The sequence below is a fragment of the Triticum dicoccoides genome, chromosome 7A (assembly GCF_002162155.2).
Source record: "Triticum dicoccoides isolate Atlit2015 ecotype Zavitan chromosome 7A, WEW_v2.0, whole genome shotgun sequence".
Lineage (NCBI taxonomy): Eukaryota > Viridiplantae > Streptophyta > Magnoliopsida > Poales > Poaceae > Triticum > Triticum dicoccoides.
The window spans coordinates 528,687,275-528,831,453 of NC_041392.1; the positions used below are offsets into that span (position 1 = coordinate 528,687,275).

The 144,179-nt window shown below is 43.2% G+C and overlaps 1 long non-coding RNA gene across 2 annotated transcripts; it reads right to left on the reverse strand.

The window, feature by feature from the left end:
• Positions 1 to 134,575: 134,575 nt before the first annotated feature.
• Positions 134,576 to 137,451, reverse strand: LOC119334200. Of its 2 annotated transcripts, none has more exons than XR_005161244.1 (4): positions 136,837 to 137,451; positions 136,636 to 136,709; positions 135,327 to 135,547; positions 134,576 to 134,813 (listed from the first exon to the last, which is right to left on the reverse strand). It is a non-coding gene; the product is annotated as an uncharacterized LOC119334200 (long non-coding RNA). The 2 variants fall into 2 exon arrangements; XR_005161243.1 differs by having other exon boundaries at positions 135,305 to 135,547.
• Between the last annotated feature and the right edge of the window lie 6,728 nt (positions 137,452 to 144,179).

Consider the following 144,179-nt stretch of genomic DNA (forward strand, 5'->3'; position numbering starts at 1 on the left):
ATCGTCACTGGCTTGACACATTGATTTCCATCGTAGCATCATTGTCGTCTCGCCAACTATTACTTCTACGACCATCGCTACCGCTTAGTGATAAAGTAAAGCAATTACATGGCGATTGCATTTCACACAATAAAGCGATAACCATATGGCTCCTGCCAATTGCCGATAACTACTACAAAACATGATCATCTCATATAACAATTTATATCATCACGTCTTGATCATATCACATCACAACATGCCCTGCAAAACCAAGTTAGACATCCTCTACTTTGTTGTTGCAAGTTTCACGTGGCTGCTACGGGCTTCTAGCAAGAACTGTTCTTACCTACGCATCAAAACCACAATGATTTTTTGTCAAGTGTATTGTTTTAATCTTCAACAAGGACCGGGCATAGTCAAACTCGATTCAACTAAACCTGGAGAAACAGACACCCGCTAGCTACCTGTGTGCGAAGCACGTCGGTAGAACCAGTCTCATGAATGCGTTCATGTAATGTCGGTCCGGGCCGCTTCATCCAACAATACCACCAAATCAAAGTAGACATTGCTAGTAAGCAGTACGAGTATCATCGCCCACAACTCATTGTGTTCTACTCGTGCATATAACATCTACGCATAGACCTAGCTCGGGTGCCACTTTTGGGGAACATAGTATTTCAAAAAATTTACCTACGATCATGCAAGATCTATCTAGGAGATGCATAGCAACGAGCGAGGAGAGTGTGTATACGTACCCTCATAGACCGAAAGAGGAAGCATATAGTAACGCAGTTGGTGTAGTTGAACGTCTTCGCGATCCAACCGATCCAAGTACCGAACGTACGGCACCCCCGCGATCAGCACACGTTCAGCTCGATGACCCGCCTCGAACTCTTGATCCAGTTGAGGCTGAGGGAGAGTTCGGTTAGCATGACGGCATGGCGATGATGATGATGAAGTTACGGGCATAGGGCTTCGCCTAAGCACCACGACGATATGACCGAGGTGTGTAACTGTGGAGGGGGGCACCACACACGGTTAAGAGAAACTTGTGTGTTCTAGGGTGCCTCCTTGCCCCCGTATACAAAGGTGGGGAGGGGAGGCCGGCCGGCCCTCCTAGGGCGCACCAGGAGAGGGGAATCCTACTAGGACTCCAATTCCTAGTAGGTTTCCATCTAAGGAAGAGGGGAGGAAGGAAGGAAGAGAGGTGATACGTCTCCAATGTATCTATAATTTTTGATTGTTCCATGCTATTATATGATCTGTTTTCGATGTCTAATGGGCTTTACTAAGCACTTTTATATAATTTTTGGGACTAACCTACTAACCCAAGGCCCAGTGCAAATTGCTGTTTTTTGCCTATTTCAGTGTTTCGCAGAAAAAGAATATCAAACGGAATGAAACCTTCGGGAGAGTTATTTTTGGAACAAACGTGATCCAGAGGACTTGGAGTGGACGTCAAGAAATCAACGAGGAGGCCACAAGGCAGGGAGGCGCGCCTGCCCCCCGGGTGTGCCCCCTCCCTCGTGGGCCCCTCCTGGCTCCACCGATCTACATCTTCCTCATATATATATATATATATATCCATATACCCCGAAAACATCCAGGAGCACCACGAAACCCTATTTCCACTGCCGCAACCTTCTGTACCCAAGAGATCCCATCTTGGGGCTTTTTCCGGAGCTCCGCCGGAGAGGGAATCAATCACGGAGGGTTTCTACATCAACACCATAGCCTCTCCAATGATGTGTGAGTAGTTTACCTTAGTTCTTCGGGTCCATAGTTATTAGCTAGATGGCTTCTTCTCTCTCTTTGGATCTCAATACAAAGTTCTCCTCGATCTTCTTGGAGATCTATTCGATGTAACTCTTTTTGTGGTGTGTTTGTCGAGATCCGATGAATTGTGGGTTTATGATCAAGATTATCTATGAACAATATTTGGTTCATCTCTGAATTCTTATATGTATGATTGATTATCTTTGCAAGTCTCTTCGAATTGTCAGTTTGGTTTGGCCTACTAGATTGATCTTTCTTGCAATGGGAGAAGTTCTTAGCTTTGGGTTCAATCTTACGGTGTCCTTTCCCAGTGACAGCAGGGGCAGCAAGGCACGTATTGTATTGTTGGCATCGAGGATAAAAAGATGGGGTTTATATCATATTGCTTGAGTTTATCCCTCTACATCATGTCATCTTGCTTAATGCGTTACTATGTTCTTATGAACTTGATACTCTAGATGCATGCTGGATAGAGGTTGATGTGTGGAGTAATAGTAGTAGATGCAGAATCATTTCAGTCTACTTGTCGCAGACGTGATGCCTATATACATGATCATTCCTACATATTCTCATAATTATGCACTTTTCTATCAATTGCTCGACAGTAATTTTTTCACCCACCGTAATACTTATGCTATCTTGAGAGAAGCCACTAGTGAAACCTATGGCCCCCGGGTCTATCTTTTATCATATAAGTTTCCAATCTACTTTATTTTGCAATCTTTACTTTCAATCTATATCATAAAAATACCAAAAATATTTATCTTATTATTATTATCTCTATCAGATCTCACTCTCGTAAGTGACCGTGAAGGGATTGACAACCCCTTTATCCCGTTGGTTGCGAGGTTCTTGTTTGTTCGTGCAGGTACTAGGTGACTTGTGTGTTACCTCCTACTGGATTTATACCTTGGTTCTCAAAAACTGAGAGAAATACTTACGCTACTTTACTGCATCACCCTTTCCTCTTCAAGGGAAAACCAATGCAGTGCTCAAGATGTAGCAAGAAGGATTTCTGGCGCCGTTGCCAGGGATGTTGCACCAAGTCAAGTCAAGATTTGATCTCCCGTCAACAAGCCATTTCTGGCGCCGTTGCCGGGGAGATCTACATCAAGTCAAGACATACTAAGTACCCATCATAAACTCTTATCCCTCGCATTACATTTTTTGCCATTTGCCTCTCGTTTTCCTCTCCCCCACTTCTCCCTTGCCGTTTTATTCGCCCTCTTTTTCCGTTCCCCTTCTCTTTTCTATTTAATCTCTTTTCGCTTGCTTCTTGTGTGCTTGTGTGTTGGATTGTTTGTCATGATGGCTCAAGATAATACTAAATTGTGTGACTTTTCTAATACCAACAATAATAATTTTATTAGCACTCCGATTGCTCCTCTTACCTATGCTGAATCTTGTGAAATTAATACTGCTTTGTTGAATCTTGTCATGAAAGATCCGTTTTCCGGCCTTCCTAGTGAAGACGCCGCTACCCATCTAAATAGCTTTGTTGATTTGTGTGATATGCAAAAGAAGAAAGATGTGGATAATGATATTGTTAAATTGAAGCTATTCCCATTTTTTGCTTAGAGATCGTGCTAAAACTTGCTTTTCGTCTTTGCCTAAAAATAGTATTGATTCATGGAATAAGTGCAAAGATGCTTTTATCTCTGAGTATTTTCCTCATGCTAAAATCATCTCTCTTAGAAACGATATTATGAATTTTAAGCAACTTGATCATGAACATGTTTCACAAGCTTGGGAGAGGATGAAATTAATGATACGTAATTGCCCTACACATGGTTTGAATCTTTGGATGATTATACAAAAAAATTATGCCGGATTGAATTTTGCTTCTAGAAATCTTTTAGATTCGGCCGCGCGAGGCACTTTTATGGAAATCACTTTAGGAGAAGCTACTAAACTCCTAGATAATATTATGGTTAATTATTCTCAATGGCACACTGAAAGATCTACTAGTAAAAAGGTGCATGCAATAGAAGAAATTAATGTTTTGAGTGGAAAGATGGATGAACTTATGAAATTGTTTGCTAATAAGAGTGTTTCTTCTGATCCTAATGATATGCCTTTGTCTACTTTGATTGAGAATAATAATGAATCTATGGATGTGAATTTTGTTGGTAGGAACAATTTTGGTAATAATGCGTATAGAGGTAATTTTAATCCTAGGCCGTTTCCTAGTAATTCCTCTAATAATTATGGTAATTCCTACAACAATTCTTATGGAAATCATAATAAGATGCCCTCTGATTTTTAATCTAATATTAAAGAATTTATTAGTTCGCAAAAGAGTTTCAATGCTTTGATTGAAGAAAAACTGTCTAAGGTTGATGAGTTGGCTAGGAACGTGGATAGAATTTCTCTTGATGTTGATTCTTTGAAACTTAGATCTATTCCACCTAAGCATGATATCAATGAGTCTCTCAAAGCTATGATAATTTCCATTGATGAGTGCAAAGAAAGAACCACTAGGATGCGTGCTAAAAAAGATTGCTTTGTGAAAGCGTGTTCTTCTAGTTTTCATGATAATAAGGATGAAGATCTAAAAGTGCTTGATGTGTTCCCTATTAAATCTTTGTTTTGCAATATGAATCTTGATAATGATGAGACTGGAGATGAGTCAACTTTAGTTAAAAGGCATCCCAATGATTCGGAGTTTTTAGATCTTAATGCTAAAATTGGTAAAAGTGGGATTGGAGAGGTCAAAACATTACATAGCAATGAACCCACTATTTTGGATTTCAATGAATTTAATTATGATAATTGTTCTTTAATAGATTGTATTTCCTTGTTGCAATCCGTGCTAAATTCTCCGCATGCTTATAATCAAAATAAAGCTTTTACTAAACATATCGTTGATGCTTTAATGCAATCTTATGAAGAAAAGCTTGAATTGGAAGTTCTATCCCTAGAAAACTTTATGATGAGTGGGAACCCACTATTAAAATTAAAATTAAAGATCATGAATGCTATGCTTTATGTGATTTGGGTGCTAGCGTTTCCACGATTCCAAAAACTTTGTGTGATGTGTTAGGTTTTCGTGAATTTGATGATTGTTCTTTAAATTTGCACCTCGCGGATTCCACTATTAAGAAACCTATGGGAAGAATTAATGATGTTCTTATTGTCGCAAATAGGAATTATGTGCCCATAGATTTCATTGTTATTGATATAGATTGCAATCCTACATGTCCCATTATTCTTGGTAGGCCTTTCCTTAGAACGATTGGTGCAATTATTGATATGAAAGAAGGGAATATTAGATTCCAATTTCCATTAAGTAAAGGCATGGAACACTTTCCTATAAAGAAAATTAAATTACCTTATGAATCTATTATGAGAGCCACTTATGGATTGCATACCAAAGATGATAATACATAGATCTATCCTTGCTTTTATGCCTAGCTAGGGGCGTTAAACGATAGCACTTGTTGGGAGGCAACCCAATTTTATTTTTGTTTGTTGATTTTTGGTTCTGTTTAGTAATAAATAATTCATCTAGCCTTTGTTTACATGTGGTTTTATGCTTTTAATTAGTGTTTGTGCCAAGTAGAACCTTTGGGAAGACTTGGGGAAAGTCTTTGCGATCTTGCTGTAAAAAAACAGAAACTTTAGCGCTCACGATATTTGCTGCCATTTTTTACTGGAGAGTGCGATTAGGTCGATTCTTTTTGAAGATGATTAATAGATAAATTACTCACGTCCAGAAATGTATTTCAGAATTTTTGGGGTTACATAAGTATTCGAAACCTATAGATTACTACAGACTGTTCTGTTTTTGACAGATTCTGTTTTTCATGTGTTGTTTGCTTATTTTGATGAAAGTATGGCTAGTATCGGAGGGTATGAACCATAGAGAAGTTGGAATACAGTAGATTTAACACCAATATAATAAAGAATGAGTTCATTACAGTAACTTAAGTGGTGGTTTGTTTTCTTATACTAATGGAGCTCATGAGATTTTCTGTTTAAGTTTTGTGTTGTGAAGTTTTCAAGTTTTGAATAAAGATTTGATGGATTATGGAATAAGGAGTGGCAAGAGGCTAAGCTTGGGGATGCCCAAGGCACCCCAAGGTAAAGTTCAAGGACAACCAAAAGCCTAAGCTTGGGGATGCCCCGGAAGGCATCCCCTCTTTTGTCTTCTTCTATCGGTAACTTTACTTGAGGCTATATTTTTATTCACCACGTGATATGTGTTTTGCTTGGAGCGTCTTGTATGATTTGAGTCTTTGATTTTTAGTTTACCAGAATCATCCTTGATGTACACACCTTTTGGGAGAGACACACATGAATTGGAATTTATTAGAATACTCTATGTGCTTCACTTATATCTTTTGAGCTAGATAATTTTGCTCTAGTGCTTCACTTATATATTTTAGAGCACGGTGATGGTTTTATTTTATAGAAATTATTGATCTCTCATGCTTCACTTATATTATTTTGGGAGTCCTTTAGAACAACATGGTAATTTCCTTTGGTTATAAAATTAGTCCTAATATGATAGGCATCCAAGATGGGTATAATAAAAACTATCATAAAAAGTGCATTGAATACTATGAGAAGTTTGATACTTGATGATTGTTTTGAGATATGAAGATGGTGATATTAGAGTCATGCTAGTTGAGTAGTTGTGAATTTGAGAAATACTTGTTCTAAAGTTTGTGATTCCCGTAGCATGCACGTAGGGTGAACCGTCATGTGATGAAGTCGGAGCATGATTTATTTATTGATTGTCTTCCTTATGAGTGGTGGTCGGGGATGAGCGATGGTCTTTTCCTACCAATCTATCCCCCTAGGAGCATGCGCGTAGTACTTTGTTTCAATAACTAATAAATTTTTGCAATAAGTATGTGAGTTCTTTATGACTAATGTTGAGTCCATGGATTATACACACTCTCACCCTTCCACCATTGCTAGCCTCTCTAGTACCGCGTAACTTTTGTCGGTACCTTAAACCCACCATATACCTTCCTCAAAACAGCCACCATACCTACCTATTATGGCATTTCCATAGCCATTCCGAGATATATTGCCATGGAACTTTCCACCGTTCCGTTATTATGACAGGCTTCATCATTGTCATATTGCTTTGCATGATCATGTAGTTGACATCGTATTTGTGGCAAAGCCACCGTTCATAATTCTTTCATACATGTCACTCTTGATTCATAATCCCGGTACACCGCCGTAGGCATTCACATAGAGTCATATTTTGTTCTAAGTATTGAGTTGTAATCTTTGAGTTGTAAGTAAATAAAAGTGTGATGATCATCATTATTAGAGCATTGTCCCAAGTGAGGAAAGGATGATGGAGACTATGATTCCCCCACAAGTCGGGATGAGACTCCGGAAGAAAAGAAAAAAGAAGAAGAAAAGAGGCCATAAACAAAAAGAAGAAGAAGACCCAAAAAAATGAGAGAAAAAGAGAGAAGGGACAATGTTACTATCCTTTTTCCACACTTGTGCTTCAAAGTAGCACCATGATCTTCATGATAGAGAGTCTCCTATGTTGTCACTTTCATATACTAGTGATAATTTTACATTAAAGAACTTGGCTTGTATATTCCAATGATGGGCTTCCTCAAATGCCCTAGGTCTTCGTGAGCAAGCAAGTTGGATGCACACCCACTTAGTTTCTTTTTGAGCTTTCATACACTTATAGCTCTAGTGCATCCGTTGCATGGAAATCCCTACTCACTCACATTGATATCTATTGATGGGCATCTCCATTGCCCACTGATACGTCTAGTTGATGTGAGACTATCTTATCCTTTTTTGTCTCCTCCACATCCACCATTCTATTCCACCTATAGTGCTATGTCCATGGCTCACGCTCATATATATTGCGTGAAGATTGAAAAAGTTTGAGAACACCAAAAGTATGAAACGATTTCTTGGCTTGTCATCGGGGTTGGGCATCACTACTAGGGAAAAGCCTATACATAGAATTTTACCAGTAGCGCTGTACAAAATCAAGCGCTGCTGCTACTTAGTAGCAGCGCGCGTAAATAAACCGCGCTACTGCTATGACTTTAGTAGTAGCTCGTACTAGCGAAAAGCGCTGCTGCTACGTTTGAACTGGGCGCACATGGCTAGCCCAACCTAGCAGTAGCGCGTATAATGGTCCAACGCTACTACTAATCGCTATAGCTGCAGCGTTTATTCCAGAACGCGCTGTAGCTAACGTAGCAGCAGCGCCCTTTCTGGAACGCGCTACTGGTACTTCTGACTTAACCACACGGTTCGTCCTTCCCCACGACCACTTCATCCCCCAAATCAACTCCACTCTCGCTGCCGCCCTCGCCCCTCGGCCGCCGCGCGCTCTCCCCATGCCGCCCCGACCCCAGATTCAACGTCGGCCCCGCCCCCGACCTCAACACTGCCCGGGACGCCGCCCCCGACCCCGACCTCAACGCCGCCTCGGACACCGCCCCAGCCCCTCGACCTCAACGCTGCCCCGGAGCCCCGACCACGACCTCGACGCCGCGTGCCCCTCCCTCATCGCAGGCACCCGAGGTGAGCACGCCTGCTCCTCCCTCTCCCCTACCTCTGCCTAGGGCTTCTACCTCCATCAAATTAGTTAGGGTGGAAACGAATCGGATGCGGATGCGGCTCAAATGAGTTAGGGTTCATGTAAGGGTGGAAACGAATCAAATTTGTAAGATGAATCATAAAATGAGTAAAATTTGACCACTTATTTCACTTTATAGTTGGATAATTGGAATATCCGCTACCACTTTCCACCCCTATAGGTTCATCAAATTAGATGGTAATTAGGGCAGTAGTTCTTAGGTACTAATTAGTTAGTAAGAACTAGGTACTAATTAGGTACTAGAATATTTTTATTTATAGTAAGTTTATTTTTAGTAAGAACTAGTTGAATTAATAGAACTAGTTAGTAAGAACTTGTTGCTATTTTTTTAGTTAAAGCAATTTTCCCGCATCAACGTGGACGATGCCTATCCCGCATCCTCGTCGTCAAGTCGGCGGAGGACGACACCTGCTTGACCAGATGGGCCATGTCCGGGACTGGGCTCCGCCGGGGTGGTACTGGGAGGCGCTACCTACCGTGGAGCGCAGGTTGGTGAGGAGCCAGCCTGTCGTTGACCCGAACCTTCTTTGGTGGCGGTCGCGTGGGCCAGTGACGGTCCAGAGGCTCGAGGACTCCGCGGAGGTGGTGCGTCACCGTGTTAGTGAGGAGGACGCGCACGTCCGTCGCTACTTGTTTGCATTGGAGCACAGGTTCTCCAATACCTGGCAGGTTCTCCAGGGATCTCACTAGCGCTATGATCCCGTGATGGTTCCTTCTCTGTGGGTGTCCACCGCCCGCGCCGATACCCATTGTGTGCTAGGGTTTTAGTTGTACTAGTGATGTTATATGTATGACACTATTCGGGATGTATTAGTGATAATATTCGATGATGTACGGACGCATGAGATGATTTACTTTTGCTTATTGAATGCATGCTAATTTGAGTCTTATAAGATATTTTGAAATGTATATCTTGTGTTGCTCAATATCCAAGTGGCCGGTCATGTTTGCAGGTTACACCTCCGAGTGGCCTATGTTTTGCCGGAGTGTTGATTCATTTCCGTTCCGGCAAATTTCAGGCGCTCGATATATCCTATTTTAGCAAAGGTCATGCCGGATTTTTCCGTGAATTTTGGCATGACTTTTGCCAGAATATGTAGGAAATATCGAGTGCCCCGGATTTGTGTGTTGAGTATCCTGGTAGTTGTCTTCTATCGATTTTCAATTAATGTTTTAACTATGAACATAGGAAATGTCTGACGACAAAAAGGATTTCGGTATTTGCAAATACTGTGAAGACGAGCGCGGCCTGTGCGACGGAATCTTCCTAGATGATGATAGGCGCTTCAGCATCAAGCTGGACGAGAACTTCGAAGTGGATACAGTAAGTCACAACGACAAGTCTTTTTTCGTAATTAAGCATGACATCTGCTTCATTTGCTTCAACTTATATTTTTTTTACTATTCTACTAGCGTATCCCCTGCCATGCAAGAGTTTTTGTATTGGATAAGATAGGTTTCAGTCATACTATGGAGGTAAAGAAAGTTTATTTGAAGACCGAGCATGGTTATATTTTCCACGCAAAATTATACAATTCAGACGACTACACCTATTTTGGATGCAAAACATGGCAAGCACTATGCAAGACTTATGCATTTCAGCCTGATATGGTTATCACCTTTGATATTCGTCCGGAAGATGATATTGAAGGTAATACCGACATCTGGGTCGATGTGCAGACGCCTCCAGTTACACCAAAATGTAAGTTTCTCAACCATATTTATGTCTTTGATATTGTTTATTCAAAAATAGTTGACAACTAATTTGTATTGTCAGCTTATTTCGGTGCAAGCAAACATGTCCAGCGCTTGGTAGACAGGACCTACTACTGTCTCGGGGCTGAACTAAACTGCGAGGAGCTAAGTCATTATGTTTCATGGCTTGAGGATCTTGATACCATCAAGACAAATTTTCTTCCTGGACTTAGAAATCTTAGTACTGAAAACGTGCGACCAATAGTGTTCGTCATGAACTACGGTCACATCTATTTAGGAAGGATGGTAAGATTTTTACTATTTGTCCTCAGTGCATCTTTTCCATACATTATTTGTGAAGCTAAACTTCATTGCTAAGTATGTGACCATACGATGTTCTTCAACAGGGACTCCCGATGAATGTTGTGCCTTATGGGATCGAGACTAAAGGTACCATGAGTATTATTAGCTTACGGCCAAGATATCCTACATGTTACTTTAGTGCATTCAAGATCAGCGATGAATGCTTAATAGTGCAAGACTGGACCAGATATGTGATGGGGGAGCGCAGACAAGTACTAGGGGGCAACAAACGGATGTGCTACCCAAAATTAGGAGACAGGTTCATCTGCATGCTCCAACTTGATCAAGGAGGAGAGCTACACATGTTTTATGTTGTTTTACCTAAGAGAGAGCAGCAGGAGTGATTAGCTAGAAATGAGTTTGAGGATGATGATGTGCTACACTATTACTATGATGATAAAATAGCTAGTGTTGGTGGTAATGACTGATGATTATTATTAGCTAGTGTTAGTGGTGATTAAATAAATATTGTTGGTGCTAATTATTATGATGATGATTAAATAGCTTGTGCTGGCGGATTAGATTCAAGTGGAGGCAACATGTGGTGCACATCAAAAGTACTACTAGTCCAAACTAGATCAAGTTTGGATTAGTAGTATACTTTTGACATGCACCACATACTGCCTCCACTTGAACCTAATCCACCTTCATTTGACACACTGTTATGGACATAATGATGTAAACCTCATACCTGGTATTGTACCAATATTTGTACGATGGCGCATAAATACACTAAAAATAAAAAAAATAAAAACAATACTAGTAGCGATAGAAAGAAAACACGCTGCCAGTAGTTACATTAGCAGCACCATGGGAGTGAACAAGCGCTGCAGCTATTTGTCCTAGCAGTAGCGCGTGCGGCACACGTTACTGCTAAGCAATAGCTGTAGCGCCTTATTAGTAGCGCGCCTACCCGCGCTACTAGTGAGCACAAAACCAGCGCTACTGCTAGGGTTTTCCCTAGTAGTGCATGATTAAATACTTTGTGTGATGAAGATAGAGCATAGCCAGACTATATGATTTTGTAGGGATAACTTTCTTTGGCCATGTTATTTTTAGAAGACATGATTGTTTTGTTAGTATGCTTGAAGTATTACTATTTTTATGTCAATATTAAACTTTTTTCTTGAATCTTTCGGATATGAACATTCATGCCACAATAAAGAAAATTACATTGAGAAATATGCTAGGTAGCATTCCACATCAAAAATTCTATTTTTATCATTTACCTACTCGAGGACGAGTAGGAATTAAGCTTGGGGATGCTTGATACGTCTCCAATGTATCTATAATTTTTGATTGTTCCATGCTATTATATTATCTGTTTTGGATGTTTAATGGGCTTTAATAAGCACTTTTATATTATTTTTGGGACTAACCTAGTAACCCAAGGCCCAGTGCAAATTGCTGTTTTTTTGCCTATTTCAGTGATTCGCAGAAAAGGAATATCAAACGGAATCCAAACGGAATGAAACCTTCAGGAGATTTATTTTTGGAACAAACGTGATCCAGAGGACTTGGAGTGGACATCAAGAAATCAACAAGGAGGCCACGAGGCAGGGAGGCGCGCTTGCCCCCTAGGCGCGCCCCCACCCTCGTGTGCCCCTAGTGGCTCCACCGACCTACTTCTTCCTCCTATATATATCCATATACCCCGAAAACATCCAGGAGCACCACGAAACCCTATTTCCACCGCCGCAACCTTCTGTACTCGAGAGATCCCATCTTGGGGCCTTTTCCGGAGCTCCGCCGGAGAGGGAATCAATCATGGAGGGCTTCTACATCAACACCATAGCCTCTTCGATGATGTGTGATTAGTTTACCTCAGACCTTCGGGTCCATAGTTATTAGCTAGATGGCTTCTTCTCTCTCTTTGGATCTCAATACAAAGTTCTCCTCTATCTTCTTGGAGATCTATTCGATGTAACTCTTTTTGCGGTGTGTTTGTCGAGATTCAATGAATTGTGGGTTTATGATCAAGATTATCTATGAACAATATTTGGTTCTTCTCTGAATTCTTATATGTATGATTGGTTGTCTTTGCAAGTCTCTTCGAATTATCAGTTTGGTTTGGCCTACTAGATTGATCTTTCTTGCAATGGGAGAACTGCTTAGCTTTGGGTTCAATCTTACGGTGTCCTTTCCCAGTGACAGCAGGGGCAACAAGGCACGTATTGTATTGTTGCCATCGAGGATAAAAAGATGGGGTTTATATCATATTGCTTGAGTTTATCCCTCTACATCATGTCATCTTGCTTAATGCGTTACTCTGTTCTTATGAACTTAACACTCTAGATGCATGCTGGATAGCGGTCGATGTGTGGAGTCATAGTAGTAGATGCAGAATTATTTTGGTCTACTTGTCGCGGACGTGATGCCTATATACATGATCATGCCTACATATTCTCATAATTATGCACTTTTCTATCAATTGCTCGACAGTAATTTTTTCACCCACCGTAATACTTATGCTATCTTAAGAGAAGCATGGCCCCTGGGTCTATCTTTTGTCATATAAGTTTCCAATCTACTTTATTTTGCAATCTTTACTTTCAATCTATATCATAAAAATACCAAAAATATTTATCTTATTATTATCTCTATCAGATCTCACTCTCGTAAGTGACCGTGAAGGGATTGACAACCCCTTTATCATGTTGGTTGCGAGGTTCTTATTTGTTTGTGCAGGTACTAGGTGACTTGTGTGTTACCTCCTACTGGATTGATACCATGGTTCTCAAAAACTGAGGGAAATACTTACGCTACTTTGCTGCATCACCCTTTCCTCTTCAAGGGAAAACCAACACAGTGCTCAAGAGGACATCAGTCGACTATAGGATAACAACAAGATCTTTGTTTGCACAAGATCTTTGTTTGCACAATGAAGAAGACATCAGTCGACTATAGGATGGTACCAACTCTTTTACCTTGTTTTTACCCCTTGCGCCATCTCAAAATTTACAACAGCGATTTATGCATAGCTTTGTTTTCAGTACTTTTCAAAGCAGTTCACCGATGATTACCTCTCAAACCACCTACATGGTAAAGAGGCGAGGAAGGTATTCATTCAACACCCAAGGTACAATATTGAAGTCTTGCTGAAGAGGACAAAGGTTGGGTGGGCAATTATCCATAGCCACTGGCCTAAAGTTGCAAGGACATTCAACATCACTGAAGGCTCAATATTTGCCTTCCGCTTCCGCAGTTTCCCAGATGAGATTCATCTGTCTATTTACCGTGTATGATGCTACTTTCCAAAGGTTTTTGATGCTGCATGTGAAATTTAGTGCTGTTGTGTAATGGCGTAACTGAGTGCCGAAGCTATCTGATGTAATTCGATTATGAAATCCTAGTTGCTTTTATACAGATATGAAATATCTGGCGTGTTTTATAAGAAATATCAGTTTGATTAGTACATGGATTATCAATAATAGGCTAATTACCCTGCTTATTGGGGTTTTCTATAGCAAAGGATTACTCAGACAACATCGTGGGCGATGAACTCAAACAACCTGCATGGTTTCTAGAAAGTAGGCGTGTTCGATCAACTAACAATCACACATGGGAAGGAAAGGGGGGCGCCGCCCCTTCCCCTAGTCCAATTCGGACCCAAGGCGAGGGGCATGGCCAGCCCCTCCTAGCCCTTCCTCTCTTCCCACTAAGGCCCATTAGTCCCCCCGGGCGTTCCGATAACCCTCCGGCACTCCGATAATTATCCTGTACCTCTCGGAACTCATCTGGTGTCCGAATAACATCGTCCAATATATCAATCTTTATGTCTCGACCATTTCGAGACTCCCCGTCATGTCCGTGATCTCATCTGGGACTCCGAACAATCTTCGGTGATCAAATCACATAACTGATAATACAAATCGTCATCGAACATCAAGCATGCGGATCCTACGGGTTCGAGAACTATGTACACATGACTGAGACACATCTCCGGTCAATAAACAATAGCGGAACCTAGATGCTCATATTGGCTCCTACAATTCTACAAAGATCTTTATCGGTCAAACCGCATAACAACATACATTGTTCCCTTTGTCATCGGTATGTTACTAGCCCAAGATTTGATTGTCGGTATCATCATACCTAGTTCAATCTCGTTACCGGCAAGTATCTTTACTCGTTTCGTAATGCATCATCCCATGGCTAACTCATTAGACACATTGCTTGCAAGCCTCATAGTGATTTGCATTACCGAGAGGGCCCAGAGATACCTCTCCGATACACAGAGTGACAAATCCTAATCTCGATCTATGCCAACTCAACAAACACCATCCGAGACACCTGTAGAGGATCTTTATAATCATCCATTTACGCTATGACATTTGATAACACACAAGGTGTTCCTCCGGTATTCAGGAGTTGTATAATCTCATAGTCCAAGGAACATATGTATAAGTCATGAAGAAAGCAATAACAGAAAAACTAAACGATCATAATGCTAAGATAATGGATGGGCCTTGTCCATCACATCATTCTCTAATGATGCGATCCCGTTCATCAAATGACAACACATGTCTATGGTCAGGAAACTTAACCATCTTTGATTAACGAGCTAGTCAAGTAGAGGCATACTAGGGACACTCTATTTGTCTATGTATTCACACATGTACTAAGTTTCCGGTTAATACAATTCTAGCATGAATAATAAACATTTATCATGATATAAGGAAATATAAATAACAACTTTATTATTGCCTCTAGGGCATATTTCCTTCATTTACATATCTCAATAATACCAAGTTTCCTCTCTTCATGTTGAAAGTTTTGAAGTTGCATTTGTTTTGCCTTCCTATGCTAGTTGATTCTTGTTCCCATAATTTGTTTGCTCACAAAATCCCTATGCATAGGAAGTGGGTTAGACTTAAATGTGCTTGCCATGTGATTCATGATGCTCTTGTTATGTTTCAATTCCTATCTTTTATGCGAGCATCATTGAAATCATTATGCCTAGCTAAAAGGCATTAAAGAAAAGCGCTTGTTGGGAGACAACCCAACACTTTTACCTACTGTTTTTGTGTGTTCACATGATTAGGCTACTGTAGCAATCATGTTTTATTGCTTTTGTTTCAATAAAATGTTAAGTAAGACCTTTGGGATGGCTTACAATAATAGTTGATTTGATCTTGCTGAAAAACAGAAACTTTTGTGCTCAGTAAAATAATTATCATTTTTAGAAGAAGCGCGATAAAATGCCAATTCTTTTTGAATAATATTAATAGACAAATTTCCAAGGAAGTCCTAATTTTTCAGAATTTTTGGAGTAATAGAAGTATGATTGGAGTACAGATTACTACAGACTGTTCTGTTTTTGACATATTCTATTTTCAATGCATAGTTTGCTTGTTTTCTAGTTTCCATGGCTTATATTGCTCAATATAAATTGTGGAAATGATATGCTACAGTAGGCATTGTGTGATAACAATTATGAATCTTGTCTTTGACATTACCAAAAGTGAAATGGTTGTTCTTTATCATACTAACCTATCTCACGAAGTTCCATTAAGTTTTGTGTGATTGAAGTTTTCAAGTTTTGGGTGAGATGTCGATATGGGGAGACTAGGGAGTGACAAGACCCTAAGATTGGGGATGCCCAAGGCACCCCAAAGTAATATTCAAGGAAGATCCAAGCAACTATTGGTAACCTCACTTGGAGCTATGTTTCCAGTCATCACATGATATGTGTTTTGCTTGGAGCGTCAATTTATTTTGTTAGGATTTGCTTGCTGTTATTTATAATAATGTTTTGCATCTTTTATTTCAATAAAAGTGGCATGTATAGCCTTTGCCATGCTTATTTTGCAAGTCTACTTGTTGCTATTTGAAAACAGAAAATTTACCGTTGTTGCAAAAATTCCCTACAAAAGTCAGAATATGATAAAATGTTGAAACTTCTTGCAAAATAGCCTCTGATAAATTTTCTAAAGTATGGTAAAGTTTCACAATCATTGAAGTTTAATAAGTATTGATACTCTTGCATTCTTTACAGACTATACTATTTTGGCAGATTGCTGTTATGTTTGCATTGTTTGCATATGTTTGCTTGTTTAATGATCCTATTTGAGGATAGGAGTATTAAATATGCAGAGGCATTTAGTATGCAATGTTGAATAAATAACTTAGTGATTTTCTACAGTAGAGAATGATAAGGTTTTTGCATTGGTTTATACTAACTTATCTCACGAGTTCTTGTTGAGTTTTATGTGGATGAAGCTTTTGAGATTTCGGAAAACCGTGATATGAGAAGAATTAAGAAGACGCAAAAGCTCAAGCTTGGGGATGCCCAAGGCATCCCAAGATAATATTTCAAGAAGTCTCAAGCATCTAAGCTTGGGGATGCCCCGGTAGGCATCCCACCTTTCTTCATCAACAATTATCAGTTAGTATCGGTTGAGCCTAAGTTTTTGCTTCTCCACATGAGTTGTGCTATTGTTGGTATGTCATTTTATTTTCTTTTGATTTCTGTTTTAATATTAGATCTGAATTTTTTTAAATAAAATAGAGTCCTCAAATAGTTGCCAGGGAGGCTAGGTAAGCAACATTCACATCCCGTCAACAGAGCTCTTTTCCATGGAATTGCTCTAGTGCTTCACTTATATCCTATGAGTAAGTTGTTGAATAAATTGAATGTCATGAAGTTGAAATCATATCATGCCTAGTGGTAGCTTCACATTGGGTTTAGAAAGTGAAATCTTTTGAGGCTTGACAATCACAATATCAGTCATACAAGCAATTCACAAATAATTAGTATAAGGAAGAGAACTTTCGCATGCAAATACACTATCATGGAAATCTTTTGTGATTGTGAGCCCCCATCAAAATATTATATGCCAAAATTGTTAACGTTGGACAAGGAAGACAGCGTAATGGTTTATGTTTGTTCATATTCACATAGAAGTTATATTGTCATAGATCCTTCAACATGTGGTGCTTGCCCCCCATCTTTGCTAGCCAAAAATTCCGCACCAAGTAGAGATACTACTTGTGCATCCAAAAACCCTTAAACCAAAATCTTATCTTCAAGAGTACACCATACCTACCTAAAGATTGAGTAAGATCCTTCAAGTAAGTTGTCATCGGTGTAATAAGGCAATAAAATTGCTTCTAAAATGTTAGATCATTTAGTGTAATAGAAAATTGAGTGTTGTACGAACTTGTGATGGCAAAGAATAAAAGCGACAGACTGCATAATAAAGGTTGCTATCATAAGGGGCAATATAACATGATGTTCTTTTGCACTAAGGGGTTGAGCATACAAACAAATAAGCACATGGCAACCTCTGCTTCCCTTTGCGAAGGGCCTATCTTTTACTTTTCAGTATTTACTTTTCAACAAAGAGTCAAAGTTTTCCTCTCTATTCCTTATTATTTTTCTCTTTGGCAAGCATCATGTGGTGAGGAAAGATCTAGGCACATATATCCAGTTGGATATGGGTGGCATGAGTTATTATTGTTGACATCACCCTTGAGGTGAATACGTTGGTAGGCGAAATTATAAGCCCCTATCTTTCTATGTGTCCGGTTGAAACGTTTTTCCCATGTGTATGTGGTGAGTGTTAGCAATCATAGAAGACTATATGATGGTTGAGTATGTGGAGCTCTTACTTAAACTCTGTTAAATAAGTTGTTACAATTGCTTGATGACTGAGAACATAGGTTGTTGAGTTTCAAGAGAATTCATTGTTTGAACCTTAACATGTGAATTGGTTGCTACTTTAACATGAGAAGTTTTATGAGAAATAATTGTTGTTATGATGCTAGGAAAAGTAATTGAAATTGTCATTGATCAAACTTGTGAACTTTGCTAGCATTCACACTTCATAAATTATTTCTTTTATCATTTACCTACTTGAGGACGAGTAGGAATTAAGCTTGGGGATGCTGATACGTCTCCAACATATCTATAATTTATGAAGTATTCATGTTGTTATATTACCATTCTTGGATGTTTTACAATCATTTTATAGCAACTTTATATCATTTTTTGGGACTAACCTATTGACCCAGTGCCCAGTGCCAGCTGCTATTTTTTGCTTGTTTTTTACATTCCAGGAAATCAATATCAAACGGAGTCCAAACACCGCGAAATTTTTTGTGGACTTTTTATGGACCAGAAGACTCCCAATGGGCCACAGCAGCACCTGGGGGGGTGCCACGAGGGGGGCACAACCCACCAGGGCGCGCATGGGGGCCCAGGTGTGCCGAGGTGGGTTGTGCCCACCTCGATGGCCTCCCACACCCCCTCTTTACCCTATAAATTACCAAAAAATCTAGAAACCCTCAGGGTTAACCTAGATCAGAAGTTCCGCCGCTGCAAGGCTTTGTAGCCACCGAAAACCAATCTAGACTCTTTCTGGCACCCTGCCGGAGGGGGGGAATCATCTCCTATGGACATCTTCATCATCTGGGCATCCACCACGATGAGGAGGGAGTAGTCCACCCTCGAGGCTGAGGATTTGTACCAGTAGCTATGTGTTTAGTCTCTCTCCCTCGTGTTCTTGAGATGTCATGATCTTGATGTATCGCGGGATTTGTTAATATAGTCAGATCATATGGTGTTTTCCCCTCTCTATCTTGTTGTGATGAATTGAGTTTTTCCCTTTGAGATTTCGTTGTTATTGGATTGAATACTTTTATAGATTTGATAACACTTGATATATGTCTTGCAATTGAATACTCGTGGTGACAATGGGGTATCGTATTGATTCACTTGATATATGTTTTGGCACTTAACTCGCGGATTCCCGAGGTAACATTGGGGTAATCTATGCATAGGGGTTGATGCACGTTCTTGTCTTTATTTCTCCGGTAGAAATCTTGGGGCACTCTTTGAAGTTCTTCGTGTTGGATTGAATATTTTGAATGTGAATTTTCTTTTGTGTTATTTTAGTATGAACTCTTGGTTAGATCGATCGGAAAGAATAGCTTTGTGTTATTTTAGTACGAACTCTAGGATAGATTGATCGGAAAGAATAGCTTTGAGGTGGTCTCATACCCTACAAACAATTCTGTCTTATGTTCTCCGTTAGATTGGAACTCTGGAGTGATTCTTCGTTGCACATTGAGGGACGGTTATATGATCCAATTATATTAGCACGGTTCAGAGATTGCACTAGCGAAAGTACGGACCCTAGTCCTCATTTTCAATCATTGCAATACCATTTTTGTGCCCGTTCACTATTTTTTACAGTGCTATTTTTATTTATTCAGATTATAAAAATATATTTCTACCGTTAGTATTACACTTTTATCACCATGTCTTTGCCGAACTACTGCACCTATACAATTTGCCATTGTATTGGGTATGTTGGGGACACAAGAGATTTCTTGTATTTGGTAGCAGGGTTGTTTGAGAGATACCATCTTCATCCTACACCTCCGATGGATTGATAAACCTTAGGTCATCCACTTGAGGGGAAATTGCTACTGTCCTACAAAACTCTGCGCTTGGAGGCCCAACACGTGTCTACAAGAATAAAGTTGCATAGTAGACATCAGGAGCCACCTGGATTCCTATCAGAGATGACTGGGAACTTGATTTAAGGAGGCACGAAAGGCCCTTTGCCACAATCAAGAATAAGTAGGGGGAGATTGGGTCTCCCTGCCGAATGTCGTGTGTAGGCTTAAAAGAGTCAAGCTTTTCGCCATTAAAGCAGACAAAAAATGACAGTGAAGAGACCATACTCATGACCACATCTATCCACTGATGATCAAATCCCAATTTATTCATGATGCCTCTCAAATAGGCCCACTCCAATCTGTCATATGCCTTCATCATGTCTAGCTTCAAAGCATAGTAACTATTTGATTTTGACATTGACCTTTTCATAAAGTGCGAGCATTCATAAGCACAAATAATGTTATCTGTTATCAACCTTCCAGGGACAAACGCAAACTTTTCCTTAGAGATTATGTCACGCAATATAGTTTTCAACATGTTTGCTATCACCTTCGAGGCTATTTTATACAAAACATTGCATAGACTTATGGGCCGGAATTGAGAAAGTACCATGGGGGTCGTTACCTTAGGAATCAGGACCAACACAGTGTCATTGACGAATTCTGAGCTCTCCTCGCCTTTCACTATTCTGAGCATGATGTTTGTCACTTCACCACATACGTCCCAGTGCCTCTAGTAAAAATGAGTAGGAAAGCCATCTGGCCCCGGAGCCTTGGTCGGAAACATCTAAAACAAGGGGATCTTGACCTCCTCCTTGGTGTACGGGGCACACAATCTAGAGTTCATCTCGACTGTTACCTTCCTCGGCACATGGTTCAGCACCGCATCCTTATTCTGCACACCTTCAGAGAGGTATAAGGACTGATAAAAATCATTAGCTAATACCTTTAGCTCTTCTGGATCCAAGATCTCCACTCCTAGAGAATTTTGTAGTGCTTTGATCATATTTTTCTTGCACCGAAGACTAGCTCGCAGATGGAAAAACTTTGTGTTTTTATCTCCCGTCGAAAGCCACTCAATCCTAGCTCTCTGCCGCCACATAATCTCCTCCCTTTGGTATATCTCTATCAGCTTTTCATTAATTTTTAGCTCTATTTGGGAAGGACCTATCCTCATCGGGTCACTCTTAAGTTCATCAAGCATCTGTTTGAGTTCTTTAATCTCTTTTCTGACACTCTCGAATGTATCCCGGCTCCACTTCTGCAACCCCTTGGCGAGATCTTGTAGCTTGTGACGCAGTTCTGCCACTGAAGTGCATGGAGGTCCGACCCCCATCCATTCACTATAGTATCGTGGAAAGTTTCATGTGCCTCCCACATCAACTCATACCTAAAAGGTCACTATACCTGCTCGGCTGTCCCGGCATCTAGCTCGAGCAAGAGAGGGGAGTGGTCTGATGTGACACTCGATAAGTGCGTGACCGCTACAAACGGAAACTTGGCCAGCCACAACGCATTAGCTAGAGCTCTATCAAGTTTGCACCTGGTGTAGCTCCCCACTGTTACCTTCTTCTCAAAAGTCCAGAAGTTGCCTTTGTATCCCAAGTCAAGCAACATGAAAACGTCAAGGACTTCCCTAAAAGCTTGGACCTGAGCATTGCTACACTTGCCAACTCTCTGATGTTCATCTGGATATAGCACCTCATTGAAATCACCCAAACAGAGCCAAGAAAGATCACTCAAAGTGCTAATGTTTTTCAAAGCTGTCCATGTGTGATGCCTCATATGTGTTTGTGCCTCCCCATAAACGCAAGTCATCCTCCACTTATCTACATTCTGTTCCTCAACAAACACATCGAGATGATAAACAGAATAACTGAGAATTTCAACCTTTATTGAATTATTCCAAAACAAGCCAATACCACCACTCCTACCTTGGTTGTTAACAGCATAAGAATTATCAAAACCCAGCGTTCTAGCTAATGCTTCTACCCTAGAACCTTCAATTTGTGTTTCAACAACGCATAATAGGGTAGGGGCAAATTGCCTCATGAAATTGCGAAGCTCATGAACTGTCATAGCTTTACTCGCACCGCGACAGTTCCAGCAGAAAATATTCATTGGGTCCGGCGGCGCCCCTCGAAGGAGCCCGCCAATGACGAGAAAACCTTGCCAAGATCGCCACTCTTCTGCAAATCCTTCCCCTCTGCTGCTGCATCTGTTTGGCCCTCTTAGGATCCTGTTTACTCCTCGTACTAAGGGAATCAGAATGGGGTGGTGGTAGCGCCAGGGTTGCTGCCTGGCCCCCACAGTAGGCACATGATGAGTTGGTTGCGGCACCAGCTATACCCGAGCTCCACGGCCTCCTCTTCGGCCTCCCCTCCGGCCACGGCCCCCTCCAGGGCCCTGTCCACTGCGCATGGCCCAGGTGGCCTTAAGATCTTTGAAAACTAGCACTGATGGAGAGTGAATACCATTGCCATGTTCCTTGGACAAGTGGCCCAGCATGCCACAGACCGCACACCAATCCGGGAGCTTCTCATATCTAACCCTGTAAATTTGGCACTTTCCATCCCTTATCATAGAAACTGCATTCTTCAAAGGCTTATTGACATCAATCCGGACCCAGACACGATGAAAGTTTCCCACAAAGTCCTGCGATTGGGGTTCGGCATATAAAACTTCACCAACCTTTTGTGCTAGAGATGGCACAGTATGAGCATACAAAGGAGGAACGTCATGAATCTGCACCCAAATCTCAATAGTATCAATCTGAACTATTGACGGCTTTGCCAGACCATCATAAGGTTTAAGAATAACAATGTCTCCTCGGAAGTGCCATGGACCATCGCGAGTTACTCTTTCCCAATCTCCCAAGCATGAAAACTGGGATGTGTATATATTGTCCTCAAGCGGTTTGAATTGGACCTCCTGTGCTAGATCCCACGCCGTTCTCATATTCTTGAAGAACCAGTATTGGCTATATGTTTTGGGCGAGTGCACCCTAACCAGCCCTATCCATCTTACCGCTTCCGGCGGTGCCTCCTTCTCGTCAAACACCACGTCGTCAAGGTCCTCCTCTCGAAGACCCAACTCCCGCATCAAGGTTGTCACATCGTCCGTCTCGGAAGGCCCCGTAGAACGCGATCCCGAAGCTCCGTCCAACACCATGGAAGTCTCAAACCCTAACCCGATTAGAACAACCAGGCCTTGTAGATAACCCTTGATCCTCCCCAGTCCCGCCAGGACCAGGGACGCCGCAGCACCCCCGCTCGAGGAGAGGAGGCCGGGAGACACGGCGGAGGTAGGGAAGCAACCGATCTCAACGACGGCGATCGCGATCGCCTCGAGAGGAAAAGAAACCATAGCAAGAAGGAAAACTTTTATTTTACAAACGATTTCCAGTTCGTACAGTAGTTTTGTTTGGTTTCTTTCTGACTTTTAAGCGGTTTCATTTCCCCCTTTTCTATTTATCTTAATATGTAATATTTATTTTATTATTTTTATGCACATGCACATTTGTAAATATGTGATATGCATTTTACTTTAAATAATAACTTTTCCAAAATCCAAGACTTTTAATAAAATTAGATAATAGCCCGTGCATTGAAAAGGGAGAATAAAAGTTCGTGCAGGTTAGCTCATGATTTAATTGTATGTATTAATTTTATTATGTATAAAGTAGAATAGTATTTGGTAAATACTTGTATGGTAAGCACAATTGCCTTTTAAAAGAAAACATAATTTTTTCGATAAGTAAATAAGATGATGGGGGCAGATGATGTTTTAAATGAAAATCAGTAGAAAAAAAGTACAATGATGAGAGGAAAAAATCAAACTAGAAGAGAGCGTGGGACATACATAAGGTTGCGCGAAGGACGAGCAGACAACAAAACCTTACATTTTTAGGTAGACTAGGACAATGTCGTGCGTTGCAACGGGATATAAATATTCTAGTATGTTAGTCTGTGATTTACCTGTCAATAATAATGCGATTGTATAAATAAATGTTCATCAAATTTTGCCCGTGAATTACCTTATATTTTGATTAGAAGTTTAATAAGTAAATTAAAGTGCAATCGGTTCAGAAGGTAAATAAATTAAGGTGATTGATGATCATATACATGGAAGGTTGGACAAAGGGGTGGTGGGAAGAAAGGTGAAATGGGAACCTTATGTTCTTTTTAAGTGTAGTAGAGAAGAGCAGAGATATATAAAAAACATGAATTTTTCATGTATACATGAACTTATTTTTATACGTGATACGTCTCCAACGTATCTATAACTTATGAAGTATTTATGCCATGTTTGCAATAATTTTAAATGGTTTTGGTATGTTTTGATTAGAATTAACCCGGCCTGACGTTGTTTCTAGCAGAACTATCGTGGCGTCGTTTTTTGTGCAGAAATAGAAGTTCTCGGAATGGGCTGAAAATTTACGATGATTTTTTATGGACCAAAAGAGACCCCCCGGAAGCGCCGGAGCTGGGCCAGGAAGTGACCTTGGAGGCCACAAGCCTAGGGGTGCGCCCTACCCCCCAAGGAGGGTGCTCCCGACTTGTGGGCCCCTCGGGCACCCGCTTGATGTGAGACCGCCGCCAAAAATTCTTATAAATACCAAAAACCCCGGAAAGAACCCTAGATCGGAAGTTAACCGCTGCAAGCCTCTGTAGCCATGAAAAACCAATCGGGAGCCCGTTCCGGCACCCTTCCGGAGGGGGAAACCATCATCGGAGGCCATCTTCATCATCCTGGCAGCCACTGATACGTCTCCAACGTATCTATAATTTTTGATTGTTCCATGATATTATATTATCCATCTAGGATGTTTTATATGCATTTATATGCTATTTTATATGATTTTTGGGACTAACCTATTAACCTAGAGCCCAGTGCCAGTTTCTATTTTTTCCTTGTTTTTGAGTATCGCAGAAAAGGAAAACCATACGGAGTCCATTTGACCTGAAACTTGACGGAGCTTATTTTTGGACCAGAAGAAGGCCATGGAGTAAAAGAGTTGGGCCAGAAGAGTCTCGGGCTGCCCACGTGGGTGGGGGCGCGCCAACCCCCCTGGGCGCGCCTCCCTGCCTCGTGGACAGCCCGGAGACCCCCCAGACTTGTTCTCGATGCCAAAACCTCTTATATATACATACACTTCCAAAAAGAAACCTAGATCGGGAGTTCCACCGCCAGAAGCCTCCGTAGCCACTGAAAACCAATCTAGACCCATTCCGGCACCCTGCCGGAGGGGGGAATCCCTCTCCGGTGGCCATCTTCATCGTCCCGGCGCTCTCCATGATGAGGAGGGAGTAGTTCATCCTCTGGGCTGAGGGTATGTACCAGTAGCTATGTGTTTGATCTTTCTCTCTCATGTTCTTGATATCGCACGATCTTGATGTATCGCGAGCTTTGCTATTATAGTTGGACCTTATGATGTTTCTCCCTCTCTACTCTCCTGTAATGGATTGAGTTTTCCCTTTGAAGTTATCTTACTGGATTGAGTCTTTAAGGATTTTAGAACACTAGGTGTATGTCTTGCATGTGCTTATCTGTGGCGACAATGGGATATCACGTGATCCACTTGATGTATGTTTTGGTGATCAACTTGCGAGTTTCGTGACCTCGTGAACTTATGCATAGGGGTTGGCACACGTTTTTGTCTTGACTCTCCGGTAGAAATTTTGGGGCACTCTTTGAAGTTCTTTGTGTTGGTTGAATAGATGAATATGAGATTGTGTGATGCATATGGTATAAGCATACCCACGGATACTTGAGGTGACATTGGAGTATCTAGGTGACATTAGGGTTTTGGTTGATTTGTGTCTTAAGGTGTTATTCTAGTACGAACTCTATGACAGATTGAACGGAAATAATAGCTTCATGTTATTTTACCACGGACTCTTGAATAGATCGATCAGAAAGGATAACTTTGAGGTGGTTTCGTACCCTAAAATAATCTCTTCATTTGTTCTACGCTATTAGTGACTTTGGAGTGACTCTTTGTTGCATGTTGAGGGATAGTTATATGATCCAATCATGTTATTATTGTTGAGAGAACTTGCACTAGTGAAAGTATGAACTCTAGGCCTTGTTTCCTAGCATTGCAATACCGTTTTAGCTCACTTTTATCATTAGTTACCTTGCTGTTTTTATATTTTCAGATTACAAAAACCTTTATCTACCATCCATATTGCATTTGTATCACCATCTCTTCAGCGAACTAGTGCACCTATACAATTTACCATTGTATTGGGTGTGTTGGGGACACAAGAGACTCTTTGTTATTTGGTTGCAGGGTTGTTTGAGAGAGTCCATCTTCATCCTACGCCTCCCACTGATTGATAAACCTTAGGTCATCCACTTGAGGGAAATTTGCTACTGTCCTACAAACCTCTGCACTTGGAGGCCCAACAACGTCTACAAGAAGAAGGTTGTGTAGTAGACATCAAGCTCTTTTCTGGCGCTGTTGCCGAGGAGGTTAGTGCTTGAAGGTATATCTTTAGATCTTGCAACCGAATCTTTTTGTTTCTTGTTTTATCACTAGTTTAGTTTATAAAAGAAAACTACAAAAAATGGAATTGTGGATACCTTATATGCTTCATCTTTTTAATATCTTTCATGAAAATAAGGATTCCGATAATTGTGCCAAAGTGTTATAAGAAGAATGCATTAGAATGTTTGGCACTAAATCTTTGAATGATGAGCATGATTGCAATGTTATTAGTATGAACTCTTTGAATATCCATAGTAGTAATGATGATTGTACTAGTCATGATGAAAATGTCTCTTATAATTATGTCAACTTTTGTGGAATACATAGAGCTTGCAAGCACACACCAAATAGGGAAGATAGATTTTGCAAGAGGCACAAGTATTTGGAAATTAAATGGTTGCAAGAAAGGTTAGATGATTGTGCTGAAAGATTCAATATTTATCGCCATCCTTGTAAACTTTGCAACGAACATGGTCATTTAAAGCTCCAATGCTGTTTGTTTCATGATCAAATCGTGTCCAAAAATTGTGATAACTTGATTACCCTTGAGCATCATAAAGAGCTTAGTATTCTTTTGGGGTATGAAGAAATGAAACGTATAACTGAGGGTATTCCAAAATTTAATCTTGATAGATTTCTTGATTTTGATCTGGAAGACATTTTTATGTATTATGCGGTGAATTGCATTGAAAATCCTTATATTGCAAATTACATAAAGACAAGAAAATAAATAGAAGATGACACTAGTAGAAAAAGGGCCTTCAGTCCCGGTTCATAAGGGCCTTTAGTCCCGGTTCTGGAACCGGGACTAAAGGGTCGGTACTAATGCCTATTCCTTTAGTCCCGGTTCAATCCAGAACTGGGACTAAAGGGCGCGGCCACGTGGAGCTCCACCTTTAGCCCCGGTTGGTAACACCAACCGAGACTAAAGGAAATTTTATGATTTTTTTTTGAAATTTTTTTTTGAATTTTTTTTGAATTTTCAAATTTATGAATGATTTTAACCTCTAGTCTGTAATCACCACCCCTCATCACTTCTCAATTTATCCTCTAATCACCCCTCATCATTCCAAATCATCTAACTTCCCGAACGGCCACCCATCCTCCCACTCCCCCAGCCTAAGCACGCTTAACTTCCGGGTTCTATCCTCCCTCGCTCCAAGTCTGCACTTGTTGTTTTCCTGACAATACTAAGATGTCAATCCTATTAACCTTCAGGAATTTTGCTTGAGCATGAAGTGACACATTTCATAGTTATATTTTGAAACTATTGTTTTAAAAAACAATAATTATTTAGTAACACTAATATTTCTTGAATAATTAGTTTGACCATTGTTTGACCACAGTTTGACCAGATTTGACCAAAATTGAGATAACAAAAATAATTATTTAGTAACACTAATATTCTAGAATAATTAGTTTGACCATTGTTTGACCACAGTTTGCCCATTGTTTGAATTTTTTTCAATTTTTTTCACTCTAGATCTTAAAAGCCCCGTAACTTTTTTCTATTAGGTTTTTGAGGATTTTGAAAATGTTTAATGGGGTTCCCCCAGTTAAATTTGGATGTAACTTTTCGAGTAGATGATTTTTCATATAAAAAACTTTTTCATCCGAGTTAGTATGCAAAAGTTATGCCCATTTTTACAAATTTTAGAGAGATTTTGCAAATAAAGTCAAAATTCACATTTGCAAATTTTCCCAACAACTAGACCACATATCACATGGGAAACTTATTTTCTTTTATTTTTTTTGACATTTCCATCATTTTCTTTTATTTTTTTAAAACTGAAAAGGCGATCCACAAGGGGGGGGGTAGAGTTTGAAAATGGGACCTTTAGTACCGGTTCGTGGCACGAACCGGGACTAAAGGTCTCAACCCCATTAGTACCGGTTCGTGCCTCAAACCGGGACTAAAGGTCTAATCTTTAGTCCCGGTTTGGGGCACGAACCGGGACCAATGGTTGTGGGCCAGGAGCGAGGCCCATTGGTCCCGGTTCATCCCACCAACCGGGACCAAAAGGTCCAGATGAACCGGGACCAATGGCCCACGTGGCCCGGCCGGCCCCCTGGGCTCACGAACCGGGACCAATGCCCCCATTGGTCCCGGTTCTGGACTGAACCGGGACTAATGGGCTGACCCGGCCTGGACCAAAGCCCTGTTTTCTACTAGTGTGAAGAGAATACTAATGAAAGGGAAGAGACTTCCCAATATTCTCCTATTATTTCTTATGATGAATCAGGTGACGAGGAGGAGCCTCCTATTCAACCAATCTCATTAATAAGGAGCTCAGAAAAGAGGATTAAACCCACACATGATGTGAAGAAGAAAAAGAAAAGACGAAGAAGCAAAGGTAAAAATGTATCCCTCCCAAATGATGTTGCTCCTATTACTCATTATGATGATGATAATTGTTATACTATTGGTGCCATCCATACTATTAATGATGAGAATGATTATGCTTATGATATGAAAAATCCCAAGTTTGGGGATGCTATGTTTGATGAAAATGACAGGTTTGAGAATTTATTTGCTGCAGTTAATGTTTGTCCCAAGCTTGGGGATGATATGTTTTAAGAAGATGATATTTTTAATCTCCCAAGTTTTGATATGCAAATTCATTATGATGATAGCATGCCTCCTATTTATGATGAGAGTGGATTTGGAGAGGTCATGACTTTATTTAGTAATGATTCCACTATCTTGGAAGAGGTTTCAATGGATTATGATGAGAACAAAGTTGCTACTTATGATAATTATTGTGATGATACGTATGCTATAAAAAGTAGTGATGATTATATTAAAACTTGTCATGATTATGATCACCCTTTTTCTGAACATTACTCTTTTAGTGTGGAAACAATTTATAGTATTCGAGTTTCTTATGATACTCCCACTATTCCGAATGAGAAGAATCTTGATTATGTGGAGAGTAGTAAATTTTTATGCTTGTAGATCATGAAAAGAATGCTTTATGTGATGGTTATATTGTTGAATTTATCCATGATGCTACTGAATATTATTATGAGGGAGGAATATATGCTTGTAGGAGTTGGAATAATATCGAGTTTCCTCTCTATGTTTTGAAAATCTTAAAGTTATCCTTGTTTTACCTTCCTATGCAAGTTGATTCTTGTTCCCACATGTTGTTTGCTCACAAAATCCCTATGCATAGGAAGTGGGTTAGACTTAAATGTGCTAGTCATATTCTTCATGATGCTCTCTTTATATTTCAATTCTTATCTTTTATGTGATCATCATTGAAATCATCATGCCTAGCTAGGGGCGTTAAACGATAGCACTTGTTGGGAGGCAACCCGATTTTATTTTTGTTCCTTGCTTTTTGTTCCTGTTTAGTAATAAATGATTTATCTAGCCTCTTCTATGATTGAGTTTTTATGTTTTAATTAGTGTTTGTGCCAAGTAGAACCTTTGGAAAGACTTGGGGAAAGTCTTTGCGATCTTGCTGTAAAAACATAGAAACTTTAGTGGCCACGATATGTGCTGCTATGTTTTACTGGAGAGTGCTATTTAGTTGATTCTTTTTGCATATGATTAATAGATAAATTCCTCACGTCCAGCAATTTATTTTAGAATTTTTGGGGTTCCAGAAGTACACGTTTGATCCAGATTACTACAGACTGTTCTGTTTTTGACAGATTCTATTTTCTATGTGTTGTTTGCTTATTTTGATGAATCTATGAGTAGTATCGGAGAGTATGAACCATAGATAAGTTGGAATACAATATATATTACACCAATATGAATTTATAATGAGTTCACAACAGTACCTAAGTGGTGATTTATTTTCTTATACTAAGGGAGCTTACGAGTTTTCTGTTAAGTTTTGTGTTGTGAAGTTTTCAAGTTTTGGGTAAAGATTCGATGGACTATAGAATAAGTGTAAGTGCATCTAGTGCCCCTTAGTGATTTTTGTGTATTGAAGACTTATAGGTTAAGGGACTAATGCATTTGTGAGTGTACACAGGTCTATAAGTCTATGCGGAGTTTGATATTTACAGAGAAAGTCGACCCCTAAAAATGAAGTTCTTCGACTGCTAGTGTTTCTTCGCTAAAGAATTTCCTCACCGGCAAATTCCTCAGTGAAGAATTTCATAAAAATCGCCTATTCACCCCCCCTCTAGTCGATATAATGCACTTTCAATTGGTATCAGAGCAATGTACTCCCTTGTTCTGTGTGATTTTGGTTTAACCGCCTAGAGTTTTAGTTATGTCGACCGCAGGTATGATCATGGTCTCTGCTGGGTGTCCTACCTTCGATGGGACGGACTACCCCTACTGGAAGAATAAGATGCGAATGCATCTTGAGGCAATTGATAACGATCTCTGGTATGTTGTGGAAAATGGTGTTCCCTCAGTCACACCTTCACTGAATGCTACTGATGTGAAGAGATTCAAGCAACTCGATTCTCAAGCGAAGAATATCATATGTGGCCATCTGAGCAAAGGACAGTATGGTAGAGTGAGTGCTTTGGAGACAACAAAGCTTATCTGGGACAGGTTGTCCAAAGTGAATGAACGAGTCTCAACACAGCGTGACTCTCGAGTTGATGTTCTTCGAAATCTCTTCAACCGCTTCAAAAGACTCGACAATGAAAATGTTCAACAAACCTTCAATCGCCTCACTAACATCTCAAATGAGCTTCAAGCACTTGGTGCCATTGACATCACCGACCATGAGGGGGTGAAGAAATTGCTGAGATCACTTGATTCCTCATTTGACACTCTGGAATTGATGATACAAGAACGTGCTGATTACAAGTCACTTGATCCCACTGATATTCTCGAGAGGCTAAATACTCATGAGTTCCAACTTGCTGAAAAAGAGATCTCTATGGTTCGAGCTATGGCAGATCACGTGCACTGAAGGCCAAGGCAGTATCTGAGTCCGAAGATGAAGACTCTGGTAGCAGCCTTGGTGATCCTGAAGAACTAAGCCACGATCTGGCTCTGCTCGTGAAGAAGTTCCAAAAGTTCTCAAGACGTGGTCGCCTTGGAAGAGCCTCAAGGATCAATGATTCCTCATCTAGTGACTACAAGAGGAGGCTATGTCACAAGTGCAAGAAACCTGAACATTACATTCAAGATTGTCCTCAGTGGGAAAAGGAATCAAAGAAAAAGAAATACAAGGATTACAGTTCTGATGATGCGAAGAAAAAGAAGAAATCCACAAAATCTTCATCATTAAAATCACAAGAATATCCAAGAAGGCTAGGGCATTCATTGGCAAGGAAATGGACTCTGAGGCTGAATCTGAAGAAAATGAGGAAGAGGAGACATCTGAGGAGTCCGAATCCGGAGTGGCGAGCCTAGCTCTCGCTACTGCATTCGTCAGCAAGTCTATCTTCAACACTGAAGAAAATGACCTCACCAACAAGGCTGATGAAGGCGATGATGACTACACTCCCACCTATTGCTTCATGGCAAAGGGTGCTAAGGTACTCAAATATACCTCCTCTGAATCAAGTGAGAATGAATCTGATGAAAACCTTAAGCCCAGCTATTCTAAACTTGCTAAGATTGCTGTAAAACAACAAAGGGCTCTTGAAAAGGTTCAAAACATGCTAGACAAAAGTGATGATATGTTGGGTGAAGAAATGGATCGCACTAAAGCCTTGACTGAAAATCTTCAGAGACTCCAGACTAGGTTTGACAATCTTCAAGGTCATCATAACACTCTCTTATCTGATCATGAGAAGCTTTCTTATGAATTTATTCAAAGAAAGCAAGACCTTGAGAAGCTAAGAGTGAGTTATGAAGATCTTCAGAAGGAGCGCGATTCATTACTTGCTCAACAAATTAGCGCTTCTCAGGAAGAATTTGTTCCTCCATGCTTGAAGTGCATTGAACGTGAATCTGCTAATTCTTCACCTGAATGTTCAAATGTTGCTAATGTTACAAATTCTTCACATGCCTTTGCTATCATTAATTCCTCATCTGAGGACATTGCTAGTATCACTGACGATGCAGGGTTGAAGGAATTGTACATGACAGGCATGTACAAAAGCCTCAAAGGACATCAGACTCTTTGTGATGTGCTTAAAAAGCAGATCCTCAACAGGAACCCTAGGAAAGAGGGTATTGCTTTTGAGAGGAAACTCAATGCTGATGGTACATATTGGAAGCCTGAGCAGTACCCCAAAACTACATGGGTTGCTGCAAAGGGACCTCCAGTTGATCCATCTAACTTGTCTAGATTTGCATGTGAATCTCCTCATTCTGATGATGAGTCATTTGACTCCAACTATAAACTATTCAAAAATCAGAATGGTGAAGTATTTGCTAGATATGTTGGCACTAACTGCAGGAACGGTCCTCCTATGAAGAAAATCTGGATTCCCAAAAGATGCCTAGAAAATCTTCATGTGAATGTCATCATGACGCCACCTGTGAAGAATAGGAACCCCAGATCAAATTCTTCATATGGACCAAATTCTTCATATGGATCCAAGTCCTCATATGGACCAAATTCTTCATATGGATCCAAGTCCTCATACGGACCAAACTCTTCACATGGATCATATTCCTCAAAAGGATCAAAGTCCCCATATGAACATCATCGTGCTAACCCGTCTGTTTCACAGGGAAGATCTAAGGATTATGGATATGTGCATTATTCTTCAAATCATTATGTCCATAAGTCCTTGAAGAATTTCTCTGCTTACTCTTATGCTTACTCTAACCCCTCTTATGTGAAACGAAATGGACTGGCTTCTATGCCATCCTTCTCGTATGGAGCTCGCAAAATGATGAACTCTTTGCCACCCCTTCAGATGTGGGTGTTGAAGAAAAAGAACTAATCTCTTTTGCAGGGTCAGGTCTCCAGACGTACATAATCGCCTGAAGAATTTGCTGGAGACCTGAGTATGCCTGAAGAAATGAACTTTCATTTCTCACGTCCTCATACTACTTTATCTGTTCTGTTTCTTGATGAAATTGATCTGATGAATGGATGTCATATTCTTCACTGATGAAGTATATGAGTTTGTTAGCTGCACTAATTCATCTGCAGGATGATCAACCCAAAGCCACTGAGTGGGTCCTCGATAGTGGATGTACAAATCACATGACTGGTGACAAGAATCTATTGATGGATGCTCCATTATCTCCGTCGCATCTGAAGCATATCATCTTTGCCGACAAAGGCAAAAGTCAGGTATTGGGTCTAGGTAAGGTTGCGATCACAAAGGATCGACACATGGACAAAGTCATGCTTGTCGAGTCCTTAGGATACAACCTTATGTCTGTCTCAATGCTTTGTGATCTTGATATGGTTGTTGTCTTTGGCAAGTATCATTGTGTTGTGATTATGGAAGCTGGCAATTCCAAAGTCTTCGAAGGCTTTAGGAGAGGAGACCTGTATATTGTTGATTTCTCTATAGGACCACAACCAGCCGTGTGCCTACTTGCAAAAGCTTCAGAAGGCTGGCTCTGGCATCAACGACTTGGTCATGCAGGCATGAGGAATTTGCACACGCTTGCAAAGAAGAAGCATGTCATCGGCATCGAGAATGTCAAATTCCTCAAGGATCACCTATGTGGAGCCTGTGAAGCTAGGAAGATGACAAAGGCCAAGCATCCAGCTAGGACTATCATGACCACTACTCGCCCATTTGAATTGCTTCACATGGATCTCTTTGGTCCTAATCATTATTCTGCTATTTCAAATGAAGCATCTCAATATGGCTTTGTTATTGTTGATGATTACTCTCGTTACACATGGGTACACCTTGTTACATACAAACATGAAGTGCAAGAAGTCTTCAAACGATTTTCCTCGAGGGCTTCAACCAACTTTGGTGTGAAGATCAAGCACATCATAAGTGACAATGGCACTGAGTTCAAGAATTCTGGTCTCGATGACTATCTTGATGAACTTGGTATTACTCATGAGTTATCTGCTCCTTATACTCCTCAGTAGAACGGCGTCGTGGAGCGCAAGAACAGGACTCTTGCTGAGATGGCTCGCACTATGCTTGATGAATACAAAACGCCTCGTCGTTTCTGGACTGAGGCAATTGATACTATGTGCCACATCATCAACAGAGTATATCTTCACAAATTTTTCAGGAAGACTACCTATGAACTCCTCACTGATAAGAAACCCAATGTAAGTTATTTCAAAGTCTTCGGTGCTAAATGTTGGATAAGAGATCTTCATCACAACTCAAAATTTGCACCGAAATCACATGAAGGTTTTATGCTTGGTTACGGAAAGGACTCGCACACGTACAGAGTCTTCAACAACGTTCTTCACAAGGTTGTTGAAACTGTAGATGTGCGGTTCGATGAAACTAATGGCTCGCAAAGAGAGCACCTACTTACTGTGATAGATGAACCAGCACCTGAGGAAACTACCAAGTTCAAGGCTACTGAGGATGTTATTCCTACTGAACAATCTGCTGAAGAATTCATTCCAGAACATGAAGAACGTCGAGCTAATGCACCTGAAGAAAATACTGAAGAAAATGGTGCTGAAGAGAATGCTGATCAAATTCCTCAATGACAACCAGCTCATCCTCGCATTGCAAAAGAAGTGCAAGTTGAAATGATCATCAATGACATCAAAGCACCAGGTCCTCTCACACGCTCAAAAGCTTCACATTTATCTAACTTTTGTGGGCACTATGCCTTTGTCTCTATCATAGATCCCACTAAGGTAGATGAAGCATTTCTGGAGCCTGAGTGGATTCAGGCCATGCAAGAAGAATTACATCAGTTCGAGCTCAACAATGTCTGGGAACTGGTCAAACGTCCAGATCCTCGCAAGCACAATATCATTGGCACAAAGTGGATCTACCGCAACAAGCAAGATGAAAATGGCCTTGTGGTGAGGAATAAGGCACGACTTGTAGCTCAAGGCTACGCACAGGTTGAAGGAATTGATTTCGGTGAGACTTTTGCACCTGTTGCTAGACTTGAGGCTATTCGCATATTACTTGCTTATGCTAACCATCATGATATCACTTTATATCAAATGGATGTGAAAAGTGCATTCCTTAATGGTAAGCTTGAGGAAGAAGTATACGTTGCTCAACCCCCAGGTTTTGAAGATCCAAAGAATCCTGACAAAGTCTTCAGACTCAACAAGGCCCTCTATGGCCTCAAGCAGGCCCCTCGGGCGTGGTATGATACATTGAAAGAATTCTTTATGAAGAGAGGCTTCAAACCCGGTTCACTCGACCCTACTCTTTTCACTAAATCTTATGATGGTGAATTGGTTGTGTGCCAAAATATGTGTTGATGATATTATCTTTGACTGTACTGACCAACGTTATAGTGATGAATTTGCCTATATGATGAGTGAAGAATATCAAATGTCTATGATGGGAGAGTTGAAATTCTTCGTAGGTCTTCAAATTCGTCAACAATGCAATGGCATATTCATATCTCAGGAGAAATACCTCAAGGATGTACTGAGGAAATTCGGCATGCAAGATTGCAAAGGCGTCAAAATTCCTATGCCCACAAATGGCCATCTGTGCACTGATGAAAATGGTATTGACTTTGATCATAAGGTATACCGCTCCATGATTGGCTCTTTATTGTACTTATGTGCATCTAGGCCAGATATAATGCTTAGTGTTTGCATGTGTGCCCGATTTGAAGCTACACCAAAGGAATCACACCATAAGGATGTGAAGCATATTCTTCGATATCTAGCTCACACACCAACACTTGCATTATGGTACCCCAAGGGCTTGGCTTTTGATCTCATTGGATATTCTGACTCTGACTATGCTGGTGATCGTGTGGACCGCAAGTCAACATCTGGTACATGTCATTTCCTCGGACGATCTTTGGTCTGTTGGTCCTCGAAGAAACAGAACTGCGTATCACTATCTACTGCTGAAGCTGAGTACATTGCCGCTGGTTCTTGCTGTGCTCAATTGCTATGGATGAAGCAAACTCTCAAGGACTATGGTGTCAACATGAAGAATGTGCCTCTATTCTGTGACAATGAGAGTGCCATCAAGATTGCTCACAACCCAGTTCAGCACTCGAAGACTAAGCACATTCAGATTCGTCATCATTTTCTTCGTGATCATGTATTGAAGGGCGACATTTCTATTGAGCATGTGAAGACTGAAGAACAGCTAGCCGATATCTTCACAAAGCCCTTGGATGAGAAGAGATTTAGCAAGTTGCGGTGTGAGCTAATCAATTGCAGCATTCCTCGAAGAAAAGTTGCATACTTCTTCAGAGAATTCAATTGTTCAAATTCCTCAACTGAAGAAAATTGCTGACGGTAAAAAGCCACAGAAAGGAGGAAGGAGGGCTGAGGTCAATACTGCTTTTCAGATCCCTGATGACATATATAAGGACTATTGCACCCCTGATGAGGCCACTCATGGCAAGGAAACCAAGAATCAGCGCAAGGTGCGCATACAGAGGATAGAAAGGAGATGGGCAAGAGAGTGGAGGGAGTACAAATATGTTACTCCCAAATACATGAAGAAATTCGCACTCAATCCTCCATGTCCAAGACCTCCATTGGCACCTGGCCAAATAGCTGATCCCACCAGCCTCAAGCGCGGTGAGGATTATCCTGACGAATGGGAAAAGCACCAAGCCAAGCTGGCTAGGCAAGCCAGAGAAGCAGTGAGGAAATTCAATGAAGACTCTGCTGCTGCTGCCTCTGCTGAGGCCTCTGCTGTCAAGCCGAAGAAGGCTATGTCAAAGAAGCATGCGCGCAAGCCAAGTGCTTCACCAACAGTGCCCTCAAGGCCAAGTTCCTCAGCAATGCCCTCATGGCCAGAATCCTCAAAGCCCTCACGGCCAATTCCTCATGCTGCTCCTGCTCCTTCAAAATCCTCAGCTCCTCCAAAGTCCTCGGCTGTTCCGACAAAGTCCTCAGCACCTGTCATCTTGCCTCGTGCCAAAGGACTACAGGCATCTCGATTGCCTCAGGAGCTTCAGCTAGTTCCTCAACTGCACCAAATTCCTCAACGGGACACTCTCTACTGAAGACAAAAGCCACTGCTAGACGAGGTCCTCTCCCTAGTCCTCAGAAGAAGCAGGTTACCTTCCAAGTGCCGCCTGAAGAATACGAAGCTGATGATGAAGAACTTGCTGAAATCATCAGAGACAGGCAGGTTAGGGCCGCTAGTGCCAAAGGAAGTAATGTGCCGTTAATGCTGGATCCTAAGTTGATCCTTGACTTCATTGACTTGTGGCACAAGGACCCTAACACACCTCTGCCTGAGCTGAACCTCACTCCTAGTCAAAGTCATGTACTGACCCACTTCATTGATGAAGAGAAATGGAAATTTGAACAGGGGAGGAGGGTGAAGAAAGTGCAGTACAAGAAAGAGCGCTTTCTAAAGCAAAACGTTCTGAAGAACTTGTTGCTCTCCAATCTGAAATCAAGAAACTGAGTGATGAATTTGATCGCTACTATGCTGACTGGCTGGGAGCTAAAGTCGGATTTGTAAATATAACAGAACAGTTCACCTCCAATGTTGCAGCCCCAATGCAACAGGAAATTCCTCAAGCTGAAGCATCTACTCAGCCGACTGAAGAACATGCCAGCACCGCTGATGAAAATCAGGCTGTTGAAGAAAATGTGAGTTCCAGGGCTGATGACTGCATTCCAGCAGATGAAGAAATTGCCAGGGCATCCACTAGTGGTGCGCCTGAAGAAACTGAAGAAATCAGGGCAACTACATCAGTTGTGCCTGAAGAAAATCAACCAGATTCCTCTGCTCCTCCTGCGCCAACACCAACTCCGATACTTTCATATGTATCACATGTGAAGAAGACCAAGACTGCAGAGCGTGTAGCAGTGAAGAAAAGGAAATCATCAGCTACTTCAGATTCTTCAGCTCCGAAGAAGATGAAGCCTTTGACCAGTTCATTTGCTAATCCCGTTGATGCTGTTCCAATCTCAACCATGCCATCAAAGGACCTTGTTCCTTTTGGTGAAGAATATGAGATCCCTAGCGGATATGATGAAGAAAATCATTCTGCTGCTTCGTCAGAGCAGATTGACGAAGAAATTGAAGTGGATGCAATCCCTTCAACACCTGTTATCTCCTCGCCCATGCCTTAGTTCACAGCTGAAGAGGCTGGCGTTGAAGAAATGGAAGATGAATATGTGGACGTTGGCTGCTGCACACCAGTAATAAGTGATGAATTCTGGGAAAGTCAACATCCAAACTCTCCAATGTTCACACCGTGGCAGCAAATACCTCAGTCACCTGCACACACTGTTCAAATGGGCTCTGAAGAAACTCACCTCACTTCATCTGTGCGTGAAGAAATTCCAGCCACTAGCGCTGAAGAAACTGCTACTGCTGAACATCTGAAGACACAGACTACCACTGAAGAGGGACCAGAAATTCCTCAGCCTGAAGAACATGAGATTGCGATTCCTGAGGTCGTGATGCAACTCACTGACACTCCTCTGCCCAAGCCAAAGGACCCATTCCCATGCAAGCAAAAGTTCAAGGCTGATGATTTCTTCGGCGAGCATGTATTCTTCGAAGACTACAACCCTTATAACTCTGCTCGCATTAGGAAGAGGCGTTTTTGGACTGCTAGTCAAGCAAATTTATATTCCTCAGTGCTGTTCAACAAAGAGAAAATCTTCTACCATGAGCACATTCCTCACGTGGATATGGAATCTCTGTCGTGTTTCGGGCCAGTCCTCAGTGTTCTTCACGACGCTGGACTGTTAAACTTTTGCTCTGACATCTGTGATTGGAATGAAGAACTGATTCTTCAATTCTATGCAACGCTGCACATCACAGGAGATTCTGAAGATGTGAATTCATGGGTGCTGGACTGGATGCCTGAAAACACTCACTACACAACACCAGCTTCTGAATTGCTTCATGCCTTACCACTCAGTCCTCCCCTTGAAGAAGCTCATTGCATCTATAGTGAACCTGAGCTTACAAATCACTACATGCAGGTTCTGATGAAACCTTTGAAGCCAGGTCAGGCCCCACAAACCAAATTCCTCGTGAAGGAATTACTTTATGTGCCCACAACTGTCTATCGTATTCTTACGAGGACAATGAGTCCTATCAAAGGCCACGACTCATCTGATGAGGAAATTGTTGGCATCATGAAGAATCTGGTATTCAACATCGTTCATGGCATAACTGTCAATTATCATGATTTCTTCATGAGGACTCTGGCAAATGTTGCACTGTCTCCGTTTGAGCTGAAGCCTTATGCACCTTGGATTATGAGGTTCCTCAAGACAAGGTCTTCACTCAACTACAAAGCTGATTTTCAGAATCACCTCAGCTACTTGCCCCCGATTGAAGTCCTCAAGCAGACCTATTCCTCAGTTGATGGAAAGGGCAAGGCACCAGCTGTTATAGATAAAGGCATTCGTCCATTGGATGGACAGTTTCGCAAAGCTGCCTCTTATTCCACCAATGATGACTCTGCTACACATGACTCTGCCAATGCACCGAATTCTACTCCTCAAGCCACTACTCCTCACGTGATGACTGACCGTGAACTTCTGCTAAGTCTTCACCAGAAGGTGGATCGAAATCATAAATGGGTTAAGCGTCAGTTTGGTTCATTTCTTCACAACATGACTGCTACACATAATGCAGTGAAGAAAAACCATTACTACCTCCATGAAGTCTTCGGTCGCACCTGGGCAATACTGTCACATCTGTATGGTGAAGAAGATCTGAAGAAAATGGGTCTCAAGGAAGATTTTGACTGGTCTACACCTCCACCAAAGAAATTCAAGAAGGTCAAGGTTCCTTCTCTGGTGGCCAGCTCATATTCTTCATCGTGCGACACTGATGAGAATGAAGACTTGGACAACACTGCGGCAGGCCCTACTACGAAAAATGACCCCAACAACGATGGCGCTCCTTCATCAACTTGATATTCTTCAGGGGCGTTAGTCCTCATATTTGATCCTTTTGGCCATTTGATGACAAAGGGGGAGAATTTTGAGTTAGTATTCAAGCGGGTCTTTCTATATGGGCGTTTTTTTCAAGTTACAACTCTCGTTCTTCTGAGCTTTATTGGATCGAGTTGTAAACTTAAACCCGATGGTGCTCTGATACTTTTGATACGTTTTTCTGCATGCTTATGACTCATTAATATTATTGCACGCATGCTAAATTACATCAACCACCATATTTCATCATGCATTTCAAATTCTTCACTGTTATCTGTCAAATGCGTGTATGAATTACAAGATATAGGGGGAGATCTCCATGATTCAACTCTTCAAGTGTGCATTGCTTCAAAAGCAAATTCCTCACTATGCACATCTTCAGGGGGAGTTCTTGTATATCTTGCAATCAAATTCCTCAATATCAGTATTTACACTTCATATGTTTATCCCCGTTGAAAGCTTAACCTATATTGTCATCAATCACCAAAAAGGGGGAGATTGTAAGTGCATCTAGTGCGCCTTAGTGATTTTGGTGTATTGAAGACTTATAGGTTAAGGGACTAATGCGTTTGTGAGTGTACACATGTCTATAAGTCTATGAGGAGTTTGATATTTACAGAGAAAGTCGACCCCTAAAAATGAAGTTCTTCGACTGAAGACTTTGGATTTCTGAAGACTTTCTGAAGACTTTGAAAGTGAAGAAATTGGTGTGACCTTGAAGACTTGGTATTCATTCGAGGAACATGAAGCGTGAAGACTTTTGTTTTCGTAGTTTCATTTTGTCTTTCTTGAGTCATAGGAAACACCGTACTGTTAAAGGGGGTCGAGGAAATACTAAGGAAAAATTTCCATGTGATGCTCAACTCAAAATCCTACACCTACCAATCCCTTCGAGTGAAGCCATTGGAAATCTCATACAATCCAGTCATATTCTTCAGTGACAGAGACGAAGTTCTTCTGGTCTCTAGGGAATTTGTTCTAACTGATGAGTTAGGAATTCGCAAGTGCGGATTTCCTACACAGTGAGGAACATGATAGCCCTGAGGATTTTGCTACTCAAAATTCCGACCATTGTTGTGCTATGCGCCAGCTGTCCCAAAATATCTATCCACCTAACGGTCATATCATTGAAGGGCATTTATGTCTTATCATGTCGGGCTGCTCCCTAGGCTATAAATAGCCGCCCCCTACAACCACTAGCTGGTTGGCTGCTCCGAGAGAAACTGACACTTGTCATTTGAGAGCAACCCATCCTCCGAGGACTTTGAGAGAAAATCATCAAGTGAGGAAAAACCCAAACCCAAACACCTATAAACCCCAAGTGATTGAGCATCACTGAAGAGATTGATCCTGTGTGGATCCGACGCTTGTTACCTTTGAAGACTGTGCTTCTTCCAGACGGTTAGGCGTCATGGTCTAGAGCATCCAAGAGGAATTGTGGATCGCCGAGTGACCAAGTTTGTGAAGGTTCGGAAGTCACCTGAAGACTTACCATGAGTGATTGGACAAGGTCTGTGTGACCTTAGTTCAAGGAGAATACGGTGAGGACTGGGTGTACTGAGCTGCGTGTTCAAGACTGGGTGTCCAGGACTGTGTGTCCTCGAGTTTAAATACTCAGCTGCTCCAACCAGACATACAACTGAGACAGCAGTTGGAACCGGTCTACGAAATCACTGTCTTCACCAAGCTCACTGGTTCTATTTCCTCAACTCTTTCATTTCCTCATAACTGTGTTGTGTGTTTGTTCATATCTGTGTTTGAAGACTTTGACTGAAGACTTTCTCAATTTCCTCAGTTCAATTTCTTCAGTCTGTTTGTCTTCATCATGTGTTATCCTGTGCTTACGCTTCCTATACTCTGTGCCTGTCTTCATTTCATCATGATGACTATGCCTGTATTCTGTTATGTTTACTTTTGAGTACTTATTCCACTGCTAGTATTTCTTCGCTAAAGAATTTCCTCACCGGCAAATTCCTCAGTGAAGAATTTCATAAAAATCGCCTATTCACCCCCCCTCTAGTCGATATAACGCACTTTCAATAAGGAGTGGCAAGAGCCTAAGCTTGGGGATGCCCAAGGAACCCCAAGGTAATATTCAAGGACAACCAAGAGCCTATGCTTGGGGATGCCCCGTAAGGCATCTCCTCTTTCGTCTTCATTCATTGGTAACTTTACTTGGAGCTATATTTTTATTCACCACATGATATGTGTTTTGCTTGGAGCGTCATTTTATTTTATTTAGTTTTTCTTGCTGTTTGAATAATATCCCAAGATCTGAAATTCATAAATGTTAGAGAGTCTTCACATAGCTGCATAGTTATTCGATTACTCATTGATCTTCACTTACATCTTTCAGAGTAGTTTATCATATGCTCTAGTGCTTCACTTATATCTTTCAAGAGCACGGTGGTGGTCTTATTTTATAGAAATAGATGAACCCTCATGCTTCACTTATATTATTTTCAGATTCCTTTGGAACGGCATGGTAATTTTCTTTGGCTATAAAATTAGTCCTATATGATAGGCATTCAAGATGGGTATAATAAAAACTTTCATATAAAATGAATTGAATACTATGAGAAGTTTGATACTTGATAATTGTTTTGAGATATAAAGGTGGTAATATTAGAGTTGTGCTAGTTGAGTAATTGTGAAATTGAGAAATACTTGTGTTGAGGTTGGCAATTCCCGTGGCATGCATGTATGGTAAACATTGTGTGACAAATTTGAATAATGGGGTGTTCTTTGATTGCTTTCCTTATGAGTGGCGGCCAGGGACGAGCGATGGTCTTTTCCTAGCAATCTATCCCCTAGGGGCATGCGTAGTAGTACTTTGCTTCGAGGGCTAATAAACTTTTGCAATAAGTATATGAGTTATTTATGACTAATGTGACTCCATGGATATTACACACTCTCAAACTTCCATCATTGCTAGCGTCTTCGGTGCTGTGCATTGCCCTCTCGCGCCTTGAGAGTTGGTGCAAAATTTTCCGGTGCATCCAAACCCCGTGATACGATATGCTCTGTCACACATAAACCTCCTTATATCTTCCTCAAAACAGCCACCATACCTACTTATTATGGCATTTCCATAGGCATTCCGAGATATATTGCCATGCAACTTTCCACCATTCCGTTTATTATGACATGCATCATCATTGCCATATTGCCTTGCATGATCATGTAGTTGACATCGTATTTGTGGAAAAGCCATCATGCTAACTTTTCATACATGTCACTCTTGATTCATTGCATATCCCGGTACACCGCCGGAGGCATTCACATAGGGTCATATTTTGTTCTAAGTATCGAGTTGTAATTCTTGAGTTGTAAGTAAATAAAAGTGTGATGATCATCATTATTAGAGCATTGTCCCATTGGAGGAAAGGATGATGGAGACTATGATTCCCCCACAAGTCGGGATGAGACTCCGGACGAATAAAAAAAGGAGACGAAGAAAAAAAAGAGGCCATGAAAAAAAGGAAAAAAAGAGAAGGCCCAAATAAAAAAATGAGAGAAAAAGAGAGAAGGGACAATGTTACTATCCTTTTCCCACACTTGTGCTTCAAAGTAGCACCATGATCTTCATGATAGAGAGTCTCTTATGTTGTCACTTTCATATACTAGTGGGAATTCTTCATTATAGAACTTGGATTGTATATTCCAATGATGGGCTTCCTCAAAATGCCCAAGGTCTTCGTGATCAAGCAAGTTGGATGCACACCCACTTACTTTCTTTTGATGAGCTTTCATATATTTATAGCTCTAGTGCATCCGTTGCATGGCAATCCCTACTCCTCGCATTGACATCAATTGATGGGCATCTCCATAGCCCGTTGATTAGCCGCGTCAATGTGAGACTTTCTTATTTTTTGTCTTCTCACATAACCCCTATCGTCATACTCTATTCCACCCATAGTGCTATGTCCATGGCTTGCGCTCTTGTATAGCATAAGGGTTGAAAAGGCCGAAGCACGTTAAAAAGTATGAACCAATTGCTCGGCTTGTCATCGAGGTTGTGCATGATGGGAGCATTTTGTGTGACGAAAATGAAGCATGGCCAAACTATATGATTTTGTAGGGATAAGCTTTATTTGGCTATGTTATTTTGATAAGACATAATTGCTTGGTTAGTATGCTTGAAGTATTATTATTTTATGTCAATATTAAACTTTTGTCTTGAATCTTGTGGATCTGAATATTCTTGCCACAATAAAGAAAATTACATTGATAATTATGTTAGGTAGCATTCCACATCAAAAATTCTGTTTTATCATTTACCTACTCGAGGACGAGCAGGAATTAAGCTTGGGGATCCTTGATACGTCTCCAACGTATCTATAATTTTTGATTGTTCCATGCTATTATATTATCCATCTAGGATGTTTTATATGCATTTATATGCTATTTTATATGATTTTTGGGACTAACCTATTAACCTAGAGCCCAGTGCCAGTTTCTGTTTTTTTCCTTGTTTTTGAGTATTGCAAAAAAGGAAAACCAAATGGAGTCCAATTGACCTGAAACTTGACGGAGCTTATTTTTGGACCAGAAGAAGGCCATGGAGTAAAAGAGTTGGGCCAGAAGAGTCTCGGGCTGCCCACGAGGGTGGGGGCACGCCCAAGGCGCGCCTCCCTGCCTCATGGACAGCCCAGAGACCCTCCTGACTTGTTCTCAATGCCAAAACCTCTTATATATACAGAAACTTCCAGAAAGAAACCTAGATCGGGAGTTCCGCCGCCAGAAGCCTCCGTAGCCACCGCAAACCAATCTAGACCCGTTCCGGCACCCTGTCGGAGGGGGGGAATCCCTCTCCGGTGGCCATCTTCATCATCCCGGTGCTCTCCATGATGAGGAGGGAGTAATTCACCCTCTGGGCTGATGGTATGTACCAGTAGCTATGTGTTTGATCTTTCTCTCTCGTGTTCTTGATATCGCATGATCTTGATGTATCGCGAGCTTTGCTATTATAGTTGGATCTTATGACGTTTCTCCCCCTCTACTCTCTTGTAATGGATTGAGTTTTCCCTTTGAAGTTATCTTATCAGATTGAGTCTTTAAGGATTTGAGAACACTTGATGTATGTCTTGCATGTGCTTATCTATGGTGACAATGGGATATCACGTGATCCACTTGATGTATGTTTTGGTGATCAACTTGCGAGTTCCGTGACCTCGTGAACTTATGCATAGGGGTTGGCACACGTTTTCGTCTTGACTCTCCGGTAGAAACTTTGGGCACTCTTTGAAGTTCTTTGTGTTGGTTGAATAGATGAATATGAGATTGTGTGATGCATATTGTATAATAATACCCACGGATACTTGAGGTGACATTGGAGTATCTAGGTGACATTAGGGTTTTGGTTGATTTGTGTCTTAAGGTGTTATTCTAGTACGAACTCTATGTTAGATTGAACGGAAAGAATAGCTTCATGTTATTTTACTACGGACTCTTGAATAGATCGATCAGAAAGGATAACTTTGAGGTGGTTTCATACCCTACAATAATCTCTTCGTTTGTTCTCTGCTATTAGTGATTTTGGAGTGACTCTTTGTTGCTTGTTGAGGGATAGTTATATGATCCAATTATGTTATTATTGTTGAGAGAGCTTGCACTAGTGAAAGTATGAACCCTAGGCCTTGTTTCCTAGCATTGCAATACCGTTTTCGCTCACTTTTATCATTAGTTACCTTGCTGTTTTTATATTTTCAGATTACAAAAACCTTTATCTACCATCCATATTGCATTTGTATCACCATCTCTTCGCCGAACTAGTGCACCTATACAATTTACCATTGTATTAGGTGTGTTGGGGACACAAGAGACTCTTTGTTATTTGGTTGCAGGGTTGTTTGAGAGAGACCATCTTCATCCTACGCCTCCCACGGATTGATAAACCTTAGGTCATCCACTTGACGGAAATTTGCTGCTGTCCTACAAACCTCTGCAATTGGAGGCCCAACAACGTCTACAAGAAGAATGTTGTGTAGTAGACATCAGCCACCATGATGAGGAGGGTGTAGTTCACCCTCGGGGCTGAGGGTATGTATTAGTAGCTATGTGTTTGATCTCTCTCTCTCTCTCTCATGTTCTTGATTTGGCATGATCTTAATGTACCGTGAGCTTTCACTAGTGCGCGTCGGTCCTAAACAAACGTTTTTAACCCCTTTCCGTGACGGCATTTGGAACCATCGCCAAGTGAGTGTGTGCGATAGGGTGTCCTTCCCACACGACCCAGAAACCGTCGGGGATATGGAGCAGTGACCTAGAGGCCTTCCAAAATGTAATCGTGTGTGATGCAGCACACACTAAATTCTTTCACACGTGTGGTATCAGTGATTAAGCGTTTCTAATGATGCAGTGAAACCATACGGTCTGCCATAAAGAACCGTTTTGGAAACAGTATGTAAGGCACACAGACCAACATATGAACTGTGTGCGATTTGTGCCCCATCCCACACGAGTTTTCTGCGTAACCCGTCTGCCATGCTAGACTCCATCGCACACATTTTCCAATAATTACCGTATGCGATAATGTTCTATCACAAATGGTTCAGGAGCCCCTTCGCACACATACAAGTGATGCAGACCGTTTGTGATTTGTTAGGTATCACCGACGGTTGCCGCAAGAGTGACATGTGCTTTTCGTTTGGGATCCCACACGTTTCCTGAAAAAATTACGACTGGGATTGTATTTTGCATTGGGCACGGTTTACTCCCAGTTCTCATGTGCGATAACGCGATATCACAAACAGTTCCGGAGAACCTACGCACATGTAGTAGTGCTGCATATTGTGTGCGATCTGCTGTGTATCACCGATGATTCCGCTACGATTGACGTATGCTTTCTGATGTGGATCACACACACTCATTTAGTTGAACCATGTGCGGAGAAATTGCCAGGTTAAAACAAAAATATCCCATTTTGAATCGGCACGCAAAAAGAAAATTCACCACAATATTCAATTGAACAAATAAACAAAAATATCCCATTTTGAATCGGCACGCAAAAAGCAAATTCGTCACAATATTCAATTGAACAAATAGTTTCCATAGGAAGAACATTCATCAGATTTCACAACAATTGCAATTGAACATATGGTAGCTAAATTCCAATGATTTGTCCACACATATATGCATTACATAATTAATCATAGTGTACGAAATACGAAGACCTCATCAGATGGAAAACAATGGATCCATGCGTTATATGTTTAGCGGCTAAATCTTACTCAATGTTTCAGGAGAACGCATGTTGAAATCTTCATTATCACCAGTGGGATTGATGTAGTGATCCAGGAAGAAGTCGCTGATAAATCTCTGAACCATCTGCAACTCACCAGCCGGGAATGGTTCAGGGGTCCTCAGTTTTAAGATGAGCTGCAGAATTTTTAAGATCAGAATGTGCCATATGAGTGGAGTAGAAGATATTAATTAAGATAGACTTACTGGTACTAATTCGTGAGGATCGTCACAACTACCAGCAGATTTGCAATGGAGATCATGTGTCTGCAAACATAGTATCCACAAAGGTTGGTCCCTGCTTCTTGCCAAGGACACTGAATTTTTTTGTACAAAATTAGTCACGTATTTGTCCTGTTAGGAACAACCTAACCGGTGTTAGATGTATTATTTTTTCTTTGGACAAAATAGAAAGAGGTTTATTTAGAAGCTTGAACATTTGACTAGCGTAAGGAAATGTATTTGTAGACTGTTGGATAAATTTTCTGAAAATAATGGATTTCAGTGTGTTACCGGAGAAATGATCTTGTGCTGCACGGGTTGTTCCGTCTTGAACAGGTTCCCTGGTTTAGTTTTCCACACTGCGAGCACACTGCAAATGATGATGAATTTTGACAACATCAATTATTGAACCAGATATGAATGCAAATTAATTTCAACAGCATAGAATTCAGTACCTATCCAAGAATTGCTGAACATGCGTCAGATCCTGAGCGTTTGTTAACTCTCTGAGAGAATTGATGTAGTAAACCATGTTCTTGTTTGGAACAATGAATACCAACATCTAGTGATTGCTACATATTAAGAAAGCCATGAACTTACGAGTGATGTCGAAATCTGAAAGACAATCAGTGTATGCGTGGTTGTTTACTTGACTTACCATTCATGATATGGCCAGATAAATGATTCTACATGGGATGTGTTTTCGAAGATACTGAGGACCATGTTAATGGCCCAGTGCCGTCGGTCCTTACCATCTAATGTTGTGCCATTTTCTAATGCAGGATATATGAAATAGACACTCTCCCTTTTTGTTCTTTGTGCGTTCAATCCCCTGAGAGGAATAAAATGCAGTTAGCTGTTTATCATTTACAGCTTTGTATGGAGAAGTTGATCAGAGTTTGTTAAGTACTTACAAAATCAGGCATCTAATAAGAGTGGCATCGGGCACGTTGAAGTTGAAGAAGAGATGTAAGTCCTCGAAACTCACATTAATGGAACCAACGTCGTGTCAGAAATGATCTCTATTGTAGTGGATTAGCAAAGCATGATGACCTGCTGACATTTAATCCATGCAATATTCATGTAACTCACGGCAACTGGAGCTGCACTCATCAAAGTATTCGCCAAGAAGAAATGGCTGGCCATGGATGTAATTGCGCGCTTCAAGTACGTCTGCTTTACTTTTAGCGAGCAACAATTCTACTTCTTCATCATCCATGGCGTCAGAAATAATATTACTCCCCGATTCGAACAAGCTGCTGTTAATTTGGTTTTGGGCGATGAGTGCTTAAGTAAGAGGCAACCGTTCTCTTTCCTATTCACTCTCTCGCTGCGCTTCCACGTGGTTGTGGGTGTAGCCTTTTTGGCCACTTTCTTCTTGGTACTTGAAGCATTTCTGGCAGAACGTCTGGTTGCCTGCAAGGTAGACAGCCGAGCAGACAGTGAAGCTTGGACGGACTTCTTAGTAGACGGTTTATCTATGTCGGACCGCTGAGCTGGCGGTGCTGCTGTGATGGACTGCTGGGCTGTAGGAACAAAGGCATTGGACTGCTGACCATGCGTTGAAGCTATGTCGGGTTTCTGCGCAGGTGGTGCCAACTTGTCGGTGTGCTGAGGAGGCCGTGCTAATGCATTGGTTTGCTGAGTAGGAAGTGATGACGCATTGGTATGCTGATCACGCGCCTGCGGACCGATGGACTGATGAGCAGTCGGTTCTGGACCTACAGACTGCTTAGCAGTCTATTCCACCAGGTTGGTCTGCTAAGCAAGTGCTGCAGCTGGGTCTCCCCCCGCTACTTCAGCGGCGTCTGAACCGTTGGTGCATCATCAGCAGTTGTAGGGCTTGCAACTGGCTGCTTTGGGGCGGAGGATGACATGGCCTGTACGCCACAAAATCGGTCTGGCTGATCACATGTTGATGCATCAGCCCGCGAGAGTTGCTGTGGCAAGGAGAGCATCACCGGTTGAGGGGCGACAGTGGTTGCTCTTGGCAGGGCTTCAGGAATCTCATCGATGAACTCTATTTCCTTTCGTGGCCACTGGATGTGATGTAATAGTATTTCTCCCAAGGTCCTTTGCTCATTGAAGTCTACTAGGACATTATTTAGGGCAAATTCATTGAATTGAGGCTTTACTTCAGTTACGTAGCACTTCACACAGCCCAGCTTCAATGGCACATTGTCCAAGAAGAGGCCATCTTCCAAGAAGGGTGGGCAAACCCAGGCTGTTGCACATTTTAATGTAGCTTCATAATGTGTAAGCACGCCCTTTAGTCTATCTTTCATTCCAGATAGATCAGATATAACATCATCACAAGCAGCTGCAGTCTCGGTGTCGCTGGGGTCAGCTAATGCACAGCTACTCTTGTGCAGTGTTGTCACACAATAAGCAGCATCATCCATGCCCGCCTCCCCTCCCATCTGCTGGCTATCTGTCAGTGTTAGAGTCTTCTGCATCATCATTGGCTCCTCAACATCCTTTCAAACAGCCGGATAAATCTCCTTATTCAACTTTTCAAACAATGCATTCTACTTCATTTCACTCCTCGCCTTTTTCATGCTGAGCCTCTCTTCTTTGCTGAGTGTGAAAGCCCTCTTGTGCGGGACATTAACACATATACCCCTTGCACGGCCAGGGGCCTCTTTTGTGTCCAGAGCAATGGAAAGAATGTCACATGGCCCTGAGTTCCTGTAGAACCTTCCAGGGATCTTGGAAGCCTCTACCATCACTTCATACAGTTTGGCGTCACATGCATTTTCAAAGAAATAAGTTCCGTCATCATGCCTGTTTGCACGTGCCCACAAGTAGTCTCTGGCGCGTTCGCCCTTGATTTCACTAAAGGCTGGATTCCCATCCGCCGCTACTGCTTCTTTGTCCTCCTGTTCCCATATTAGTTTCATGCCGTAGTATCTTGCCACACCCATACGGTGGGGGTGTATATTCTTCTTATGAAGTTCTGATTGCTTGAAACTCTTCTCAGTAAACTATGGAGTTCCCCTGACCCTTTTGAATTCTGCCCAGTCTGCCTTTGTAATTTGGGGGTATGTGGGGATTGGGTCCTTGCCTTCACTCAAGTACTTCTTGTACAACAGGTGTTTCCAGTTTCTCCAAGCATCCCTAGCCTTCTTGAGTGTAGCATGTTCCACCTGCATTCTCCACTGCTCTGGAATATTGAAGTGATCCATGATCTCCTGGACTATCCTTCGCCGTGTTTCTGTGTCAGCCTTCCGAAACCCCGACAGATTAATGTTGAGCCTTGCCCTGCCAACAAATCCACACACAATCATGAACCTAATGTGTGCTTTATCTAGTTTAGTTGGAGCCCAGGACTTTAAATTAATATCGGTTACTTCATATACACCTTTAGGCTGGTCTGTGGGCTTCCTTGGAGCGTTCCTCCGTGTCTTGACTGGAAGGGTAATTGCCGCAGCTCTATCCTGTTCAAGACTACTTGATCCCTCACAGTCTGCTGAAGACCTAGGGTTGTCCAAATCAGATGAAGACACATGACCTGAATGAGTGTTGTCGCTGCTACTCGGCATCTACAGAGAACACATGCGAAACTCAGGAAAGGAGGATAAGCATAAAACTAACAACTTGGTATCAAGCTTTCTAAACATGCCATGCAATAATTTAGAAAATGTATGGCTAATTTGTTAAGTTTGTGTGACTCGGGCGCCCGCGATCTGTAAATAGGCAGTAACTTATTGGAACAAATACAACTTATATGTAGTAAGGAACGTAGATAATGAATATATATACGCTCTCCGTTATTTTATAGCCAATTTGGGAACATACGGAACAAAATTGGAAGAGGGATTGCAAGGAAATACGCCTTACCGTGACGGAGAGCAATAACTAACAGGCTTCTTAATGTAAACCCGGCCGACCACAGGAGAGGCTAGGGTTACTGCATCGATATGCTCGAGGGTGGCCGGCGAGCAAACGAAGATGGTGAGGCGCGGGCCTCCACGTGTTGGGAATGGCAGTGGAGGTAGGCTTGACACCGAAGAGCGGGCACACGACCGGGGTGAGCACGGCAGCACCGGAGAGGGTTCTGCTATGGATCTGGTGGGAGAGGGGAGCTGGTGAAGGAGATTGGGTGGACTAGTTGAGTGAAATGCGGGCAGACGGTGGGGGTGTGTTGGGGACTCTGGGTGTTGGCGGCCTAGGTGAAAAGGGTGAAAAATATCCCCGGTCGCCGCGCGCGTGGAAAGGCCTATGCAAACGGTTGCCTCTAAGCGCTCGTGTGCACAAACAGAATAATTTCGTTTGAAATGAAGACGTGAGTTCATTGTTTCGCCTCTAAATTTTTCCCACGTAAACCAATCACAATTTTACCACGGGTTTGATTTGCTGGCGCATTTCAGGTCTCGTGTGCTATATGTAAGACATTTTTTGGCATTTACCGTGCATGTTGGCATATAAATCAATTCCTAGCCGGACTGCATTTCCTGTCGAAAGGGATGAAGATTGCCGTTCGATCTGGGAGCATTCAATGATGCAGACATATGAACCGTGGGGTTTGGGTTCTGGCCAATCAGAACGCGTGACTCAGATCACGCGCGCAGCGAGGGGGGGCATCGGCCACTATTTGGTAGGCACACGACTTTCGTGTGTGAACCGTGTGCTATTTGAAAACATTTTTTGGGAGGGGCTATTTGAAAACATGTACATGTGTTCTCGAAAGGGATGAGGATTGTTGTTCGATCAAGGAGAATCCAACGGTGCAGATGTACGATCCGTGGGGTTTGGGTTCTGGCCAATCAGAAAGCACGACTCAGATCGCGCGCGTGGCATAGGGGTGTGGGGGGGGGTGCATCGGCCACGGTTTAGTGGACACACGGATTTCATGAGTTAACCGCATGCTCTTTGAAAACATTTACATTACCTAACATCATATTTTTGTTCGAATGAAAACATGAGTTCATCGTTTTGCCTCCAATTATTTTCCACGGTAAGAAATCACGAGTATGGTGGAGAGTGTCATATACTAGTATCATGAATAGATAGTATATATGATACTAGTGTACGATACTACCTTTAATTAAGTATAGCACATAGTATAATACATAGAGTATAGTATCATATATAGATCATATTTATTGTCATGCATGACGCAAATTAGCATCGCATTTAACATGATACAATATCTACCTATATGTTACTCTAACCCTCTTTATATATATTTAATTCTTTGCCACATCAGCATACTTTCTATTTCCGAGTGCATGACATCGTCGGCTATGATACCACCACTATGGCCAGCCTTATATAGTGGGGAGTATCATATACTATATATATATATATATATATATATATATATATATATATATATATATATATATATATATATATATATATAGTATCATGCATATGATACTAGTGTATGATACTACATACGTACCTTCATAGTGCATATATAGTATCATAGAGTAGTACTAGCTCCCTCTGTATACTAATATATAAGAGCGTTTAGATTACTAAAATAGTGACCTAAACGCTCTTATATTAGTTTACGGAGGGAGTATATATCATAGATGACCATATTTATGGCCATGCATGACACAAAGTAGTATAGCATTTATTATATATATATGTTACGATATCTACATATGTTACTGCTTCTTTGCCACATCATCATATTTTATATTCCCGAGTGCATGATACCGGCTATGATACCCCCACCATGGCGACCCTAATAAGGCTGGTCGTAATATGGGAGTATCAAGTGGTACGATGCATGCCAACTAGACTTTTTGGATGATGTGGCACATAGTTAAATGATGAAAGAGAGGGTGTGGTATCATATCATGATACTATATCATATTAATTGTTGTACCACTTTGTGTCATGCATGGCAATTAATAAGGAACCTAAGATACTAACTTATGATACTATGCATGCACGCATTACGGAGGTATTGCCGATCATATACTAGTATCATGCATATATACTCCATCCTTTCCGGTTTATAGGCTTATCTCAAAAATTTATTTTTTCCATTTTATAAGGCTCAATTTGGTTGTTCCCCATCACATGTATAGATTCCAAGGTGCATTAAATCATTGCATGCAAGTATTAAGAGAAAGTTGACCAATGCATGTACTTTATATATGCATGCATGTATTGCAATTAATACATTGGAAAACATAATTTTTTGAGGAAAACAAAAGCATTAATTGGGTGTTTTTGCAAACTACAAAGAGTATTCCACCACTCACCATCTACCTTGGTTGGTGAGATTTTGAATTGAGACCTATAAGGCTGGTTGTAATCGGAAGTATCATATACCACTAGTAGAAAAAGGGCCATTTGTCCTGGTTCGTAAGGGCCTCCTGTCCCGGTTTTGGAACCGGGACTAAAAGGTCGTTACTAATGCCTTTGGCCTTTTGTCCCGGTTCTTACACGAACTGAGACAGATGGGCCTCCACGTGGCTGCTGCGGCCAGCCCAGGTAGGGGGGAGTTTGGTCCCAGTTGGTTTCACCGCATTCAGGGGGCACATAGTTGTCATCGTCCTCTTCTTCTTTGTTGTCTTCCATCATAACCCCAATTTCTCCATGCTTAGTCCAAACATTATAGTGTGGCATGAAACCCTTATAAAGCAGGTGGGTGTGAAGGATTTTCCGGTTAGAGTAAGACTTCGTATTCCCCCATATAGGGCATGGACAACACATAAAACCATTCTGCTTGTTTGCCTCAGCCACTTCGAGAAAATTATGCATGCCCTAAATGTACTCGGAGGTGTGTCTGTTACCATACATCCATTGTCGGTTCATCTGCGTGCATTATATATAATTATGTGTGTCAAAAGTAAGAAAATCAAACAAGTATCTATCTAAAGTAAGAAAATCAGACAAATATCTATCTAAAGTAAAAAAAATCAGAAAGAAGATAAGAACAAGAGGCTCACCACGGTGGTGCCAGCGACGAGATCGGCGCGGGCGATCGACGGCGGTGAAAATAGGGACAGGGCGTGACGGACCGCTAAATCTAGACAAATCTCGGGAAAAATGGAGCTCCGAGGTCGAGCTTCAAGAGGAGAAAGCTTAACTAGTGTGGCTCGGGCATTTCATCGAACACCTCATGTGCATAGGAGCTGAGCTAGAGCACCCAAATGCCCTCCCCTTCCCGGCCAGAAAAAACAGAGCACTATGGAGTGCTCTGCTGCGGCGATGGGGTATATATAGGCAGCTTATTTGTCCCGGTTCGTAACATGAACCGGGACTAAAGCCCCCCTTCTGTACCGGTTCTAGGCACGAACCAGTACCAATGGCTGTGGGCCAGGAGCATGGCCCATTGGTCCCGGTTCGTGCTTAGAACCGGAACAAATGGATCCAGACGAACCGGGACCAATGCCCACGAGGCCCCGCCCGCCCCCTGGGCTCATGAATCGGGACTAATGCCCCCATGGGTCCCGGTTTGTGAAGAACCAGGACTAATGGGCTGGCCAGGCCCGAACCAAGGCCCTGTTTTCTACTAGTGTACTAGTATCATGCATATGATAGTGTAGGATACTACTTCCATAATGCATAATATCATAAGTTAGCATCTTAGGTTGCCTTATTAATTGTCATGCATCACACAAAGTAGTAGTACAACATTTAGTATGACACGGTATCATGATATGATACCACATCCTCTCTTTCCTCATTTAATTGTGTGCCACATCATCCAGAAAGTCTAGTTGGCCTGCATGATACCGCTTATGATAATACCATTACAACCAGCCTAAACCGGAAAGGAGGGAGTATGAGACTAGCCAGAATGGAGAGTACACTAGTAACATACACATATCCCTAGACTATATATGTTACTACCTTCATAGTGGGTAGTAACATAAGTGTAGTGTCATGCAAAGCTTCATTTATTAGGTTATAGACTCATATTGCATTGGGACATGTGATGTTACAGTAACTAGATAAGTTATTGAAACTATCTCTCTCCTCATTAACTTATTTCCACATAAGCAAGTTTGCTGAGTTGGAGTCGATTTTACTGCTAAAGTTACTCCCACTGTGGCTAGTGATCTGATACTAGCTAGTCGTCTATGATATACTAGCTACCTCACTAAGAGCATGTCTAAGAATACAACCAAGGGTCGGCTATAAGAAGTTGCCATGTCATATACGGCCAACCTCTTAGCGGGCATGTACAATAATAAGTTTTATATACGTACTAGTTTATCAATAGTTGGCCCACCTTACATCCTCACAAAGTGTCTTGGGTCTCGTGTTGCAGCTAGCTCTACTAACCAAGAGCCCGATTCTCTTCTCTTTCCTCCAACTAATAAGCACATATATATTATTTTATTCCTTATAGCCTGCTTAGACTACCCACAGTGGGAGTAACATAGGTAGTAACATCACAAGTATCTAGATAAAATAGATGATGTGGCAAGCAATAAATGAAGAAAGAGAGGAAAGTGGTAACATAGCTAGTTAGACTGGCCACAATGGGTAGTAACATAGACTAGTAACATGCACATGTTACTAGTCTATGTTACTACCTCTATAGTGGGGAGTAACATATGCGTGGTAACATGCAATACTTCATTTATTAGGCTATAGACTCATTTTGCCTTGATATGTGTGTGATGTTACTCATACTACTAGTAACTAGCTATGTTACCACTTTCCTCCATTTCTTTATTTATTGCTTGCCACATAATCTATTTTATCTAGATATGTGTGATGTTACTACCTGTGTTACTTCCACTGTGCCACTGGTAGTAACATCACACATATCTGGATAAAATATATTATGTGGCAAGCAATAAATGAAGAAATGGAGGAAAGTGGTAACATAGCTAATTACTACTATTGGTAGTAACATCACACATATCTAGATAAAATAGATTATGTGGCAAGCAATAAATGAAGAAACGGAGGAGTGGTGACATAGCTAGTTACCACTAGTATGAGTAACATCACACATATATATCAAGGCAAGATGTGTATATAGCCTAATAAATGAAGTGTTGCATGTTACCACACACATATGTTACTCCCCACTATAGAGGTAGTAACATAGACTAGTAACATGGGTATGTTACTAGTCTATGTTACTACCCATTGTGGCTAGTCTTACTAGTAGTATGAGTAACATCACACATCTCAAGGCAAGATGAGTCTGTAGCCTAATAAATGAAATGTTGCATGTTACTACACATATGTTACTCCCCACTATAGAGGAAGTAACATAGGCTAGTAACATTCTATGTTACTACCCATTGTGGCTAGTCTTAATTATGTCACTCTATTGTGTACTTGCTCTAATGCATAGTATCACAGAGTAGCTAGTATCATATGTAGTACTTTATTTATATTATCATGCATGACACATAGTAGCATAGCATTTATTATGATACAGTTTCATGATATGATACTTAACCCTCTCTTTCTTCATTTAATTAATTCTATGACAACTCTCATCAAAATTGCCTAGTTGGCATGCATGATACTAGCTATGATACCCCCTTATTATTAGCCTAGCAAAGGTGTACATATCATTTGTGCGTTGCTTTTTGAGTTTTCATCCGTTTGTTTGAGAAGCGGGGAGAAGTTTCAAACATTTTGGCCGCGAGGTGCGGCCACTAGCATAGGCCTAGTTGGTATTTTAATTACAGGAAATTCGTATGGAGTTCGGACATCATCAAAATCGATGTGTGCCTGTGGCGTGCTCTCATGACCCCGTGGAAAAAAGTTGGTAAAGTTTGGCACAAGTTTTGATGACCGCTCCTTACAAACCGGAGCATCTCACATGCAGGATTATGGTTTTCCAAAAGGAGACGTGTCAATTCAAACTCCTGTGGCCGGTGACTTCATTGTTTGGCCTCATAAAAATTTCCCCACGGTACACAATCACCAATATACCACGTGTTTCATTTTCTGGCGCATTTGAGATATTTTTAGCTATATTTAAGACATTTTTTGAGATTAACCTGCATTTTGTGCATAGAAGTAAAATTACAACCAGAACTGCATGTGCTGTCGAAAGGGATGAGGATCGCCGTTCGATGTGGGAGCATCCAACGGTGCAGACGTACGATTCGTGGGGTTTGGGTTCTGGCCAATCAGAAAGCACGACTCAGATTGTGGGTGGGGTGGCGGGGTTTGGTCGGCACACGACTTTCATCAACGAACCGTGTGCTATTCGCAAACCAGATTGCATATATTTGTTCACACATACTATAGTGAGATTCAGGGAGTCCTGGACTAGGGGGTCTCTGGACAGCCGGACTATATCCTTCGGCCGAACTGTTGGATTATGAAGATACGAGATTGAAGACTTCGTCCCGTGTCCGGATGGGACTCTACTTGGCGTGGAAGGCAAGCTAGGAAATACGGATATGTATATCTCCTCCTTTGTAACCGACCTTGTGTAACCCTAGCCCCCTCCGGTGTCTATATAAACCAGAGGGTTTTAGTCCATATGACAACAGACAATCATACCGTAGGCTAGCTTCTAGGCTTTAGTCTCTTTGATCTCGTGGTAGATCAACTCTTGTCATACTCATACCATCAAGAACAATCAAGCAGGGTGTAGGGTATTACCTCCATCAAGAGGGCCCGAACCTGGGTAAACATCGTGTCCCCTGCCTCCTGTTACCATCCGCCTTAGACGCATAGTTTTGGACCCCCTACCCGAGATCCGCCGGTTTTGACACCGATATTGGTGCTTTCATTGAGAGTTCCACTGTGTCGTCACCATAAGGCTTGATGGCTCCTTCGATCATCGCTAGCGATTCGGTCAGGGTCAGGCTTTCCTCCCCGGACAAATCTTCATATTCGGCGGCTTCGCACCGCGGGCTAATTCGCTTGGCCATCTGGAGCAGATCGAGAGCTACGCCCGTGGCCATCAGGTCAGATTTGGAAACTTGAACTACACGTCTGACATCCGCGGAGACTTGATCTTCGACGGATTCGAGCCCACACCGGATGCGCCGCATGGTCGCAACGAGCAAGACGTAACTCTGCCGTCAGACAGTGTTTGGGAGATCGCATCCGCAGCTACTCCGGCCATTAATCCGGAGCAAATCGCGCCACCCGAGAGCGGAGGGATAGACCCCGCCATGGAGGCCACACTCTCAGTGGCGATAGAGCCAGATACTGACGTCACCCCTTTCGAGAGCCGCTTCGCCGAACCACTGGATTTATCCCCGGCCACGGACTCCGAGCCGCCTACTTCCATGCCTGTCGAATCCGACTGGGCGCTGATCATGGAGTTCACCTTCGCGGATATCTTTCAGCACTCACCTTTCAAAGATGTGCTAAATTCATTAAGGTATCTCTCCCTGTTAGGAGAACCTTGGCCGAACTATGTCCGGCTAGAATGGGATGCGGACGATGAAGAAATTTGTTGCCCACCCACCACCCACTTAGTAGCCACTATCGACGACTTAACCGACATGCTCGACTTCGACTCCGAAGACATCGACGGTATGGACGGCGATGCAGGAGACGAACAGGAACCACCGCCCTCAGGGCGCTGGAACGCCACCTAATCATATGATATATACATGGTGGACACCACCAAAGAAGCCAATGACGACGAGACAGTGGAGGATGACCCCTCCAAGAAGCAACCCAAGCGCCGACATCAGCGGTGCCGCTCTAAGTCCCGCCACAGTGATACGTCTCCAACGTATCTATAATTTTTGATTGTTCCATGCTATTATATTATCTGTTTTGGATGTTTATGGGCTTTATTATACACTTTTATATTATTTTTGGGACTAACCTATTAACCTAGAGCCTAGTGCCAGTTTCTGTTTTTTCCTTGTTTTAGAGTATCGCAGAAAAGGAAAATCAAACGGAGTCCAATTGACCTGAAACTTCACGGAACTTATTTTTGGACCAGAAGAAGCCCACGGAGTACCGGAGTTGCACGAGGAGAGTCCCGGGCTTCCCACGAGGGTGGAGGGCGCGCCTACCCCCTGGGCACGCCCTCTACCTCGTGGGCAGCCCAGAAGTCCACCAACGTACTTCTTTCGCCTATATATCTCCATATACCCTAAAACTACCAGGCAGCATAATAGATCGGGAGTTCCGCCGCCAGAAGCCTCCGTAGCCACCGAAAGCCAATCTAGACCCGTTCCGGCACCCTGCCGGAGGGGGAATCCCTCTCCGGTGGCCATCTTCATCATCCCGGTGCTCTCCATGACAAGGAGGGAGTAGTTCTCCCTCGGGGCTGAGGGTATGTACCAGTAGCTATGTGTTTGATCTGTCTCTCTCTCTCGTGTTCTTGAGGTGGCACGATCTTGATGTATCGCGAGCTTTGCTGTTATAGTTGGATCCTATGTTTCTCCTCCCCCTCTACTCTCTTGTAATGGATTGAGTTTTCCCCTTGAAGTTATCTTATCGGATTGAGTCTTTAAAGATTTGAGAACACTTGATTTATGTCTTGCCGTGCGTATCTGTGGTGACAATGGGATACCACGTGATTCACTTGATGTATGTTTTGGTGATCAACTTGCGGGTTCCGCCCATGAACCTATGCATAGGGGTTGGCACACGTTTTCATCGTGATTCTCCGGTAGAAACTTTGGGGTACTCTTTGAAGTTCTATGTGTTGGTTGAATAGATGAATCCGAGATTGTGTGACGCATATCGTATAATCATACCCACGGATACTTGAGGTGACATTGGAGTATCTAGGTGACATTAGGGTTTTGGTTGATTTGTGTCTTAAGGTGTTATTCTAGTACGAACTCTAGGGCTGTTTGTGACACTTATAGGAATAGCCCAACGGATTGATTGGAAAGAATAACTTTGAGGTGGTTTCGTACCCTACCATAATCTCTTTGTTCGTTCTCCGCTATTAGTGACTTTGGAGTGACTCTTTGTTGCATGTTGAGGGATAGTTATATGATCCAATTATGTTATTATTGTTGAGAGAACTTGCACTAGTGAAAGTATGAACCCTAGGCCTTGTTTCCTATCATTGCAATACCGTTTACGCTCACTTTTATCATTAGTTACCTTGGTGTTTTTATATTTTCAGATTACAAACCATTATCTACTATCCAAATTGCACTTGTATCACCATCTCTTCGCCGAACTAGTGCACCTATACAATTTACCATTGTATTGGGTGTGTTGGGGACACAAGAGACTCTTTGTTATTTGGTTGCAGGGTTGCTTGTGAGAGACCATCTTCATCCTACACCTCGCATGGATTGATAAACGTTAGGTCATCCACTTGAGGGAAATTTGCTACTGTCCTACAAACCTCCGCACTTGGAGGCCCAACAACCTCTACAAGAAGAAGGTTGCGTAGTAAACATCAAGCTCTTTTCTGGCGCTGTTGCCGGGGAGGTGAGTGCTTGAAGGTATATATTTAGATCTTGCAATCGAATCTTTTTGTTTCTTGTTTTATCACTAGTTTAGGTTATAAAATAAAACTACAAAAAAATATGGAATTAAGTTTGCCTCATACACTTCATCTTTTTAATATCTTTCGTGAGTATGATGGAAAGGAAAATTGTGCTCAAATACTAGAAGAAGAATTACATAGAATGCTTGGCACAAAATATGTGAATGATGAGCATGATTGCAATGTTGTTAGTACGAACTCCTTGAATATCCATGGTACTAATGATGATTGCACTAGTTATGATGAAAATGTCTCCTATAAACATGTCAATTTTTGTGGAGTGCATTGGATTTGTAAGTACACACCAAATAGGGAAGATAGATATTGCAAGAGGCATAAGTACTTAGAAACTAAATTGTTGCAAGAAAGGCTAGATGATTGTGCTGAAAATTTAAATTTTCTTGGCCATACTTGTGAGCTTTGCAATGAACGTGGTCATTTAACCATCTGATGCAAATTGTTTCATGATCTAATCATGTCCAAAAGTTGTGATGAGTTGATTTCCCTTGCACATTATAATGAACTTAGCTTGCTTATGGGTTGCGAAGAAATGAAAAATATAACCGGGGATCTTCTAGAATTTGCCCGTTATAAAATGATTGGCTTTGATCTAGAGGAAATTTATATGTATTGTGCGGTGAATTGCATTGAAAATCCTTATATTGCCAATTACATAAAGAAAAGAAAACAAATATAGGATGAAGAGAATACTAATGAAAGGGAAGAGACTTCCCAATACCCTTCTATTATTTTTTATGATGAATCAGGTAACGAGGAGGAGCCTCCTATTCAACCAATCTCATTAATAAGGAGCTCCAAAAAGAGGATTGAACCCACACATGATGTGATGAAGAAGAAGAAAAGAAAAAGGAAGAGAGGTAAAAAGATATCTCTCCCAAATAATGCTGCTCATATTACTATTATGCCTCATGAAAATATAATTGTGGAAGATAATGATACTTCTTATGACCTTGAAAATCTTTTTGGCACTTGCTTGGAAGAATATGATAATTGCTATACTATTGGTGCTATCCATACTATTAATGATGAGAGTGATGATGCTTATGATATGAAAAGGCCCAAGCTTGGGGATGCTATGTTTGATGAAGATGATGTTTTTGAGAATATATTTGCTGCAATTAATGTTTGTCCCAAGCTTGGGGATGCTATGTTTAATGAAGATGATATTTCTAGTCTCCCAAGTTTTGATATGCAAATTTATTATGATGATAGCATGCCTCCTACATATGATGATTATTGTGATGATACTTATGTCATAAAAAGTAGTGATTATATTTATAAGACTTGTCATGACTATGGTTACCCCTTTTCTGAACATTACTTTTTTAATGTGGAAACAATTTATAGTATTCGAGTCTCTTATGATACTCCCACTATTCCGAATGAGAAGAATTTTGCTTATGTGGAGAGTAATAAAATTTCTATGCTTGTAGATCATGAAAAGAATGCTTTAGGTGATGGTTATATTGTTGAATTCATTCATGATGCTACTTAAAATTATTATCAGGGAGGAATATATGCTTGTAGGAATTGCAATAATATCAACTTTCCTCTCTATGTGCTTAAAGTTTTGAAGTTATGCTTGTTTTACCTTCCTATGCAAGTTGATTCTTGCTATCACAAGTTGTTTGCTCACAAAATCCCTATGCATAGGAAGTGGGTTAGGATTAAATGTTCTAGAAATATTCTTCATGATGCTCTCTTCATGTTTCAATTCTTATCCTTTATGTGAGCATCATTGTCATTATCATGCCTAGCTAGGGGCGTTAAACGATAGCGCTTGTTGGGGGGCAACCCAAGTTTATTTTTGTTCCTTGCTTTTTGCTCCTGTTTAGTAATAAATAATTTATCTAGACTCTGTTTAGATGTGGTTCTATGTGTTTAATTAGTGTTTGTGCCAAGTAGAACCGTTGGGAAGACTTGGGGAAAGTCTTGTTGATTTTGCTGTAAAAAACAGAAACTTTAGTGCTCACGAGAATTTCTGCCATTTTTTTATTGGAGAGTGATATTTAGTTAATTATTTTTGCATATTATTAATAGATAAATTACTCATGTCCAACAATTTATTTGAGAATTTTATGAGTTCCAGAAGTATACGTTTGATCCAGATTACTACAGACTATTCTGTTTTTGACAGATTCTGTTTTCGATGTGTTGTTTGCTTATTTTGATGAATCTATGAGTAGTATCGGAGGGTATGAACCATAGTTAAGTTGGAATACAGTATATATTACACCAATATGAATTTAGAATGAGTTCACAACGGTACCTAAGTGGTGATTTATTTTCTTATACTAACGGAGCTTACGAGTTTTCTGTTAAGTTTTGTGTTGTGAAGTTTTCAAGTTTTGGGTGAAGATTTGATGGACTATGGAATAAGGAGTGGCAAGAGCCTAAGCTTGGGGATGCCCAAGGCACCCCAACGTAATATTCAAGAATATCCAAGAGCCTAATCTTGGGGATGCCCCGGAAGGCATCCCCTCTTTCGTCTTCGTTCATCGGTAACTTTACTTGGAGCTATATTTTTATTCACCACATGATATGTGTTTTGCTTGGAGCGTCAATTTATTTCGTTAAGATTTGCTTTCTGTTATTTAGAACAATGTTTTTCATATTTTATTTCAATAAAAGTGGCATTGATAGCCTTTACTATGCCTATTTTACAAGTCTTCATGTTGCTGTTTGAAAACATAAAGTTTACCGTTGTTGCAATAATTCCCTAGAAAAGTCATAATATTATAAAATTTTGAAACCTTTTGAATATTAAGCTCTGATAAATTTACTACAGTGGGAATTTTCTTTAATAATTTTTGGAGTTAGGGAAGTATGGATCTTGCTGCACTCTTTACAGACTGTCCTGTTTAGGTAGATTGCTGTTATGTTTGCATTGTTTGCATATGTTTGCTTCTTTAATGATTCTATTTGAGGATAGGACTATTAAATATCCAGAGGCATTTAGTATGCAATGTTGAATAATAATTTTAGTGATTTGCTACAGTAGAGTATGATAAGGTTTTTGCAATGGTTTATACTAACTTATCTCACGAGTCCTTGTTGAGTTTTGTGTGGATGAAGCTTTTGAGATTTAGGGAGACCGTGATATGAGAGGAATTAAGGAGACACAAAAGCTCAAACTTGGGGATGCCCAGGGCACCCCAAGATAATATTTCAAGAAGTCCCAAGCGTCTAAACTTGGGGATTCCCCGGTTGGCATCCCACCTTTCTTCTTCAACAACTATCGGTTAGTATCGGTTGATCCTAAGTTTTTGCTTCTTCACATGATGCTTGCTATTCTTAGAAGTCATTTTATTTTGTTTTGCTTGCTGTTTGAATAAAGTATCAACATCTAAAATCCTTAAATGTTAGAGAGTCTTCACATAGTTGCATAATTATTCGACTACTCATTGATCTTCACTTATATCTTTGGAGTAGTTTGTCATTTGCTCTAGTGCTTCACTTATATCTTTTTAGAGCACGGTGGTGGTTTTGTTCTATAGAAATAATTGATCTCTCATGCTTCACTTATATTATTTTTAGAGTCTTCTAGAACATCATGGTAATTTGCTTTGGTTATGAAACTAGTCCTAGTATGATGGGCATCCAAGAGGGATATAATAAAAACTTTCATATAAAGTGCATTGAATACTATGAGAAGTTTAATACTTGATGATTGTTTTGAGATATGAAGATGGTGATATTAGAGTCATGCTAGTTGAGTAGTTGTGAATTTCAGAGATACTTGTGTTAAAGTTTGTGATTCCCATAGCATGCACGTATGGTGAACTGTTATGTGATGAAGGCAGAGCATGATTTATTTATTGACTGTCTTCCTTATGAGTGGCGGTCGGGGACGAGCGATGGTCTTTTCCTACCAATCTATCCCCCTAGGAGCATGCGCGTAGTACTTTGTTTCGATAACTAATAGATTTTTGCAATAAGTATGTGAGTTCTTTATGACTAATGTTGAGTCCATGGATTATACACACTCTCACCCTTCCACCATTGCTAGCCTCTCTAGTACCACGCAACTTTCGCCGGTACCATAAACCCACCATTTACCTTCCTCAAAACAGACACCATACCTACCTATTATGGCATTTCCATAGCCATTCCGAGATATATTTCCATGCAACTTTCCACCGTTCCGTTTATTATGACACGCTTCATCATTGTCATATTGCTTTGCATGATCATGTAGTTTACATCGTATTTGTGGCAAAGCCACCATTCACAATTCTTTCATACATGTCACTCATGAGTCATTGCACATCCCGGTACACCGCTGGAGGCATTCATATAGAGTTGTATCTTGTTCTAAGTATCGAGTTGTAATTCTTAAGTTGTTAGTAAATAAAAGTGTGATGATCATCATTATTAGAGCATTGTCCCAGTGAGGAAAGGATGATGGAGACTATGATTCCCCCATAAGTCGGGATGAGACTCCAGACGAAAATAAATAAATAAAAGAGGCCAAAGAAGCCCAAATAAAAAAAGAGAAAAAAGAGGCCATAAAAAAAGAGAAAGGCCCAAAAAATGAGAGAAAAAGAGAGAAGGGGCAATGCTACTATCCTTTTACCACACTTGTGCTTCAAAGTAGCACCATGATCTTCATGATAGAGAGTCTCCTATGTTGTCACTTTCATATACTGGTGGGAATCTTTCATTATATAACTTGGCTTGTATATTCCAATGATGGGCTTCCTCAAAATGCCCTAGGTCTTCGTGAGCAAGCGAGTTGGATGCACACCCACTAGTTTCTTTTGTTGAGCTTTCATACATTTATAACTCTAGTGCATCCGTTGCATGGCAATCCCTACTCACTCACATTGATATCTATTGATGGGCATCTCCATAGCCCGTTGATACACCTAGTTGATGTGAGACTATCTTCTCCCTTTTTGTCTTCTCCACAACCACCCTTCTATTCCACCTATAGTGCTATATCCATGGCTCACGCTCATATATTGCGTGAAGATTGAAAAAGTTTGAGAACGTCAAAAGTATGAAACAATTGCTTAGCTTGTCACCGGGGTTGTGCATGATTTAAATATTTTGTGTGGTGAAGATGGAGCATAGCTAGACTATATGATTTTGTAGGGATAGCTTTCTTTGGCCATGTTATTTTGAGAAGACATGATTGCTTAGTTAGTATGCTTGAAGTATTATTGTTTTTATGTCAATATTAAACTTTTGTCTTGAATCTTATGGATCTGAACATTCATGCTACAATAAAGAGAATTACTTAGAGAAATATGTTAGGTAGCATTCCACATCAAAAATTCTGTTTTTATCATTTACCTACTCGAGGACGAGCATGAATTAAGCTTGAGGATGCTGATACGTCTCTAACGTATCTATAATTTTTGATTGTTCCATGCTATTATATTATCTGTTTTGGATGTTTATGGGCTTTATTATACACTTTTATATTATTTTTGGGACTAACCTATTAACCTAGAGCCCAGTGCCAGTTTTCTGTTTTTTCCTTGTTTTAGAGTATCGCAGAAAAGGAAAATCAAACAGAGTCCAATTGACCTGAAACTTCACGGAACTTATTTTTGGACCAGAAGAAGCCCATGGAGTACCGGAGTTGCACGAGGAGAGTCCCGGGCTGCCGTCCACCAACGTACTTCTTCCGCCTATATATATCCATATACCCTAAAACTACCGGGGAGCACAATAGATCAGGAGTTCCGCCGCCAGAAGCCTCTGTAGCCACCGAAAGCCAATCTAGACCCGTTTCGGCACCCTGTCGGAGGGGGAATCCCTCTCCGGTGGCCATTTTCATCATCCCGGTGCTCTCCATGACAAGGGAGTAGTTCTCCCTCGGGGCTGAGGGTATGTACCAGTAGCTATGTGTTTGATCTCTCTCCCGTGTTCTTGAGGTGGCACGATCTTGATGCATCGCGAGCTTTGCTATTATAGTTGGATCCTATGTTTCTCCTCCCCCTCTACTCTCTTGTAATGGATTGAGTTTTCCCCTTGAAGTTTTCTTATTGGATTGAGTCTTTAAAGATTTGAGAACACTTGATGTATGTCTTGCCGTGCGTATCTATGGTGACAATGGGATACCACATGATTCACTTGATGTATGTTTTGGTGATCAACTTGCGGGTTCCGCCCATCAACCTATGCATAGGGGTTGGCACACGTTTTCGTCATGATTCTCCAGTAGAAACTTTGGGGCACTCTTTGAAGTTCTATGTGTTGGTTGAATAGATGAATCCGAGATTGTGTGACGCATATCGTATAATCATACCCACGGATACATGAGGTGACATTGGAGTATCTAAGTGACATTAGGGTTTTGGTTGATTCATGTCTTAAGGTGTTATTCTAGTATGAACTCTAGGGCTGTTTGTGACACTTATAGGAATAGCCCAACGGATTGATTAGAAAGAATAACTTTGAGGTGGTTTCGTACCCTACCATAATCTCTCCGTTCGTTCTCCGCTATTAGTGACTTTGGAGTGACTCTTTGTTGCATGTTGAGGGATAGTTATATGATCCAATTATGTTATTATTGTTGAGAGAACTTGCACTAGTGAAAGTATGAACCCTAGGCCTTGTTTCCTATCATTGCAATACCGTTTACGCTCACTTTTATCATTAGTTACCTTGCTGTTTTTATATTTTCAGATTACAAAAACCTTTATCTACTATCCAAATTGCACTTGTATCACCATCTCTTCGCCGAACTAGTGCACCTATACAATTTACCATTGTATTGGGTGTGTTGGGCACACAAGAGACTCTTTGTTATTTGGTTGCAGGGTTGCTTGAGAGAGACCATCTTCATCCTACGCCTCCCACAGATTGATAAACCTTAGGTCATCCACTTGAGGGAAATTTTCTACTGTCCTACAAACCTCTGCACTTGGAGGCCCAACAACGTCTACAAGAAGAAGGTTGCGTAGTAGACATCACACAATAAGAGCAGTGATACTGGCACATGAGATAATAACACTTTGGATAGTGCCGAAGACAACAACAATCCCCTCCAGCACGATGTAGAGCTGGAAGACGAACAAGCTAGTCCTCCAGAGCAGGCAGCAGATGGAGAACCGGAGGAAGACAATTACATGCCTCTCTCTGAAGACGAAAGGGATGAGGATCACCGTTTGATGTGGGAGCATCCAACGGTGCAGACATACGATCAGTGGGGTTTGGGTTCTAGCCAATCAGAAAGCACGACTCAGATCATGGGCGGGGTGGCGGGGTTTGGTCGGCACACGACTTTCATCAACGAACCGTGTGCTATTCGCAAACCAGATTGCATATATTTGTTCACACATACTGTAGTGAGATCAATTGAGTGTGGTACCTCTATGATATAATAATAATAATAATAATAATAATAATAATAATAATAATAATAATAATAATAACAAAAAACAGTTCATATTCATTGCCCGAGCTGACAGCATATCAAGGTCAACGTATTAACGGTTCTTACATCAACAAAAAACCGGGCATAACTCACAAATTCAGTACACGTGAAAGTTCTAAATTGAACGAATTAATATGCAGGGTAGGCATAAAGACTAGTCTTACAGCTTAATTCCCATGTACATGGGGGAACTGGGATCATTAAGTTGACCCCGAATGAACTTGGGGCTTTTGATGATTTTACGCTGCTCTGTTACACGGGTGCGTGATCCCTTGGCGGGCAACTCATCAAATTCATCGTACTCTTCCTGATCGGCAACATCGTCGACACCCAGTACCCTTCTCTTCCCATGCATCGCTAAATGGCCGTTCTTATGCAAGGGGTCTTCCACAAAGAAAATCTGGATAGCATCACTGGCAAGAATGAATGGGTCCGCGTGATATGCCATCATTGTCCTGTTAACACAGGTCTTCCTGTACTCATCAATCCTTACCTGACCAAGAGGGATCCATGCGCCCCTGAATAATGCCACCTTAACTTTCACATAGTCAAGCTCCCGAATCTCTTTGATGGTTCCATAGTATACCCTTTTATCAGCTTCATTTATAGTCATGCATTCTATTCGAACAGAGTTGTTCTGATACGAGGTCTTCTTATCACGTTCCTCAGTGTAGAACGTGTATCCATTTATGTCATATGCTTGGTACGTCAGCACTGTAGGTGATGGCATTTGTGCCAACCACGTAGCAATGGCATCGATGGATCCTTATGCCAAACGATTCTTCAGGCATTCGGCGTAGTTCTAAGTGTGCTCCTTCATCTCCACATCTGATGAAGGCACCATTTGTAAGAATCTTTGGCGTATCTCCGTCAAGTGTTCTTCGGCATAAGCGATGAGAACTGGGCTGTTAAGCAGTACCGTCAAATGGGCTTTCTCTGCCAATTCTCCTGGTGCATCCATTTGCGTGCCAGCAAGGACCGACTTACCTTTCAGCCTTCCCTCGTGGCGAGAGAGGGGCAAACCTATTGGTCTTTGTTTCATGTATTCAGTGAAAAACTCAACCACCTCCTCCGCGGTATAACCTTGTAGGATGGTTGCCTCTGGATGGTTTTAGTTCCGACAAAAGCGCTTCAGTATTCCCATGAACCACTCAAAGGGATACATGTTGCGAAGAAACACAGGACCACAATATTTTATCTCGTCGACAAGGTGCATAGTGAGATGGACCATGACATCAAAGAATGATGATGGGCAAAACATCTCTAGGTTGGACAATATGCTTGCAATATCATCTTGCATATGATCCAACTCTTCAGGATCTACAACTTTCTGCCATAGTTGGTTGAAGAAATCACAAAGGTCACTGAGTGTGTTTCTTATATCTTTGTCCATCAGATTCATGATTGCCACCGGGAGGATTTGTGTCAATATTACGCGGCAATCATGTGACTTCATGTGTCCCAGCTTCATTTTACCTGAGCTCACATCCACGAGACTTCTGATGTTTGCGCAGTAGGAAGAGGGTGTCTTAACTGACAACAAATAGGTGAAGAACTGTGTTGCTTCTTTTGTACTGAAATTGTTACTCTAGCTAGCTTTGATGAATTTGTCATCATCTTCTGCTTCACTCCTGTGTTGTGATTGATCAGCAAGCATATCGAGCCATGAACCGTCACCATCCTTTCTTTTACCTTTAATCTTGAGCAAAGTACCAAGGATGCTTTCACATACGTTCTTCTCTACGTGCATGACATTGATGCAGTGATGTACACGTAGAATCTCCCAGTAAGGTAATTTCCAGAACACCGATTTCTTCTTAAACACTTGATCCTTGGGTGTTAGTTTCACCATCAAAGGGTGGTTCTTGCCAAGCACAACATTAATTTTTTATCCATGTTGTGGACCACCTCCCCTTCATAGGGTCTTGGGCCCGCACCTGCCTCTGCCGTACCATCAAATTCAGCTTTCATCTTTCAGTATGGGTGATTTTTCTGTAAGAACCAATGATGACGCAAATACACTGTTTTGCGCAAGTTGGGAAGTCTTCTGCTAGCTGTCCTATCCATGCATGTGACACACCCTACATCTCCCCTTGTTTTCTTCCCCGATGTGTTGCCTAATGCCGGCATATCTTGAATGGTGTGCACCAGCATCGTATGTAGGTCGAAAATCTCCTTTCTGTAAGCATCATAACATTTTACAGCAGGTTCATCTATCCACACTGTCAGCAGTTCTTCTACCAGTAGCTGAAAGTAAATGTCGATGCCATTTCTAGGTTGCTTCGGGCCTTGCATAATCATTGACATCATAATGTATTTTTTTCTTCATACACAACCAAGGAGCTAGGTTATATATGCACAAAAGCACTGACCATGTGCTATGATTGGTGCTCATATCGCCAAAAGGATTCATCCGTCAGTACACTCCCCGAGCCTTATACTTCTAGGATCCTTGGCAAAATTTTCAAACTTTTTGTCGATTAATTCCCACTGAGCCCCATCTTTCGGGTGCCTCATAAACCTATCCGCAATTCGCTCATCATGATGCCACCACAACCTCTTTGCCTCTCTAGGGTTTGCAAACAAACGCCTCAACCTTGGAATTAAAGGCAAGTACCAAACAACCTTGGACGGGACTCCTGTCTTGATCTTGTCGTCCAATTTATACTTGTCCTTTGCTCTCCTGCGCTTGTATCATGCATGCTTGCATGTGGGACATGCACGAAAATCTTTGTACTCACCACGGTACAATATACAATCATTCACACAAGCGTGTGTCTTCTATACTTCAAGTTCTAGTGGGTAAACAATTTTCTTCACTTCATTCGTGCTTCTAGGGAGCACATTATCTTATGGAAGAATTTCTTTCAAAAGACCTATCATATCTGTGAAGCCCTTGTTTGATAGACTGTTTGCTGCTTTAAATCAGAGAAGCCCCAGGGTGGCACTCAACCTGGAATATTTCCTTTTGCAACCTGGATACAATTCTTTCTTGGAGTCTGCACCAATGGTTGGCAGATCCTTGTACCCAATCATATCCTTTTCTGGGCCCTCGAAATCTACAATCATAGGAGAAAAATCTGGCATATCAAGATCGTCGTCATTTGCATCAACGTCTTGGTTTTCTAGTGGGCGTTTCGGCTTTCCGGTTTTTCATTGGTATCTTGATGCCTCTGCCCCGATGTTAGATTCAACATCCATGTGACACTGGTCGAGGTTGGCATCTCGCTACCCTGGGTATCTTCATCCATGATCTCCTCTTCACCGTGTTTGGTCCAACGTGTATACCCATCCATGAATCCCCTAAAGACTAAGTGCATCTGGACATCTGCAACTTCATGTGACTCTATATTGGCACAATCAATACATGGACACATGATGTAATCCGCATCACCAATTCTCCTCTTTGTACTTTCAGCCAAATTCATGAACTCTGTCACGCCACTGATAAAATCTGCGGTTTTCCGATTCTTCATCCATCGAGATCGTTCCATCTGTAGCACACGAATGGTAATTAAAAACAAAACAACAACAACATTAATACACGGATTAACCACTGCCTAAAGATGCATGCATAAATCACAAGGTTTTATTTTAATAATTACTAAGGGCGCTCCATGTTGTTATCCAGACATGCAATGACAAAAATTAATGGCCAGTCCATTTACATGCAAAGTACTAGTACAACACTACACTTAGGAATTGAATACCTTAATTTAGCCACTCACGAAAAGAATACCTTAATTAATTAGCCGCACAGCGACCTCCACCAAGCAAACAGACAAGCGTGATGCGGCGGCACGCCGAGACAGCAGGGTCGAGGAGCAAAGCTTAGTGCGGCTGCCGCCTGAATTTCGACCTCCACTATCCCGTCATCGACCGTGATGGATGTGCTCGAATCACGCCACCGCCGACCTCGATGGTTGAGCTCCTCCTATCTCCCGCCGCAGACCAAGGATTGACCTCCTATGACGCCGCCACAACCCACCGACCGAGGATTGACCTCTTCTCTGGTAGCCGCTGCCTAGGCCGCCGCCGCCATCTCTATATGCAGAGCGACTGTTTTTTACGGATATCTGCGGAGTGGCTATTTATACGGTATCTCACCGTAACTCAATTATATGGACATGGTAGTACATCACTACGGTTATGTAACGGCAACCGTGTCTAACCTACATTGTCTTCTCACATGGTTTGGTGCGTAAATCGTGTGTGACGTTGTAATACCTAATGCAAACGACATGTACAAACAGTGTGCCGTATACAACATGTATATAGTGCCATTAGTAGTTCCCGACCATTAGCTTATCTCCACAGTTTCCCCATTCCCCCCAAATCCCTACATAGCCTCCAAATTCCCTTGCATGGCACTTACATTGGGGGAATGCGGATGAGTGGTGCTGATGGTTTCGATGCGGCTGCTCCTGCTCGTATCGTCGCCACGACGGCGGTCGCCGCCGAGAACTTGCCTAAGGTCATCAGAAGGCAGGTGTACTACAGATCCGAATAGTCGTGTCAGGTTCTAATCTATCCCGATCTTTTTTAGCATGTCCAAAGTATAGATCCTTGCTGAATCTTTCCTGAATGACCCCCCTAGGAAAGCGATCTGCCGCCGGATCCGGAGCTTGATTCCAGACTCCCGTAACACGAGTTCGACTCTGAGTTTTGCGCCATCGAGAAGTACCAAAAGCTGAGTTGTGTGCATGGGCACACTCCTGCTCGACGTGTATGCACGGAGGGATTCGACATTGGCAGGCGGTTTCTCAGTTGCCCCTTAGAGGTTAGTGCTAATTAAGTTCATCATTTTACTTTAGTTAATGCCACCCCTCATCTAGAATACTATTTAACATTGGCAGGGATATGAGGCTTGTGCCTTTGTTAACTGGCTGGATGAAGAATGGCATGGCAGGGCTTGGAGTGTTATCACTAAGCTCTCAGAAGATAATGTAAAGCTGAAGAAGAAACTGGCTGATCTGGAATGTACAATCAATACGATGAAGCAAGAAAGAATCAATCACAGGCAACAGATGAAAGAAAGAGACAAGAAGGAACTAGCATGTGTAGTTGTGGTTGTCGCATTAGCCATGTTCTATGTGCTATTTGCAATGATGATTAGGGGTTTTGTTTGACAGTATTGCTAAAGCACATCTAGATGTGCTCTAAGTAATGCACATCTAGATATAGGCCATTGATGTTACGCGAAGATACATGCAGATATTTTTCTTTGTCTTTTTTCTTTTCCTTTCTAGTTTGATTATTACTGGCTTTATCAATAAGAAGAGCTCAATGTATTGCTTGCCAACTGTCCTACTCCATTCGTACCGGTACCTGTGCATAATCCCAAAACTCATTCCTTGTTTTTGTCCTGAAAAAGGAAACCAGCCAAATAGCCAATAGGAGTCCTGCGCTACCCCAGGAATTTGGAGTGACTTGGTACAAATAATTGTGGTTTATTATATCAGCGGTTTGATAATACGTCAACCCCCGCTTCAATCCCCGCTTCAATTGGCAGTTCCTCTTCTCTGCATACCCCACTTAAGTGTCCACCATCTTCATCATCCCCGGCAGGCCGCACTACACACTGGCACACACTCTGCAACCATGTCGAGCAACATCGAGGACGACAGTTCGGCCAGCAGTCTGGCACCCGATGATAGGTCAACATTGGAATCATCCCGCTCGTCTTCCATGAGTCCAGCGTCGAGCCCAGACCTCGATTATATCCGGTTCATGGAAGGGACGCCGCCTCCAGAGTCGTCAGACGACAACCAGACAGACAAGGAGCCGTCAGAGGACGAAGAAGAGGACGACAATGATGAGGAGGAGGAATGGTCGAACGAGGAGGAGGAGGACGACGACAACAACGACGATGACGACAACGGCGGCGATGAAAAGCCAACGGTCAGCAGAAAGAAGCGTCCTCGCCAAGACGATGTCGCTGGGCCATTCAACAAGAACAACAAGAAGAAGAAGGGCTAAATTAAGCAGACTATATATATCTTTGTTTGTCCTGTCAATCTCATCGCAGACGGTTAGTAATATGTATTCGACAGAGATCTTCTACATTATCGCCAACAGGTTGGTTTGTTGAACTGTGTGCCCTGACGAGCACACAATTCACAAAAAGACCGTATGAGCTGTCTATAATGATAGCAGACAATTCTGATTACCGACCTGTTTACCGGGTATCACACACATCTTGTTACGCCGAATCATTTATGTCCACCTCAATCATCGCAAACGGTTCATCGGAGTGCACTGTACGCTGTATATTGCACCCACCTTGATCTGGCCACCCGTTTCTGTTGTTTTGTCTCATCGCAAACATTTCGTACAGATCAACCGTATGCCCCTCATTGCACACGCAACTAAAATCTGAACCGTGTTTGATGTATCATTCATCGCAAATGTTTTGCATATTTTTTAACAGTTTTTTACATCACTATTTGCGATTAATGCATCGCACACAGTTTCGTCAAAGGGTCTCTGATCATAGTGTCGCATTAGCAGCATCATGCATTAGTGTTTGTTACTATAGTTGGATCTTATGGTGTTCTTCCCCCTCCACCTTCTTTTGATGAATTGAGTCTTGCTCTTTGAGGTTTCGTTATGTTGGATTGAGTATTGGATTTGAGAACACTTGATGTATGTCTTGCCATGGGATATCTATGGTGACAATGGGATGTTCTATTGATTCACTTGATGTATGTTTTGGCACTCAACTCGCGGATTCCCGAGGTGACATTGGGGTAATCTATGCATAGGGGTTGATGCACGCTTTCGTCCTACGTTCTCCGATGGAAACTATGGAGTGACTCTTTGTCGCACGTTGAGGGATTGCCATATGATTTAATTATGTTATCATTGTTGAGAGACTTTGCACTAGTGAAAGTATGAACCCTAGGCCTTGCTTCCAAGCATTGCAATACCGTTATTTTCTCACTTTTGTTAATAGTTACCTTGCTATTTTTATATTTTCAGATTTCAAAAACCTATATCTACTATGCATATTACACTTGTATCACCATATCTTCACCGAACTAGTGCACCTATACAATTTACCATTGTATTGGGTGTGTTGGGGACACAAGAGACTCTTTGTTATTTGGTTGCAGGGTTGTTTGAGAAAGACCATCTTCATCCTATGCCTCCCACGGATTGATAAATCTTAGGTCATCCACTTGAGGGAAAATTGCTACTATCCTACAAAACTCTGCGCTTGGAGGCCCAACGCGAGTATACAAGAAGAAATGTTGCATAGTAGACATCAAACTCTTTTCTGGCGCCGTTGCCGGGGATGTGAGTGCTTGAAGGTATATATTTAGATCTTGCAATTGATTCTTTTAGTTTCTTGTTTTATCACTAGTTTGGTTTATAAAAGAAAACTACAAAAAAATGGAATTGAGGTTGCCACATATAATTCATCTTTATGATGTCTTTCTTGAAAATGATGGATCGGAAAATTGTGCCAAAGTGTTAGAAGAAGAAGTCAATAAAATGTTTGGCACTAAATCTTTGAATGAGGGCATGATTGCAATGTTGTTGGTATGAATTCTTTGAATATCCATTATGCTAATGATATGCAAAGCCATAAGCTCGGGGATGCCATGTTTGATGAAGATGATATCTTTTGTCCCCAAGTTTTGTTGAGAAAATTTATTATGATGATAGCATGCCTCCTATTTATGATGATGAAACTGGGTTTGGAAGAGTGTCAACTCTAGTTAATGATCTCACTATTTTGGAGGGTGTTGAATCTTTTCACAATATTGATAAAAGTGGATTTGGAGAGGTCATGACTTTATTTAGTGATGAATCCACTATTTTGAAGAGGTTTCAATTGATTATTATGAGAACAAAGTTGCTATCTATGATGATTATTATGATGAAAATTTATGCTATAAAGAATAATGATAACCATGAAATTTGTCATCATGATTTTAGTGCCCAAATGGATTATGTGAATCAAGTGTCATATGATAGTTACTTTTGCTCCTACTATTACTGATGAGAATAAATTTGATTATGTGGAGAGTAGTACAATTTCTATGCTTATGCATCATGAAAAGAGTGTTTTATGTGATAGTTATATTGTTGAACTCATTCATGATGCTACTGAAAATTATTATGAGAGAGGAACATATGCTTTTACATATCTCAATAATATCAAGTTTCCTCTCTATGTGTTGAAAATCCTGAAGTTTCGCTTGTTTTGTCATCCTATGCTAGTTGGTTCTTATTCCCGTAAGTTGTTTGCTCACAAAATCCCTATGCATAGGTGAAGGAAATATGCCCTAGAGGCAATAATAAAGTGGTTATATCATGATAAATGTTTATTATTCATGCTAGAATTGTATTAATCGGAAACTTGGTACATGTGTGAATACATAGACAAACAGAGTGTCCCTAGTATGCCTCTACTTGACTAGCTCATTAATCAAAGATGGTTAAGTTTCCTGACCATAGACATGTGTTGTCATTTGATGAACGGGATCACATCATCAGAGAATGATGTGATGGACAAGACGCATCCGTTAGCTTAGCATTATGATCGTTTAGTTTTTCTGCTATTGCTTTCTTCATGACTTATACATGTTCCTCAGACTATGAGATTATGCAACTCCCGAATACCAGAGGAACACCTTGTGTGCTATCAAATGTCACAATGTAACTGGGTGATTATAAAGATGCTCTATAGGTGTCTCCGATGGTGTTTTTTGAGTTGGCATAGATCAAGATTAGGATTTATCACTCCGTGTATCGGAGAGGTATCTCTGGGCCCTCTCGGTAATGCACATCACTATGAGCCTTGCAAGCAATGTGTCTAATGAGTTATCCATGGGATGATGCATTATGGAACGAGTAAAGAGACTTGCAGGTCACGAGATTGAACTAGGTATGATGATACCGACAATCGAATCTCGGGCAAGTAACATACCGATGACAAAGGGAACACTGTATGTTGTTATGCGGTTTGACCGATAATGATCTTCGTAGAATATGTAGGAGCCAATATGAGCATCCAGGTTCCGCTATTGGTTATTGACCGGCGATGTGTCTCGGTCATGTCTACATAGTTCTTGAACCCGTAGGGTCCGCACGCTTAACATTCAATGATGATTTGTATTATGAGCTTTGTGATTTGATGACCGAAGATTGTTTGGAGTCCCGGGTGAGATCACGGACATGACGAGGTGTCTCGAAATGGTCGAGTCATAAAGATTGATATATTGGACGATGTTATTCGGACACCGGATGAGTTCCGAGAGGTACCGGATAATTATCGGAGTGTCGGAGGGTTATCGGAACCCCCCGGGGGAACTAATGGGCCTCGATGAGCCTTAGTGGGAAGAGAGGAAGGGCCAGGAGGGGCTGGCCGCAGCCCCCCCTTGGGTCCGAATTGGACTAGGGGAAGGGGGCGGCACCCCCCTTTCCTTCCCTTCCCTCGCTCCCTTCCTTCTTACCCCTCTTCCTTAGGGTGAGACCTACTAGGACTTGGAGTCCTAGTAGGATTCCCCTCTCCTGGCGTGCCCTAGGGGGACCGACCGGCCTCCCCTCCCCTCCTTTATATACGGGGGCAAGGGGGAACCCTAGAACACACAAGTTTCTCTTAACCGTGTGCGGTGCCCCCCTCCACAGTTACACACCTCGGTCATATCGTCTTAATGCTTAGGCGAAGACCTCCGCCGGTAACTTCATCATCACCGTCGCCATGGCGTCGTGCTGAAAGAACTCTCCCTCGGCCTCAACTGGATCAAGAGTTCGAGGGACGTCATTGAGCTGAACGTGTGCTGATCGCGGAGGTGCCGTACGTTCGGTGCTTGGATCGGTTGGATCATAAAGAAGTTCGACTACATCAACCGCGTTACTAAACGCTTCCGCTTTCGGTCTACGAGGGTATGTAGACACACTCTCCCCGCTCGTTTCTATGCATCTCCTAGATAGATCTTGTGTGATCGTAGGTAAATTTTTTGAAATACTGCGTTCCCCGACAGTGGCATCCGAGCCAGGTCTATGCGTAGATGTTATATGCACGAGTAGAACACAATGAGTTGTGGGTGATAATAGTCATACTGCTTACCAGCAACGTCTACTTTGATTCAGCGGTATTGTTGGATGAAGCGGCCCGGACTGACATTACATGACCGCGTTCATGAGACTGGTTCTACCGACGTGCTTTGCACACAGGTGGCTAGCGGGTGTCTGTTTCTCCAGCTTTAGTTGAATCAAGTTTGACTACGCCCGGTCCTTGTTGAAGGTTAAAACATCACACCTGATGAAAAATCATTGTGGTTTTGATGCGTAGGTAAGAGCGGTTCTTTCTAGAAGCCCGTAGCAGCCACGTAAAACTTGCAACAACAAAGTAGAGGACGTCTAACTTGGTTTTGCAGGGCATGTTGTGATGTGATATGGTCATGACGTGATGATATAAATTGTTGTATGAGATGATCATGTTTTGTAACAGTTATCGGCAACTGGCAGGAGCCATATGGTTGTCGCTTTATTGTATGAAATGCAATCGCCATGTAATTTCTTTACTTTATCACTAAGCGGTAGCGATTGTCGTAGAAGCCGTAGTTGGCGAGATGACAACGATGCTACGATGGAGATCAAGGTGTCAAGACGGTGATGATGGTGATCATGACGGAGCTGTGGAGATGGAGATCAAAGGCACAAGATGATGATGGCCATATCATATCACTTATTTTGATTGCATGTGATGTTTATCTTTTATGCATCTTATTTTGCTTAGTACGGCGATAGCATTATAAGATGATCTCTCACTAAATTTCAAAGCATAAGTGTTCTCCCTGAATATGCACCGTTGCTACAGTTCATCGTGCCGAGACACCACGTGATGATCGGGTGTGATAAGCTCTACGTTCGCATACAACGGGTGCAAGCCAGTTTTGCACAAGCAGAATAATCAGGTTAAACTTGACGAGCCTAGCATATGCAGATATGGCCTTGGAACACCGAGGCCAAAAGGTCGAGTGTGAATCATATAGTAGGTATGATCAATATAGTAATGTTCACCATTGAAAACTTCTCCATCTCACGTAATGATCGGACATGGTTTAGTTGATATGGATCACGTGATCATTTAGATGACTAGAGGGATGTCTATCTAAGTGGGAGTTCTTAAGTAATATGATTAATTGAACTTTAATTTATCATGAACTTAGTACCTGATAGAATTTTGCATGTCTATATTGTTGTAGATAAATGTCCCGTGCTACTGTTCCTTTGAATTTTAATGTGTTCCTAGAGAAAGCTAAGTTGAAACATGATGGTAGGAACTACACGGACTGGGTCCGTAACTTGAGGATTATCCTCATTGCTGCACAGAAGAATTACGTCCTGGAAGCACCGCTAGGTGCAAAGCCCGCTGCAGGAGCAACACCAGATGTTATGAACGTCTGGCAGAGCAAAGCTGATGACTACTCGATAGTACAGTGTGCCATGCTTTACGTCTTAGAATCGGGACTTCAACGATGTTCTGAACGTCATGGAGCATATGAGATGTTCCTGGAGTTGAAGTTAATATTTCAAGCAAATGCCTGGATTGAGAGATATGAAGTCTCCAATAAGTTCTACAGCTGCAAGATAGAGGAGAATAGCTCTGTCAGTGAACATATACTCAGAATGTCTGGGTACCACAACCACTTGACTCAACTGGGAGTTAATCTTCTTGATGATAGTGTCATTGACATGGTTCTTCAATCACTGCCACCAAGTTATAAAAGCTTCATGATGAACTATAATATGCAAGGGATGGTTAAGACAATTCCCGAGCTCTTCGCGATGCTAAAAGCTGCGGAGGTAGAAATCAAGAAGGAGCATCAAGTGTTGATGGTCAACAAGACCACTAGTTTCAAGAAGAAGGGCAAAGGGAAGAAGGGGAACTTCAAGAAGAACGGCAAGCAAGTTGCTGCTCAAGTGAAGAAGCCCAAGTATGGACCTAAGCCTGAGACTGAGTGCTTCTACTGCAAAGGGACTGGTCACTGGAAGCAGAACTGCCCCAAGTATTTGGCGGATAAGAAGGATGGCCAAGTGAAAGGTATATTTGATATACATGTTATTTATGTGTACCTTACTAATGCTCGTAGTAGCGCCTAGGTATTTGATACTGATTCTGTTGCTCATATTTGCAACTCGAAACAGGGGCTATGGATTAAGCAAAGATTAGCAAAGGACGAGGTGACGATGCGTCTGGGAAATGGTTCCAAAGTCAATGTGATCGCCGTCGGCACGCTACCTCTACATCTACCTTCGGGATTAGTTTTAGACCTAAATAATTGTTATTTGGTGCCAGCGTTGAGCATGAACATTATATCTGGATCTTGTTTGATGCGAGACGGCTATTCATTTAAATCAGAGAATAATGGTTGTTCTATTTATATGAGTAATATCTTTTATGGTCATGCACCCTTGATGAGTGGTCTATTTTTGTTGAATCTCGATTGTAGTGATACACATATTCATAGTATTGAAGCCAAAAGATATAAGTTTAATAATGATAGTGCAACTTATTTGTGGCACTGCCGTTTAGGTCATATTGGTGTAAAGCGCATGAAGAAACTCCATGTTGATGGGCTTCTAGAATCACTTGATGCTTGCGAACCATGCCTAATGGGCAAGATGACTAAGACTCCGTTCTTCGGAATAATGGAGCGAGCAATAGACTTATTGGAAATAATACATACTGACGTATGCGCTCCGATGAGTGTTGAGGCTCGCGGCGGGTATCGTTATTTTCTGACCTTCACAGATAATTTGAGCAGATATGGGTATATCTACTTGATGAAACATAAGTCTGAAACATTTGAAAAGTGGAAAATCATCGTAACAAGAAAATAAATTTTCTACGATCTGATTGTGGAGGTGAATATTTGAGTTATGAGTTTGGTCTTCATTTGAAACAATGCGGAATAGTTTCGCAACTCACGCCTCCTGGAACACCACAGCGTAATGGTGTGTCCAAATGTCGTAACCGCACTTTATTAGATATGGTGCGATCTATGATGTCTCTTACTCATTTACCGCTATCATTTTGGGGTTATGCTTTAGAGATGGCTGCATTCACGGTAAATACGGCACCATCGAAATCCGTTGAGACGACACGATATGAACTGTGGTTTGGCAAGAAACCCAAGTTCTCATTTCTTAAAGTTTGGGGTTGCGATTCTTATGTGAGAAAGCTTCAACCTGATTAGCTCGAACCCAAATCAGAGAAATGTGTCTTCATAGGATACCCAAAGGAGACTGTTGGGTACACCTTCTATCACAGATCTGAAGGCAAGATATTCGTTGCTAAGAATGGATCATCTCTAGAGAAGGAGTCTCTCTCGAAAGAAGTGAGTGGGAGGAAAGTAGAACTTGATGAGTTAATTGTACCTTCTCCCTTATTGGAAAGGAGTTCATCATAGAAATCAGTTCCAGTGATTCCTACACCAATTAGTGAGGAAGCTAATGATGATGATCATGAAACTTCTGATCAAGTTACTACCGAACCTCGTAGGTCAATCAGAGTAAGATCCGCACCAGAGTGGTACGGTAATCCTGTTCTGGAGGTCATGTTACTTGACCATGACGAACCTACGAACTATGAGGAAGCGATGATGAGCCCAGACTCCGCAAAATGGTTTGAGGCCATGAAATCTGAGATGGGATCCATGTATGAGAACAAAGTGTGGACTTTGGTTGACTTGCCCGATGATCAGCAAGCAATAGAGAATAAATGGATCTTCAAGAAGAAAACTGACGCTGACGGTAATGTTATTGTCTACAAAGCTCGACTTGTTGCGAAAGGTTTTTGACAAGTTCAAGGAGTTGACTATGATGAGACCTTCTCACCCGTAGCAATGCTTAAGTCTGTCTGTATCATGTTAGCAATTGCCGCATTTTATGATTATGAAATTTGGCAATGGATGTCAAAACTGCATTCCTAAATGGATATCTTAAAGAAGAGTTATATATGATGGAACCAGAAGGTTTTGTCGATCCAAAAGGTGCTAACAAAAGTGTGCAAGCTCCAGCGATCCATTTATGGACTATACGCTTTGATAGTGTGATCAAAGCATATGGTTTTATACAGACTTTTGGAGAAGCATGTATTTACAAGCAAGTGAGTGGGGGCTCTGTAGCATTTCTGATATTATATGCGGATGACATATTGTTGGTCAAAAATGATACAGAATATTTGAATAGCATAAAAGGATACTTGAATACGATTTTTTCAATGAAAGACCTTGGTGAAACTGCTTATATATTGGGCACCAAGATCTATAGAGATAGATCAAGACGCTTAATTGGACTTTCACAAAGCACATACCTTGATAAAATTTTGAAGACACTATTAGGGAAAACCCTAGCAGTAGCGCTGGTTTTGTGCTCACTAGTAGCGCGGGTAGGCGCGCTACTAATAAGGTGCTACAGCTATTGCCTAGCAGTAACGCGTGCCCGCATGCGCTACTGCTAGGATAAATAGCTGTAGCGTTTGTTCACTCCCACGCTACTGCTAATGTAACTACTGGCAGCGTGTTTTCTCTCCATCGCTACTAGTATTCTTTTTTTATTTTTTTATTTTTAGTGTATTTATGCGCCATCGTACAAATATTGGTACAATACCAGTTATGAGGTTTACATCATTATGTCCATAACAGTGTGTCAAATGAAGGTGGATTAGGTTCAAGTGGAGGCAATATGTGGTGCATGTCAAAAGTATACTACTAATCCAAACTTGATCTAGTTTGGACTAGTAGTACTTTCAATGTGCACCACATGTTGCCTCCACTTGAATCTAATCCGCCAGCACAAGCTATTTAATCATCATCATAGTCATTACCACCAACAATATTTATTTAATCACCACTAACACTAGCTAATAATAATCATCATAGTCATTACCACCAACACTAGCTATTTTATCATCATAGTAATAGTGTAGCACATCATCATCCTCAAACTCATTTCTAGCTAGCTAATCACTCCTGCTGCTCTCTCTTAGGTAAAATAACATAAAACATGTGTAGCTCTCCTCCTTGATCAAGTTGGAGCATGCAGATGAACCTGTCTCCTAATCGTGGGTAGCGCATCTGTTTGCTGCCCTCTAATACTTCTCTACGCTCCCACATCACATATTTGGTCCAGTCTTGCACTATTAAGCATCCGTCGCTAATCTTGAATGCACTAAAGTAATCTATAGGATATCTTGGCCGTAAGCTAATAATACTCATGGTACCTTTAGTCTCGATTCCATAAGGCACAACATTCATCAGGAGTCCCTGTTGAAGAACATCGTATGGTAACATACTTAGCAATGAAGTTTAGCTTCAAAAATAATGTATGGAAAAGATGCACTGAGGACAAATAGTAAAAATCTTACCATCCTTCCTAAATAGATGTGACTGTAGTTCATTACAAACACTATTGGTCGCACATTTTCAGTACTAACATTTCTAAGTGCAGGAAGAAAATTTGTCTTGACAGTATCAAGATCCTCAAGCCATGAAACATAATGACTTAGCTCCTCGCAGATTAGTTCAGCCCCGGGACAGTAGTAGGTCATGTCTACCAAGCGTTGGACATGGTTGCTTACACCGAAATAAGCTGACAATACAAATTAGTTGTCAACTAATTTTGAATAAACAATATCAAAGACATAAATATGGTTGAGAAACTTACATAATGGTATAACTGGAGGCGTCTGCACATCCACCCAGATGTCGGTATTACCTTCAATATCATCTTCGGGATGAATATCAAAGGTGATAACCATATCAGGCTCAAATGCATAAGTCTTGCATAGTGATCGCCATGTTTTGCATCCAAAATAGGTGTAGTCATCTGAATTGTATAATTTTACATTGAAAATATAACCATGCTCGGTCTTCAAGTAAAATTTCTTTTCCTCCATAGTACGACTAAAACCTATCTTATCCAATACAAAAACTCTTGCATGGCAGGGGATACGCTAGTAGAATAGTAAAAAAAGACTTGTCATGCTTAATGTCATGCTTAAATTATAAGTTGAAGCAAATGAAGCAAATGTCATGCTTAATTACGAAAAAAGACTTGTTGTTGTGACTTACTGTATCCACTTCGAAGTTCTCGTCCAGCTTGATGCTGAAGCGCCTATCATCATCTAGGAAGATTCCGTCGCACAGGCCGCGCTCATCTTTGCAGTATTTGCAAATACCGAAATCATTTTCATCGTCAGACATTTCCTATGTTCATAGTTAAAACATTAATTGAAAATCAATCGAAGACAACTACTAGGATACTCAACACACAAATCCGGGGCACTCGATATTTCCTACATATTCTGGCACAAGTCATGCCAAAATTCATGGAAAAATCCGGCATGACCTTTGCTAAAATAGGACATATCGAGCGCCTGAAATTTGCCGGAACGGAAATGAATCAACACTCCGGCAAAACATAGGCCACTCGGAGGTGTAACCTGCAAACATGACCGGCCACTTGGGCAAGGACATATCCTATTTGAGAAACACAAGATATACATTTCAAAATATCTTATAGGACTCAAATTAGCATGCATTCAATAAGCAAAAGTAAATCATCTCATGCGTCCGTACATCGTCGAATATTATCACTAATACATCTCGAATAGTGTCATACATATAACATCACTAATACAACTAAAACCCTAGCACACGACGGGTATCGGCGCGGGCGGTGGACACCCACAGAGAAGGAACCATCACGGGATCATAGCTCCAGTGAGGTCCCCGGAGAACCTGCCAGGTATTGGAGAACCTGTGCTCCAACGCAAACAGGTAGCGACGGATGTGCGCGTCCTCCTCACTGACACGGTGACATACCACCTCCACGGGGTCCTCGAGCCTCTGGACCGTCACTGGCCCACGCGACCGCCACCAAAGAAGGTTCGGGTCAACGACAGGCTGGCTCCTCACCAACCAGCACCTCCCAATACCACCCCGGCGGAGCCCAGTCCCGGACATGGCCCATCTGGTCAAGCAGGTGTCGTCCTCCACCGACTCGACGACGAGGATGCGGGATAGGCATCGTCGACGTCGATGCGGGAAAAATTGCTTTAACTAAAAAAATAGCAACAAGTTCCTACTAACGAGTTCTATTAATTCAATTAGTTCTTACTAAAAATAAACTTACTATAAATAAAAATAAACTAATACCTAATTAGTACCTAGTTCTTACTAACTAATTAGTACCTAGGAACTACCGCCCTAATTACGATATAAGTAATTAACCAACTAGCACTAAAAATAGCCTAGGGTTCATACTAACTGGCACTAAATAGCTAGGGTTCATACTAAGCAGAGAAGAGGGATTGGAAGGGGAGAGTGCTTACAGAGGGCGGGGAGAGAGATGGGATCAGGGGAGACGGCGGCACCGAGGCGCGACGAGGCGAGGTCGGGGGAGACGGCGGCGAGGCGGGGTCGGGGGAGACGGCGGCGAGGCGGGGTTAGGGGAGACGGCGGTGAGGCGGAGGCGACGAGGAATAGTAGAGGAGAATTGGGGGAGGAAGCAGAGGAGAGGGAATCAGGCCGCACGGGGGGTTAGGTGAAAATAGCTTTAACAGTAGCACGGGGAGGAAAAACGCGCTGCTGCTAAAATCCATAGTATTAGCGATGTTCGTAGAAGGGCGCTACTACTAAGCGGGTAACGGGAACGATGTGGCAATTATAGTAGTAGCGTGTTCTGTTCCTGCCGCGCTACTGCTAAGCGGGTAACAGTAGCGCCGTTCTAGCAGACACGCTACTGCTAAGTAGCAGTACTGCCTCATTTCAACAAGCGCTACTGGCAACGTTCTGTGTATAAGGTTTTCCCTAGTAGTGAGAAGTTCAAAATGGATCACTCAAAGAAAGGGTTATTGCCTGTGTTACAAGGTGTGAAGTTGAGTTAGACTCAATGCCCGACCACTGCAGAAGATAGAGAGAAAATGAAAGTCATTCCCTATGCCTCAGCCATAGGTTCTATGATGTATGCAATGTTGTGTACCAGACCTGATGTGTGCCTTGCTATTAGTTTAGCAGGGAGGTACCAAAGTAATCCAGGAGTGGATCACTGGACATCGGTTCAGAACATCCTGAAATATATGAAAAGGACTAAGGATATGTTTCTCATTTATGGAGGTGACAAAGGGCTCGTCATAAACGGTTACGTTGATGCAAGCTTCGACACTGATCCGGATGACTCTAAGTCGCAAACCAGATACATATTTATATTGAATGGTGGAGCTATCAGTTGGTGCAGTTCCAAACAGAGCGACGTGGCGGGATCTACGTGTGAAGCGGAGTACATAGTTGCTTCGGAAGCAGCAAATGAAGGAGTTCATATCCGATCTAGGTGTAATACCTAGTGCATCGGGTCCAATGAAACTCTTTAGTGACAATACTGGTGCAATTGCCTTGGCAAAGGAATCTAGATTTCACAAGAGAACCAAGCACATCAGGAGACGCTTCAATTACATCCGCGATCAAGTCAAGGAGGGAGACATAGAGACTTGCAAGATACATACGGATCTAAATGTTGCAAACCCATTGACTAAGCCTCTCTCACAAGTAAAACATGATCAACACCAAGACTCCATGGGTGTTAGAATCATTAGTATGTAATCTACATTATTGACTCTAGTGCAAGTGGGAGTGAGGGAGTCCTGGATTAGGGGGCCTCCGGACAGCCGGACTATCTCCATTGGCCGGATTGTTAGACTATGAAGATACAAGATTGAAGACTTCGTCTCGTGTCCGGATGGGACTCTACTTGGCGTGGAAGGCAAGCTAGGCAACACGTATATGGATATCTCCTCCTTTGTAACCGACCTTGTGTAACCCTAACCCTCTCCGGTGTCTATATAAACCAAAGGGTTTTAGTCCGTAGGACAACAACCATAACATACAATCATACCATAGGCTAGCTTCTAGGGTTTAGCCTCTCTGATCTCGTGGTAGATCTACTCTTGTACTACCCATATCATCAATATTAATCAAGCAGGACATAGGGTTTTACCTCCATCAAGAGGGCCCGAACCTGGGTAAAACATCGTGTCCCCTGCCTCCTGTTACCATCCGGCCTAGACGCACAGTTCGGGACCCCCTACCCGAGATCCGCCGATTTTGACACCGACATTGGTGCTTTCATTGAGAGTTCCGCTGTGTCGTCGCCACCAGGAAGGATGTCTCATCCCGTCTTTAAAGATGGCACTATTGCTATGGGAGCTTTCGCTATCGGCCAAACTCTCCGGCTAGGTGGTTTTCTTATGACCGCTTGTTCGGCCGCTGCACCGACGATGACTTCTCGGGTCATCAAAAGCAATCTTCACGTCAACTCGGAACTCACCGAGCAGTTAGATCCAATGTAGCTCTCTTCCTTGAACGAGCTCTTGGATCGCATTGCCGCTCTGGGAGTTGCTAAAGACTATGATCAGATTGGGCCTAAACCCGATCTGAGAGAGATCAACTCTCCCTAGGTCACCCATCACGTTGCAGTGGTGGAGGAACAATGCGGCAACCCTTCATCTATCTTAAGGACTAGCTATGTCCGGATTCCCGATCCCTCCAAGCCAGATACCCGCGGAGGGGAGGACGTCACTCAAGGCCTGAACCTAGAATCAGGCAGCGGGCTAGATTTATCGGAAAACATCCAAGAATCCAAACTTTCGAGTTCGGAAGCTCCTTGGCCCCTGAGTCTTAGATTGGGTAAGGATTCGGATTCAATTCCACCCACCCACCCAAACATACGCGATCTATCCCAAATTAGGCAAGAGGCCGAAGAAACAGTACACCATTACTGGGCCAGATTCCTCCTGGTCATGAACAGGATAAAGGACTGCTGCGAGGAAGACGCAATTTCATTCTTCTGCAATAATTGCATGGACAAGGGAATCCTCAAGGCCATAAGTCGCCGCGAAATTACACGCTTTGCAGACTTGGTGTCCACAGTACGAAAGTACTGTGCGATGAAAAGCGCCTGGAAAACCAAAATAAAATTTTGGGATAATCCGGCCCTGAATACAAACCCAGTCCGAAATAAAAGGGTGCATTATCACAATACACCTAGGTTAACTACCAAAAAGCAAAAGCCCTCTACGGGGCAAGGAACCGTACTGGAGGGATGGCTCAACGGACCCTGCAAAATTCATAGTACAGTGGATGCAATACCAACGCACAACCTTAGAGCATGTTGGATACTCCGCCAGGTGGCCACAAGTGGTGAGGATCTACTCCTCCCAAAAACCACAGAGCACCATTTCGTGGACAACAATATAGTGTTAACGGTCTTTGAGACCTTCGCGTCAAATAATAGATGCAAGCGAACACTCCGCAGCATGGCCGAAATCTGCCACATAGCAGAAATAAATCCTTGGAGTGACACGGCTATTACCTTCAATGCCAGTGACGAACCCAAACTCCGAACAGCCCAAGCACCAGCCGCACTGGTCCTCAGTACAATCGTGGACGGCTTTCGACTCACCAAGGTACTCATGGATGCCGGCAGTGGATTAAACCTCATCTATGAGGAAACTCTTCAAAAGATGGAAATAGACTGGAGCCGCATTGAGCAAAGTAACACAACCTTTAGAGGAATCATCCCCAGTCGGGAAGCACGCTGTGCTGGGAAAATCACACTATATGTGGTATTCAGCACGCCGGATAATTACAGGTCTGAAGAAATTACATTCCAAGTGGCCCCGCTCAGCAGCAGATACCACGCTCCACTAGGGCGGGAGGCGTTTACAATCTTCCAAGCCATACCCCATTACGGGTACATGAAGCTCAAAATGCCCGGGCCCAACGGAATCATCACTCTTGCTAGTGATCCGGACATAGCACTCCACGCCGAAAATAAGACAGCCGCACTGACCCTCGAGGCACTATCCGAAGCCCTAGCAGCCAAGGAACTAACTGCGCTGCGCTCCATGGTGAATAGGGATGATGTGATACTCGATAAAAGATCCAAGTCCACCTCCTTTAAACCGGCGGACGAAATAGTCAAATTCCAAGTCCATCCAACGGACCCTACAAAAACAGCTTCCATCGGGGCACAATTAAACCCTGATGTCGACACCGCACTGCGAGAGTTCCTACGCAAGAACTGGGACATTTTTGCCTGGCACCCTTCAGACATGCCAGGAATCCCACGCAAGCTGGCTGAGCATAGCCTAAATATCCTAAAAGGATTCAAGCCAGTCAAGCAGGCTCTTCGACGTTTCTCCGAGCCTAAGAGACAAGCCATGGGAGAGGAACTAGCCAAGCTATTGGAGGCCGGATTCATCAGAGATATAAAACATCCGGACTGGCTAGCAAACCTGGTGATAGTACCAAAGAAGGACAAATCCTGGCGCTTGTGCGTCGATTTGAAGGACCTTAACAAGGCCTGCCCAAAGGATCCCTTCCCCCTCCCCCGCATCGATCAAATCATCGATGCTACCGCAGGACACGATTCATTGTGTTTCCTCGATGCATACTCCGGCTACTATCAAATTAAAATGGCGGAGCCAGACCAAGCCGCAACATCATTCATCACACCATACGGCCCATTCTGCTTCAACACAATGCCCTTCGGGCGCAAAAACGTCGGCGCAACATATCAGCGCATGATTCAGACATGTCTGGCAAACCAGATCGGTAAAATAGTGGAGGCATACATGGATGACATGGTCATTAAAACCAAGCATGTCGAAACTCTAGTAGACGACTTGAGGCTAACATTCGACAACCTCCAAACATATGACATCAAGCTCAATCCGGAAAAATGCGTTTTTGGCGTACCAGCCGGAAAGCTCCTGGGATTCATTGTCTCCAGTAGAGGTATTGAAGCTAATACGACCAAAATCCGAGCGTTGTCACAGTTGGCTACCCCAACAGACCTCAAACAAATACAAAAATTGACTGGATGCGTGGCGGCTCTAAGCCGCTTTATCTCCCGCTTGGGAGAAAGGCATTACCCCTTTATCGCCTCCTCCGGCGCACCGAACACTTCAAGTGGACGGATGCCGCCTCGGCCGGACTCAACGAAATAAAAGCCATATTGGTAACAAACCCAGTCCTGGCCGCGCCAAACATTGGCGAACCAATGCTATTATACATTGCGGCAACTCATCAAGTAGTAAGCGCAGTGCTCGTTGTCGAGCGAGAAGTGGACGGACACAAATTCCCCCTTCAAAAGCCGGTTTACTATGTGTCCACTGTCCTTACTCCATGCAAATCACGGTACCCGCATTATCAAAAGATAGCGTACGCGGTATTTATGGCATCCGGGAAGCTGTGACACTACTTTCAAGAGTGTTCGATAACGGTAGCCTCGGAAGTACCACTTCACGATATTATAAACAACCGCGACGCGACGGGCCGGATTGCCAAATGGGCCATTGAGCTCCTCCCGTTCGACATAACTTACAAGCCACGGCGAGCTATTAAGTCGCAAGTTTTGGCTGACTTCGTTGCTGAGTGGACGGAAGCCGAACTCCCTAAAGAGTACGACACATATTCAAACTGGATCATGCACTTCGATGGCTCCAAAATGTTGGCTGGTCTGGGGGCTGGCGTCGTTTTGACGTCCCCAACAGGAGATACCGTTCAATACGTACTACAGATAATGTATACGGACTCCAACAACGCAGCCGAATATGAGGCCCTTCTACATGGTCTCCAGATGGCAGTATCCATGGGCATTCAACGCCTAGAGGTGCGCGGGGATTCGGACCTCACGATATCCCATATAAATAGAGACTTCGATGCCGAGGATCCGAAAATGGCAGCTTATCGCAGTGCCGTCCTAAAAATGTCAGCTCGGTTCGAAGGGCTCGAATTTCACCATGTGGCTCGGGAAAACAATCAGGCGGCGGATATCCTCGCCCGCATCGGCGCAAAACGCGGCACAGTCCCTCCCAACATATTTCTGGAATGGCTCTTCAAGCCATCCGTAGCATGGGAAGGGAACACCGGTAACAACAGTCCGGACCCGGCCAAAATACCCGATACCGAACTCTCTGACACAATCGGAGGCTCCGCCACCGAAATAACACAATCAGCCCACAAAATAATGGCCATTATTGCCCCGTGGACAGAACCATTCCTGGCCTACCTAACTAGACAGGAACTTCCGGAGGACCAAAATGAGGCACGCTGCATAGTACGGCGATCCAAGGCCTACAGGGTCCATGAGGGAGAATTGTACAAAAAAAGCGCTACCGGAGTCCTTCAAAGGTGCATCTCCGAAGAGGAAGGGCAGAACCTTTTGGCAGAAATTCACGCCGGACTCGGCGGTCATCACGCCGCAGCCCGGGCTCTTGTAAGCAAGGCCTTCCGTACAAGATTCTATTGGCCAATGGCCCGGGCAGATGCACATGACTTGGTCCAACGTTGCACCGGTTGCCAGCTCTTTGCAAATCAAAGCCACATGCCACCCACCGCCCTCCGAACAATCCCCATTACATGGCCCTTCGCGGTCTGGGGGCTTGACTTGGTTGGACCCCTTAAAGGGGGAACCCACAAGAAAAAATACTTATTGGTCATGGTGGATAAATTCACCAAATGGATAGAGGCTAAACCGGTTAAAACAGCCGAATCCGGACCGGTGATAGATTTCATATCCGGGGTTGTACACCGTTACGGCGTCCCCCACAACATCATCACTGATAACGGCACGAACTTCACGGCCGACGAGGTAAAACTCTGGTGCAGCAAAATGGGCATCAAGCTCGATTATGCTTCAGTCTATCACCCACAAACCAACGGTCAAGTCGAACGAGCAAATGGTCTTATAATGCGCGGCATTAAACCCAGATTAGTGCGCTCCTTAACGGAGTCTGACATGCACTGGGTAGAGGAGCTTGACTCCGTACTCTGGGGGCTGCGGACCATGCCGAATCGTAGTACCGGATATACACCGTTTTTTATGGTGTACGGCGCAGAGGCAGTCCTGCCCTGTGACATAATTCATGACTCACCTCGAGTGCGCATGTACGAAGAAAGAGAAGCCGAGCTCGATCGGCAGGACAGTCTGGACACCTAGGAGGAAGAGCGCGACGTAGCCAAAGCCCATTTCGCATTTTACCAGCAACAGGCTCGCAGATACCAAAGCAGAGAAGAACGGGCCAAAACTTATAACGTTGGCGAACTAGTTCTACGACTGCTGGATAAGAAAAAGAATAAGCTCAAGCCCAGATGGGAAGGTCCCTTCATTATCGACCAAGTTCTGACCGGTGGAGCGTACCGACTACGGGATGCATCGACTAGTCGACTCGAGCCGAACCCATGGAACGCAGCCAGGCTTCGAAGATTCTACGCCTAGCACCGGACTCTATGTGAGTCCCCTCCCTTTGTCCATTTTCTGCATATGCATCATCTGTCCTGTTTCCCTTTCTTTCTTTTATTTGTTTAGGCCTTCAAGGGTCACCTTGTGCCTCACTCGTACATTACAGATATGCTGGCCGCACTGTTCATACCTGGGGGCTTCTTTCACAGAAGTTTAAGTTATTTACCTGGGCCTCACGCCCAACACATGTGTTATACTTCCGCATGTACCTTTTTTCATCATTATATGCATCGATATGACTTAAGTTTTGGCCAAGCTGGGTTGCCTGGCTCTTGTATTTATGCCCTACGTTCCCGTTAATTCGGCTAGGGCATAAGGGGAGCACCTCTGCGATTGTTACTGCCGGTTCAGTCGGACATGTACCTCAGACTGGGTGAAGCCGAAATCTAGCGTTCTTAAGGGAATATTCGGTCGATGAACAAAAGATGATTTTTATTATCCATATCTGCCCCCAGATGATTTTTCTGCGCTTCTTATCGCAGTCCAGACATGCACTTTAGGGCATGCTTACCCAGGGAAAGGAACCCTTAACGGAACTATTCTCCCTGGAAGATGTTTCTTACTACCCATGTAATATAACATAACTAGTTGGGCACTTGTCTGATAAAGCACTAATGACCCCTACGCCTGGTCTCCACTGTGACGCCCGGATAATTAAGCTACAACAATCCCAAGTTAATGATGCCATGTCATCATTTTCACTATTGCTAAATCCCCCTTTGATTCAATCCGGTTCAATTTCAAATTAAAGTCAAAATTCAAATTTCTCAAACATGCACAATAAAATGTTCAAAGTGTGGCAAATAATCTCTGGATATTTGTCATGTTGGAACCAACCTCTTATGGATTCCCAAAGTGCCCCTGGAAAATTATATAATGGTCCAACTACAACAAACGTAACCTTTTCAAAATAAACAAATATTTATGAGTTTCCAAATAACTCAAAACTTTATGTTTCGCTCCAAGATATTGTGCTTGAATTTTGTGCCAAATTTGAAGCCGATGCAAATTCATTTACTATAGCAAGTAGAAATCAGTGGTAGAAATGTAAAGAAACGAGAAAAGAGAGAGGAAGTAGATGACCTAATCTACTGGCACCATGGCCCATTTAGCAAAAACCGGCCCAGCTAGCCCCACACGCCCTCCTCTTCTCGCTACAGGAGGCTGGGATGGCCGTGGCGGCCATCCGTCGGCCGTGGCCACTTGCGTGGCGGCCATCCGACCCCTCCCGGCGTCCTACTCAACCTACAAGTCCTCCCCGAACCCCCCTTGACGAACCCTAGCGCCCTAAGTGCATTCCCCCTTTTCCCCTTGCTAGATCCGCCCACTCCCGATAGCCTCCGCCGCTCACCGCCGTCGATCCCGCGCTCTCCGACGACCCCGAGCCCCGGCGAGATGTCACGGAGCTTCGCCGCCCTCCGCTGCGTCGCCTGAGCCGAGCCACCGGAGACTACGGGCTCGGCATCGAGCGGATCGAGCTCGTCCCCGTCTTCTGCGTCACCGGTGACCGCCGCCGTCTTCGTCATCCCCTGCTGCTACAAAGCTGTCGAGGGCCTTTCTTGGCCGCTCGGTGAGCTCCTCTCTCCCTCCATTCCTTCTTCCCGGGGCCGCATTCGTCCCTAGCTAGTTTGCCGCCGTTGCCGTGACTCTGCTTCCGCCGGCGTGCTCGAAGCCATGCTGTTGCTCTGCGTCGAGCTCAGATGAGCTTGGGATCGTGCTCATCACGTCCGTGCGGGCCCATTGCACCCCTCCCTCGTGCTCTGTCAAGCCCCGTAGCGCTCAGTTCCAGCCACCGCAGCATCTCGCACCACCGCCATTCGACACGACATCGTCCGGCCGTTCGAACGCACCCTGCCCGCACCCTCACGCGCATGTGCCCGGGCTTGTCCGCGGCCCGGACCTGCCGCCACGACCGCGCCCTGCTGCTGTTGCCGCTTGCCACTGCTGCTTGCGCCTCCGCCGCTTGCTTGTACTGCCGCTGCTACTCTGCGTACTGCTGCTGTGGCCTGATGCTGCCACTGCCACTTGCCGTCGCCCACCGCGGAGCCACTGCCGCAGCCGCCCCGCGCTCGCGCACCGCGTGCCCGCACTACCGCGCTCGGCGCTGCTCCCCCTCGCTTGCCGTTGCGGCTGCCCCGCCTACGCACGCCTGCAGCGCCCGAGCCATGCCACTGCCCAACGCTGCTCTATTGTACTACTACTATCTACTGTAGCTGCTACTAGTTAGCTTTTGGTTTTCTACATTGACTAAGCCCCTAAACAGCCCCTAATCAGTGGTTAAACAGTTTTTAATATGTGTAAAAATAATATGAGTAGGTAGTACACTTGAGGAGGCTCAAATGTTTCCATGAGACCAAATCCACTTGATACATGGTTTAAATCCTACAAAAATCACAAAATGCTATCTTCTTTTAACCCAAGCATTGTGTGTTCTGCGCGTGAGTGTTCTGTGTGTGTGCGTGAGTGCGTGTGGTGTGGTGTGTGTGGCCGGCCATGCTAGTTAGTTTAGTTAGTACTGTAGTAGTTAATTAGTCTAATAGTAGATGGCATGCGGGACCACCTGTTTATATTAAAATGCTAAACTAGATTTAGAATAGATAAGTCCATGACAAGGAGGCCACTATTCACTTTGACTAGTCAATGCTGACTTGGCTGTTGACTAAGTCAACTTGGCCCTGGCCCCACATGTCAGCTTCTCTGTACCTCTGGCTGGGTACACTTTTGGGTACCCATAGCCTTTTTTTCTTTTAATTTTGAATTAGTAATAAATCTAGGAATTTCATAAAAACTTTAAATCTTTAAAAATTCATAGAAAATAAACCGTAACTCGGATGAAAATGTCTTCTACATGAAAGTTGCTCAGAAAAATCTAACAAATCCGAATACGTTATCTCTTTTCCTGTCAGATGCCTCTAACTATCTGAACATAGAACTTTCCCCCTCCGGTCGTCTGTCTGACACAAGTCCGGAACCGGGAATACCTTCCCGGTTGAATTCCCCCTTCACCTGTTTCGTGCAGGACTACTTTAGAACACTCCTAGCGCTGCGTGTTGCCATGTTATGCTTTGTGATGCTTTGTTTGCTTTAAATTTATTGTTTCTTCCCCCTCTTCTCTCCGGTAGACCCCGAGACCGATGCTCCCCCTGTGATCGACTACGTCGACGACGACCCCTCCTTGCCAGAGCAACCAGGCAAGCAAACCCCCCTTGAGCATTCCGATATCGCCCATTTCTTTCCCTCTCATGCTTGCATTAGAACTGCTAGTGTTTTCTGTATGATCCTACTCTGATGCATAACCTGTTGTTGTTACCTGCTTTCATACCTTATCCTAAACTGCCTAGTATAGGATGGTTAGTGATCCATCAGTGACCCCCACCTTGTCCCAGTTGCCCCGCTTTATGTTTGATGACTCGATCAACGTGATCGACGCCCAGGCCCCAACACCGCACATCACACCCCCTTAGTTGTACGACTCTACAGAGTTACCATCGAGTGTCGAGGGTGGAACCTCTTACATCACTCCTGATGAGACCTCCGTAGTGTAGCTTGACGGTCGAGGTCATCGAGGGTGATTTCCTCCTTAACCACTTCCGTTACGGCTCTGTCGTGCAACCCATCAAACGTGAACCTCGAGGGTGGATCCTCTTACGTTCACCTTGATGACAACATCGAGTGAAATTCACCGGGGGTGATTCCTCGGGTTTCCCCTTGGTGTTAGACACACAGTTACTATGGTTACTATGACTTTGCACTGAACCATGTGACTAAAGACGGGTTGACCCTGAGTGGTACCCGCGCGAGCTTAATTGCGAGTGATGTGGAGTCGGGTTGACCTGGAAGGTGCCCGCGAGATACTTACGAGGCGTGGCCGGGCATTCTTAGCCCTTGCCGCAAGTACTCGAGACGGGGCGACGGGGTCACATCGATCGTGTGTCTCTGCTCGTTACCGCGCGTTCCTAATCCACTACGATTTGGATATTTGATCCGAGGGGCCTCTGGCCTGATAGCACTAACCATCACGTGGGCATAGTATGGGCGTCCTGCGTCGTATACATCAGCCGAAGCTTAAATGACGTTAGCGACTGAGCGGTGCGCGTCGGGTTGGACTAGAAAGCACCTACCTTGTTGAAGGAGATAGCTAGGTCTGCTCATCGGCCATGTTCGCAACATGCAGGAGTTCCCGGGGAGATGGCCCATGACCCCTGGGGGCATAGGTTTAGTCCGGCGTGCTGGCCTCTCTTTTAAGCCTAGGTCGGGTTGCGGCGTATTGTTTGGCCGAGGCCAGGCATGACCTAGGAAAATATGTCCGGCCGGAGTTAATCAAGCGTGGTGGGTAAGTTGGTGCACCCCTGCAGGGAAGAAAACATCTATCGATAGCCTGTCCTACGGTAACGGACACTTGGAGTTGTATCTCGATCGATACAACTAGAACTGGATACTTGAGGTGAGACATGGTGATGAGAATTGGATTGTGATGATAACTGGATAGTATGGCTCTGGGATTGCTTTCTCGCAGGGAGTCGAGAAAGGATCTCTGGCTGAGGTTGATAACATTACTGCTACTTTACTTTATGCTACTCTACTCCCTCCTGTTGCTGCAAGATGGTGGTTTCCAGAAGATGCCGGTCTTCGATAGGCTAGGCTTTCCCCTTCCCTTCTGGCATTCTGCAGTTTAGTCCATAGATACAACCCATCTCCTTTGATACAGATGCATACTTGGTTTAGATTTGATGTAAGTCTTGCGAGTACTTTGGATGAGTACTCACGGTTGCTTTGCTACCTCTTTTTCCCCTATACTCGGTTGTTGCGACCAGATGACGGATCCCATGAGCCAGACGATGTCACTGAAGACTACTACTACCCGGAGGATGCCTACTACTACGTGAAGACCGCAGACGACTATGAGTAGTTGGGAGGCCCCCAGGCAGGAGGCCTTGCCTTTTCGATCGTTGTTGCTTTTGTGCTAGCCTTCTTAAGGCACACTTGTCTAACTTATGTCTGTACTCAGATATTGTTGCTTCCGCTGACTCTTGTGTATTCGAGCTTATGTATTCGTGCCCTCAAGGCCCCTGGCTTGTAATATAAAGCTTGTATTATTTTAATTTTGTGTCTAGAGTTGTGTTGTGATATCTTTCCGTGAGTCCTTGATCTTGATCGTACACATTTGCGTGTATGATTAGTGTACGATTGAATCGAGGGCGTCACAAGTTGGTATCAGAGCCGACTGCCTATAGGAATCCCCTTCCAAACTCCTTGGCCGAAGTCGAGTCTAGTTAGTGAAAACTGTTTTATTAACATGGCTGTGTGGCTTACGGCCCCACGTCGCCATTGGGAGGTATTAGGATCTTTTACTCCTCGTCTATACTCTGCGACTCTGACCTCTCTTCCTTTCGGGTTAATTTTTTACTAACTTGACATTAGGTTCTCATAACCACTTCATCCCGGAGAGCCCCTTCACCACAGATGACCGACTGTTTCATCAGAAGACTCTGAAGGTACTCCTCGATGAGTCCCGAGACCCTGTGCCCACTTCTTTGCAGCTCCCTACCACCGATATATCCTTATGGATAACTATATGCACTTGTCATTCATACAATCATTCCTTGTTGCTCTTGTTATTACAAGATGCCCTGAACTGCTCTCCTTTCTTCTGAGAATCCTTTGAGCTTACTGCCTTGCAGTTCCTTGTCGTCTGAATACCCCTACGGATAACGTGCACCTATCGAGTATCCGCTCATCCTACTCATGTACTTCACAAAAGTCTTTGTAATACCATTCGTTCTTGTGAAAATCCTCAACAACCTATTGTTCTTGATTTTCTTGCTTGCTTGCATTATGGTCAATACCATAAGTCTAGTAATCTTATGGTCAGCCTTTGTCATTATAATTTTGAGTCCATTGATACAATATGTTGCGAATGCTCGCAATCCTCAGTCAGATCCTAGAATTCATCCTTTCGGCTCAGACGTCATTTTAACATGTGCTGAATCTCGACCAATCAAATCGCCATGGATTGTACCCCTAAGGCTATTCTACCTATCCATCCCTAATCATAGCATTGCTTCTGATCCCTTGTCTTGGAATTCATAATTCCTTTGCAACTGAGCTTTGAGTTAGTCAGTTGTTTCTATAATCTGATCTCCTTGCATTCTTTCTTCCTCTGGTTGAATATTGATGCTCACATCAGATCCCTTGTGGACCACCAGACCCCTTTTTCGGATTTTTATCCAACAACATCCTTCATATTCAATAAGCTTGTGAGCCTTTCCACGGATACGTAATGCTTTTGGTTAATTGTATCCTCTGCTTTCACAAGCATGCTCTACTACCGAGCTTGTGTTATTATTCTTGAAATTTATGATATATGTTCCTAAGATGCCCCGATGGGATGAACTCGAAAGTTATGCGGATTATACTCTACTGGCTTTTCATCAGATAAATTTTCAATACTACAACTTCATCAAGAGCGAGAAGTAAATTGAAAGGTTATGCATTGTAGAACTGGGAGTCAGACCGTGAACCTTTGTGTTCATGCCCACGGACACGGTGTGGAACTTATCATGAAAGCTTCTTGCAAGGATATTTAGTCATTTGAATAATTCTTCCGGTATCGTAAATTGGATCCCTTGCAGTTATGGTCTCGACCATATTTCCTCCTTGATCTCATTCAATGGGTAAGTTAAAATTACTTATCCTCTTCAAATCATTTCCCCCGTCCAACCTCTACTCCGCTTTACCTTCTGGCATTACACCTAGTACTTCTTACTGGGAAGCTTTATACCCCATCACATCATTACTAGCCTGATCGGCTATATTTTTATCATGACAACTTTTTAACTGTGCTACCTGGTCCTTATGCCCGGAGCAACTTCCGATGATGAGCTAAGCTTACGTCGATCTTCCTCATCTTAACATTTCACGTCGAACAACAAGCTTGACTTTGAGCTTGTGTCGAATCCGTGGTACTCATAGCCTTTCACTTCATCCTCCCTTTTCTGCTCGAGGGCATCTTCTTAGAATCTCTCGACAGACTTTGTCTTGATCACCGTCACACTTTGGCGTCTTCAGAGATGTCAATTGAATTCATGGCTAGAAATACCATCCTTACCTCTCGATGATTTGTGTCAGCATCAACAACATTCTTGTCTTCCCGCCAACACAAACTTGATCATATTAATTTTGGGAATACATCCTTGTTGACATGTCGATGGATTGCTACTGAACCCATCAGCCACCCCCTCATCTTTTCCCTGATAAAATAACATGATATGTTCTAGAAATTCCCGATTGATCCTTTGTGAATCCGAGGTCCGACCTGTACCTGATGACCATGTCAATGCTATCCCTAAGTATGATTGTGGTACTCAAACATCAACAAGAACATTGGAAGCATAATGCTAAATGTTTCTCGTTCATTTATCCAATCACCGTTGTATGTATAACATCATGAATTCCCTCACCCCTTTACCTATTTGGTTATCTAATTATCCTATCATGGATATCATCCGCTGCTTGTCCTTGGGAAGGATATACCCCTGAAATTTGTGTTTAAACACATTTTCCTTTCCATTGTTCTGTTTAATATGAAGATCACCTTTTCCTTTCCATTGTTTTGTTTAACCTTTCTGGTGATCTATATGATCTAAACAGTAATATTCTTCTGCTTATGTAAACACCTTGGTGTACGACCATGTCAGTAAGACCCTGTTGCTTTTGTTGATAGCATTCTGGTAACCACCGATGGACGAGAACTTTGCCTATTGGTCCGCCTCGTTCAACAAGCAGGAAAATGGTCCTCTTCGTCCCTCACCCTTGGTACTATTGGTTGTTGCCGACATAATCGATAGTCTATCCTCTGACATGTCTTGCTTACATGATCATGCAAGACGTCCACCCCCTTCCTACTTTTAACCGACATGGTGGGCCCATAACCCATAGTTCCATAGGATCGAAACCCGACTCTCCTGTACCCCCTGTTTCTAAGGTTATTCCTCACGCTTGGCTTCATATCATGTCACGAGCCACCTTCTGAGAGATGATCTATCCCTAATGCTCTGAACCCCTTTCTCACACTCTGTTCAGGTATCAATCGTTTGTCCCTCCGCTTGAAACGTCCTATCGTACCTTCATACTTTGCTCTCGATGAGTTTCTTGAATTTCAACTCGAGAGATGCCTCTATGCCACGTTCACCGAGATAACCCCCAGGTACCTATCTTGTGTGGAGCTCCGTCCTTCCCGAGTCTTTCCCCCTTACTCCACCCTTAAATCTCGGGAAGAGATTTCTTATAGTGGAGGAGAATTGTGACGCCCGGATAATTAAGCTACAACAATCCCAAGTTAATGATGCCATGTCATCATTTTCACTATTGCTAAATCCCCCTTTGATTCAATCCGGTTCAATTTCAAATTAAAGTCAAAATTCAAATTTCTCAAACATGCAAAATAAAATGTTCAAAGTGTGGCAAATAATCTCTGGATATTTGTCATGTTGGAACCAACCTCTTCTGGATTCCCAAAGTGCCCCTGGAAAATTATATAATGGTCCAACTACAACAATGTAACCTTTTCAAAATAAACAAATATTTATGAGTTTCCAAATAACTCAAAACTTTATGTTTCGCTCCAAGATATTGTGCTTGAATTTTGTGCCAAATTTCAAGCCGATGTAAATTCATTTACTATACCAAGTAGAAATTAGTGGTAGAAATGTAAAGAAACAAGAAAAGAGAGAGGAAGTAGATGACCTAATCTAATGGCACCGTGGCCCATTTAGCAAAAATCGGCCCAGCTAGCCCCACACGCCCTCCTCTTCTCGCTACAGGAGGCTGGGATGGCCGTGGCGGCCATCCGACCCCTCCCGGCGTCCTACTCGACCTACAAGTCCTCCCCGAACCCCCCTTGACGAACCCTAGCGCCCTAAGTGCATTCCCCCTTTTCCCCTTGCTAGATCCGCCCACTCCCGATAGCCTCCGCCGCTCACCGCCGTCGATCCCGCGCTCTCCGACGACCTCGAGCCCCGGCGAGATGTCACGGAGCTTCGCCGCCCTCCGCTGCGTCGCCTGAGCCAAGCCACCGGAGACTACGGGCTTGTCATTGAGCGGATCGAGCTCGTCTCCGTCTTCTGCGTCACCGGTGACCGCCGCCGTCTTCGTCATCCCCTGCTGCTACAAAGCTGCCGAGGGCCTTTCTTGGCCGCTCGATGAGCTCCTCTCTCTCTCCATTCCTTCTTCCCGCAGCCGCATTCGTCCCTAGCTAGTTTGCCGCCGTTGCCGTGCCTCTGCTTCCGCCGGCATGCTCGAAGCCGTGCTGTTGCTCTGCGTCGAGCTCAGATGAGCTCGGGATCGTGCTCATCACGTCCGTGCGGGCCCATTGCACCCCTCCCTCGTGCTCTGTCAAGCCCCGTAGCGCTCAGTTCCAGCCACCGCAGCATCTCGCACCACCGCCATTCGACACGACATCGTCCGGCCGTTCGAACGCACCCTGCCTGCACCCTCACGCGCATGTGCCCGGGCTTGTCCGCGGCCCGGACCTGCCGCCACGACCGCGCCCTGCTGCTGTTGCCGCTTGCCACTGCTGCTTGCGCCTCCGCCGCTTGCTTGTACTGCTGCTGCTACTCTGCGTACTGCTGCTGTGGCCTGATGCTGCCACTGCCACTTGTCGTCGCCCACCGCGGAGCCACTGCCGCAGCCGCCCCGCGCTCGCGCACCGCGTGCCCGCACTGCCGCGCTCGGCGCTGCTCCCCCTCGCTTGCCGTTGCGGCTGCCCCGCCTACGCACGCCTGCAGCGCCCGAGCCATGCCACTGCCCAATGCTGCTCTATTGTACTACTACTATCTACTGTAGCTGCTACTAGTTAGCTTCTGGTTTTCTATGTTGACTAAGTCCCTAAACAGCCCCTAATCAGTGGTTAAACAGTTTTTAATATGTGTAAAAATAATATGAGTAGGTAGTACACTTGACGAGGCTCAAATGTTTCCGTGGGACCAAATCCACTTGATACATGGTTTAAATCCTACGAAAATCACAAAATGCTATCTTCTTTTAACCCAAGCATTGTGTGTTCTGCATGTGAGTGTTCTCTGTGTGTGTGCATGAGTGCATGTGGTGTGGTGTGTGTGGCCGGCCGTGCTAGTTAGTTTAGTTAGTACTGTAGTAGTTAATTAGTCTAATAGTAGATGGCATGCGGGACCAACTGTTTATATTAAAATGCTAAACTAGATTTAGAATAGATAAGTCCATGACAAGTAGGCCACTATTCACTTTGACTAGTCAATGCTGACTTGGCTGTTGACTAAGTCAACTGGGCCCTGGCCCCACATGTCAGCTTCTTTGTACCTCTGGCTGGGTACACTTTTGGGTACCCATAGCCTTTTTTTCTTTTAATTTTGAATTAGTAATAAATCCAGGAATTTCATAAAAACTTTAAATCTTTGAAAATTCATAGAAAATAAACGTAACTCGGATGAAAATGTCTTCTACATGAAAGTTGCTCAGAAAAATCCAACAAATCCGAATACGTTATCTCTTTTCCTGTCAGATGCCTCTAACTATCTGAACATAGAACTTTCCCCCTTCGGTCGTCTGTCTGACACAAGTCCGGAACCGGGAATTCCTTCCCGGTTGAATTCCCCCTTCACCTGTTTCGTGCAGCACTACTTTAGAACACTCCTAGCGCTGCATGTTGCCATGTTATGCTTTGTGATGCTTTGTTTGCTTTATATTTATTGTTTCTTCCCCCTCTTCTCTTCGGTAGACCCCGAGACCGATGCTCCTCCTATGATGGACTACGTCGACGACGACCCCTCCTTGCCAGAGCAAGCAGGCAAGCAAACCCCCCTTGAGCATTCTGATATCGCCCATTTCTTTCCCTCTCATGCTTGCATTAGAACTGCTACTGTTTTCTGTATGATCCTACTCTGATGCATAGCCTATTGTTGTTACCTGCTTTCATACCTTACCTGCTTATCCTAAACTGCTTAGTATAGGATGGTTAGTGATCCATCAGTGACCCCCACCTTGTCCCAGTTGCCCTGCTTTATGTTCGATGACTCGATCAATGTGATCGACGCACAGGCCTCGACACCGCACATCACCCCCCCCCTTAGTTGTACGACTCTGTAGAGTTACCATCGAGTGTCGGGGGTGGAACCTCTTACATCACTCCTGATGAGATCTCCATAGTGTAGCTTTACGGTCGAGGTCATCGAGGGTGATTTCCTCCTTAACCACTTCCTTTACGGCTTTGTCGTGCAACCCATCAAACGTGAACCTCGAGGGTGGATCCTCTTACGTTCACCTTGATGACAACATCGAGTGGAATTCACCGGGGGTGATTCCTCGAGTTTTCCCCTTGGTGTTAGACACATAGTTACTATGGTTACTATGACTTTGCACTGAACCATGTGACTAAAGATGGGTTGACCCTGAGTGGTACCCGCGCGAGCTTAATTGCGAGTGATGTGGAGTCGGGTTGACCTGGAAGGTGCCCGCGAGATACTTACGAGGCGTGGCCGGGCATTCTTAGCCCTTGCCGCAAGTACTCGAGACGGGGCGACGGGGTCACATCGATCGTGAGTCTTTGCTTGTTACCGCGCGTTCCTAATCCACTATGATTTGGATATTTGATCCGAGGGGCCTCTGGCCTGATAGCACTAACCATCACGTGGGCATAGTATGGGCGTTCTGGGTCGTATACATCAGCCGAAGCTTAAATGACGTCAGCGACTGAGCGGCCCGCGCCGGGTTGGACTGGAAAGCACCTACCTTGTTGAAGGAGGTAGCTAGGTCTGCTCACCGTCCGCGTTCGCAACGTGCAGGAGTTTCCGAGGAGATGGCCCATGACCCCTGGGGGCATAGGTTTAGTCAGGCGTGTTGGCCTCTCTTTTAAGCCTAGGTCGGGTTGCGGCGTATTGTTTGGCTGAGGCCGGGCATGACCTATGAAAGTGTGTCCGGCCGGAGTTAATCAAGCGTGGTGGGTAAGTTGGTGCACCCCTGCAGGGAAGAAAACATCTATCGATAGCCTGTCCTACGGTAACGGACACTTGGAGTTGTATCCCGATCGATACAACTAGAACTGGATACTTGAGGTGAGACATGGTGATGAGAATTGGATTGTGATGATAACTGGATAGTATGGCTCTGGGATTGCTTTCTCGCAGGGAGTCGAGAAAGGATCTCTGGCCGAGGTTGATAACATTACTGCTACTTTACTTTATGCTACTCTACTCCCTCCTGTTGCTACAAGATGGTGGTTTCCAGAAGATGCTGGTCTTCGATAGGCTAGGCTTTCCCCTTCCCTTCTGGCATTCTACAGTTTAGTCCACAGATACAACCCATCTCCTTTGATACAGATGCATACTTGGTTTAGATTTGATGTAAGTCTTGCGAGTACTTTGGATGAGTACTCACAGTTGCTTTGCTACCTCTTTTTCCCCTATACTCGGTTGTTGCGACCAGATGACGGATCCCAGGAGCCAGACGATGTCACTGAAGACTACTACTACCCAGAGGATGCCTACTACTACGTGAAGACCGCAGACGACTAGGAGTAGTTAGGAGGCTCCCAGGCAGGAGGCCTTGCCTTTTCGATCGTTGTTGCTTTTATGCTATCCTTCTTAAGGCACACTTGTCTAACTTATGTCTGTACTCAGATATTGTTGCTTCCGCTGACTCTTGTGTATTCGAGCTTATGTATTCGAGCCCTCAAGGCCCCTGTCTTGTAATATAAAGCTTGTATTATTTTTAATTTGTGTCTAGAGTTGTGTTGTGATATCTTCCCGTGAGTCCTTGATCTTGATCATACACATTTGCGTGTATGATTAGTGTATGATTGAATCGAGGGCGTCACATCCACGCATGCCCCGGTTCTTACATAACCGAGAGGGTATTCGGATACACTCCGGACTGTCGGGTCCCGAGGTTGAAGCGAAAAGGTCTGCCACGACAAACGATCTATAATCCGGCTAGAAGGCATTATACATGTCACTTTAAAATTACATAGTCAATTTGACTGGTTGAATTCCTCTTCAATACCATCCAACAGGCTGTCTAGTCTACAGTCCTGTTAGGAATACTTTGCGGCCAATTCTACTTGGCCATACACTAAGCTCACAGGGATCTCCTTCCCATCGGGTCCCACAGGTCTGACTTTGGCCATGTGGTTCGTGTCAGCCTTCGTGTACCATGTCTTTACCATTGCCCAGGCTTCCCTGGCGCCCTGACGGCAGGCCGATATCTTCCATAATCGGAAGCGCCGCAGCACTCCCTTTAGCTTTTCTGCAAGCTCTCCAAGGCCTTCGGGTATGGAGAGGGATGGCCACAAGGCCTGGGCGACGCCTTGCATCACCTGCCGAACTCATTCGTGCAGCTGTGAGAGCTCGGGAAGAAGGTCACCCGTTGAATCGGGCATTTCCTCGGCAGGACGACATGTTAGCATACCTACAGACATAACTCTGTCAGCTAGCTTCCTCGCAGAACTCTTTTTCAAAGTTCGTTCAAGCACTTACTAAATATGCCACGTCGAAGCCGCCGATTTTCCTTAACAGAGTCCAACAGTTGGGCACGAACATCTTGTAGTTCCACGCCCAGCTTGGTGTTGGCATCTAGGAGATCATTTTTCTCCTGCCTCACCCTCGTAAGCACGCTCTCACCGGCCTTCAGCTGGCGTATGAGCTGTTGCTTATCCGGATTTACTCTAGCGTCATCTGCAATTTTATTGTCAGATCTGCATATACGCCGCATTCTATATGATACTTATCATTCAAAGGATATGTTACCAGAGGGGGTCTCTTTGGGCTCCCCTGCTGCGGCCAGTGCGGCCTGAAGTTGGGCTTCGCACTCTTCCAGCTCTTGGGACAGTTGAGTATTCTTTTCTGTAAGAACCTGCATAACAAAAGATCCTTAAATCAGTTATCCTAACTGTTTCAAGTCTTAGGGGCTACTGATATATATAATCATCAAATTTTCTCACCCGTATGTCTTTTACATACTGCTCCGTGGCTCTGGCTAGACCATTTTGAGCGGCACGGAGGTGCGCGTCTCCCGAGTTGAAGGCATCCAATGACTCTTGGGAGAAACAAGCGTCACGAAGAACAGTCCGGCGACGCCTGTGGTTCATGGCACTTTCCACCTCGGAATGGGTGGTGGATAGTTTATCCGCATCCTCTGTCGGAGGAGCACCCGGCGCACGCCTTGTATTCGTTCCTGCCTCCGAATCCGGCCTTGGAGCCTGGCTTGTGGAGGAGCGATCGGTAGCCTCTCCAGGTATAGTCCGGCGAGCGCTTTTTTCCCTGAAAAGAAGGCATGGGCGTTAATATGCCTCTGAGAATAATGTCTTGCAATAAGGACGGCGCGCCATACCGCTGCGCCGGTGTCTCAATCGGGATTGCGGGTCTTTTCAGCCTACTTGGCCTCACGGCGCCTTGTTGGCCAGTCGCCGCAAGCTCGGCTTTCGGCCTCGAGGACCTCCCCTGCAAAACACGGCTGTTATACGACGATCAAAAACACGCAAGGACGGATCCCTTTTTGAACTGCTGGGACTTCGGTCTCAGTCACCTGTGAGGCTGGAACTAGCCCAGGGTAATCGGCCGTAATGGCCACCAAAGCATTGTCATTACTCGCTTGATAAAATAACCCATCGATCAGCTCCACAGATATGTTCAGACCCTCCTGGGAGGCCAGGTCAAGGGAACGTCCAGGGTCCTCGGGTTGTGGAGGAGGGCTGTTTATCTCGTTTACAGCCTGGCGCAGCTCCTGCGATGAAATCGCTAGAATGAATACTTAACTACGGGAATACGGAATGGATGGGCGATAAAAAGTCTCCGCTTACCCAGCTCAGAGGATTGTACATAGAAAATCCGCCCTACGGGTTGACATGAAGGAATTCCTCCTCTTCTTCCTTGTACAAAGTGGATAAGATCTTTATTAGATCAGCAGCCGATCCCGGCCCTTTGCGGCCGTGGCGGGTGGTGTCATCCTCCCCGTTGAAATCCCACATGGGGTGGCCTCTATACTGAAGCGGCTGCACCCCCCCCCCCGCATGATGCATGTGGCCATGACCTCGATCATGGTCAATCCGGATCGAGCTAAAAAACTTATCTGGCTCATCAGGTAAAGAATGTCCTTGTCATCTTCCTCCAGGGAGCTCCATGGACGCCAGCTCCGGTGCTTCTTCAAAGGGGCGTTGTCGAACTCAGGAAGGCTGATCCGAATAGGATCCGGGAGGGGGACGTCTTCTATATAAAACCATTCTGAAGGCCAGTCTTCGGACATCTTCTTTGGGGTCCCAGACAGGTATCCGGTCCTAGCAATACGCCACACTTCGGCTTCGCCCACTTGATATATTGACCCCTTCTGAGAACGGGGCACAAGGCAGAACAACTTCTTCCACAAAGCGAAATGAGCCTCACAGCCCAAAAACAACTCGCAAAGGGCTACGAATCCCGCGATATGCAGCACGGAGGCAGGCGTAAGGTTGTGCAACTGGAGGTCGTAGAACTCCAGGAGCCCCTGGAGAAACGGATGAATTGGGAATCCGAGCCCTCTTACCAAATAAGGGATAAGGCATACCCGCTCTCCCTTGGAGGGATTGGGAAGGCTCTCCGCTTGCTCTCCGCCATTATAGGTGGCAAGCCCGGCTCGAACCGGGACCAGGTACGCTGGGGGAAGAAATCCCTTGGACTGAAGCATCACTAATTTGCTGTGCGGGACGAAACATCTCTCCCAATCTCCAGGCTTGGAGCTAGGGGTGTGAGAGGAGGAGCTGCATCGACTGGCCATGATGGAATGGATCTCTGTCGGGTGCGCTTCGATGAAGGTTCGCCAAGGGAGGATGGTGTGATTTGGATCTGAATCCTCGTCTTTTTAAATAGGCGGCTCATTCACACAGCTAGGGAGGAAACACCCTGGCTCTTCACATTCGCTCGACACGTGGAAAGTGGCCATTATTGGGCGTAGAAGCCAAGGGGTACAAACATTCACAAGAAACCGGACATTATTTCGATAGGTACACAAAATTTGGAGAGGAACCCACCTTGCAATGCCGAAGACAATACTGCACGCCGAATTCATCGTCATTGAAGCCTGGTTCAGGGGCTACTGAGGGAGTCCTGGATTAGGGGGTCTCCGGACAGCCGGACTATCTCCATTGGCCGGATTGTTAGACTATGAAGATACAAGATTGAAGACTTCATCTCGTGTCCGGATGGGACTCTACTTGGCGTGGAAGGCAAGCTAGGCAACACGTATATGGATATCTCCTCCTTTGTGACCGACCTTGTGTAACCCTAACCCTCTCCGTTGTCTATATAAACCGAAGGGTTTTAGTCCGTAGGACAACAACCATAACATACAATCATACCATAGGCTAGCTTCTAGGGTTTAGCCTCTCTGATCTCGTGGTAGATCTACTCTTGTACTACCCATATCATCAATATTAATCAAGTAGGACGTAAGGTTTTACCTCCATCAAGAGGGCCCGAACCTGGGTAAAACATCATGTCCCCTGCCTCCTGTTACCATCCGGCCTAGACGCACAGTTCGGGACCCCCTACCCGAGATCCGCCGGTTTTAACACCGACAGGGAGACTGAAGGAAATATGCCCTAGAGGCAATAATAAAGTTGTTATTTATATTTCCTTATATCATGATAAATGTTTATTATTCATGCTAGAATTGTATTCACCGAAAACTTAGTACATGTGTGAATACATAGACAAACAGAGTGCCCCTAGTATGCCTCTACTTGACTAGTTTGTTAATCAAAGATGGTTAAGTTTCCTGACCATAGACATGTGTTGTCATTTGATGAACGGGATCACATCATTAGAGAATGATGTGATGGACAAGACCCATCCGTTAGCTTAGCATTATGATCGTTTAGTTTTTCTGCTATTGCTTTCTTCATGATTTATACATGTTCCTCAGACTATGAGATTATGCAACTCCCGAATACCAGAGGAACACCTTGTGTGCTACCAAATGTCACAACATAACTGGGTGATTATAAAGATGCTCTACAGGTGTCTCCGATGGTGTTTGTTGAGTTGTCATAGATCGAGATTAGGATTTGTCACTCCGTGTATCGGATAGGTATCTCTGGGCCCTCTCAGTAATGTACATCACTATGAGCCTTGCAAGCAATGTATCTAATGAGTTAGCCAAGAGATGATGCATTATGGAACAAGTAAAGAGAGTTGCCGGTAACGAGACTGAACTAGGTATGATGATACCGATGATCGAATATCGGGCAAGTAACATACCGATGACAAAGGGAACAACGTATGTTGTTATGCGGTTTGACGGATAAAGGTCTTCGTAGAATATGTAGGAGCCAATATGAGCATCCAGGTTCCTCTATTGGTCATTGACCGGAGATGTGTCTCAGTCATGTCTACATAGTTCTCGAACCAGTAGGGTCCGCACGCTTAACGTTCCATGATGATTTGTATTATGAGTTATGTGATTTGATGACTGAAGGTTGTTCGGAGTCCCGAATAAGATCACGAACATGACGAGGAGTCTCGAAATGGTCGAGACATAAAGATTGGTATATTGGACGATGTTATTCGAACACCGGATGAGTTCCGAGAGGTACCGGATAATTATCGAAGTGCCGGAGGGTTATCGGAACCCCCCGGGGGAACTAATGTGCCTCGATGGGCTTTCATGGGAAGAGAGGAAGGGCCAGGAGGGGCTGGCCGCCCCCTTGTGTCTGAATTGGACAAGGGGAAGGGGGCGGTGCCCCTCTTTCCTTCCCTTCCCTCTCAGCCTTCCTTCTTCCCCCTCTTCCTTAGGTGGAAACCTACTAGGACTTGAGTCCTAGTAGGATTCCCCTCTCCTGGCGCGCCCCAGGAGGGCCGGCCGGCCTCCCCCTCCTTTATATATGGGGCAAGGGGGCACCTTAGAACACACAAGTTTTCTTTAACCGTGTGCGGTGCCCCCTCCACAGTTACACACCTCGGTCATATCGTCGTAGTGCTTAGGCGAAGCCCTACGCCCGTAACTTCATCATCACTGTCGCCACGCCGTCGTGCGAATGGAACTCTCCCTCGGCCTCAACTGGATCAAGAGTTCGAGGGACGTCATCGAGCTGAACATGTGCTGATCGCGGAGGTGCCATACGTTCGGTACTTGGATCGGTTGGATCGCGAAGACATTCGACTACATCAACTGCGTTACTAAATGCTTCCGCTTTCGGTCTACGAGGGTACGTAGACACACTCTCCCCGCTCGTTACTATGCATCTCCTAGATAGATCTTGCGTGATCGTAGGTAAAATTTTGAAATACTGTGTTCCCCAACAATAGGAAGTGTGTTAGACTTAAATGTGCTAGTCATATTCTTCATGATGCTCCCATTATGTTTCAATTCTTATATTTTATGTGAGCATCATTGAAATCATCATGCCTTGTTAGAAATGCATTAAAGAAAAGCGGTTGTTGGGAGACAACCCAATATTTATAACTACTGTTTTTGGTGTGTCCACATGATTATGCTACAGTAGTAATCGTGTTTACAGCTTTTTTCTTCAATAAAGTACCAAGTAAAGCCTTTGGGATAATGTGGATGATAGTTGACTTGATTCTGTAAAAAAACATAAACTTTTGTGCCCAGTTCTAGAATTTTGTAAATTCATAGAAACATGATTTTTCTCTGAATTTCCTACACATGATTGATATACAAATTCCTTATGTTTTCCTAATTTTCTGAATTTTTGGAGTAACAGAAGTATGGTTGTTATTCAGATGATTACAGACTGTTCTGTTTTTGACAGATTCTATTTTCAATGCATAGTTTGCTTGTTTTAGTGTTTTCGTAGCTTATACTAAGTGATATAAATTGTGGAAATGATAAGGTACAATAGGAATTGTGTGACAAAAATTATGAATATTATCTTGATAGTACCAAAGTGAATGATTTGTCTTTATCATACTAACCCATCTCACGAAGTTCCGTTAAGTTTTGTGTGATTGAAGTTTTCAAGTTTTGGGTGAGATATCGATATGAGGAGAAGGAGTGGCAATACCCTAAGCTTGGGGATGCCCAAGGCACCCAAGGTAATATTCAAGGAATACCCAAGCAACTACGCTTGGGGATGCCCCGGAAGGCATCCCCTCTTTCGTCTCCAACATTATTGGTAACCTCACTTGGAGCTATATTTTTATTCGTCACATCATATGAGTTTTGCTTGGAGCGTCATTTTATTTTAGTAGGATTTGATTTCTGTTATTTAGGAAAAAAAATACATCTTTTAGTTCAATAAAAAGTCAAGCATAGCCTCTACCATGCTTATTTTGCAAGTCTATATGTTGTTGTTTTGAAAACAGAAAGTTTCCAATCATTGTCTAAATTCTTCTAGAAATTCAGAACGTGGTAAAATCTTGAAATATTTAAAAAATGAGTAACAAAAAAATTTCTATAGTGTGGTAATTTTCCAGAAATTTGGAGTTAGAGAAGTATGAATCTTCTTGCATTCTTTACAGACTGTTCTGTTTAGACATATTGTTGTTATGTTTGCATTGTTTGCATATGTTTGCTTGTTTAATGATTCTATTTGAGGATAGGAGTATTAAATATGCAGAGGCATTTAGTATGCAATATGAAATTATAATTTTAGTGATTTTCTACAGTAGAGAATGATAAGGTTATTGCGTTGATTTATACTAACTTATCTCACGAGTTCTTGCTGAGTTTTGTGTGGATGAAGTTTTTAAGAATTAGGGAAATAGTGATATGAGAGGAATTAAGGAGACACAGGAGCTCAAGCTTGGGGATGCCCAACGCATTCCTAGTTAATATTTAAAGAAGTCTCAAGCATCTAAGCTTGGGGATGCCTCGGTTGGCATCCCACCTCTCTTCTTCAATAATGATCGGTCAGTTTTGGTTGAGCCTAAGTTTTTGCTTCTACACATGATATGTGCTATCCTTGGAATGTCATTTTATTTTGTTTTGGTTTTTGTTTTAATAAAGTACTTAAGATCTAAATTTTTAAATGAGAGAGAGTCCTCACATAGCTACATAATTATTTGACTACTCATTGATCTTCATTAATAACTTTTTGGAGTAGTTTGTCAGTTGCTCTATTGCTTCACCTATATCTTTCAAGAGCACGGCGGTGGTTTTATTTTGAAGAAATTGATGAACTCTCATGCTTCACCTATATCTTATAAATAGTATGGCAATTTGCTTAGGTTATGAATTTGGTCCTAATATGATGGGAATCCAAGAGGGATATAATAAAAACTTTCATATAAAGAGCATTGAATATATGAGAAGTTTGATTCCTTGCATTTGTTTTGAGATGTAAAGATGGTGATATTAGATTCATGTAGTGAGTAATTGTGGATTGGTAGAAATACTTGTGTTAAGGTTTGTGATTTCCGAAGCATGCACGTATGGTGAACTGTTATGTGATGAAGTCGGAGCATGATTTATTTTTTGATTGTCTTCCTTATGACCGGCGGTCAGGGATGAGCGATGGTATTTTCCTACCAATCTATCCCCCTATTAGCATGTATATTAGTTCTTTGCTTCGATGGCTAATAAACTTGTGCAATAAGTATGTGAGTTCTTTATGACTAACACTACTGCAGGATGCTGCTAACGCGACCCTACGATCAGAGACCCTTCGACGAAACTGTGTGCGATGCAATAATCACAAACGTGGTGTAAAAAACCATCAAAAAGATGCAAAACATTTGCGATGGCGGAGCCATCAAACATGGTTCAGATTTTAGTTGCGTGTGTGATCCAGGGCATACGGTTCAGTCCAATGAACTGTTTGCGATGAGGCGGAACAAAAGAAACGGGCAGCCCGATGAAGGTGTGTGCGATATAGAGCATACGGTTCACTCAGACGAATTGTTTGTGATTAGGGAACACAAAAGAAACGGTCAGCCAGATCAAGGTGTGTATGATCGAGGTCATACACTTCATAAGGATTAACTATTTGCGATTAGGTAATAGAACAGAAACAGGTCAGCCATATCAAAGTGTCTGCGATTGATGGCATACACTTCACATGGATGAACTGTTTGCGATTAGCCACAACAAACTGAAATAGTTAGATAGATCGAGGTGTGTGCGCTAGACGGGCACACGCATTCTAATTAAAATAAGCGTGCACGATGGTAATAACGAGTGCGCACGGTTGTTGGAACAAGATGTGTGCTGACATTGCCTATTGCGGTGGACCCTATGGTGCAAATGCCACGTACGCGGCCGAGAAGGCATACGTGCCCACTTTACACCTTCCAAGAATAGTGCCGCACTTATAACCGTTCGTAAATTTTGAGCATGCGTCCCGTCACATTCCAAATTGCAAACCTGTTCACATCGATCAAAACCTAAATGGTTTCCCACTTAGGAGCGTATTACTACTCGGTTATAAATACTACTACTCCAAGATGACTGCACATTCCTCCTCAACTCCTCATCAGCAAAAACAAAGTCATTCATCATCGTTCCCTTTGCGTCTGTCATGGCTAGCGTGAGTTCTGGGTCGAGAGATTGCCACCAGGGAGATGCGAGCATGGAAGAGGAAGCACAAGAGATGTCCTGCCTCGCCGTGAACGTAGCCGGCATGTCCCGCCGCGCGACCGTAGCAGCACAGAGGTCCCACCGCGCCGTCGAAGCAGCACGCAGGTCCCGCCGCGTCGTCGATGCGATAGACTGGTCCGGCAGCGCCGCGGAAGCAGAAGAGATGTCCCGCCGCGCCGCGAATGCATCAGAGATGTCCTCCCACGCCGCGGCAGCCTGGGAAAATGTCTCGCGGGCAGGCGAGGACTCTTGCAGGCGCATAAATGCGATCGTCCATAGCCAGATGGATCTGATCTCCGGCTGGGCGAGGTTGCAGGATGTCATGGAATCCTCTTTTGCCAGCGTCATCTGGCAACTAAATGAGAGCAATGCGAAGCTCCGGGCCGAGCGCGACCTGCTGAGGGTGAAGATCGTCGGAAGTGCGGAGCAGCAGGAGCAGACCGCTGCCTTGTTGAAGAGGATCGACGTCTTCGTCGAGAAACTTATAGACGAGAATGCCATGCTATGCATCAAGCACAGAAGGCTGCTAGAGGAATCCATGGATGTTCTCAAGCAGCATCTTGAGGGCAAGAAAGAGCTCATCACCGCTCACCGCAGAGACTAGTTCTGCGGCCTATAGCAATGCATCAACAAAGTAGAGATCAGCGAGCCAGATCGTTGTCTTCCTTCTTCTTTTGCCCTTGTGTATTTCGGGCATTGCCTGTAAGTGCATCTAGTGCCACCCTAGTTGGTTTTGGAGTATTGACGACAAACCTAGTTGAGGGACTAATGTGTTTGTGAGAATTGCAGGATAACAAAGGTAGAAGTCCCTCATTGATTCGGTTTTCCTACCAGAGATGACCCTTAAAAATGTATGAAGACATTGAAGTCAAAGGTGGTATATGAAGATATTCACATTGAAGACTATGACAAGAGAAGACACCACATGAAGCCTATGGAGCTCGAAGACTTAGATCTTTCGTATTTCTCTTTCTTCTATGTTGAGTCATAGGAACCACCGTACTGTTAAGTGGGGTCCAAGAAAACCAGTCAGAATGACTGAAGTGATGCTTAAACAAAACCTATGTCTTCGAGTGAAGACTTTGAGAGCAAATCTTGTCCAGAGTCGGGCAAGTCAGCTTTGCTTGAAGCCCAAGTAAAGTTGCCGTGTGAGTTTGAAATCTGACCGTTGGAACACGTGTCAGTTCCTTAGTGACCCAGGGTCATTTCGGACAAATCAGGTCGGGTTGCCAAGTGGCTATAAATAGCCCACCCCCTACAACCATAAACGGTTGGCTGCTCAGATTCAGAGTACGGCTTTTGTCGTTTGAGAGCAACCCACCTCGAAGCCTTTGAGAGAGAATTCCTTGCGAGGATAAAGCCCTAACCACCCAGAGCCAAAGAGAATTAGGCATCACTTAAGTCTTCTTGTCTGTGTGATCTGAAGACTTATTACACTTGAGGACTGTGCATCCTCCAGTCGGTTAGGCGTCGCGTTCTGAGCATCCAAGAGACATTGTGGATTGCCGGTGAACGAAGTCTATGAAGGTTTGGGAGTCTACCTTGAAGACTTACCAGAGTGATTGGGCGAGGTCTGTGTGACCTTAGCTCAAGGGGAATACGGTGAGGACTGGGTGTCCTGAGCTGCGTGTTCAGGACTGGGTGTCCGGCACTATGTGTCCTAAGGTTTAAATACCTAGCCGCCCTAACCAGACGTACAATTGTCACAGCAACTGGAACTGGTCCAACAAATCATTGTCTTCAGCGAGTCACTGGTTTCATCTCCCCTTCCCTTTACTCACTGTTACTCCTTGTGAAGTCATTGTATGTTCGTACTATCTTTTGTCTTCACTGAGTGACTGTGTGTTCTATGTGGCTTCACAATATCTTCCTACCTGATCCTTACTACATTGCTGCTATTAGTCATTGTGCCTTCACTCTATTGAATACTTGACTATGGCTTGCCTAGTGTAGTCTACCTTCCGCTGCAGGGTAATAGGTTTATTTCTATCGTTTGTCTTCATAACTTCCACGTTTTGAAGACTTTCATAAAAATCGCCTATTCACCCCCCTCTAGTCGATATAACGCACTTTCAATTGGTATCAGAGCAAGGTCTCCCTTGTTCTATGTGATTCCGTTTAACCACCTGGAGTTTTAGCTATGTCAACTGCAGGGATAATTAAAGTCTCCGCTGCGTGCCCCGTCTTCGATGGAACTAAATATCCCTACTGGAAGAATAAGATGCGCATGCATCTTGAAGCCATTGACGTCGACCTATGGTATGTCGTCAAGAATGGCGTTCCCAAGGCTGGAGAAGGTGTCACTGCTGCTGATGTCAAGAAGTTCGTTCAACTAGACTCTACTACCAAGAATATCATTTGTGGTCATCTGACCAAAGGACAGTATGGCCGTGTGAGTGCTTTGGAAACATCTAAGCTGGTCTGAGACTGGCTCTCCAAGGTCAATGAAGGCGTCTCAACCCAGAGAGATCAGAGAATCAGTGTCCTTCGCAACCTCTTCAACTGCTTCAAGCGAAATGACAATGAGAATGTCCAGCTCACATTTGACCGACTCACTGACATCACAAATGAGCTTCAAGCCCTCGACGCTACTGAGATCACCAAACATGAAGTCGTCAAGACACTACTGAGATCACTTGATAGTTCGTTTGACACCCTAGCCCTGATGATTCAAGAACGTCATGATTTCAAGACACTCGATCCGTGTGACATACTTGAGAGGCTCAACACACATGAGTTTCAGCTTTTTGAGAAAAGAGATATCTACGGTCCAAACTATGGGCGAACTCATGCCTTGAAGGCAAAAGCTGTCTCCTCATCTGAAGAAGAATCTGACAGCAGTTCGTATGATCCTGAAGACATTGGAAGGGAACTTGCTATGCTTGTGAAGAAGTTCCAAAAATTCACCAAGAAGAAAGGTTTCAGAAAGTCTTCCCGATCAAGCTCAAGGAATGATGAAGCTTCTGCTCACGATTACAAGAAGAAAACATGTCACAAGTGCAAGAAACCTGGCCACTTCATCTCTGAGTGTCCACAGTGGGACAATGAGAACAAAAAGAAGAAGAAGAGCAAGGAATATGACTCTGACGACAAGAAGAAGAAGAAATACTCAAAGTCTTCTTCCAAGTCTTCCTCAAAGTCTTCATCACACAAGAAGAGCTCATCTGGCAAGGCACGTGCGTTTGTTGGCAAGGAAATGGATTCAGAGGAGGAGTCCACTTCTGAGGAGGCGGAGGTGGAGTCTGAGGAGGAATCCGATTCAGGCGTCGCAAGTCTGGCTACAGCATACGTTGCCAAGTCCATATTCAACACTGAAGACAATGACTTCATCACCGACACCGATTGCAAATGACAAGGACTACTCCGCTTCTACCTACTGCTTCATGGCATGCGGTGCCAAGGTAAACACATGCACTACTCACTATCAAACATCTAGTGACGATGACTCTGATTGTGGTTCAAAACCCAACTACAAAACACTTGCTAAAATTGCAACTGAACAACAGAAAGCTATGGAACATATTCAAAAACTGTTAGACAGAAGCGATGATCTGTTAGGTGCTGAAATGACTCGATCTGAATCCTTAATTGAAGACATAAAAAATCTTCACATTAAGTATGAGGAACTTGAAAGTCGTCATGAAACTCTCTCAACAACTCATGAAAAGCTTTCCCATGATTATTTTCAAAGGAAGCAAGATCTTGAGAAATTGAGAGCGGCTCATGAAGATCTTCAGAAGGAAAATGAGTCACTTCGCGCCGAACAGATCAGCACCGCTCAGGAAGGATTTGAACCACCATGTCTTAAATGCATTGAGCGTGATAATGCTACTACTGTTGCTGAATGTTCTATGGCTGCTACTGTTGCGATATCTTCAACTGTTGATGTGGGAACTAACCCCTCTGCTGAGGATTCCACTGCTATTGCTGATGAGAATGCTAGGTTGAAGACATTGCTTGAAACAGGGATGTACAAAAGTCTTAAAGGGCATCAGACACTATGTGATGTCCTCAAAAAGCAGATTTTGAACCGAAACCCGAGGAAAGAGGGTGTTGGGTTCGTAAGGAAAATGAATGCTGATGGCTCTTACTGGAAACCTGAGCAGTACCCCAAAACCACATGGGTTGCTGCAAAGGAATTTTCAGCAGATCCATTCACTCTATCTGGGTTCACTTGTGCTAACCCCATTGTCATTGATGAATCCTTTGATGCAAACTATAAACTGTTTAAGAATCAGAACGATGAAGTGTTTGCCAGGTATATTGGAACTAACTGCAGGAATGGACTGCCTATGAAGAAGATCTGGGTTCCGAAAAGGTGTCTGGAGAATCTTCCTGTAAATGTCATCATGACACCTCACGTGAAGAAGACAAACCTCAGACCAAAGGCTTCATACGGTCCAAAGGCTTCATACAGACAGAGGACTCACCTGAGTCGCACTAACGCAAATGTTTTGCAGGGAAACCATACTCAGGCATATGAATATGAGAGCGGTTCATCAAACCGCCATGTTCATAAGACCAAGAACTATTCTGCTTATTCTTATGAGTACTATTGTCCGCCTGCAAGACTGTTTGCTAGGGCTCCAAAGCTAAAGTTCTCAGATGTTGCACTTAGACTTATTGCTTCTAAGCCACCCTTGAAGATGTGGGTGGCTAAGAAAGCTTAACTCTCTTTTGCATGGAAAGGTCTCCAGCAGAAAACCAAAATCGTCTGACGCTATTGCTGGGGACCTTAAACATCTTGTAGGGCACAAGATCAAATGCCCGAATGGTCTTACTATGTACTTCGTTCCTGAATCGCTTGCTACTCTCCCTATTAGTCCTAATCTGGATCTAAGCTTTCATAACCCACTGGTTCGTCAAATATTTTTGCTTCACGATGCTCTTCGTGAAGCCTATCCCCCTAACTGCACTATAGGGTACGACACCAGCATCTTCAGAATGGATTATTGATAGTGGGTGTACAAATCACATGACTGGCAAAAGAAGCCTTCTTATGGACTCAACCTTACGTCCATCCGACAAGAGCCACATCACATTTGCTGACACTAGTAAAAGTAAGGTATTGGGTCTAGGTAGAGTTGCAATCTCAAGGGATCAACACATGGATGAAGTCATGCATGTTGAATCCCTTGGCTTCAACTTAATGTCTGTCTCAATGCTTTGCGATTTAAACATGATCGTAATATTTGGAAAATATCGTTGCCTTATTCTAATGGAATCTGACAAGTCTCTAGTATTTGAAGGGTATCAAAAAGATGATTTGTACGTGGTAGATTTCTCAGCAGGACCACAGCTTGCCGTATGTCTTCTAGCAAAAGCTTTAGAATGCTGGCTCTGGCATCTGAGGCTTGGGCATGCTGGCATGAGGAACCTCCACACCCTGGCAAAGAAGAAGCATGTCATAGGCATCAAGGGTGTCAAGTTCAAGAAAGATCACTTATGCGGTGCCTGTGAGGCAGGAAAGATGACGAGGGCCAAACATCCATCGAAGACAATCATGACCACTACTCGACCCTTCGAACTGCTTCACATGGATCTTTTCGGTCCCACTCATTACTCAACTCTTACTACTACTGCTTGTCTCTACGGCTTTGTCATTGTTGATGATTATTCTAGATATACTTGGGTGCACATAATCCTTTACAAGACTGAAGTGCAGGATGTCTTCAGATGCTTTGCCAATCGAGCAATGAACAACTATGGCGCCAAGATAAAGCATATCAGAAGTGACAATGGCACTGAATTCAAGAACACTGGCCTTGATACATATCTTGATACCTTGGGCATCACACATGAATTCTCAGCCCCGTACACGCCACAGCAGAATGGGGTCGTCGAACGCAAGAACAGAACACTCATTGAGATGGCCAGAACAATGCTAGATGAATACAAGACTCCAAGAAAATTCTGGCCTGAAGCCATTGATACTGCATGCCATACAATCAATCGTGTTTATCTTCACAAGCTTCTGAACAAGACATCTTATGAGCTCCTTACTGGCAAGAAGCCAAATGTCAGTTACTTCGGAGTATTTGGCGCCAGGTGCTGGATCAAGGACCCACATCACACCTCAAAGTTTGCACCAAAAGCACATGAGAGTTTTATGCTTGGATATGGAAAGGACTCACACTCCTACAGAGTCTTCAATCTCTTTCATTACAAAGTGGTTGAAACAGTGGATGTGCGGTTTGATGAGACCAACGGTTCACAAAGAGAGCAACTGCCAAATGTGCTAGATGAAGTTCCATCCAGTGAATCAATCAAGCTAATGGGAACTGGAGAAATTATACCTTCTGAAGCTCATCCTGAAGAAGAACTTATCATCTCAGCACCTGATCAACATGAAGACAATGCTCAGCCTGAAGACATTCCTTCTAACAACGACAATGATCAGCAAGAGCAAAATCTTCACCCTGTACATCCTCGCGTTGCCAATGAAGTGCAGATTGAAAGAATAATTGATAGCATCAATGCACCCGGTCCACTCACTCGTTCAAGGGCAACTCAGCTAGCAAATTTCTGTGGGCACTTCGCATTCGTCTCAATAACAGAACCCAAGAAAGTTGAAGAAGCCTTCATGGAACCTTAATGGATTCAAGCTATGCAAGACGAGCTTCAACAGTTTGAGCTGAATAATGTATGGGAACTGGTCAAGTGTCCCGATCCTCGAAAGCACAACATAATAGGCACCAAATGGATATACCGCAACAAGCAAGATGAGCATGGTCAAGTTGTCAGAAACAAAGCTCGTCTCGTTGCTCAAGGATATACTCAAGTGGAAGGCATTGACTTTGATGAAACATTTGCTCCTGTTGCTAGACTTGAAGCCATACGCATACTGCTGGCCTATGCAAATCATCACAACATACTTCTTTATCAAATGGATGTGAAGAGCGCCTTCCTCAATGGCAAGATTGAAGAAGAAGTGTATGTTGCACAACCTCCTGGCTTTGAAGATCCAAAACATCCTGACATGGTATACAAGCTCAACAAGGCACTGTATGGCCTCAAACAAGACCCTCGGGCCTGTGAAGAGTTTGGATATATGATGCAAGAGCAATATTAAATGTCTATGATGGGAGAGCTGAAGTTCTTTCTCGGTCTTCAAGTACGACAGCAACGCAATGGCATCTTCATATCTCAAGAGAAGTATCTCAAAGATTGCCTGAAGAAGTTCGGTATGCAAGACTGCAAAGGCTTCACGATGCCAATGCCAGCCAAGCATCATCTGGGTCCTGACGACAATGGTAAAGAGTTTGATCAAAAGGTATACCGCTCCATGATTGGTTCTTTACTTTATCTATGTGCATCTAGGCCAGATATTATGCTTAGTGTTTGCATGTGTGCTCGATTCCAAGCGGCCCCAAAGGAGTTGCATCACTTAGCTGTGAAGCGAATTCTTCAATATTTGGCTCACACCCCAACTCTAGGATTATGGTATCCAAAGGGCTCAGAGTTTGATCTGGTTGGATTCTCGGATGCTGATTATGCTGGTGACAAAGTTGATCGTCAGGCACATGTCACTTTCTGGGACGATCACTTGTATGTTGGTCTTCAAAGAAGTAGAACTGTGTATCTCTCTCCACTGCTGAATCTGAATACATTGCTGCTGGATCTTGCTGCGCTCAGCTTCTGTGGATGAAGCAAACGCTCAAGGACTATGGCATTCATCTGAAGCAAGTGCCACTCTACTGCGACAACGAAAGCGCCATCAAGATTGCCAACAACCCAGTTCAGCACTCGAAGATAAAGCACATTGAAATTCGTCATCACTTTCTCAGAGATCATGTTGTGAAGGAAGATATTGATATCATACACGTCAACACTGAAGAGCAATTGGCAGATATCTTCACCAAGCCCTTGGATGAGAAGAGATTTTGCAAGTTACAGTGTGAGCTAAATATCCTGGAATCCTCAAATGTCCTGTGATCAGGCACACATCCTAACCCTTATGCATATTGATGACTTAGATGTGCAACACACGAAGTAAGTATATCTTCAATCAATGAAGACATACATTCAAAGTGTGAATACATTAATGTGGAATTTGACTTCGGAGCGCCACGATAATTGTGCGCCGTGTCTGGGTCTAATACTTCCTATACGGTGGGTAACGCCACCACCAAATGTTCTATTTTGAAGTGTTTCACTCATGGCGTTACCTTGCTATGTCTTCACATTTGGTTTGGCTTCAATCTCAACATGTCTTCATGATTATCTTCACTATGTTGATTATATATATATACTAGTGTTCTGTCCTCTACAACATTCACTTATAGCTATGTCTTCTTGTTGAATCTTTTGAACTAAGTGAATGTGATCGGACCCTAACCTCTCTATGCTATCTATCTCAAACTCTATCTCTCCAAATCATATGCATTCTATTGAAACTGTCGAATGTCTTCTCTGCGTCCTTGTCAGCAGAAGATACAAAGACAAACCTTAAGTCCACTTTCAATGCTCATTCCTCCACATGAAACCCGGAGAAGTAGGAACGACCACCCGACAATCCAGGCGTGCGTGGGACGTGGAACAAACCCCAAAATTCTGCATGATGGTCACGTGTTCCTCAGATGCGAATCGCCAGGGGCACCTGTGTAATAACGCAGTGCCGCCCCTGTACCTATAAATACACACTTCATGGTGGTCATTATCTCTTCTTCCACTCTCGCACGAACCCTAGCGCCACCGCTAGCCCTCGACGACACCGGCGATGAAGCACTTCACTGCTGCAACCTCTCCGACGCCGTCTTCACGCCGACCGCGGACATCGTCCTCTCCGCCGTCGCCGTAGGTGTCCTCCGTCGCCAAGTTAGGGCACGGAAGATCGAACTGCTCGGCCTCATCTTCCACTCCGTCTAGCAGTTATTAGTGTGGTAAATAAAACTTCCTTTTTACGGCACCGTTGATCCTATGGCTTTGTCACTTTCTACCACAAGCAGTTTCTATTCACACAAGTTAGATCTCTCTCATACTGCATCTCATAACATGCCTAGTATATTCACTTATGCTTCACAAAGTAGTTAGATTCCTCACTTGTACTGATCTCTGGATTCGTACAAATCTGGAACCAACTCCTTATCTATGAGTGAATGTCTTCGCACGATGAGGTCAATGTCTTCTAAACTGATTTATATTCAAAATCTTCTGAGAATGCATATGACCTCTTCCCCTTCCCTCGCACCTTAATGCTGTCACAGGTACATGTCCGTGGGAGAATCCCTTGGTTCTCATAGTCTGCATTCATTTGCAGAATTCTTACAACATCATATAAATTCTCCCGAAGCAAGTTCCTGTTTGTCCAGCAAGCGAAAATCTTTGAAGCCTTTGAACGTGTTGAAGCCTTTCAGTTTAAAGTTCATGGCTTCGGAGAAATCAACAAGGAAGGGTGGCAGAAAGCGTCGTGGAGAAACATCTAGAGATCTGCTAGATGACCTCTCAGAACTGTACAAGACAGATCCTAAAGAGGATTACAATCAGCGCAAGACCCAAATCCAATGGATTCGAAGATATTGGGCAGAACAATGGTTCAAATACCAATTTGTAACCCAGGAATATGCTGAGAAAAATGCCATCAAGAGATCGTGGGGAGACATCCTATACAAGAATCTTCAACCCAGGTCCAGAGATGAAGCCATTGAACAAGGCTTCTATCCCTGCATGGTCCGTGGGCCACAGCCTGCTGATGCACACCCATCGTCACTACCATGGTGTCGTGATGACATTCTGTTCAAGCGCAACTTCCAGTTTGCCCAGAACTCAGTGAAGCAAAACAAGAAGACATTGGGACTAGACTTCAACCCTGGTCCCTCAGCTCTAAGGGCTGATGGCACACGAGATGCAGAACCCAATGTCGTCGGTCCTTTCTACAACCTTGAAGGCCTCATCACCCATATCTTGGTTCAAGGGACTGCAGTGAATGAGCCTGCAGCTAACGCTGAATCAGATGAAGCGCCTGCAGCACCGAAGCCAAAGAAGTTGAAGAAGCCTAAAGCTTCAAAGCCTGCCCCTTCACCAAAAATCTCACGGGCGAAGCCACTGGCAACTGCACCTCCTGAAGACAGTGTGTAGTCCGAAGATTTATCACGCATCTCCAAGCCCCAGAAGGTCAAGATGCCTCTGCCACACACCGGCCAAGAGCTAACAGTTGCTGCCATTCTGCGCAATGATGCCATTGATCTGTCAAGTGATGAAGATCTTGCAGATGATGCTCTTGAGCAACTCATCAAGAGAAAAGAAGAAGCAGAAATCTTCAATGATCTGCCTCTCTTTGATGTAACAGTCATTCACAACTTCATTGATGAATGGTTTGACACGCCAAACATCAGCTTCGACGATCTCCAACTACCCATTGGCCTCAGTGTTGCCTTCCATGGCGCCATTGCTTCAGAGTTAGCTATCGCCCAGCGCATTGTTGAACTGAAGCAGAAGATTGACTTTGAGAAATCTCAGTTCAAGAAGCATATGACCAAGCTCAGCGTGCAAGACGTGAAGAATTTCAAGATTATGCTGCACGAGCTCAAGGAAGCCTTTCTAAAGAAACATGCAGAAGCTCAGGGTTCTCGTGAGCGCATGAAGGTCCTGGCTGATAGGTGTGTGCAAGCCTACAATGAGGCTGAGAAGCGCAAGGCCCTTGGGCGTCCTGGCATCGACCCCAGGATGGCTGCCAAGAAGCAGAAGAAGCCCGCTATGGCTGAACCTGAAGTACCAAGGCAGGAAGCAGATCCCCTTCCCAACTAGCATGACTGGCCCGAAGCCAAAGGCCAGGTCAACCGCTTTAGAACTGAAGAAGACCAGGACTGCTGAGGCTGAAGCAAGGAAGAGAAAACATCCTGAAGCCTCTGCTACTGCCCTCGCCAAGAAGAAAAGAATGACCAAGAAGGAACGGGCTGCTCCCACAGAGCCCTTGATTGTTGAACCCATTTCCATGGTTCACCCCGACACTGATCCACAAGAACGTCAACTGACTGTCCATGAGCCTGCCTTCACAGAGGCTCATGAAAATGAAGACTTTCCAACAGCTGATCCCCTCGCTGCTGAGGACATTGGTCACCATGACCATGTTGAAGATGGTGAAGCCCTTCCTCAGCTAGAGCACCAACAGGTATCATCGCCTGTACTCACGCACAGTAAACTCATCAGCATTGGTCGTCCACTGACACCAATAGCACAGGATGCTTCATGGGCGGATCGCCCACAAGAGGAAGAAGACTCTGAGGCCCAGCCAACACAAACTCCACAGGCGTCACCCGCGTTGCGCAGGCTTCGCAAAGGTCCAAGGCCTCAAGTCTCTGTGTCTGAAGCTAAAACTGCTGCAGACATTCTGGCTGCATCAGCCGATGAAGAAGAAGTACCACAAGCTGCTACTCCCCTGTCCCACCAAGAAGCAGTTCTCGAGGAGAACGTGATCATAAGCGACCCTCCAGCTCGTCAAGTGGAGGTTGAAAATCTTGCGGCTGCCACCACCAACACCACTGAAGCCACTGACGCTGTCATGGCTGAAGCAAATGTGGAGCCCTCACCAACAAAAGCACCAGAAGTCAGCGAAGCCACTGATCCCGCTGCTTCTGTTCCTGCATCTGCTGCCGGTCCCCAATTCGACTATCATGTTGAGCACATGCCTCAGGTACAGAAGCCAGTCCCAAGATTGCCAAGGTTCCCAGGTCCTGCATCAGTACCTGGCTCCTTCAATATCAATGGCTTCAGAGTAGACAACACATTCTTCAACAGCTCCAGGAACCCCTACTCCAGGGAAAGAATATCATCTGATCAGTTCTGGAGTTATCCGCAGCGAAGCTATTACTCATGCGTTCTTTACAACCAAGGTCGCGTCTTCCCACACAAGCGCCTTGACGTTGAAGCAATAGCTGGTCTGCCCTGTCTGGAAGAAGCTCTGGATTGCTTCAAAGAGGTTGGACTGCTGCCGTTCGTCACTGACCAAGAGCATTGGAATGAGGAGTTGCTGCTCCAATTCTATGCCACACTTCACATCCGCGGGTATAGCAGAGATCCGAAGACTTGGGTCCTGGAGTGGATGACAGGAAATGTTCATCACGAAGCTAAAGCCTTTGACATCATTGAGCTCGCTGGTTTGCCCACTCCTGGTGATCTCTACGAGCATGGCTGTCAGCTTCATAGTGAAGCTATTGAGAGCATCTTTTAGAAGACTGAACCTAATATGAGTCAGATGCTCAGTATGATGAAGCCATTGCCCCAAGATGCTGCTTATCCCACGGAGTTCTTTGTTGAAGACCTTGAGTATCTGCCAAGAACCATTTATCACATCATCAGGCGAACTCTCTGGCCAATCAAAGGACATTCTCCCCATGCCAAGCTGGAAGGTGCAATGAAGACTTTGGTCTTCTACATTCTTCATGGAAAATGCTTCAATACACAGGATTTCTTCATTCGCCAACTTGCTGCATCTGGCTCTGATCTGTTTGGTTTGAAGTTCTACGCCCCTTGGGTGATGCGGCTGATCAAACTTCACTCCGCTATCTCATATCATTCCTCAGCCCGCAACCATCGAATCTTTTTGCCTGATGTGGATATGCCTATTGAAGCCATCTATCCTGAGCCTGCCAAGGAACCTCTCAGTCTTCAGAATGCAGAGCATCAAAGTTTCACTCAGAACGTTGAAGGCGTTGAAGCCGTAACTCGTGTGTATCATTTGGCTGGCACTACACGTGCACCGCATCCTGCTCTCACTGAAGCCACTGATAGTACAACTGCTCCACGACCCAAGAAGCGCACTCGTGTTCTCAACAACCGAGAGCTTCTTGTGGCTCTTCATTAGAAACAGGATAGACATCATGACTGGCTGAAGCGTCAGATGCAAAGCCTCTTGGTGGATGTTAATCGCATTCGCAATCTTGCCACCAAGAATGCTTTTGTTGCCCATGAAACCTCTCGCCGCACATGGAAAGGGCCAACACTGATGTGTTCTGAAGATGATCTTCAAGAGGATGGCTTCACTGAGCGATTCAAGTTTGACTCCACACCTCCTCGAAGGGCAGTGCTACGACGAACTCCATCCCTTGAAGACTCTGAGTTCTCTTCCTCTGCTGCAACTGTGAATGCCAGAGTAATCGAGGATGAAGACGATGCTACTTCACCGCCACCTCCTTCAGCATGCTTCGACTCTGCTCCAAGCTCTTCAGCACCGCCAAACACAACCAACGACCCTGTTGCTTCACCTACTCCTCATGGGAACGAGTAGATGCTCTATGTCTTCAAACCTTTTTGGTCCTTACTAACAAAAGGGGGAGAAGCATATGAGGTTGATAGTCTTCAAGCGGGTCCATATGGGCGGGTGCTTTATATTTTGCTTCGTGCTTACAACTCTCGTTTTGCTACATTTGGTTCTTTGAGTTGTAACACTTAAACTCGATGGTCGTCTGCTACTTATTTGGCACCTTGTGTTGCGATGATAAATTCCGCATGTGCGACGATAAATTCCACACTTAGATCATTCTGCAGACATCCATTTCCCATTATGCATGTCATTATCTTCATATACTTTCACATGCATAGTGGATTGTCATCATAAGTTGAAGTGGATCTCCACAAGTACAACCTGCCATGTGCATTTGCATTCCAAAAGCAAATTACTTATATGCACATCTTCAGGGGGAGCCCTTGCAACTTATGAAGACAATTCCTTATCCTTTACAATTTCACAGATTATATTCCCCGTTGAAAACTTCAACTAGTTTGTCATCAATCACCAAAAAGGGGAGATTGTAAGTGCATCTAGTGCCACCCCTAGTTGGTTTTGGAGTATTGACGACAAACCTAGTTGAGGGACTAATGTGTTTGTGAGAATTGCAGGATAACACATGTAGAAGTCCCTCATTGATTCGGTTTTCCTACCAGAGATGACCCCTAAAAATGTATGAAGACATTGAAGTCAAAGGTGGTATATGAAGATATTCACATTGAAGACTATGACAAGAGAAGACACCACATGAAGCCTATGGAGCTCGAAGACTTAGATCTTTCGTAGTTCTCTTTCTTCTGTGTTGAGTCATAGGAACCACCGTACTGTTAAGTGGGGTCCAAGAGAACCAGTCAGAATGACTGATGTGATGCTTAAACAAAACCTGTGTCTTCGAGTGAAGACTTTGAGAGCGAATCTTGTCCAGAGTCGGGCAAGTCAGCTTTGCTTGAAGCGCAAGTAAAGTTGCCGTGTGAGTTTGAAATCTGACTGTTGGAACACGTGTCAGTTCCTTAGTGACCCAGGGTCATTTTGGACAAATCAGGTCGGGTTGCCAAGTGGCTATAAATAGCCCACCCCCTACAACCATAAACGGTTGGCTGCTCAGATTCAGAGTACGGCTTTTGTCGTTTGAGAGCAACACACCTCGAAGCCTTTGAGAGAGAATTCCTTGCGAGGATAAAGCCCTAACCACCCAGAGCCAAAGAGAATTAGGCATCACTTAAGTCTTCTTGTCTGTGTGATCTGAAGACTTATTACACTTGAGGACTGTGCATCCTCCAGCCGGTTAGGCGTCGCGTTCTGAGCATCCAAGAGACATTGTGGATTGCCGGTGAACGAAGTCTGTGAAGGTTTGGGAGTCTACCTTGAAGACTTACCAGAGTGATTGGGCGAGGTCTGTGTGACCTTAGCTCAAGGGGAATATGGTGAGGACTGGGTGTCCTGAGCTGCGTGTTCAGGACTGGGTGTCCGGGACTGTGTTTCCTAAGGTTTAAATACCTAGCCGCCCTAACCAGACGTACAGTTGTCACAACAACTGGAACTGGTCCAACAAATCATTGTCTTCAGCGAGTCACTGGTTTCATCTCCCCTTCCCTTTACTCACTGTTACTCCTTGTGAAGTCATTGTATGTCCGTACTATCTTTTGTCTTCACTGAGTGACTGCGTGTTATTGTGTGGCTTCACAATATCTTCCTACCTGATCCTTACTACATTGCTACTATTAGTCATTGTGCCTTCACTCTATTAAATACTTGACTATGGCTTGCCTAGTGTAGTCTACCTTCCGCTGTAGTGTAATAGGTTTATTTCTATCGTTTGTCTTCATAACTTCCATGTTTTGAAGACTTTCATAAAAATCGCCTATTCACCCCCCCTCTAGTCGATATAACGCACTTTCATTGCCGCATGTGGCTTTTTAAAATTATGTTCCTAAATATGTAAGACAATTATTATCCACTGTCATTGTCCTTATATTCATCATGCTTGCTATAAGTCGCAGTCGATGCTATATAGGTCCGTCGGATCTTATATCAAGATCCGTGCAAAACTTTCTTTTAAGATTTTTATTTTTCTCTCTTAAATGTCAGTCCAGTGAGACATATAGCTGCGCCGTAGAACAGGTGCTCGGGCACCATTAATGGGGATGTTGGGAGGGAGGTGCGCGGCGGGTAGCGGTCAAAGGGCTCTCCTCCCGATGAGCACGCGCAGGGGTGTAATCGCACGCCTCCCGTACTCAAATAGATATCCCGCACGACACCTCCTAGCCAATAAAAAAGGGTACGCGTGGCGGCACGTAATTGGTAAGTAGAACGCCCACGGTTTCAATAATACTTGTGTTTCTGATTTGTAACATGACAGCGCTTGTTCCAAAATGACATTGTTGATTGTTAATGTGTGCTCCTTGGCAAATCAGGCAGAAAGATTACCACAGCATGTTGGTGCCATATCATGACACCATGCCAAGTTTCATGGTTTCCAGGCATGTTTTGGATTTACAGGAATTAAAAAAACCAAGTTTCTTAATCTTTCCGGGCGAGCCACGATGCCCAGATGTTTGAATTTCATTCCCATCTCTTGCATAGGACCTAGAAATTCACCCAAGCACACACATGTGGTTTTTCAAACAACTTTGGTGCACTAGAGCCTGTGCTTGTAGTTCAAATTTGAATTATGCACATTAAATGCGCAGAAATTCAATTAATGTATAAAAAATGCCAAACGAACCCGGAATAATTCCAAAATTCAGCACGATATACTTCTATTTGGTCTAATTTGCCTGTCTAGAAAAATTAAGGCGGGAGAAGGCAGTGTACGTATGGCGTTTCGCACACGGAGGTGGCACGTTCCCTCTCAGAACCACGAGCCTTCTTGACGGAAGTTCCGGTTTGCAAGAAGCTTACACCAAAGCTTGTCCCAATTCGGCCAAAAAAATTACTTCAGCATGTTGGTGCCATGTCATGACACCATGCCAAGTTTCATGATTTTCAGGCGTGTTTTTTATTTATAGGAATTTAAAAACCAAGTTTCTCAATCTTTCCGGCCAAGCCACGACACCCAAATGTTTGAATTTCATTCCCATCTCTTGCATAGGACCTAGAAATTCACCCAAGGACACACATGTATTTTTTCAAAGAACTTTGCTGCACTGGAGCCTGTGCTTGTAATTCAAATTTGAATTATGCACATTAAATGTGCAGAAACTCAATTAATGTATAAAAAAGGCCAAATGAACCCGAAATAATTCCAAAATTTAGCACGATACTTCTATTTGGTCTAATCTGCATGTGTAAAAAAATTAAGGCAGGAGAAGGCAGTGTACGTATGTCGTTTCGCACACGGAGGTGGCATGTTCCCTCTCGGAACCACGAGCCTTCTTGATGGAAGCTCCAGTTTGCAAGAAGCTTACACCAAAGCTTGTCAGAATTCGGCCAAAAAATTTACCGCGGCATGTTGGTGCCATGTCATGACACCATGCCAAGTTTCATGATTTTCAGGCATGTTTTGGATTACAGGAATTTAAAAACAAAGTTTCTCAACCTTTCCGGCTGAGCCGCCCAGATGTTTGAATTTCACTCCCATCTCTTGCATGGGACCTAGAAATTCACCCAAGGACACACATGTGATTTTTCAAAAAAAATTGGTGCACTTTAGCCTGTGCTTGTAGTTCAAATTTGAATTGTACACATTAGATGCGCAGAAACTCAACTAATGTATAAAAAAGGCCAAACGAATCCGGAATAATTCCAAAATTTAGCACGGTACTTCTATTTGGTCTAATCTGCTTGTGTAAAAAAAATTAAGGCGGGAGAAGGCAGTATACATATCTCGTTTCGCACACGGAGGTGACACGTTCTCTCTCGGAACCATGAGCCTTCTTGAGGGAAGCTCTGGTTTGCAAGAAGCTTACACCAAAGCTTGTCCCAATTCGGCCGAAAAAATTACCGCAACATGTTGGTGCCATGTCATGACACCATGCCAAGTTTCATGATTTTTAGCCGTGTTTTAGATTTACAGGAATTAAAAAAAACCAAGTTTCTCAATCTTTTCGGCCAAGCCACAACGCCGAGATGTTTGAATTTCATTCCCATTTCTGGCATGGGACCGAGAAATTCACCCAAGGACACACATGTGATTTTTCAACCAACTTTGGTGCACTGGAGCGTGTGCTTGTAGTTCAAATTTGAATTATGCACATTAAGTGCCTAGAAACTCAATTAATGTATAAAAAGGCCAAACGAACCTGGAATAATTCCAAAATTTAGCATGATACTTCTATTTGGTCTAATCTTCCTGTGTAAAAAAATTAAGGTGGGAGAAGGCAGTGTACGTATGTCGTTTCGCACACCGAGGTGACATGTTCCCTCTTGGAACCGTGAGCCTTCTTGAGGGAAGTTCCGGTTTGCAAGAAACTTACACCAAAGCTTGTCCCAATTCGGGCAAAAAAATTACCGTAGCATGTTGGTGCCATGTCATGACACCATGCCAAGTTTCATGATATTCAGGCATGTTTTGTATTTACAGGAATTAAAAAACCAAATTTCTCAATCTTTTCGTCCGAGCCACGACACCCACATGTTTGAATTTCATTCCCATATCATGCATGGGACCTATAAATTCACCCAAAGACACACATGTGATTTTTCAACAAACTTTGGTGCATTGGAGCATGTGCTTGTAGTTCAAATTTGAATTATGCACATTAAATGCCCAGAAACTCAATTAATGCATAAAAATGCCAAACAAACCCGGAGAAATTCGAAATTTAAACACGACACTCATGTACTAGTTGCATGTTCACTGTACGTAAATGTTCTACCAATTCAAACACCATCCATTCTCTCCGTAACACCATTTTTTCTTTCAAAACATAATGAAAAAATTAGGTATACCACAAATAGTTTACTAGAAAGAATCGTGTGGGATGCAATATAAAATATCTTGGCGCACCGTCTTGTCTGGCTTCCGCAGGAAGCTTCGTCATCTACAGTCACCGCCCCTGCTTGAACCACAATTGCACACCAGTTTCTTGCGGCACCGAGCAAAATTTTTTTGCCACCGCGGAAATATCTATCTCCCCGCCCCCTCCCTCCCACCAAAAGCCACATTTCCACTGTTCCTCTTTGCTTTCCAAGTTCAAACCTTCACTTCTGCGTTACTGGCAACTTAGCCTTCTAGCCGGCGACCCTTCTTCTTGCAGCACCGCCTCCTCGTTGGCTACCCTTCTTCTTGCAGCACTGCCTCCTCGCCGGCGACCCTTCTTATTGCAGCGTCGCTTCCTCGCCGGCGACCCTTCTTCTAACTGCGTGGCCTCGTCGATATGTTCAGGTAATCCACACCCCACCCACACCATCCTCCTCCTTTCCCGTCCCACATGCCCTGACCGATGGAGCGACACCTTCCACCGAAATCACTGCCCCCTCTTCCAATTAAGCGCCGCCCACAGCCATTTTGCACGCAGTATAACATAGAGCTTAGTAGCATGCGGCCGCATGCGTACATGAGGTCGCTATGGCTGCCATGCGTGTCGACCACCAAATCTTGGAGGAGCACCTCGTCTTCGAGGCCACTGTCGACACCGCCATGTGGTTGTCTACTTTAAAATACAGTTCGTGCTGTTTTCTCGAGGCCACCGCTAGTGCCTTCTAGTGATTTGTCCTCTATAATGTTAATATGGAATCTGATGTTCAGTTAATAGTTTGGTCCTCTAAAATGTAATGTCCTGTTAACACTTTGGTCCAACAATTGCTACATTTCGTAGTACTGTTCTGAAGCATTCTTTCTTTTGTTAACTGTCTTATCTTCTAGTACATGTTTCTTTCTGCAATGTCGTGCTCAATTAACTATTTTGGTTCATTTGGTCTGCTGTCCATTTAACTATTTGGTTCAGTTCTGCAATTTGATTTTCATTTGTTGTGGGTACAATTTTGTATTGTTATGCATGTGACACCAATCGAATTTGGCTCTACTCGATACATATTCTACTGATAGTATGGCAACTCTCAGTTAACCTGATAAAGATCTTCCTTATGTCTGTTGCAGAAGGTTTGTTCAAGCAGGGTCCTTTGGCTAATAGCACATTATTGTGCAGTTGCAGGAATCATTCTAATATTTAGGTTTCTTACAATTTGGTTTTGCACATGTAGGTCCTGTTGTCAGAGGCTTAGACCCACTGTTCGACCCATTTTGCATATGGGGAAATGAGATGTCCATGAGTATCAGTCAAGTCAAGACACTCAAAAAGATTGTTAGGTGATACGTCTCCAACGTATCTATAATTTTTGATTGTCCCATGCTATTATATATTCTGTTTTGGATGTTAATGGGCTTTATTTTACACTTTTATATTATTTTTGGGACTAACCTATTAAACCAAGGCCCAGTGCCAATTGCTGTTTTTGAAAAGGAATATCAAAAGGAATCCAAACGGAATGAAACCTTTGGGAGAGTTATTTTTGGAACAAACATGATCCAGGGGACTTGCAGTGGACGTCAAGACACTACAAGAAATATGTCAACTTGCGACCACCACTATTGGTCACTGAAAGGTCATTATTTTTCTTTTGCGACCTTTTTTGACCAAAAAATAGAAGGTTGAAAGCTGGCGGTCCTAAACTGAAATTAACGACCTTCTCTATGATATGTAAAAGGTCGTTGGTTCTTCGACCAAAATTTTGGTCACTAGCAGCCTCCCCAAGCCACGTAGGATCCAGTGTGGCAAACTGACGTGGATAAGATTTAGCCCGGTCCAATTAGATGTCTATATGGGCCGAGCCCATTAATTCAGCCTTTTTAATATATATTTTTTCTATTAATTTTCGCTAGCTACACGGGCCTGGCTCAACAATTTGGCCTTTTATATTCTAGAATGCAGCCTTTTATAGTCTATACTGATTTTCTATTTTCAGTCATTTTATTTTGCAGCGGGTCCCACTAGTCAGATTGGTCCCACTTGTCATGCTTACCTCAAAATTGGTCCCACACATCAAAAAATTTAAATTTGTCAAAGAATCATTCTAACTTGGATCCCCTTATCAGGTTTCCATTTCACAGGTATTCAAATCACATACACAATCATTATTTCAAACAGACCAAAGAGCAGATGAAATTCGTCCAAAACAACACTACATTAGTCTATTACAATCATTACAGTATACAACCCAGATATGCCTACTACCGCCTAAAATTACAACACATAATATGCTACTCTTTGTTGATATGCTTCGCAGCTTCAGACTTGGATTCATACTTCACCTGTGCAAAAAACAAGAATGAACATATAAGAGTAAGAATGTGTAGAAAACATCAAACAGTAGCCAATGAGGAATCCAATAACTTATAAGCAAGAATTGACAAGAAATGCCATGTACATAAATAGTGCGACTAACACCAACCAGTATGTGTTCATGGAGTGACTAAAATGTTCTCACTACCTAGGATTTTTTTGGTATATAGTATACTGACATGTGCAACTCTCTAAATTGATCATAGAAATGAAAAGAACTGTAAGAACGAGTTCATTCAGAATTCAGGCATGTCAAATTTTAAGCACCAGCAGAACAGATCTAACAAACCAGACCATGATCATCATGCATATTTATGGTTCTAGCAAGACAGTAAAGAGACAGAGATACACGCATCAAGCATACACACTGCACAAGGACCAAGCATCCACACTGCATAAACAACACGCTCACATGCGAATTGAGTGAGATCCGTCCAGGTCGGGGCAAGAAGGGACGTACCTAGAGGTCGTCAGGGACATACTGGTGCTTCATGGAGAGGTCCATGGCACGCTTGAGGCACTAGATGTGGGCGTCGACCGCCCCTGGGAAGCCTCACGAGCGCTTCCCTGATGTCCAGATCGAAGTGCTGGACTGCATGACGCCCTCCTAGCTCGCTGAAGCACACTCGCCACCGGCGTCGCGCCAGCGTCGCTGGTGGTGCTTGATGGGACTAGGAGCTGGAGGATTCCCGTGTTGTGGCGCCTGCAAATTACAACGCAGAGTATAAATTAAGCCATTGTTACCTTCCTTCAAGCTCGTATATTAGCAGAATCATCAAACTTCTCGTAGAACTTCGTTACTGATTATGATGCAAATTATACAAAATTATGCAATGTTCACTACTACAGTACAGCTATACATGATACTACTAGCCACAAGGTAGTTAGGTAAAACAGCGGTATACAAGAAGTTCAAGTAGTGAAACTTGAATAATGCTGCTTGAGAACAGCAGTAAGAAAATGCCACTTAGATACACTGTCTTAACACTAACCAGATAAATGGCTCAAATCTGACAAATCCAGATACCATCCCCATACTGTAAGTGCGGACTAGCATCATGAAACAACCAAAGATTCTACAAGATACTGGATGCTGCATAGAATGTAACCCATTGTGCAAAATGATGGGAGAAAAGTTGGCGTCTGAGAACAGAATGTAAGCACATTCCCAAGGGTAGACTTCTACAGGATAGTGGATGCTACACACCAGCTCACTACAAAGGAAGTATCAATAGTTATGAACTCAGTCAGTTAGTAGATTGCAGTTTGCTTTTCATTGGCAATTTGGCATTCCATGTCACAATGACCTTTCTGTATGTGGATGTTAACATTACTGCTTATGCACTTGTTACTTACTCGACAATAAACATGACTTGTATACGGGCTCGATCATGTTAGAGCAAAGAATTTTGCAAGAAAATTATTTCCTATATATCATTGAGTATTAACAGCGCATTGCACAGTCACTAATTTTGTCGCAAGAAGGCCAGTTCATGTTGTACCAACAACGCTTAAAGTAGTTGGGCAAAGAAAAAAAATTAACAATTAGGTGCATAGTTTTTTGCTTTAAAAGGTTATGCTTGAAGAACTAAGCTCCAGGCCCACTACTACAAGTTTCTATTTCAAGTTTGGCACTTGATGTCCGGCACAAGCCACAGGTCCCTTGAATATTCAGGAAGTGCACGAATCAAACACAAGTTACAAGCGAAAAAAACTGATGTGTGCATCAATTCGAAGCCATCCATCACCATCAGAAAAGGCCAGAGAGGAGTTGGGGAAACAAAAGCAAACCTCTCTCTTCTTGCACTCCTTGTAGTCGTCGAACCGCTGCTGTCACTTGCTCTTGTCCTGGTTGGTCTCCAGGCCTATGGACACAACACATCATCATCGATCCACGACAGACACATGAATTTTTTGAGAAATCATGACCACAAACTGAATTGGGGTGACTGGATTAGGAATTTAGGATTATTAGGAGCGGAGGATGCGTACACTTGAGGGAGACGGTGTACTGGGGGAAGCAGGAGGAGTCGGTGATCTGGGCCGCGCTGGGGTACGGTGGGGTCGACGTCGCCTGGATGGACGCGTCAGCCGTTCGCGTTCGTCCACGTGCCCTTGGGCGGGTCCGATCTCGCCGGGACCTCTTCAACCGCCAACTCCTCCTCTGCCGCTGGCCAGATCCAGATGATGTGGCCGCAAGGAGGTGGCTGGGCTCACGGCCAACCGCAACTCCATGATGTCTGGGCAAGGGAGGAAGAGGCCATCCTGCCCATGGCATCCTGGATCTGGGAGGGAGAGAACACGAGGCGAGGAAGTGAGGGAGGGATGTGAGGAGGAGGAGATGGAGTGGAGGGACGCACCTGAGTCGCCGGACCATGCCGGCCGAAACCCTAGCGACGGGAGATGAGAGCGGGTGGCGCTGGAGGACGCGCGCGCCGGATCTCGCCGGACAGGAGGGAGGAGCGGAGGGAGGGGATCCTTGTTGTATGCTTGGCACTGTCGATTCCCGCCGAAGGTCGCCGAGATCGGAGTGCGGGGTTGTGGCGGCGGCAAGGAGAGCCATGCGGGAGAGAGATGATGACAAGGGAGGAGTGCGGGGATGTGGCCTGCCGGTTATTTTTGGAACTGACGTGTGGGTTGTTGGTGGGGTGAGAGGGTGAGGGGGAGCGCTGCCATTGGATCCGGGGCCATCGGACGGTGATCGATCCGTGATCCGCGTGACATGCTTGTGAACCAATCAAATCAGAGTACGTGTGTGCGACGTCCATGACCATCTAAGTAGATCATAATCGGCCAAAAATAAAGAGCAGATTTATTTGGCTAAGAGAACCAACTCTTTTGACGCCGTATTTCAACGGTTCCCCTCCGCTAGATCCCCTTCACCGGTGACTTCTTGGTCGTCGATGGTGAGGAGGGTCATCGGATCCCAGGTGTGTGGATCATTTTAGCTTTAGGTCCTAGTAGCTTAGGTTTTTGGATAATTCGATGTCTTGACTTCGGGGCCGGTGGCGGCGATACTGAATAAAGAAGCTCTGGATTTTTATCCGGTGAGGCTGGTAGCAAGGACCTTGGTGTCTTGACTTCGGGGGTGGTGGTGGCCAAGGTACAAGGAAAATAATAAATTTGTAATACGGTAATTATTTTAAAAAGGCATTCTCAGAAACGAGCTATCATGTGTGAAGACCAATGGCTTTCAAGCCAAATGGTCAATGTCATGGTAGCATTCAAGGCATAGTTTATTAAAATGATCTCATATTGTGCACAAGGGTGCATATGGGAATGACAAACAATGTTGCCTAAGGTAGTTTTTATTTTCTTTGGACAAAAAATCATTTTCCCTTTTTCGAGTGCCCAAAACGAGTTTTTTTGTTAAGGACCTGCCATATATTTGTTGTAAAATTGGACCAAATCAAATTTCTAAAATACTAGGCTATATTTAATGCACAATTGACCAAATTGATGGGTGTCAAAAGCTTTTATCCACCTCTCGTGAAAAAGACAAATTTTTGCCGATTCAGTTGGAAGCGGGTCAAATTTGAACTGCAGTTGCCTCATAGTTTGCTATTTATTTTTCTCAAAAATCATTTCTAGGTACATAAGTATCTATTTAATCAGAGAAACATCAAAAGTTTTCCAAGATTCAACCACTAGCTAGGAACGGTCAAGCCCGCCGTTTTGACCGCATTTTGAAACGGACATGAAAAATTCAAAAAAAAATCAAAAAATTGTAAAATCATCGCATTGTTTTATTATATGTTACCAAGTTACCAGGAAAAATAATAAACTTGTAATACGGTAATTATTTAAAAAAAGTGTTCTCAGAAACGAGCTATCATGTGTGGAGATCAATGGCTTTCAAGGCAAATGATCAATCTTATGGCCACACTCGTGGCATAGTTTGTTCAGATGATCTCATACTGTGTGCAAGGGTGCATCTTGGAATTCCAGACAATGTTTCCTAAGGAATTTCTCATTTTCTTTGGACGAAAAATTTATTTTCTATTTTCCGAGTGCCCAAAATGAGTTTTTTTTTGTGAAGGACCTACCATATATTTGTTGCAATATTGGACCAAATCATTTTGATAAATAATAGGCCATATTTAATGCACAATTGACCAAATGGTTGGGTGTCAAAAGATTTGATCCACCTCTCGTGAAAAAGTCAAATTTCCGCTGATTCAGTAGGAAGCGGGTAAAATTTGAACTGCGGCTGCCTCATAGTTTGCTCTTTACTTTTTCCAAAAATCATTTCTAGGTACATAGGTACCTATTTAATCAGAGAAACACAAAAAAAATTCCAAGATTCAACCACTAGCCAGGAACGGTCATTCCCGCCGTTTTGACCGCATTTTGAAACAGGCATAAAAAATAAAAAAAATAAAAAAACTGGAAAACCTTCGCATTGTGTCATCATATGTGACCAAGTTTTCAGGAAAATAGTAAACTTGTAATACGACAAATATTTAAAAAAAGTGTTCTCAGAAATGAGCTATCATGCTTGAAGATTCATGGCTTTCAAGCCAAATGATCAATCTTATGGCCACATTCATGGCATAGTTTGTTCAAATGACCTCATATTGTGCACAAGGGTGCATCTTGGAATTCCAAACAATGTTGCCTAAGGGAGTTTTCATTTTCTTTGCACAGAAAATTCATTTTCCATTTTTCGAGTGCCCGCAATGAGGTTTTTTTGTGAAGAAACTACCAAATAATTGTTGCAAAACGGACTAAATCAATTTTATAAAATACTAGGCCATGTTTAATGCACAATTGACAAAATGGTTGGGTGTAAAAAAGTTTTATCCACCTCTGGTGAAAAAGACAAATTTCCGCCGATTCAGTAGGAAGCGGGTCAAATTTGAACTGCAGCTGCCTTATAGTTTGCTCTTTATTTTTTCCAAAAATCATTTCTAGGTACATAAGTATCTATTTAAGCATAAATACATGGTTTGGTGGTGATACATTGAGGTTTGGACGGTGGCCCAGGGCCCCAACTCCAAAGCGCGTAGTCTCGCATGCCCATCGCGTGGTCACTGCATGATCGTGGCGTTGCCATGCGTTCTGGGAAGCCTAGGCATGTCTAGTAGGTTTGGCACTCTCCGGGTAGATGCTTGGAAGAAAATAACAATAGAAGAATCTCACGAGGAGACCGAACAATGCTCAAACATGAATTAGCACCCAAATGTTTGATTAATGGTTCGGAAAATGCACATGGCCAATGGGCCTGAGTTTTGGCCGAGGATGATCATCTACTAAGGACACTATCTTGGAAAATTTGCAGCTCAAATGGAGGAGCCTAGGTTTCACTTGCTTTGCAACGTACCACACTGGACAGAAATATGAATGCTGAAGCCACACTCACATGTATTGTCAGATGGGGCTCAAATTTTGTGGAGAGCAATGATTTGGGAATATAGAAGATGTGGCAAAAATTCAGCTCATTAGGATATGCCTAGCTAGTACTTCCTTCACAATAGTTCGAGTTGAACAAAAACTTTGGAAATTTGCCGAGGAAGATTTACCAGGCAAATGGAGTTGATTATTGTCATGAGGCAATGATTTGCATAGTAAAGAATGCCCAATTTTTTTGGGGAATTTTGGGAATGACAGAAATATAGGTTGCTTTACAACCTAGGGCAAAAATTGACACATAGGCCAAACTGATGAGGTGGCACCTAGTCATAGCAATAAGTACCAATGCATCCACATTCACAACCTCATGACCATTTGTATTGGTCGTAATCAGGTAGAAATAAGGTCATTGGCCACTCTTGTCTGCTTTGTGACCATTTGGTGTAAGCAATTTCAGGGTTTGAGCTCTTCCAAGCAAAATGGCCGTGGATTTACGACCAATTTAGCTGGGGTCACTAAGAGAAGGTCACAAGTTGACATATTTCTTGTAGTGAGAAACAATCGAGGAGGCCACGAGGCAGGGGGAGCGCCTACCCCCTGGGCGCGCCCACCACCCTCGTGGGCCCCTCTTTGCTCCAACGACCTACTTCTTCCTCCTATACATATTCATATACCCCGAAAACATCCAGGAGCACCACGAAACCCTTTTTCCACTGCCGCAACCTTCTGTACCCAAGAGATCCCATCTTGGGGCCTTTTCCGGAGCTCCGCCGGAGGGGGGCATTGATCACAGAGGGCCTCTACATCAACTCCATGGCCTCTCCGGTGATGTGTGAGTAGTTTACTTCAGACCTTCGGGTCCATAGCTAGTATCTAGATGGCTTCTTCTCTCCCTTGGGATCTCAATACAATGTTCTCCTCGATCTTCTTGGAAATCTATTCGATGTAACTCTTTTTGTGGTGTGTTTGTCGAGATCCGATGAATTGTGGGTTTATGACCAAGTCTATCTATGAACAATACTTGAATCTTCTCTGAATTCTTTTATGCATGATTGGTTATCTTTGCAAGTCTCTTCGAATTATCAGTTTGGTTTGGCCTACTAGATTGATCTTTCTTGCAATGGGAGAAGTGCTTAGCTTTGTGTTCAATCTTGCGGGGCTCGATCCCAGTGACAGAAAGGGAAACGACACGTATTGTATCGTTGCCATCGAGGATAAAAAGATGGGGTTTATATCATATTTCTTGAGTTTATCCCTCTACATCATGTCATCTTACCTAATGTGTTACTCTGTTTTTATGAACTTAATACTCTAGATGCATGCTGGATAGCGGTCGATGTGTGGAGTAATAGTAGTAGATGCAAGCAGGAGTCGGTCTACTTGTCACGGACGTGATGCCTATATTCATGATCATGCCAAGATATTCTCATAACTATGCTCAATTCTATCAATTGCTCGACAGTAATTCGTTCACCCACAGTAATACTTATGCTATCTTGAGAGAAGCCACTAGTGAAACCTATGGCCCCCGGGTCTATTCTCCATCATATAAGTTTCCAATCTATTTTACTTTGCAATTTTTACTTTCAATCTATATCATAAAAATACCAAAAAATACTTATCTTATCATTATCATATTTATAAGATCTCACTCTCGCAAGTGACCGTGAAGGGATTGACACCCCCTTTATCACGTTGGTTGCGAGGTTCTTATTTGTTTGTGTAGGTACGAGGGACTTGCGTGTGGTCTCCTACTAGATTGATACCTTGGTTCTCAAAAACTGAGGGAAATACTTACGCTACTTTGATGCATCTCCCTTTCCTCTTCAGGGGAAAACCAACGTAGTGATCAAGAGGTAGCAAGAAGGATTTCTGGCGCCGTTGCCAGGGAGTCTACGCACAAGTCAAGACATACCAAGTACTCATCACAAACTCTTATCCCTTGCATTACATTATTTGCCATTTGCCTCTCGTTTTCGTCTCCCCCACTTCACCCTTGCCATTTTATTCGCCCTCTTTCTCCGTTCCCCCTCTCTTTTCTAGGTCGCCTTTTCTTTTGCTTGCTTCATCATTATGGTTAGTCCTTTATCTACTCCTTTGTCTCCCGAGAATGAGGTCCTTAATTTTAAACAAAGGGAGGGCGAAAATCTAAAATATGCTTGGTACAGAATTTGCAATGCGCAAAATAGATCTACTAGGAAGCAATCCACTTCCGTTCTTCTTCACAATTTTTATGTAGGCATCATTCCTTGGAATAGATATATTCTTGATACCATTACCGGAGGAAATTTCTTGGGTAGCCACACTTTTGATTCTTATAATGTTATGATAGATTTGTTTGGCACACCACCTCTCTAGGTTAATGGAACTATGTTAACTTTGGAACACGTTATGCAAAGGCTCGATATTATTGAAAATAAAGTTTCCACTTTTGAATTGATTGAGAATTTGGATAAAAAGATCCATAATCAAATTACCCAATATGGATCTAAGGTAGGAGTCATTTTGAAAAGTTTTAAAGAAAAAGAACCCGTAGTGAATGAAAGAATAGACCAAGATTCCAAAAAATCGACAAACTTGAGGGTATTATCACCAATTTAGGGTCCGCTTTTTTTGCTGTTAGGAGAACTTCAACTCCCCCTACCAAAGTTGTCAAACTAATGTACGTTCCTAAGAATAAGGGTGAAACTTCTAGTAAGGAAAATGCGGATCTTAAATCCATTAGCGTTCACCACAACTTTCTCGCTATCATTAAGGAACCTTTTGCTACAAATGATTTTCTTGATTTCTTGCCTAGGAGTTTTATCATTAATAAAAAGGAAATTCCAAAAGGGTATAAGTGTTCTATTGAAGAATTGCATACCAAAGATGGCAATACCTAGATCTATCCTTGCTTTTATGCGTGGCTAGGGGCGTTAAACGATACCACTTGTTGGGAGGCAACCCAATTTTATTTTTGTTCCTTGCTTTTTGATTTTGTTTAGTAATAAATAATTCATCTAGCCCCTGTTTAAATGTGGTTTATGCTTTCAATTATTGTTTGTGCCAAGTAGAACCTTTGGGAAGACTTGGGGAAAGTCTTTGTGATCTTGCTGTAAAAAAGAGAAACTTTAGCGCTCACAATAATTGCTGCCACTTTTTATTGAAGAGTGCTATTTAGTTAATTATTTTTTAAGATTATTAATAGATAAATTCATCACGTCCATCAATTTATTTTAGAATTTTTGGGGTTCCATAAGTAGTCGAAACTTACAGATTACTACAGACTGTTCTGTTTTTGACAGATTCTGTTTTTCGTGTGTTGTTTGCTTATTTTGATGAATCTATGGCTAGTAATAGAGTTTATGAACCATAGAGAAGTTGGAATACAGTAGGTTTAACAACAATATAAATAAAGAATGAGTTCATTACAGTACCTTGAAGTGGTAGTTTTTTTTCTTTTACTAACGGAGCTCATGAGATTTTCTATTTGAGTTTTGTGTTGTGAAGTTTTCAAGTTTTGGGTAAGGATTTGATGGATTATGGAACAAGGAGTGGCAAGAGCCTAAGCTTGGGGATGCCCAAGGCACCCCAAGGTAAAATCCAAGGACAACCAAAATCCTAAGCTTGGGGATGCCCCTGAAGGCATCCCCTCTTTTGTCTTCGTCCATCGGTAACTTTACTTGGAGCTATATTTTATTCACCACATGATATGTGTTTTGCTTGGAGCGTCTTGTATGATTTGAGTCTTTGATTTTTAGTTTACCGCAATCATCCTTGCTATACACACCTTTTGGGAGAGACACCCATAAATTGGAATTTGTTAGAATACTCTATGTGCTTCACTTATATTTTTTGAGCTAGATAATTTTGCTCTAGTGCTTCACTTATATCTTTTTAGAGCATGGTGGTGGTTCTATTTTATATAAATAATTGATCTCTCATGCTTCACTTATATTATTTTAAGAGTCCTTTAGAAAATCATAGTAATTTGCTTTCGGTAT